This window comes from Aquarana catesbeiana, linkage group LG06 (assembly GCF_042186555.1).
Source record: "Aquarana catesbeiana isolate 2022-GZ linkage group LG06, ASM4218655v1, whole genome shotgun sequence".
Lineage (NCBI taxonomy): Eukaryota > Metazoa > Chordata > Amphibia > Anura > Ranidae > Aquarana > Aquarana catesbeiana.
In genome coordinates, this window is record NC_133329.1 from 262,711,377 (window position 1) to 262,836,153 (window position 124,777).

Below are 124,777 nucleotides of genomic sequence, written 5' to 3' on the forward strand. Positions count from 1 at the left end.
CAAGCCACCTGGTCTCGCTGATTTATTAATATTAAGTTTCCCAAGTCTATTTCTAATTCTGTCCTCCGTTAGCCATGAGGGTGCTTCCTGTGATGTGTCATGAGGACAAACACTGCAGTTTTGGTTACTGAAGCCCCCCGATTCCCTCATGAGGACTAACGAGAATAAATTCAATACCTTCGCCATCTCCCCATCCTTTGTAACAAGATGTCCTTCCTCATTCTTTAAGCGCCAATATGGTCTGTCCTCCCTTTTTTACTGTTTATATACTTAAAGAATTTCTTGGAATTTTTTTTGCTCTCCTCCGCTATGTGTCTTTCGTGTTCTATCTTAACTGCCCTAATTACACCCTTACATATCTTGTTGCATTCTTTGTAAAGTCTGAATGCTGATGATGATCCCTCAGCCTTGTATTTTTTGAAGGCCTTCTCCTTTGCTTTTATATGCATTTTTACATTGGAGTTAAGCCATCCAGGACTTTTGTTCGCTCTTTTAAACTTATTTCCCAATGGGATGCACTGGCTAATGCCCTTATTTAGTATGCTCTTAAAGCAAACCCATCTCTCCTCTGTGTTTGTTTCTAAGATTTTATCTCAATTTATATCTTCTAGCAAGGTTCGTAGTTTAGGGAATTTGGCACTTTTGAAATTCAGTGTATTTGTGTTCCCCATGTGTTTCCTATTTGTGTGATTTATACTTAAGCCAATTGACGCTGTATCCTAAATTGCCCCGTATTTCCACATCTGATCAGGTCACAAATAGAAATAAACATCTAGGATTTTTTTAGTTTACTGTTGGTAAAAGAATTTGGTTCAGACCATGGTATACAAGTTTTCTCTCAATTTTACACATGCATAAGCAATCTTACATAATTTTTGTTTGCTTCTTGCAAGTGAAACATTAAAGTATACTGTGCAGCATTATATATACAATATTCCACTGCAACATGAATTGGGTAGCTGAGGCTCTGCCATATAACATTTTAATGACCTGGGGTGAGGTCTTGACTTCATCTTGAAGTTTTTCCAACCTGGGCCTAGGCTCCTAGGTGCTTCACAGGGACAGGATACTTGCAGACACCACAAGGGGTCTGCACTTTATAACTATACTCTATGGAGAAGAAAAATGCTCCCTTGCAGTGGGGCAGCCAAAAAGCAATTTTACTACTTAATCATCTGCTCCCTCTAGGCTACAAGACCAGTCCCCTGCGGCCTCTTCTCCCCTACCTTTTGGCGGCCCTCTGAAGTCACAAAGTACAATGCAGAGCCTATAGCCCTGCATTTAACAAGAGGATGCCGTGGGACAGTTCACTGCTGTACATAGGGTGAAGAGGAGAGTGACGGCTGCCAGGGGAGTGAAGGATCACATAAGTAAAAGTACTTTTTGCAGCCCCTAGACCTAAACGGGAATTACACCCTTGCAGTGTGGGGGCAGCCCTAACACAAGGGAGCATTATTCCATTCCCTGGAGAAGGTTTATTAATTCACAATAGTATATCTCAAGTCAGAAATTTAGATTTCTTTAGCTTCCTGTCCTGGAGACACAACAGGAAGTGAGGGGAGATATCTCACAAAAGTGAGAGAATGCCCCTTTTGAAGATTTTCCCCCACCTCTGGTTTCGGTGACAATTTTTAGAACTGTGCTGGATATCCAAATGACAGCTGTAAACAGTATACGAAGTGAGAGTGAGGCCATAGACACCAGTAAAAACCTTCCAGTGGTTCTAACCCTTCCACGCTTCATACAAAGCTAAAAAAAAGTTGGGGCTTTTGATATACTTAGATGCAAGCAATAACTCATCTAACTACTGCAATGATATCACAAAAATTATATAAATACTTTATTGCATATTAAGTCATTCGTGAAAAACATGGATTTCATATTACCATTTCAATGCAAAATTTTAAAAAATAAATTATTTTTTTCCAAGTGTATAAAAAAAAAAAAAAAAAAAAAAATTATAAAATAGGTGTACAAAGGCATATATAAAATATGAAAGGCATCTGTGTAGTGTAGAAAAATTGTTCATGCTTGAATTTTTATTCCTTTTTCAATGTCAGGGTAATCTTCCTCTTCTGGTACAAAAATAGATTCTAAGGAAAAAAAAAGAGAAAAGAAAATATTATACAGACCATGTTATTACACATGGGAAAGTATTTATTGCCCTTGGTTTTTATTTATGTTTGAATGTTTGAAGGTTTTAGGGTTGCATGTGCTAGATAAGCCTTAGCCTTGCATCTTCTGTATCTCACTGCAGAAAAGCTACGGAAAGAACTGGAGATGCCTGAAATTTAAAGGCAGATATCTGTTACAATGTGGTACGATAATGTGTTGTTGCGTTAAAGTGGATCTTCACCCTCAAATAAAAATTTCCTCCTCTCTGCTACATCAATATTGCATTCTTTTTCTTCTTTTTTTTTTATTACTGAAAAGGGTTTGGTCCCACCTCTTGTACACGTAACTCACCTAGGTGAATGACATGCGCTTTGATCGCTGTGCCTCCTGGGATATGTACATCACAAATCTCAGGAGGTAAAATAATCCCCCTTCATTAGAGTTTATAGCAGCAATAATAACCCTCAGGATAGATGACAGTGGTAACAATACTAATCCTCAGTACAGCTGTCAGTGGCAGCAATAACCCCTTCCTCTTTTATTGGTTTTAGTGACAGTAGCAGCAATATTAAACCCCCAGGTGTCAGTAATAATGTCAAAAAGATAACAAATCTCCCATTCACTATCAGTGGTAATAATTTTAATCACCCCCCCCCCCCCCCCCCTTTATTGGTGCCGAATATGTTAACTCACCTGAACACATGCTGCCGTGTTGCTGGAACTACGTTATACCTGTCTGGTAGCAGATCTCTACGCTTGGCAGGTAGTGCCTACATCACTTTGAAAGCTACATGCTGGAGCAAAGAGAACACTCCAGCATGCAGCAAGCCGCTGCCACTCTGCATAAGCTGTAGTTGGGACCCGCAGGTCACCAGTCGAACAGCCCTGGATTTAAATTATTCAGAAATTTAACTGCAGGCTCCTTACTGGAGTTCTGCTGTAAAATGCAAATTTTCTAAAAACCTGATCATTTCCAATAAAATTAGAATTCACTGTCCTGGAAGGGCTAAAACACTTTACCTTCACTGTGATCCAGGTCTGGGCGGCAGGACAGAAACAACCAGGCAAGTCCAACTAGCAGCGTTACGACCAGATTGATCACAATCCATGGCCGAAGGATCTGTACTTCTGTAGCCTCTTGCCTGAGATCAAAACAGAAATCAAATGCTATGGTAAAAGAACAATATGTCATGTACAAAAAAAATATAATTCACCTTCTGGGAATTCAGTGTCAGCCAAAAGGACTTCATGAAATGCCACAAAACTGAAATTCATTGCTTACAGGGGATAAAGGTTAAAAAGAAAAAAAAGAAAAAACATGGGCTAATAAACAATTCCTGTTTAATACATACTTTAATTTAGACCCAGTGACATCATTACTGTGTCTCTATGCTTCTCTTTGCAATGCAGGCTGATTATGGCTGCTGGGAGGTGCTGAAAGGGTGCAGTATATTCTTGAAAACACCACAGCACCCTGTCTCAGTACTTTCTAGAGTTCTCAGCACTGCTGCAAGCAGCTGGTTGGCTCTTGGCATGGGGTACGCAAATATCAAAATGCCCTAAAGTGGAAATTCACACAAAGGGGGCAGTTCCGCTTCTATGCATCCTCCTGTTTAATTGTCAATTTTTTTTGGGGGGGGGGTACCTGGTTTTGACAGGTACTGCTGGTCAGATCGCTGCAGCATTCTGAGAGGAAGTTGCCCCCCCTTCTGGAACACATCACAGGTCCCAGAAGACAGCGGGACCATTCACAATCGCAGGGTGGCTCACACATGCGCAATGAGAAACGGTCTGTGAAACCGCAAGGCTTCACTGCTGGTTTCCCTTATTTAAAGATGCCAGTGCCTGGACACTAAGTCGATTGAAGAATTGGCTCGGGTGAGGTCAACGCTGGATCTCTGGACAGGTAAGTGTCCGTATATTAAAAGTCAGCAGCTGGGGGGCGTGGCCAGGACCGGCATGTGAGAGGACACAGCTCCCGCTGTTGATGCGTGATTGATCCCCCCCAGCCTACTTACCGAATCCACATCGATTTATACAGCTGGGCACTGAACCTGGGACCCCTGTGGAACCCCCGCAGGCTCTCTGCACTAGAGGAATGACCCGTAAAGGACAGACTGAAGCCGTGGATCCTAACTGCCAAGATGGAGCCGCCGCGTTCACACTGAAGGGGACTCCTCGTGGCACCGACAAGATGAAGGACCTGAGACCCAAAATGCTCAAGCCTCCAAAGACCCAGGGTAAGGGAGCTCCAAGGGAAATGCTGTACTACGCCCAGAAGATGTCAGGGCTTCCAGGAACAGAATAGCCATTCCGCTCAGAGGGGACGGTCCATCAGCAGTCGGGGGTGCAGACGCAGGCGGCCATCTTAGCTGCTCACTATGCGGACGAAGAGGCAGATCCCATGGTCCTGGCACAGCACAGTTCAGAAACAACTGACATGGCTCAGCCCACCTTAGAGGACATCCTTAGGGTGGTGAACAACTGCACAGTGTCTGTGAACACTTTGAAAGAACAGTTTGGGGGCCTGGGGGAGGATGTGTCGCTGCTGAGGCAGGATTTACAAAAGACCCGGGAGAGAATCATGGCTGTGGAGAGTAGTGTCAGTGACATGGAGGATCAGTTACCTCCAATAGCCCAGGATACCAAAGCTGCATATCAGATGGCAAGAGAAGCAAACGATAGAGCGGAGGATATGGAAAATCGTCTCAGATGAAATAACTTAAAATAACGTACGTATTGTGTACCTATGCTATGCTGTATCCTGCGAAACTCCAAATTACTGTGAGGGGTCAAGCTCAATTCTTTGAGTCAGCCAAGGAAGCTTCAGCATGGCTCGATCGAAATGAGCAGGCCCTAAAGCAACAACTGCACAAGGTGGAGGACGACTGACATCTGACTCCTGGTTATGCTATCCGGACCCAAGTTTAAAAACGTATCTTTACTGCTTACTATATTTGGGCAAATAATTATCGCTATAATGACTATTTTTGCCCTGTTGGCAGTTTACGACAAACAATGGTTTGTTTGGTATGCAGTTTTGGTTCAAATTTCTTTCATCAGCTGGAGTAACTTCTGTTACAGTTCCAGAATAAGAGATCCGGTTCAACAGTACAAAAACCTTGTTTTGCCTACATGTGTGGTGCTTTTTGCCTTCCATTGCTTGCAGGGTGATGGGCAGGACAGTAGCCCTAAGTACTTGGAGGCTTGGGGACTCATTAGCCCAGGCCTCCTCATTCACATTGCTTCTTTTACTGACTTGCCTTTCTCCAAGGCAAGGATCCCTATAGTGTCCTGGAATGTCAGGGGAATTCATTCTTCCTCTTAAGCGTACTATGATCTTTAGGTGCCTTAACAAAATTTACCCCCGGGGTATTTTGCTTTCAGGAAACTCATTCGACAGCGGAGACAGTGGGCTGTTTATGTTACTCCTGGGTGGGGAGAGTCTACCACTCTACACATACAGTGCATATAAAAAGTCTACACACCCCTGTTAAAATGTCAGGTTTCTGTGATGTAAAAAAATGAGACAAAGATGAAATCATTTAAGAATTTTTTCCATCCATTAATGTGACCTATAAACTGTACAACTCAGTTGAACAACAAACAAATCTTTTAGGTGGAGGGAAATAAAACTAAAATAATATGATTGCATAAGTGTGCATACCCTTACATTAATACTTTGTTAAAGCACCTTTTGATTCTATTACAGCACTCTGTCTTTTTGGGTATGAGTCTATCTGCATGGCAGATCTTGACTTGCCAATATCTGCCCACTCTTCTTTGCAAAAACACTCAAAATCTGTCAGATTGCGAGGGCATCTCCTGTGCCCAGCCCTCTTCAGATCAACCCACAGATTTTCAATCAGATTCAGGTCTGGGCTCTGGCTGGGCCATTCCAAAACTTTAATCTTCTTCTGGTGAAGCCATGCCTTTGTTGATTTGGATGTATGTTTTGGGTCGTTCTAATGCTACAAGGTGAAGTTCCCCTTCATGTTCAGCTTTCTAGCAGAAGCCTGAAGGTTTTGTGCCAATATTGACTGGTATTTGGAACTGTTCATAATTTCCTCTACCTTTACTAAGGCCCCTATTCCAGTTGAACACAAACAGCCCCAAAGTATGATTCTGCCACCACCATGCTTCACTGTCGGTATGGTGTTTTTGTGCAAGACATATCTTTTGGAATTATAGCCAAAAAGTTCAACCTTGGTTTCATCAGACCATAACATATTTTCCCACATGCTTTTGGGAGACTTCAGATGTGTTTTTGCAAAACTTAGCCGGGCTTGGATGTTTTTCTTCGTAAGAAAGGGCTTCCGTCTTGCCACTCTACCCCATACCCCAGACATATGAAGAATACGGGAGATTGTTGTCACATGTACCACACAACCAGTACTTGCCAGATATTCCTTCAGCTCCTTTTAATGTTACTGTAGGCCTCTTGGCAGCCTCCCTGGCCAGTTTTCTTCTCGTCTTTTCATCAATTTTGGAGGAACATCTAGTTCTTTGTAATGTCACTGTTGTGCTATATTTTCTCCACTTGATGATGACGACTGTCTTCACTGTGTTCCATGGTATATCTAATGCCTTGGAAATTCTTTTGTACCCTTCTCCTGACTGATACCTTTTAACAAGGAGATTCCTCTGATGCTTTGGAAGCTCTTTGCGGACCATGGCTTTTGCTGTAGGATGCGACTAAGAAAAAGACAGGAAAGACCTACTAGAACAGCTGAACTTTATTTGGGGTTAATCAGAGGCACTCTAAATGATGGCAGGTGTGTACTGACTCTTATTTAACATCAGTTTGAATGTGATTGCTTAATTCTGAACACAGCTACAACCCTAGTTATAAGAGGGTGTATATACTTATGCAACCACATTATTTTATTTTTTATCTTACTTCCTCTCCCTAATTGATTTCTGTGTGTTTTTAAATTAAGTGGTACAGTTTATAGGTCACATTAAAAAAAAAGGCGGAAAAAGTTCTGAAGTGATTTATCTTTGTCTCATTTTTTTACATCACAGAAACCTGACATTTTAACAGGTTTCTGTGATTATAAAATGACTTTTTATATCCACTGTACCTCCTACTCGAGGGGGGTTAGTGTTTTGATCTATAGTGCTCTCGACTACCAGGAGTATGACAGTAAAATAGACATGGAAGGTCGTTTTGTTTTCATTCATTGTCAATTTGGTTCATTGACATGTATATTGGCTTGTGTCTACATACCTCCGCCCTTTACGGCTGCCTATTTGGATGGCAGGCTGGATGTACCATTGCTTGCAATTGGGGATTTTAACTGTTTCTTGAATCCAGCCCTAGATAGACATCTAGTCCCTAGGTCCTCTGCCCTCACAAGGGTACTCCCTTGGAGATGCTGTTGCAAGAGGTGGGCTGGGTGGATATCTGGCAACATCGTAACCCTGCTGTCAAACAATTTACATGTTTTTCTAAAACACATGGTAGTCTGTCTAGAATTGACCTGGGGGTGGGCAACTCGAGCATGCTGCATTTTGTCTCTGATTTGGTATATAGACACCGTAGCTTAGTGGCACACCTCACCAGGTCCCTACCGGTTACAATACCTAAAGCCCCATGGAAATTTAACGCATTCTAGTTGAAGCCATTTCATTCTCATGATGGAATGGTGGGGAGCATGCGCAAGTTTTTCACGTTCCAGGGTCCTAATGTCTCAGGCTTACAATAATGGGAGGCCTTTAAGGCTTACTTGAGGGGCCTATTGATAACAGAAATGACTAAAGTTAAACATGCTTCCTCAACACTAAAGGCTGAGGTGGAGTCTAGGGTTCAGGTGCTGGAACAACAATACATTGCAGATCGCTCCAACTCTGCTAAGGAGGCGTGGCAGGCTGTCAAATCTGCCTATGAGCATTTGCTCTCTTCGGCAGAGAAGAAGAGATTTTTCTCTAAACAGGCATTTTTTGAGGCGGGTGAGAAAACCAGTCACCTTTTGGTGAGGATTTCAAACTCTCACCAAAGATCCACTTGCCATAGGAGCTATCAGGTCCCGGGCTGGTCCCCTAGTACGCTCGCCCGAGTTGATTGTGCAGGAATTAGCTAGTTTCTACAAATCTCTTTACTGTCCTGGCACCTCCTATGTCCAGGAAGATCTTGACCTGTATCTTCAAAATATATCTTTCCCAGAACTGTCAGCGAGCCAGAGGAGGGGGTTGGAGGCTCCACTTACCATAGAAGAACTTCATGAGGCAGTTGGTTCTTTTCCCAACTGCAAGGGACCAGGGGAGGATGGGATCCCCATAGACATATATAAATATTCTGAAGTCTTGCTACCACTTTTGCGGAAAGTTTTCAATATGTCCCTGGAGAGGGGAGTCCCCCCCCCCCAAATGCCAAAAGCAAATGTAATTCTATTACTCAAACCAGTTAAGGACCCAGTCGACCCAGGTTTATATCGACCAATTTGGCTACTGCAGAGTGACATCAAGAGATCCTGGCAAAGGTGTTAGCAATTCACCTGAATGGAGTTATTACACCTATTGTGCATGCTGACTAGGCAGGCTTCATGCCAAATAAATCCACGGCCATTACCTACGACAGCCGTTATCTAAATATATCTTCAGCTGACAATATGGGTAGCAGATCTTTTTCATCACTAGATGCCACAAAGGCATTTGATAGCATTGACTGGAATTATCTATGGGCAGTGTTAGAGAAGTTTGGATTTGGTCCTAACTACATATCTTGGGTACGCCTTCTTTATAGTCAACCACAGGCTGCTATTCGGGCTTTTGGCACTTTTTCGCATGCTTTTGCACAGAGGAGAGGGACTAGGCAGGGATGCCCGTTGTGCCCTCTCCTTTTTGCATTGGCTATTGACCCATTGGCAATTGAGATCAAGGCTAATTCACATATTATGGGCTTCCATTGTGGCTCTCTGCAAGAAAAGGTGATGTTATACGCCGATGATACCCTGCTTATGTTGGGCGATACTGATATTCCTTTGCAGGGGGCTATGACAATCATCAAATTCGGTGGATTCTCCGGACTGCAAATAATTTGGTCAAAATCTGCCCTATTTCTATTAGATGGTAATGCCACACCATCCTTTTCATGCCCTATACCTAATACTACCTCGTTTAAATACTTGGGAATTCAGGTTACTTCCAGCCTGTGGGATTGTAGTCGTTTAAATATCTCCCATCTCCTCCAACGGTTTAGGGATAAGGTCAAAATGTGGAATGTCCTCTGCTTATCGGTGGCAGGGAAGGTAAATTTGATCAAAATGATACTCATGCCACAACTTCTTTATCTTCTTTTTAACGCCCCAATGGTTGTTCCCTTAAAGATTTTTAGAATAGTAAATACCATTTTCCGTAGCCTAATCTAGAAAGATTAACCTCCCAGAATCAAACTAGAACATCTACATAGGCCCAAAGATGACGGTGGGTTGGCTTTGCCCAACCCATTGCTGTATTACCTGGCAGCACAGCTGCAACATCTTATTGGCACTTTCAGGGCTAACGGGGACTCAGTGAGCAGGACATATAGTTCTTCACAGACAGTAATGCTCCATACTGTTTGCAGAGGACCTTTTCCAATGGCTTTGGAGGCTCAGGCCTTTGCAAAGCTGCATAAAAAGTACCCGACCTATAGTCTCGTTCAAAAGGTATGAAACAAATCCAAGTAACTCCAGAAGGCAGATGGCTATACTGATTATAGTCCTATTTGGCTAAATGTCACCTATACTGAACTAACTAAACTGCAATCTGGAGTCAAGTGGAAAACATATGGGGTTACACACCTTAAGCAAATATTTCATAATGGGGTGCTTCAGACCTTCAATGCCTTGCGTGATTGCGTACAATCTGCCATCCTCAATGCATTTCCATTACCTACAACTTCAGCATGCATTTACAGCACAGAGTAAGTCTTCGGAGTGGCATCTATCCCCGACCCCAGTGTTTAGTCTCATTAAAGGATGCTGACTCATCTAAGGGTTTTATTTTACATTGCTACATCATACTATTACAATCTTATTTGAAACAGCATCCCCTGAGAGTGTGGGAAAAATGGGAGAGGGATGTTGGTCATCTGGATGGGGAGCAATGGGAGAAGATGTTTCAGGCGGTAGGTACCCGCTCACTGAACGTGTCACAAAGACTTACCCAGTTATATATACTGTTGCGGATATACTATACTCCCCATAGACTCCAGTTGATGAACTTGCAATCTGAATCCACATGCACACGTTGTAAACGTGATAAAGCTGACAATGTTTGTATACCAATCTTGGATAATAAAAAACCTTTTTTTTTAATTTTTTTTTAAATTTAATCCAACAAAAAAGTCAGCAGCTACAGTAGTGTTTGCTCCTCTTTAATGAGTAGGCATCAGTCTGGGCTAGTGAGTGATATTAAGATAAGAGCCAATAAATGAAAGGGACAGGCCAGGGACAGTCAGAATAGAGCGCAATGGGCATCCTCCAGCCAGAAAAAGAGTCTGACTTGCTACAGCTTCTAATTTACATTGAGTAGTTTACAGTGTGCAGTGAAATTAGAGTAAGGAATGTCAACTGTGCAAGACCAAAAAGGGAAGGCTGGAGTTTAGGTTTAATATAAAGGAAATGGGTGCCCCATAAAAACCATTTTTAAATTTGAATATGTATCTCTGCAAAGAGAAGTCAGTTTGCATTGGAATATATGAGAATTAATCAGGTTGATATCTTTTTATAACTAACTTGTAAAGTGCTGACAGTTTCTATGTCTTTAGAATGAACTATTCATATCAGATCCTGCCCAAAGATGCTTGCAGTCCAATATCCCTTAAGCCGTGTACACGAGCGGACTTTCGACGGACTGAACTCCGAAAGACTTTTTGACAGACTTTTGACAGAGTTCCGACGCAACGGACTTGCCTACACATGATCACACCAAAGTCTGACTGATTCGAACGTGATGACGTACGACCGGACTAGAATAAGGAAGTTCATAGCCAGTAGCCAATAGCTGCCCTTGCGTCGTTGTTCGTCCGTTGGACTAGCATACAGACGAACAGATTTTTCAACCTGACTCGAGTCCGTCGGAAAGATTTGAAACATGTTCTATTTCTAAAGTCCGTCTGATTTTTCGACAGCAAAGGTCCGACGAAGCCCACACATGATCGAATTGTCCGGCGGATTGGTTCTGTCTGACCTTTGCTGTCAAAGTCCGGTCGTGTGTACACGGCTTAAGGCTCCATTAACACTAATGTGTTTTTTGATGCATTTTGCATAAATGCAGGGGAAACTTTTTAACATGAGTTCCCTATGGAACACGTTCACGTGAATGCATTTTTGTGCCTCTGTTTTTGGAAAGGGTCGGGGACTTTTTTTTCCCCCGCAAAATGCAGTATTTTGCATGTAATAGACTTCAATGGACCCGCATCCAAAAACACAAGTACTACGTTTTTACCACGATTTTTTTTTTTTTACACTGTATATAGCTGGTTGCTAAGGAGGGGGTTGGGAAGCTGGCCACTGCATCTTTAACAACCGATGAGTCATCAGCTGTCAAAACCACACACACAGCGTGGGGTCCCCCCCAGGTCCATACCAGACCCTTGGGTCTAGTATGGGTTCGGAGGGGACCACCCCCATGCCAAAATGTATTAGAAAAAACAAACACAAGGGGGCCCCAGATCCTGCCCCCCCCCATGTGAATGAGTATTGGGTACATTTTAAAAAATGTCTTCTTCCTCCTCTGGGCTTCTCCCGCTTCTTCCTCCCCTCTTCTCCCGCTGCTTCCTCCGCCACAGCTCCCTCCGCCGACCCTCCTCCAATGCTGCGTTCCGCTAATCTGTCCGCGCGGATGTCAAGCATTTCTTAGAAAACAATGGGGCGTGACCATCAGATGACGCCATCCATGACGTCACCCCCCCGGGCATGATGGGGCCTCCGAATGATGTAATTCTGATGGCCAAGCCCCCAACGTTATCTAAGAAATGCTTGACATTGGTGCGGACAAATCAGCGGGACGCAGCATTGGAGCAGGGTTATCGGCGGGAGCAGCGCGGAGGAAGAACAACACTGGACAAAGAAGACAGGAGAAAGAAGAAGACCGGAGGAAGAAGTAGCAGGAGAAGCCTGGAGGAGGAAGAAGACATTTTTAATAAAGGACTTGTCAAAAACTGTCTATTGTGTTTTGTCACACTACACTACTTTTTTGGTGAATGGGTAGGAGTACAATGTACCCGATACTCATTTACATGGGGGGGGGGGGCGGGCGCAGGATCTGGGAGCTCCCTTATTAAAGGGGGCTTCCAGATTCCAATAAGCCCCCGCCCGCAAACCCCGACAACCACTGGGCAAGGTTTGTTGGGAAGAGGCCCTCGTCCCCATCAAAATTGGGGCAAGGTGCTTTGGGGTCCCCGCATTTTGAGGGACTGCAGTCTGGTAAGGTTCAGGAGGGGGGAGGAGGCACTCGCTCGTTTCACCCTTTTCCTGACCTGCCGGGCTGCATGCTCGGATAAGGGTCGGGTATGGACCTTTTTTTATTTTTCACGATTTTTTTTATCCGGCAAATTTTTTTTTTTTTTTACATTCAGTTGTCAGCGGGGATGATGACTTATCGGTTGTTAAGACCGCGGTGTATGGCTTCCCGGCCCCCTCCTTAGTGTAAAAACAAAAAAACGATAAATCGCTGTAAAAACACGTGTCCAAAAATGTGGCAAGCACCGCAAAAAGCACTGTAGACACGCTCAAAAGCAACATGCATAGATGTGAATCGAACCTAACACAGTTATGAACACACACAAACAGGAAGGCCAACATGAGTGGAAGCCAAGTAACCTCCCACCAAAAGTGAGCACATACAAACTGTCTTAGTACTGCCAGACAAGAGTGCTAACCAAGTACCACTATAAAAACCCAAACATTATCTTGTGTGTAATTGTGCCTTTTCCATTTAAGTGTACTCCCCAAATATACCATTTCCTTTACACTACAAACATTGCAGTATTAATATACTGTATGTATTACAGATATAAATTACTTTGATGCTGACTGTTCAGATTAAGCTCAATTTCTTGTGCACCAAGCTATATTATTTTTTTTAGTAGCTGAATAAGACTGAAGTAACAGGAAACAGAAAACAAACCACAATTTACAAGGTAGGTTGGGATGGACGATGTACCTTCTAAAACTTGGGGATTACTTTATTAAAAAATGAGAAGTCATTCATCCAAAAAACAACAAAAGCAGCAATCTGAGGGCCCATTCACAATACTGTGCTGTGATAAGGCATGCTGCATGCATTTGTGGAACGTGCTGTCATTGATTCTGATTCAAACTCTAACGAATCTTGCCCATGAAGATGCATTACAGCACAGCGCAACATATTTGTGTGCACTGCCAGAAATGGTACACGCACTTCTTTTGGTACATTAGGTAGCCCATTCAAATAAGCCAGCTACCTTAACACAATGCACATTAACACACATGATAATTGTGATTGGGACAGTTTATGTAATGAGCCTAGTATGTTTTTGCATACTCAGGCAAAGCAGGGAGGTTTTGTCATACCTCAGCTGATGATGGAGGGATAGTAATATCTTGATCAACCAACCAGAGTGAGATTTGGCCTCATGCAGGTAAAAGGGCGGTGAAAGATAAGCTTTTGTAACTTTAAAGCAGCCGTGGTCCTCTTATTAGGATTGGATGGATTATGCTTAATGGGCTCAGCTTTACAGAAAAATCGTAGAAGGTGAACTAACACCTTAACCCTCCCTGACCCGCTGGTCGCCGTTTACTTACATCCAAGCGATCCTGAGCTACCAGGGCTCCTGCAGCCAGTCCAGCGTTCTAGGGATTTGAAATCCCTACTCTTCCCCTCCGTCTATATGCAGTGCTTCCAGGAAGGAGCAGTTTGGTCAGCACCATCACACTGAATCAATCTGGTCCATCGTAGAAGTGCTGCACAGAGAACAGTGGGGATTTCAAATACCTGTACTGGCTGCAGAGCCCTGACAGCTCAGGATCACCGGAGGTAAGTACCAGAGAGGTGGGGAGGGTGTATGGGGTTAGTTCACCTTTACATTTTAGCTGTAGAGGTGAACTAACCATTTAAAGTACACAAGGTACTTTAAACCTGAGCACCGTGGATAGGGAAAACCTTGTTGGTATTGACTAGGTACAGCGGCATGTATACTTTTGCTGTTGTTCCAAGGGGTAACAATACACTGTCCAATATAAATGCAAATGATGCAACTCATCTAAGTTCTGGATAAATAGCATATGTTCAGAAATGCAAGAAAAGATTTACTGTTGGAAACATTTTGTAGGGAGAGATCTGCCTGTCTATAACTGTTTTAGATTATCTTCTTTAACATGGTTTTAAATGGGGTTACATTGTTTCTGCAATGAGGAATCTTCAGCAAAGGTCCTATTTTTATTTAATATAATGTCAAATACATGTATAAGCAAAAGTTTTTTTTGCTTTGAATAGAGGATTAAAACCCCTATCAGTTTATATTTTGCGATGTGTCCAGTTTGGAAGATTTTACTTGACTTGAAGTTAGAGAAAATCTCTATAAAGTGAAGAGAATTATTCTCTTAAGCCCCATACAAACGGGCCAAATATCGGGTAATAGCCTGTTCAAAAGAAACCGGCCGACTTTCAGGCAATGTTTACAGCAGCCCGTCCAACAAAAGGCCGACTGAATGTCCGGCTTCTGGCAAAGGGGCATGACCAAAAAAAGTCACCCGATCGGCATCCAATCAGCGCTGGCAGCCAATGGCTGAGAACGCTGACCAGTGTGTTCTGGCGGGGGGCTGTCCCCCTGTCAGAACACAATAGCTGAGTGGGGAGATCACTGTACTAATTGATAGTTTGTACCAGGCTTTAAGCCACTTTCACACTGGGGTGCTTTTCAGGCATTTTAGCGCTAAAAATCGCACCTGTAAAGCACCTCTCATGCCTCCCCAGTGTGAAAGCCCAAGTGCTTTCGCACTGGGGCTATGCACTTGCAGGACCGGAAAAAAGTCCTGCAAGCAGCATCTTTGGGGCGGTGCGGGAGCGCTGTATACACCACTCCTAAACCGCCCCCACCATTAAAATCAATGGGCAGCGCTGCCGAAGTGCCCGCAAAACGCTTCGGCAGCAGCACTTTTAACCCTTTCCTCGGCCGCTAGCGGGGGTTAAAAGCTCCCCGCTAGCGACTGAAAGCGCCGCTATAACAGCGTTAAAGTGCAGCTAAAGCCCCCGTCCCAGTGTGAAAGTAGTTTTAGGCAACTGTCACCTGAACAGGTGTCCCCATAAAAGAATTGTTCCCACCTCTTGTTCTGGTGACAATTATATTTTGGATAAACCATCACTTTCTGCCTTGATGACAGAGGTAACCAGGACAAATATAGAGGCTGAAGCCATCCAACAGGCTAGATTAGGGTTAGCATTCTAATCTGGCCCTACTCCATCCAAAACTAAAAACAAAAAAAATAAATAAATAAAAGAAAGAAAAAAGGATAAAAGGGGGAGGTTCTGACTACACATACAGTTTAAATTGAAAATGTTTTAAATGTAGTTATTAAAAAATATATATATTGCTTTGCAATCTAATTAGAGCAATAACTTGCTGGAAAATAAAACTATGAAAATGAACAGACTGCACAAAATGAACTTACCACAAGCTGCCATTCTGTGTTGGAGGTGTGTAGAAGTTTATCCGATCACTTGTCATTTGTTGACTCAAAGCAAAAAACAGAGCTACAACGTATACTGAAAGAGAGGATTATTATTATTATAAAAGGATTTACATAGCGCCAACAGTTTGCGCAGCTCTTAACAAAATAAAGGCAGACATTACAATTTGGTACAAGAGGAATCAGAGGGCCCTGCTCTTTAGAGTTTACAATCTAAAAAGGGAGGATCAATTAATACAAAAGGTAATAGTTGTGGGGGATGAGCTGATGGAGGAAGTAAAACAGTGTATTAGCTAGAAGTAGGATAGGCTTCTTTAAAGAGAAGGGTTTTCAGGGATCGCCTAAAGATGGATAGATTAGGGGACAGTCGGACAGATTGGGGTAGGGAGTTCCAAAGGATGGGAGAAGCTCTGGAGAAATCCTGGAGGCGAGCATGGGAGGAGGTGACAAGGGAGCTAGAGAGCAGGAGGTCTTGGGAGGACCGAAGAGAGCGGCTTGGTTGGCATTTTGGGACTAGGTTAGTGGTGTAGCTGGGGGCGGCGTTATGGATGGCTTTGTAAATTATTGTTAGTACTTTGAATTTTATTCATTAGGTGAGTGGAGGCCAGAGGAGGTATTGGCAGAGAGGGGTGGAGGACACTGAATGGTTGGTAAGGTGGATGAGTCTTGTAGCGGCATTCATTATGGACTGAAGGGGGGATAGTCTATGTAAAGGTAATCAATTGAGGAGGGAGTTGCAGTAGTCGAGGCGAGAGATAACCAGGGAGTGAATTAGAAGCTTGGTGGTGTCATTAGTTAAAAAGGAGTGTATTCTGGAAATGTTGCGGAGCCTAAGGCGGCATGATTTGGACAGGGATTGGATGTGGGCCTGAAAGGACAGTTCAGAGTCTAAGGTTACCCCTAGCACCCTGGCATGTGGGGACGGACTGATAGATGTGCCATTGATCTTGACAGAGAAGTCAGGGGAATGGGCACGTGGGGGAGGAAATATTAAGAGCTTAGTTTTAGATAGATTCAGTTTGAGGAAGTGGTTTGACATCCAGGCTGATGTGTAAGGAGACTGATGGGGTGAGTTGAGGGGCAGAGAGATAGATTTGGGTGTTATCAGATGACATAATTAGGAGATAAAATCATCAAGATTCAGTTTGATATAATAATAAAGACACCTGGCAGTGCTTCCAAACGGCTACAAAGTAAATAAAATTGCAACTTTTCAATTAAAAATATTGTCAGCTACTCCTGATTCACCGATTTGTAAAATATAACTACAGGTAGATCAAATTGGTCCAGGCATAGTAAGAGCAATGAACATTAAAAACAGGTACAGGTGGGAACTCTTAAATAAGAGTCTATTAAGACTCCCACCACTGTCAGAGATGTACAACCATCTTATTGTCTTTAATAAAACAAGCCTCATCTTAGTAGATCCTGTTTTGAGGTCTTCAGAGCATAAAACAGGCAAACTAGAATTGTGGTCCTCATTGACATCTAGGCTCTAATGCCGCGTACACACGGTCGGACTTTTCAGCTACAAAAGTCCGACAGCCCATCCGACAGACTTTTGGCGGACTTTCAACGGACTTTCTAACGAACGGACTGGCCTACACACGATCACACCAAAGTCCGACGGATTTGTACGTGATGACGTACACTGGACTAAAATAAGGAAGTTGATAGCCAGTAGCCAATAGCTGCCCTAGCGTCGTTTTTTGTCCGTCGGACTAGCATACAGACGAGTGGATTTCTGGGTCCGGCGGAGTTATGACGTAAAGATTTGAAGCATGTTCCAAATCTAAAGTCCTTCAGATTTGCGGCTGGAAAAGTCTGCTAAAGGTCCGGTGAAGCCCACACACAATCGGATTGTTCGCCGGATTTGGTCCGTCGGCGTCCGTCAGACAAGTCTGGTCGAAAAGTCCGACTGTGTGTACACGGCATAAGAGGCCTGAGATAACTACAGATGTCCAATTCAGCCAATTAAATTTATATATTTTTTTCTGCCTGAAGTTGGGCTTTAAACTATAGCTCTATTCAATAATAAGAATTGAATACAGAAGGAAAGAACTGTTTTTTTGCACCCGCTCTTTCCTCCTATGTCACACTGACAATCTCATCACTGCCGGGATCAGCAAGAAAATTAGTTGCCAGGGCACATTTTAACACAGGTAATGTGCATCTGATTGATCGAACTGAAATAGCAAAACTGTTTATTCTACACAACTATCAATCAGAATCAAATTTGCATTCTCCAATTGACGTGGTTCAGTGGATGACAAAAAAACAAAAAAAAAAAAAGGAGGAGGGGGCACAAAAGAGTGCATTTACCTCAAATAGTTTATTTAAAAAACAAAGTGCAAAAAACATACTCACAAAAGGCCATATGGCTAAAAGCTTTGAATCTAGTAAAACCCAAGTGCTGACATCAAGGCTGAGATGTGGAAGTCCCATACAAGGACCTACTGTAGGCATCACTCAAGCACAGATGTAAACGCTGACCTGCTTTGAAGGACAGACCCTCTTTCTCCGAGCATAATTCGACGGTTAGTCTCATCACAATGTCAATGGACCTAAAAGTGCCATGTGACCATTTCTGGGCTGTTCCTCCCATAAAGGGGAGAGGCCCCCATACATAAATACTGTTCACCTCACAGCGTCAACACACTGCACCATAGTACACTATGAATACTAATAACTGCCAGTTGTCCTCAAACCACCACATGCTGCAACAATCTATATACAATACAAAGTGTATATCAGTGTTCACAAACCAACGTACTAAATCAGCGACAGCATCCATTAGGAAGGGCAGCAATCTTACCCTGTATTGTTAATGATTCCTCTTTGGCTCTGGGCCCCACATGACAGTAACAACCCAAAATATGTGGCTGCTGGAACACATGCCAGAATTGGTGGAACACAAGCTGTTAGGCTTCCCCTGGGGAGGAATTCATCCTTTAATTCCCAGTGGCTGGCGAAATGTACGATATCAATAGGACTTTAGCCCTGCTTGAGCACATACGCAGCTCCAGTGGGTGGGTGCAAAACTAGGGATGATTACCGATGATTTTTTTATACTCCCCCACGCTAATGGGTTCTCCATCCCCAGGATTAAGCTCTGGGGGCGGAGCGAAACGCATTGAGGGCTTGGCCTGGTGGGAGCCCTGGCTGAGGTTGTTTCTTACATCACCACATCACATGCACGGATATGCGCCATTAGGGATTCCTCTTCTGCAAAATCAAGGAGGCTCAAGAAAATAATCATTGGATATCCAAATCTAAAGCTCTCCATAGATGACTTGTTTTTTCGACCAGCCAACAGGCTTAATGACAAAAAAAAAAAAAAAAACAATTTCCTTCATCCACACAAGGATGGAGGAATCCTCCACGCTGGGACAATTTTTTTTTTTTATAATATTCCTGTTTGACAGAAGCCGATCTAAGCATCCACTTCTGTTGAAAAGGGACAGCCACGGATGGATCAAACTTTGGCAAGTCCCTGCTGAACCAATCAATATTTTGATCCATCTATGGACAGTTTTACAGACATTTCTTTTTTCAGAAGTTTAAATCAAGCCCCAGTCTTACTATGTGCTTTATGGACAGAATGATCTAAACAAACTGGAGTATCTTAAGAAAAATGTTTATCTTTGCTAATGTTAAACTCCTCTTCTTGTGTGCTCATACTGTTATTACTATTTAGCAAAAATTCCATCCACTGGGTAGGCATGGAAATGTGCTGCTTCTTAACACTGCATAAATTGTTAAGTAAACAGTACTTTAACTCAGTTGGTGCTAACTAAGCTGCATCCCATCCCGTATATAGCTCCACTGTATGGCCAATTGTTTTTAGACTGTAATGGAGAAGACATCCACTTGCAATACACCAAGGAGAAGGCTACGTGATGGCTGGTAGAGAAATTCACTATCGGACCTCAGGTCAGCAGTTGGGGTGTTTATGGGATGGAGAGGGCCAAGAAGGCAGCTGAACTTAGTTGAATTTAGTTAGCAGTACAATTTACCTTTAGGCTTTTACCCAACAGAAAATCAAGAAGCACTGTAAATGGGGCAGTAGATGTGAGGCCAGCTTTAACAGACCATATAGCCATTGCAGATAAAAAATAACACCATGTCAAAAACTATTCTAAGCATAGATTACATGGCAAATAACCTTTCTGCAAATTAAATAAAAATTGAACTATAAAAGGTTATTATGGATGTCTTTAAAATGGAACAGGATACACATTGCCGATGATAAGAGGCCTCGTTTACTAGTTATCTGAAAGGAGATATTCTGTATCATTAAGGCTGGACATACATTATACTATTTTCTTGTACAATTTTCCTTTTAGATTTGACAAAACCATATAATGGAGGTCAAACCTAAACAATTTCAATTTGTATGCAATCAGGCAGGCCCTTGCACTATACTGTATAGTTGAAGGCAAGTCTAAAAGGAGATTAAAAGAGAAAATTGTATAAACGTATGGCCAGCTTTATAATGTCCAGGCTGACTGCAGATGGTTGCAGATATGGGTAATAAACATTATAAACTTTACATGATATATTATAGAAACTTTGGACTCATTTTGTAATAAAAGATGGCAGAGGAACTTGGATAAGTCCTGAACAATATTATTATTAATAATAAAAAAAAAAGATATATATATAAATCACTAAGCAAATATTGCTAAGTAGTGCATTTATAGATGTTTGTAGAATAGAATTATCCACACTTATCTACTTACAGAATGATGCCACAGCTGAAGGATCCAATGCAATAAGACCACGAAATGCATTCGATATACTGGCCAGATCAATCCTGGTAACAAATATAAATACATTTAGAGAACTGTACATAGTTATCATACACACATACACACACACACACACATTCCACAACTAAGCAACAGATGAAGTGACTAGCTTTGGTGTAGCTCATAATCAAATACACGTAATGCAATACTTGAAAAAGAGACATTCCAGGCTCCCTGTTGGGTACACCACAGGATATAAATGGTCAGAACAAATCCACTTTCATTTAGAGAGTGTTACTAAACCCAGGACCCTGCATTTACTATATCTGGTCTCCCACAGTACACAGAACATGGAAATGTAATTATTTTAGTAAATATAAACTACTAAATACCTTTTCTCATGAGCAATCAGAGCAGTCTTGTGACTTCTATCAGTGTCCAGCAGACAACTGGTTAAAGCTTGTAGGAGGAGTTTTTATTCTCCCCTGATTGTCCTATGAGGCTGTGTGACCCCTGACCCGCTGTATGGGCAGTGCTGATTGGCTCTGTGCTGTTCACATGCACTCTCCCAAGAAAAGAAAACTCTCTAGCAATACACACCAAACTGAGCATGTGCAGCTTGCCCCCAAGGCTCTGTTCTATCAGCAGATAGATTGGGTCTGTGGGAGAAGGGGATGATCAAAGACATCAGAATCAAACACCCTTATTACACAATGCAGGGGATTAACCCTTTAGGTTCCATAGTGAGTATAACAAGTATGTTTACTGCATATACAGACTGATTTTACTGTTGTGGGTTTAGTAACACTTTAATTCTCTATCAGTCCTGGGGGTGTCATTTCACATGCACATAGCAAACATATCACACACAACAAAAAAGGAATTGTTGAAAAATTACCTGTCAAAGGCAGAAACTGCGCTGAGGGCCAACAAACAATACAGCAAGCTCTGGGATGGATATGCCAAGTCTTTGTAGATTTCCAGAAGCTTGGGAAGAGTAGTTAGCTGGCTACCAGCAAGTACATAAATGAAAACAATATTCCATACTGTGTAACCAGCAAGGAATCCACTGCAGAAAAGTCCGATCACCCTGCAATAAGAGAGAAAATCATTCAAATTCATATTTCTACTTCAGTTCAATAAAGGACATTTGCATTGCAAAATCTTGCATTCAAAAGAAGCACCCCAATAAGGATTATTTGTGTTGAAATATTGCAGAGCAAAACATATCCATTTTGTTATTTTAGAAATGCTACAAATATTTTTTATAAAATATCTGTACTTTCTACAGTATCACCACGCCTATTAAGCTGGCTATACATAATACAATTTGATTGTACAATCAGTGTACAGCCCTCTTTAGATTTACCAAAACAATTTACTGTAAGAACCTACCTAAACAATCTATTCAGTCTGTATCCAATCAGGCAGGCCCTTGTGCTACATATCTGTTGGTAGATTTAAGAAGATTGTACCAGTCAGATTGTCATGGGCATGGTCAGCCTTAATGCCATTACTAATGTGAAAAATGTTTACATGAAGTTCAGTCAACTGTAAAAAATTAACCCTGCATTGCAAGGTTAGTGGCTTGTTTGGATTAGGGGATTACAAATAAGCAGCAATATGTACCTAATATGTCACCCCGTAGCAGTCAGAGCCTTCCTCTGCTCTCTGACACTCCTGGTATGCAGATGAGCCTTCAATGTTCCTGCATTGTATGTGGTGATGTAAGAGAACCTGTGACCAGTTGAGTGGTAAAAAGAAGTGGCTCTACCTGGTCACAAGTTAAGGAGGAGCAAGAAATCGGGTAAGCAGGTCACCTTATTCCTTACATGATAGGCCCAATTGGCTTTTAACCCTTACAGTACAGGGGGAAGTGGGTGTAGGTGGGGGGCTGATACTCTCTGGAGTTCACAGTTCAGCTTTAAATTTCTGTTTCTACTTGCAGCCTTTTTTACTTCTTAGTGTGTCATAGTTGAGCAAAAAATATTCATTCTTCATAGACTAATAATAAACTCCATAGAAACTGTCATATACTACAGAGCTGTAGATTACATTATCTCACATTGCCCAAAAAAATAGTAAGTTGCAATGGTTTTTAAATTCAACAATCACATTTGACTGGCATTCATGTTTAAACACAGCACTGGTGACTTCACCTGAAGGCACGATGTACAGTAAGAGAAACGTCCATGCTGGTCCATGTTGGCTTAACATCCAAAAAATCGTCAACTTGTTCTGTGGTTTTGACAATACCAGTTCTGTCAGCAGCTAGAAATTTTCCTAGAGTAAAAGAACAAAACCAGCTTACTGAGAATCCATTGTGTAATAATGGGGTAATAGGAAGTCAATGTATTCTTTGCACACAAATGTTATTACACAAACCTGGTGATTACACCTTATTGTTTTACAAAGAGTTGGTGATTACACCTTACTGCATACACAACATATTGGGAGCCATACATGAGCCACAACATAAATCTGTTGTATTTTCAGTGCGATGTATGTCTTTTCCTGATATTTTTGTTATTTGCAATACATAATTCCATTTTAATATGTATGTGTTTTAAACAGAGTTATAACTTCAACCTAATGAAATGTGAACCCGCAGAAAAACAAATCAACTCCAGTGATGTAATACTGTATGTCTGTCGCTCTGCTTCATTTACTTTTTTTTTTTTTTTTTTAACATAAAGTTTTTTATTTAATAAAAGCAAATACAAAAAGGAAAAAAAAAAAGGAAACATACAGTTGATACATTGTGCAGTGGTTACAATACAAGGTGTACAAATGTTTAACAGCGGATGTTACAGAGCAAGTCCTACAGCACATATATGAGCACCATAAGTAGGTCAGTAGGAACAATGATGGGGGGAGGAGGACATACTTGAATTGAGGATAGTGTGGCTACATCCCTTCTAGGACTTCCTCATCTTTTCCTTAATAGTAGACTAGTGACTTCAGCTTCGTGTACAATATAGCTATATACTATATAGGTATAGGGGGGGCACCCTAGGTTCACAGATGACCCATCATGGAAATCAGCAAAGTAGAGCTAGCTTGCATAGATCAGAGTCAACATGCCCACTGAGCATGGGGAGGAGGTTTGCATCCGCGTGACAGCTCTCTATTCTAAGTCTAGGTGCTCCGCACATATCCAGGGATCCTAGATTTTCCCAAATTTTTTTGGGCGGTTACGACTTAGATACGTTAACTTATATATCGGTAGTGCCTTATTAATGAGATTTTTCCACAGACCTATCGATGGGGGGGCAGATCCCTTCCACTGTAGCAAGATCGCCTTTCTGGCGTAGAAGGCTGCATAGAATATAAAGAGTTTTTTAGCTCGGGAAGCATCCAATGTGTCAACTATTCCAAGTAGTAGGGGTATTGGGTCGCAAGGAACTTTTATTTTGCCAATTCGATTTATCGTGTTAACCACTCTTCTCCAGAACGTCTGTATATAGCGGCAAGACCAAACCACATGGAAGAAGGAACCTTCCTCTGCCGCACATTTGGTACAAACCGGGTTGTTAGTGGAGTATATTTTGGCTAGACGCTGAGGAGAGAAGTAGGCCCTGTGCAAAAATTTTAGCTGGATGAATCTGTCTCTGGCAGAGACCACCAGGGGTAAATATTGCTGGATAACCTCTTCCCAATCGTCATCGGCCAGCGAAGGTATATCCTTCTGCCAGATCGAAAACAACTGCAAGACTTTAGATGTGTCCAGGCCTGCCAGGGCTGTGTATAGATTGGATAGGGTCTTACCCCAATCCTCCTCGCCCAGCAGTCGCTCAAGCCCAGTAGTTATGAGTGTCGGGGGTGTGCGAAATTGGGAGTGGTAGGCATGCCTGAGCTGTAGGTATCTGAAGAACATGTTGTTGGGTAGTCCTTTTTGTTGTTTTAGGGTATCAAAAGGGAGCAGGCCATCTCGTGATACTATGTCCGCCACGGTGGTTATTCCGTAACGGGCCCATAGCACTGGGTCTGGGATGGTCTGGAAGTGCGGTAGCCGCGGATTCCCCCACAAGGGTGTGCGGGGGGACCAACTGTCTGCTCCTCTAATCTTGCCCCTAACCGTCTCCCAAACCTTCAGAGTAGTTTTCATTGAGGTGGTAACACCAGAGCTAGATCTGGGCCCTCTGTGTATCAGGTTTCTCAGTTCTGAGTATGAGCCCAGCAAAGCCGCCTCCAAGGTGGAGGCAGGATTCGCTGATTCCCCAGACAGCCACCAGCGGAGGGTAACCAACACCGCTGCCCAATAATACTTTTGGAAACACGGTAGAGCAAGTCCCCCTAATGTCAGAGCAAGTTGTAGAGTAGATTTAGAGATTCTAGGTATGTTACCGTTCCATATAAACGTAGTGATCACAGCGTCAATTTTTTTTTAAAAAGTATTCAGTATATGTATAGGTGTCTGTCTAAAGATATAAAGAAATTTCGGCAATATGGACATTTTTATCAGGTTCACTCTGCCTACTGGGGTCAGAGGCAGTGTTTTCCAAATGGTGCATTTTTGGGTCAGAGTGGACATTATGGGAGATAGGTTAAGGGGGATAAACTGCGCAAAGTCTCTGTGTATTTCTACTCCCAGATACCTAAATTGAGAAACCTTTTTGAGGGGAGTGTTTACAGGTATCGAGGCTTCCCCCGGATGCAATGCAAAAATTACCGATTTGGTCCAGTTAACACAGACGCCAGAGAACACACCAAAGATATTAATAAGTGACAGGGCAGCACCCAGGGAGTCCTTGGTGTTCCTGAGATACAGCAGGGTGTCATCCGCATATAAGGATATCTTTTCGAGCACCGTGCCAATCATAATTCCGGTAACCAAAGGGGAGGATCGGAAGAGGATTGCCATTGGTTCTATGGCCAGGGCAAACAGGGCAGGGGAGAGCGGGCAGCCCTGCCTGGTTCCTCTATGCAGATAGAAAGGTGGCGAGATTGTCGTTCCCGTACGGACCCTAGCCCGTGGGGAGGTATAAAGGGTTTGTACCCAGGATATAAATTTAGGACCAAGGCCGAATCAACGCAGGACCTCCCATAGATAACACCACTCTACTGAGTCGAATGCTTTCTCAGCATCCAGGGAGGCCACTGCGTCGGATTCTGTCAAATATTCCCTGGCACCCATGACCGTGTATAATCTACGAAGATTAATATCTGTCCCCTTACCCGGCATAAAGCCAGTCTGATCCTCATGAACCAAATTTTGTATAACTCCATTGAGCCTTTTAGCTAGAATCTTGGCAAGTATCTTGGCGTCTGCGTTAAGTAGTGATATGGGGCGGTAGGAGGTGCAGAGCTCAGGATCTTTCCCCGGCTTAGGTATGACCACTATTATTGCCTCTGTCATGGATGGCGGAAGTGTAGAGTCTTTTAGGGTCCCCACAATCATCTCGTGCACTTTGGGTACCATTTGCTCCCCGTGTTGTTTATAAAATTCAGGAGGGAGGCCGTCCGCACCCGGAGTCTTCCCTACCTGGAGTTCGCCTATGGTCTGTTTCACCTCCTCTATGGAGATGGGTGCGTCTAAACAGTTTCTATTTTGCTCGGTAAGTGTAGGAAAGGCGAGTTGGCTAAGGAAGGAGTCCAGCTCCTCCGCAGAGTAGCCCGCCCTAGAGGAATATAGAAATTTATAGTATGTGGCAAAGCAAGCGTTGATAGCAACTGGATCTTCCACCAAATTCCCATCATCAGTTTTAATACGGGCTATAGTAGACGCAGGTTGTTGTTCCCTCGCCAACCAAGCCAGCAGGTGTCCTGTCTTTTCACCCTGTTCAAATATACGTTGTGTCTGTGTCAGTTGTTGTTTTTTAGCCCCCGCTACTCGGAGGAGCATCACCTCGCGATGCGCCGCCTGCATATTGGACAGTGTAATTGGGTTCAGAGTCTGGATGTATCGGGACTCAAGGTCTTGTGCCCTATTTTCAGCCTCCTCAATGGAGACCCTGGCGTCACGTCTGGCAAGGGAAATCGCGGTCTGATAGCTTCCCCGCATAACTCGCTAACTCCCCTGGCGTACCCTGAGTACAACGAATGATAGGAGTGCCCTAATCCATGGTTTTTTAAGACCTAGGATTTTTCTGCCCACCAGGTGGGTCTCCTGAAGTATGCATATGTGCGGGCTATATTTTTTTAAATACGTCAGAACCAGGGTTCTCTTTATTTTATCATTTAATCCCCTAACATTCCATGATATAATTCTCAGAGGCGCCATAACCTTAAAATTAACAATGCTTTAGGATGGAAGTATTGACAGGACTGGTCCGGAGTAGGACATACACCCTCCACTATACAGGAATTTATTCGTAACATCTTAGTCAGCAGGCCCCAGGCTAAGCCAGGTGCCAAAAAAGATATCCCAAGTAGACCACCGCTTAGAATCGCATCAACCTGAATAAAAAAACCAGAACAAAAAGGAAAACAAAGGAAAAAAACAACAAAAAAAGGGAGTAACCGCAATCCAGAAACCCAACCCCCCCCTCCCCGCACATCCGTTGGGGAACTCGGAGTGCTTGTATCCCAAACTGATCCCATTATATTGTAGGAAAGTCTCCTGTGAGAGCAATGGAGAGGCAGGCGGCCTTCCCTCACACAAGCGTAACTACTTCCCACAAGATTGGAGATCTCCGCTCCCACGCCTACAGCATAGCAGTATATAAACGGAAAAAAAGAAAGATTAACTAGAAAATAAAGAAAAACAGACACTTGTAAAGTATCGTAGCGAAATTTGGAATTGTCTAACGCATAATTTACAAGGCAAAGTTGGGCTTGAAAATAAAAAAACACCTAATATGAATTAGGGGCACATACTTCATTATTTAACCAGTTTAACATCCGCAGATATAAGGAGATAGTTTCTCTCCCTATTGATGTCATTGGCATGCAAATCCCTCAGCGGAAAGAAACTTTTGCAGACAATCTAGCAGCATTTAAACTTGTCTAACGCATATTTTATGAGGCAAAGTTGGGCCTGAAAATAAAAAAAACACCTAGTATAGACTAGGGGCACAGACTTGGTTGTTTAACCAGATTAGCCTTCGCGGGTGTGAGGGTAATAATTCATCCCTTTAGCAGTGTCAAGGGCATGTGATTTCCTCATAGAAAACACATTCTTGCAAAGTAAATTACAGCGTTTAAACTTGTCCAATGCATAATTTACAAGGCAAAGTTGGGCTTAAAAATAAAAAAAAATAAAAACACCTAGTCTGAGCTAGGGGCACATACGTCATCTTTTACCCAGTTTAACATCCGCAGATATAGGGAAAACAGTTTATCCCCCTAGTAGTGTCACTGGCATATAAATCCCTTAGAGGGAAGAAACTTCTGCAATTGATATAGCAGCATTTAAACTTGTCTAATATATAGCTTGTATGGCAAAGTTGGACTTAAAAATAAAAAAAACACCTAGTAAGAACTAGGGGCACACACTTCATTACTGAGCCCGTTTAACCTTCACAGATATAGGGAGAACAGTCTATCTCTCTACCAGCGGCACGGGTATGTAAGTCTCTTAGAGCTGCCTCGCAGTGATCCAGCAGATTCCGGCCCTGTTCATAGGTTTCCCCTCCCCCCCTCATGTTAGAAAGATCAACCGCAGGAGAAAAGCATTCGTTCCTCCCCACACTACCGAATGCATGGGTTGACCACATAGCAGCCTTGCGGTAATGTAATATGTAGGAGGTTAACTGCATCAGCGCTGCAAACTATTGTCCTGTCCCAGCCGATCAGGTTGAGGTTGAAAAAGAAAATTATATAGCAAAAGAAGAGAGCATGGAAACGAGCGTCTAGTGTGCTCTAAAGTCACTCACTTCGGTACTAGCCAATGTAGCTGTTCCAGATAAAAGCACAATGTTTCCTCACAGCACTACCCCAGGGGAGAATTTCCCACATGCCTCAGATAGGGTAGTATGGAGTGGGTTGAGTACATCCTCTCAGCGACATATCCTCCTGCACGTGAGTATCTCCGCCTGGGTATAATAGCAGGGAGTCTGATGCAAATTACAGTCACAAGCTTTCATCACGTTGGTAGATTCGGGTGATTACCATCCGACTCGTCTGGAGGGGGAAGGTCAGTCAGCAGGCAAAGGCTGTGGTCAAAGTAATCCTTCTCCCTCCCATGCGAGGAAGCAGGGGTAAATGGTATAGGGAGAACAGGGAAAACCAGTCTGTACCGGATCAACAGTGAAGCCTATACATTACCGGGCACGGGGAAGGCCGTCCAGCCACTGAGAGGCATCCTCCGGGGAGGTGAAGTAGCGGGTAGATTCACCGTCAATGACCCGTAGGCGAGCCGGAAAAAGCATGCTATATTTGAGCCCTTTTGAGCGAAGCTGTGCTTTAACGTGATCAAAAGTCCTTCTGAGCCGTTGCATATCAATAGAATAGTCCGGGAAGAGCATTAGCTTCGTGTTGTCAAAGCGCAGTTCGGGGATTTTGCGGGCTTCACGTAGTGCTAGGTCCCGGTCTCGGAAGTTTAAGAGTCTAAATATGAACGTACGCGGAGGGGATCCCGGGGGGCCTCGCACAGGAGGCATTCGATGGGCTCTCTCTATAACGAAGTGTGGGGAGAACTGGGCCTGCGGAAGCAGGGTACGGAGCAGTTGTTCAGTGAAGGCCGCAGGATCCTGGCCCTCAGCTCCTTCTGGTAGCCCCACGAGCCGCAAGTTGTTCCATCGGCTCCTATTCTCGCTATCTTCCGCCCTAGACTCCAGGGCCTTCACCTTGATCTGCAGGGTGTGAATAGAGGTCCTCTGGTCCCGAATAGAATCCTCCGTTTCACCAACCCTTCGCTCAGCCTCTCCCATTCGTCCTCTCATCTTCTCCATGTCCCTCCGCAGCAACCCAAACTCTGTCTGGAGGGTATCGATTTTTGCTGTCAGGGTCGTCTGACATCCAGTGATCGCCTGCATTAAGGCCTGAAAGCGGTCTTCCTCAGCCGTCGCTGGATCCGCCATGTTGGTTTGAGATGCCACGTGTGCGCGGTCTATGGCGGGCCGTTGTTGCTGCTGCTGGGCTGATTTAGGGGCTTGTTTAGCCTTCCTACCTGGGCCGGATTTGCTTCCTCTCATGCCCTAGCAGCCTTCAGTGTCTGTTAGTCAAATGGAGGATTAATTTTCAGATATTTTAGGCAGGTGGGAGCGGAGCTCCTCTCACACACGTCTCTTCAGGCCGCCAGCTCAGCCACGCCCCTGCTTCATTTACTTTAATATTGTTGTAGGTAGATAGGCTAAATGTCCCAAATACTGACTTGTTGCATTAAAACCCACAATTTAATTTTACACATAGGTAAATGATAAGAAAACCATTGGTATATGACCTTTACCATAAAGGAGGATTTTTTATTTTTATTTTTGGCTAACAGTTTCTGTATGCATCAATTGCATGAGGCAAAGAGGTCAATTCACTAAAGATTACCGCATGCACCAATACGGTCATGTGACCAATTTGCATAACTTATCAAATGCGGTAAAAAAGTGTCCTAATCACAAAAAATTTAAAAACACAAATAATAATAATAATAATAACAACAGTAAACATATGCAGTATTTAAACACAAAATAAAAGATGTGCTTGTAAATATCGCAAAAAAACAGCTGTATGCTGTTAAGTCCAATTCACAAACGTAACAGAAAGTAAAAAAAGATGCAATATTTATCACCAGGGTTTTGCTGGTGGTATTGCTCAGATGCAGTGTGGGGGTCCCCCCCCCAATAGCTGGTTGGTAAGGAGCGGGTCGGGAAGCCGGCTGCCGCGTTGTTAACAACAGATGATTTATTAGCAGTCATCTGGTTTCCCGCTGACAGCTGATTGTAAAAAACACAAAAACCAAGGGGGCCCGCAGATCCCCGGACACTCCCCTATGTGAATAAGTAGGGGTACCGACCCAGCATGATATTGTCAAGTATCGAATTGATATTGGGACAGAAATGAATTGCACATGTCTATTTATCTCGGGAGAACTGAACTGTAAGGCTAAAGTGCTGATTACTTAGCTATTGTTTTAGCTTGGTTACTTACTATTCTTTTCAACAAAAAGTTTGCCCACAGGTTGGCTTGTCAGGGAGGGTACAATGAATGCAGGATGGTGTGCTGGAATTTTTGCTTGCCCTTCAGCAATGATATCTTCATCTTCTACACCCATATCATTAGGATATCCCTGTTCTGCAGGTCGTGTTTTTCTAATGCAGAAAAGGAAGGAAACATATTATTTAGCAACTTTACTGTGGATTGGATTCCAAGGCCCATAGCTTTTGTATATTTCTTTTACTGTTTTTTGACTTTGTGTTTTTGAAATACATCATTTTTCATACAGTACAAATAGACGTTTGTGCAAGCATAATAAAATATACTGCCCATTTTCAGCCCCAACACATTATCACTGTATGCAAACTTAAATGCACTGTTCAGAAAAACAGAAGTGGAGATTTCAATCATCTTGCTTGTGGAAACTCTTCTTTTTTTTTTTTTTTTTTAAATTCACTGTCAATGACAGGCTGATTCAAGTAACACAGAAGAAGACAACTGCTTCCATATTAAAGACAAGGCATTACACCAACAATTATACACTCACTTTGCTCTCCGGCGAGGTTTACGAACAACCCCTTCCTCTGAAAGCGGATAATCTGTGCCATTGCCATTCTCCACGATTGATGAGCTATTAAGATTTTGATTGGTAAATGAAGTTTCAGCATCTGAAAAAGAAAAAAAAAAAAAAAACTTTGTCATACATTTAGAAATGAAAAAAAAAAAAAAAAATTGTTATGGCTCTCTCTTGTTTTTTTCAAGTTGGTCTGTGGGACGAAGGACCTCTTTATGCATACACAGAGGGGGTCACAAACAGCTGGGCTATTTCCATTTACATTGAAAGTCTACTTTTAGGAATCAAATCCCTAAAAGGTATCATTCAGAGCTCAGCTAGTGCACAGTTAGTATTATCATATTTAATTATGTACTCCAATGGCAAGATCCAGAAGGAAGGTCCACCCTTATTACTATAGACTAATCTAGGGGGACCCTAATTCCTTCTTTGGAATACAAATAGAACAATACCGTATGGACACTTGGCTACAGAATGTAAAGCAACTCCATTGCTTAAAGTGGTTCTAAAGGCTGAAGGTTTTTATTTTCAACTTAATGCATTCTCTGCGTTAATGGTAAAAGAAACCTTCTGTGCAAGAGGAGCCCCTCAGTCCCACCTTATACTTACCTAAGCCCGATCTCAATCCAGCGATGTGCACGAGACATGTGCAACATGTTTATCATTATTATAATTATTATTAATTTTAAAGAATGGAAGCTTTAGTATCACTTTAAATAATAATGGTCAAAATGTACCCCTCTACAAATAAGATATTTGATATCTGCCTCACCCAGGCCGCCGATCACTTCTGTACTGCAAAGATATCATTGTTTGAAGACTCTTCTGAATACAACACTTCTGTTTTGCTTTTCTGGTGTACGGATGTGCTATGGTTCCTCCCACAAGACCCTACAATACTAATGTGCCCTGTAGTGATCTAGGGGCTGGTGGATGGAATCAAAGCATAGAGCGAGAAGACAAGAATCCGACACTCCCAAAAGTGTTGGATTCAGAACATTCTGAGGTGGTTATGAAGTCTTTTTTGGCAGGAGGCACATTTTTGACCTTTTTTTTTTTTAAGCGAGGATAGTCAATGTAACCCAAACTGAAAAAGCTCCAGTTACTAGATAAAAGTACAGACACCCCGCATACGAATAAACAGCTGTGCTTCACCCTGCCAGTGTTTACCTACCATCAGTCCTTTATACGAACTCCAGGCAGACAAATCCACCCGTACACCTGGCAAAGGATTTCTAACTTTATTCACACAGTGAGATTTATAAACCTTACTAGATAGCACAGCCGGGTTGGTTACCTGACTTTTGTCTGTTACAGTTAAGCACGAGACCATGGTCTCCTCCCTGCTCCCTGCCTGTGGCTGGACAAAAAAAAAAAAGGAAGGAGCATCATCAGATTAGTGATGTCATCGCTTTACTCTCTCTTCATGTCAGCAAGTTCCCTGTCAGCTCATGTGCATTCAGTGCACCCGATTGGCTACTAGTGCTGCAACTCCCTCTCCCAGTCTTGGGGATGACAGGAGGCTTATATAAAAGATAAAGAATATAACAAAAGATACCCAAAAACCAGGTAGAAGCTGCACTTGGATTAACAAAATAAATAGAATAAGCTGCCAGCACCCTAAAAAGTCCTGTATCTGACTCACAAAAATGTAATAACCAGCAAAGTGCAGCGCTAATATAATGTATGAAAATACAAATAAATTTCACCAAATGACATGTAAGACAATCAGTGGAAAAACATAATTCAAATACAAACAATAATAAGCAACAAAAATCACAAATGTATGTGAGAAATTATTGAAAAAAGTCCAAAGATTCTTGATAAATCCACCAGAAATTTAGAAAACACCCATCCAAGAAAGGTTGTGATAAAAGGTGCCTATATATGATCCACCAAGGCGTGTGTGAATAAAGTCTGCTTACCAGACGGCGATGACTGCTATTATGGCAGTCTCGCCCAGCATAGGGATTATGGTCTCCCAAAACCAAAGGATGTAATGCAGGATCGGTGGTTCTAATAATCCATCCAAACCGGAAATACAAAAGAGAACACTTCCATAGCGCAATATTGTATGATAAAAAATTTAATATTAAAACGAAGGAATCACACTTACAATATTTGCAGGAGGTATGCAGCATATGAGAAATCAAAACAGAGCGGCGGCGTCTCCGTGTACCGCGATTCACTTCCTGTGTTCAGGCCCGTCCAAGAACGTGATGGCGTCACCGTCGTAGGCTCCTCCCTACGCGTTTCGTCACGATAGGACGTCGTCTGGGCTCTCGGCCAATCCCCAGACGACGTCCTATCGTGACGAAACGCGTAGGGAGGAGCCTACAACGGTGACGTCATCACGTTCTTGGACGGGCCTGAACACAGGAAGTGAATCGCGGTACACGGAGACGCCGCCGCTCTGTTTTGATTTCTCATATGCTGCATACCTCCTGCAAATATTGTAAGTGTGATTCCTTCGTTTTATTATTAAATTTTTTATCATACAATATTGCGCTATGGAAGTGTTCTCTTTTGTATTTCCGGTTTGGATGGATTATTAGAACCACCGATCCTGCATTACATCCTTTGGTTTTGGGAGACCATAATCCCTGTGCTGGGCGAGACTGCCATAATAGCAGTCATCGCCGTCTGGTAAGCAGACTTTATTCACACACGCCTTGGTGGATCATATATAGGCACCTTTTATCACAACCTTTCTTGGATGGGTGTTTTCTAAATTTCTGGTGGATTTATCAAGAATCTTTGGACTTTTTTCAATAATTTCTCACATACATTTGTGATTTTTGTTGCTTATTATTGTTTGTATTTGAATTATGTTTTTCCACTGATTGTCTTACATGTCATTTGGTGAAATTTATTTGTATTTTCATACATTATATTAGCGCTGCACTTTGCTGGTTATTATATAAAAAATAAACTCAAGTACTTATCCTAGTGGCTTTTACAAAATATAATTAGATTTTTATCATGTAATTGACAACGGTTTGAATTGGTGCTTTTAAATCTGCCTAAAAGTTCAGCTTTTAGTTTTTTTCTTTCTTGGCTATGAATGTTTTCATAATAGAAGTAAAAATGATTAAGCAATTGTCCAAGCAACAAACCTATCAGTTTCTTCTTTTTCTTCCTTCGCCTTTCAGGTGTAAGAGGTTCTCTGCTTTCAGGGGGCCTTAAATCTGTGTCTTGTACAGCCTCATCTGAAAAAAGGAAAAAAAAAAAAACATATCAGTATGTAAATTGATTTTCCTTCCATACAAAGCTGGGAAAGGCAAGTCATGCAGGAGTAGTCATCAATGTTTCCAACCACATTGCAAAAGTCCTGAGCAACAAATGCTAAATTGTACAGATATTGAAAAATCTAACCTTTTATACCTATGATGTTTTTCTTTTTTTTCTTTCAAACAGGCATACACATGATATTATATACAGTGCCTTGCAAAAGCATTCATACCCCTTGAAATTTTCCATGTCATGTTATTATAATGTTACAACCAAAAACATAAATTTGGCACATAATTGTGAAGTGCAAGAAAAATAATAAATGGCTTTCAACCTTTTTTTTTTTTTTTTTTACAAAAAAATATCTGAAAAGTGGCGTGTATTTGTATTCAGCCCCCTTTACTCTGATACCCCTAACTAAAATCTAGTGGAACCAATTGCCCTCTGAAGTCACCTAATTAGTAAATAGAGTCCACCTGTGTGCAATTTAATCTCAGTATAAATACAGCTGTTCTGTGAAGCCCTCAGAGGTTTGTTAGAGGACCTTAGGGAACAAACAGCATCATGAAGGCCGAGGAACACACCAGACCGGTCAGGGATAAAGTTGTGGAAGAAGTTTAAAGCAGGGTTAGGTTATAAAAAAATATCCCAAGCTTTGAACATCTCATGGAGCACTGTTCAATCCAATTAGTCATGCATTCCACAAATCTGGCCTTTATGGAAGAGTGGCATAAAGAAAGCCATAACAAGTCCTGTTTGCAGTTTGCATGAAGCCATGTGGGAGACACAGCAAACATGGAATAAGGTACTCTGGTCAGAGGAGACAAAAATTTAACTTTTTGGCCTAAAAGCAAAAAAACGCTATGCGTAACGGAAAACTAACACTGCATATCACCCTGAACACACCATCCCCACCGTAAAACATGGTGGTGGCAGCATCATGTTATGGGGTTGCTTTTCTTCAGCAGGGACAGGGAAGCTGGTCAGAGTTAATGGGAAGCTGGATGGAGCCAAATGCAGGGCAATCTTATGCCGCGTACACACGAGCGGACTTTTCGACCGGACTGGTCCGACAAACTATCCGATGGACTTTCCCAACGAACGGACTTGCCTACACACGATCACACCAAAGTCCGACAGATTCGTACGTGATGACGTACGACTGGACAAAAATAAGGAAGTTGATAGCCAGTAGCCAATAGCTGCCCTAGCATCGTTTTTTTATCCGTCGGACTAGCATACAGACGAGCGGACTTTTCGATAGGAACTGGGTCGGGCAGGGTTCTGACGTAAAGATTTGAAACGTGTTCCAAATCTAAAGTCCATCAGATTTTCTACCGAAAAAGTCCGCTGCAGGTCCGATGAAGCCCACACATGGTCGAATTGTCCGCCGGATTCGGTCTGTCGGACCAGTCCGGTCGAAAAGTCTGTTCGTGTGTACGCAGCATTAGAAGAAAACCTGTTAGAGTCTACAAGAGACTTGAGGTTGACCTTCCAGCAGGACAACAACCCTAAACATACAGCCAGAGCTACAATGGAATGTTTTAGGTCAAAGCATATTCATGTGTTAAAATGGCCCAGTCAAAGTCCAGACCTAAATCCAATTGAGAATCTGTGGCAAGTTTTGAAAATTGCTGTTCACAGACACTCTCCATCCAATCTGAAAGAGTTTGAGCTATTGTGATAAGTAAGAATGGGCAAAGCTGGTAGAAACATACCCAAAAACAATTGCAGCTGTAATTCTAGCGAAAGGTGGTTCTACAAAGTATTGACTCAGGGGGACTACATACAAATGCATACCACACTTTTCAGGTATTTGTAAGAAAATATTCTTCCACTTTACAATTATGTGCCACTTTGTGTTGGTCTATCACATCAAATACATTTACATTTTTAGTTGTAACATGACAAAATGTGGAAAATGTCAAAGGATATGAATACTTTTTCAAGGCACTGTACCTGTTATGCTGCAAATCTTAAAATGTACTGGAAGATCAGATGATCGCTAAATGCCATTGTTGCACATAACTGTAATGATTGCAGTGTTATGCCAGGGCTATTAGGTCCGCTGGAACCTCTAAGATTGCCATTAAAAAAAAAAATCCCGACTCCTCCTTTTCCTCAAAACTAACCACTATCAAAATGCAGGGTCTTCTGGAATCCCAGCAACCACCACCCATTCCCCCTATTACTCAGGTGAATGACCAGCTCTGTATGAAGCAGAGGCTCTAGTTGGCCGTCTTTGCCTGAACAGTCAATCAGTGCTATCCCCTTAAACAGATCTAGTCATATGCCCGGAGTTCGCAGAACAATCTGTGCTGAGCTGGCAGTCATGGGGACTCTGGAGGATCACAATCCAGAACAGAGGAACGTATGTGCCAATCATTGACTTTAGGTCTCCTTTAAAAGTGGTGTATTTGAATCTGTCATTTTCACTATTAAAAGAGAAGCATGGGGTTAATTTTTTATTTCTGAATCATACTTACCCAGGTGGATGCGGCATCGATCCGATGCTGCATCGATCCGATGCTGCTTCTGTCCCCCACAGGCTCTGACAATGAGGATTGAGAGGCCAAACACTGCTGACTGTTCGGTTCTCAGGGCTCCCTGACCAGAGTGCTGGTGACTTTCAGTCACCTCTATCTGCTCTGCCCCTTCCTCGTTCACTGGATCGCTGAGCTGTGGAGGGGGTGGGAGCGAGGGGCTCACTGAGACAAATGTCGCTCCAGGCATGTGGGCGGATCCCAACTTCATTGTCGTGATCTAACCCACGCCTGGACCGGCTCTGTGACCAACAGCGGGCCCCAGCATGGAATCACTTGATGTTATGCATTACTTCCATTTGTTATGCCCACAAAGACATGTATTCATTTATTACAGCTCTACAGAAACAGGGGAGGTACCAGTGCAATTTTGAAAACTCCACTGCCTATTCTCCATTTATAATCAGATTTCCTCCTTTTTTGTAATCTCTGAACCAGTGTTCTTACCTTTAAAAATAGATGTAAAAATTGCTGGGGAATCCTAACAAATCAAGTTTACCTTGTTCTGCCTTGTCTTTAAAAATACCCCCCTAGGATATAAAGAGCAATCTGGATAAGTTCTTAGATTTACTATCCTGAGGGGAATTGTAGATTTCTCATTTCTGCAAATTGAGTACATGTCCTTTTTATAAGAACAAATGTGTTATAAGAATAAAATTATTAATGTCTTACCCAGTGTACTGCTTGTCTTTGACTTTTTCTTTTTTGGGCGCCCAATGGGAATTTCATCTGCAAGAAATAAAATACAAGTATAGTTAAAATTAAATACTGTAAGCAATATACTTATTTGCATAATGAAAAGTCCCTATATAATCCCTATCTGGGCAGACCAGACCAACTCTGTTTTTATCCTACTCTTAATGGATTTAATTTACTAAAATAAAATAAGCTGTTCACTTTGCAAGGAAATGTTCCCTTAGCTTAGCGGATGAGGTGAAGCTCTGCTGACTTTCATCATCCAAAATATGTACAATATGCATTTTTGTTTTCTTTGCATGCGATTTGGTATTCTTTGCAAAGTGAATTTTTACCACGTTCATTAAGCTAAAAGGAAAATTCCCTTGCAAAGTGAACAGCATATTTACCTTAAACTAGAAAAGGTACAATTTCTGGGGAAATTGTGAAAAGTGTTCTTGCCTCTACATCTGGAGTGGGCGGAGTAACTGGGGGGAGTGGCTGGAGTAACTGTTGTGTGGTTGGAGTAACTGTGGAAAGGTTGAACTGGGCAGATGGGCAGAGTAACTGTGTGGAGTGTTTGTAGTGAGTAAAGATAGTAAACATTACACTAACCAATTGATTGATCAAATTTAAAAAGTGCACAAGTGCTAATGATGTAGAAGGTAGAAATATCGGTAAATGACTTTGTCGGACACAGACTTAAGGGTTACCAGGATTTATTCCGCCCCAGCCAAAGCATAGCACCTGACGGACTTGCGTCCCAAAATCAAGTGTGTCAAAAACAGTTTACACAGTGTACATATAATTTCAATATATTGCATCACAAGCGAACTGGCGGTATATTTCCGTTATACATTGTATTAACATTTTGAACAGTCAACTTTTTGAACTTTTTAAAGTTGAATACAAAGGGCTGCGCTTAGGACAGTAGTTTAGGTGTGCTGCCTCCCTTAAAAGAGCTTCCCTAGGGATTCTCTGCTGACTAAAAATATGTTACCAAGGGTAGTGGCGCTTCCTATAGGGTAATAAATGGGAGGGGTGGTTACCCAGATGGTTTCTATCAGTAGATCCCTAATGGAGGTAGCTGGTACCTACCAGGGAGAAAAAACCTTTAATTATCGTGAGGGTATGTATGTCTGTACCTACACACACATATATCCCCATACACCCGTGTATATCAGCAGGTATAAATGAATAAATAGATGAGCAATGTCTTCAGAGGGTCTGGCCTGAGGCCCCTAATAATGTGGTAAATTTACACCATATGCCACCACTAGGTGAAAATATCAATATCATATATACATACTACTGATCTAAAATAATTAAACCATCAAAATAAACCTTTGCTCATCGTGCAGAAAAAACATGTGTAAGTATGAGTAAAAGACATTACATAATATCGAATTAGTGCAAATAAACGTAGTAAAATCACTTATGTCCAAAGAAACAATTATATCCAAAGAAACAATTTTGCAGTGATTAAAGTCCTTAAAAGTGAAAAAAATCCTTAGAATGAAAAGGCTTATGTGAAAAAACTTTTTAGTGAAACAATTTTTTGTTCAAATCCAACGTTTCAACAATTCCGTGACTTGAGTGCTCTCGGAAAATTCCTGTGACTTTTGTGCACCCCCTTCGGGTCCCCACTCACCAGATCCAACAGCCCCAAAAGGGGCGACCAGCATAAGATATCTCAATCACGGTCTCCTTTCCACGATAGTTATACGGGCTCTCCAAGGTGGTTTCCGTGCCTCTGGTTTTCCCAATGGATTCCTCCAATCTCAGATGGAGCAGGCTGCAAGGGGAGTTGCGGTCCCAATATTCCTACCGACCATCCAAATAGTTTCCCACTATTGGTTTCAATATACGCAGTGGCTCCCTCATAGAAAGAAAAGATAGGAAGCTCCCATGGTGTAGTATATATAAAAAAACGCTTTTATTCAAAAAAGCTCCATCAGCTTACAGCGGAGTAAAAAATGGTAAATATACCATAAAATTAACTAAATAAAACAACCAGTGAATAAACAGATTAGTGAATAAAAACAAATTAGCTCACTCAGAGATACCCTGAGAACAGGCCCGTAGCAGTAAAAAATATATTGGAATTACGTGCCGCTGGTTAGAGCTATTGCGCTCCACCTGCGTTCCAGCTAGGGCCCGTACCCGGAAGTGACGTAGCGTGCGTGGCGTCGTTGTACGCGTTTCGTCATAGGACGTCTTTAGCAACGATGCCACCACGCCACGCGCTACGTTCTTTAATAGGAAGCCATCAGGTTAGATCCGCCCCATGCTTCTGGCAATCCAATCCAACCGTGACAAGGGCGGGGTGATATTCCCACCTTGTCTGGGGTGTCAGCAGAGGTGGTCTAACTGCTTTCCTCGTAGCTAGCCGAACTGCTAGCATTACAAACTATATTGCCATCCTGTATTTTACACATTGTCCTAGGGTAAATAAGTAATAAAAATCCATTGCCTAAGACAATACAATAACATAGGGCAAATAGATGATAAAAATGATGAAGAATCTACCCCAAATGAAATGAAAAAATAAAAATAAAAATAAAAATAAAAATAAAATAAAAATAAAAATAAAAATAAAAATAAAAATAGATATAAAAATAAAAATAAAAATAAATATAAATAAAATAAAATTAATATAAATAAAAATAAAAATAAAAATAAAAATAAAATAAAATAAAAATAAAAATAAAAATAATAATAAAAAAATAAAAATAAAAATAAAAATAAAAATAAAATAAAAATAAAAATAAAAATAAAAATAAAAATAACAAATGAAATAAAAATAAAAATAAGAATACAAATGGGGAATGTTCAGAGGGACAATATATAGAGAGAAAAAACCCCTTGACATTTATTATGGACCCTATGTGTAGAGGAGGAAAAAACTTTTCCATCGGCTTAAATTAGCCTTAATCTCAACCACTTTCTAAACTCCCCCTGTGCCCTCATGTTGTGTCATCAAGCGATCACCCTAACATAAGTCCTACTGGGGAAAAAAGGGGGTTATTTACCAATAATGCATCAAGGGCTTGAGCACAGACTAATAGGGAGTATTTTTGAGCCCCATTTTTTACTTAAAGGAGGTCCTAGGGGGTGCTATTACCCATATTGTTACAGATTGAAAATAACAGATCAAAAATAACAGTAGTAATTCTAGTAAAGGCATGCAGAAATTAACTGTATTACAAAATTAGGGGGTATGGGCTTTTTGAGTTTTGCCATTAGGCCTAATCAATTCTAGAAAGAGGTTTGGGGGCACCCCCATATTCTTAGTGTGAGTGGTCAGGGGGCTAGATGTCCACTCCCTAACAACTTAAGTCCATAAAAGGACCAGCAATAGGTAAAATATTAAAATATTACCAAATTTGAATATATGTACCCCTGTGTCTTACGGGTTGGCCAGGAAACAATTTAAATCGATATCCAGGTTGAGGCCCCTGGGGGCAAGGGACCCCAACCTGTATATCCATGCGGTTTCATTTTGGGATATAAGTGTGGTTTTATTACCCCCTCGCCAGTGATCCTTCACACAGTCGATCCCATAAAAGATCATTCCTGTGGGGTCCCGATTGTGTACTGTGTCAAAGTGGCGGGAAAGATGGTGTTTTGGGAACCCTTTTTTGATGTTTTTAATATGTTCCCGTATTCTCACATAAAGGGGTCGGGTAGTTCTGCCCACATATTGCATTTGGCACGGACATTCGATGACATAGGTCACGTGCGTACTTTGACATGTGATAAGTTCCCTGATCTGATATTGTTTGTAATCTGATCTTGATTTGAAGGTTTCCCTTTTCCGGGGTTGCTTTTTGGTAACCCTGCATGGTAAGCATTTTTGGCACTTATAAAACCCTTTCATGTCTGGAAAAATTCGAGTCGTCTTAGGGGGATTAATAACATTGTGTACTAGAAGATGTCGTAGATTGGGCGCTTTTCGATATATTATCTTGGGTTTCTTGGGTAATATACCTGCTAATGTTCTGTCCTCTTTTAAGATAGGCCAGTACTTCTTCAGGATCTCCTCAAATTCTTTGTATTGAGAGTTGAACCCTGTAATAAACGTCAGTTCTACGTTATTTTTCTTCCTTTTGGGTTTTGTTAATAAATTCTTGCGGTCTAGATTTGCTATATCCCCCTTCAGCTTATTCAACGAATCTAGGTTATATCCTTTTTCATGGAACCGCTCCACCAGGGTGCTTGCTTGTTCCAGATAATCATCCATGGTTACGCAGTTCCTCCTTAATCTCGTTAGCTGGCCTTTGGGGATATTACCCTTCCACTGGGGGTGATGGCAACTGTTAATGGGAATATACCCGTTTCTGTCGGTTGCCTTAAAAAAGGTCTTCGTACACAGGCCATCGTTCTTTTTGAATATTTCAAGGTCAAGATATTCAATCCTTTGGGGGTCCCATTGCCCTGTGAAGGTTAAACCGTATCTGTTATTATTCAGCTCTTGCAAGAAATTTTCAAAGGTCTCAGATGTTCCTTCCCAGAATATGATTAGATCGTCTATATACCTCCGGTACAGTTTCACTTGTGGTATATCCCTAGCATAAATGTACTCCTCTTCCCACATGTTCATGAGTAAGTTGGCCACACTAGGTGCGTACCTTGCGCCCATAGCGACTCCCTTGGTTTGAACGTAATAGTTTTGGTCATACCAAAAATAATTACAGGACATCGCTAACTCCAGGCCTTCAAGTATGAAGTCAATCTGTTCTTGCCTCATGCTGGTAAGCTCATGAAGAGCTTTTTCCACACCCAACAAGCCATCCTGTTGTACAATGCTAGTATATAACGAATTCACGTCAATAGTGGCTAGCAGGTAATTTTGTGTCCCATCCATTTGCTGTAATTCTTCTAAAAGTTGGGCACTATCACGTAAATAAGATTTTCCCTTCTTAACAAGTGGTTTGAGGAATACGTCTAGGTACTCTCCCAACCTGGAAAACACTGAATTAATACCACTAATTATAGGTCTTCCGCACGTATGAAAAGAAACTGAGAGCTTATGTAAACAAAGGAAAACAGATTGGGATCCTAAATACTAAAGAAGCAGAATATTTGGTTTCAAATTCCACAAAAACTCCGGTGATTTATTACACACCTAAAATTCACAAACGATTACATAAACCACCCGGAAGACCTATAATTAGTGGTATTAATTCAGTGTTTTCCAGGTTGGGAGAGTACCTAGACGTATTCCTCAAACCACTTGTTAAGAAGGGAAAATCTTATTTACGTGATAGTGCCCAACTTTTAGAAGAATTACAGCAAATGGATGGGACACAAAATTACCTGCTAGCCACTATTGACGTGAATTCGTTATATACTAGCATTGTACAACAGGATGGCTTGTTGGGTGTGGAAAAAGCTCTTCATGAGCTTACCAGCATGAGGCAAGAACAGATTGACTTCATACTTGAAGGCCTGGAGTTAGCGATGTCCTGTAATTATTTTTGGTATGACCAAAACTATTACGTTCAAACCAAGGGAGTCGCTATGGGCGCAAGGTACGCACCTAGTGTGGCCAACTTACTCATGAACATGTGGGAAGAGGAGTACATTTATGCTAGGGATATACCACAAGTGAAACTGTACCGGAGGTATATAGACGATCTAATCATATTCTGGGAAGGAACATCTGAGACCTTTGAAAATTTCTTGCAAGAGCTGAATAATAACAGATACGGTTTAACCTTCACAGGGCAATGGGACCCCCAAAGGATTGAATATCTTGACCTTGAAATATTCAAAAAGAACGATGGCCTGTGTACGAAGACCTTTTTTAAGGCAACCGACAGAAACGGGTATATTCCCATTAACAGTTGCCATCACCCCCAGTGGAAGGGTAATATCCCCAAAGGCCAGCTAACGAGATTAAGGAGGAACTGCGTAACCATGGATGATTATCTGGAACAAGCAAGCACCCTGGTGGAGCGGTTCCATGAAAAAGGATATAACCTAGATTCGTTGAATAAGCTGAAGGGGGATATAGCAAATCTAGACCGCAAGAATTTATTAACAAAACCCAAAAGGAAGAAAAATAACGTAGAACTGACGTTTATTACAGGGTTCAACTCTCAATACAAAGAATTTGAGGAGATCCTGAAGAAGTACTGGCCTATCTTAAAAGAGGACAGAACATTAGCAGGTATATTACCCAAGAAACCCAAGATAATATATCGAAAAGCGCCCAATCTACGACATCTTCTAGTACACAATGTTATTAATCCCCCTAAGACGACTCGAATTTTTCCAGACATGAAAGGGTTTTATAAGTGCCAAAAATGCTTACCATGCAGGGTTACCAAAAAGCAACCCCGGAAAAGGGAAACCTTCAAATCAAGATCAGATTACAAACAATATCAGATCAGGGAACTTATCACATGTCAAAGTACGCACGTGACCTATGTCATCGAATGTCCGTGCCAAATGCAATATGTGGGCAGAACTACCCGACCCCTTTATGTGAGAATACGGGAACATATTAAAAACATCAAAAAAGGGTTCCCAAAACACCATCTTTCCCGCCACTTTGACACAGTACACAATCGGGACCCCACAGGAATGATCTTTTATGGGATCGACTGTGTGAAGGATCACTGGCGAGGGGGTAATAAAACCACACTTATATCCCAAAATGAAACCGCATGGATATACAGGTTGGGGTCCCTTGCCCCCAGGGGCCTCAACCTGGATATCGATTTAAATTGTTTCCTGGCCAACCCGTAAGACACAGGGGTACATATATTCAAATTTGGTAATATTTTAATATTTTACCTATTGCTGGTCCTTTTATGGACTTAAGTTGGTAGGGAGTGGACATCTAGCCCCCTGACCACTCACACTAAGAATATGGGGGTGCCCCCAAACCTCTTTCTAGAATTGATTAGGCCTAATGGCAAAACTCAAAAAGCCCATACCCCCTAATTTTGTAATACAGTTAATTTCTGCATGCCTTTACTAGAATTACTACTGTTATTTTTGATCTGTTATTTTCAATCTGTAACAATATGGGTAATAGCACCCCCTAGGACCTCCTTTAAGTAAAAAATGGGGCTCAAAAATACTCCCTATTAGTCTGTGCTCAAGCCCTTGATGCATTATTGGTAAATAACCCCCTTTTTTCCCCAGTAGGACTTATGTTAGGGTGATCGCTTGATGACACAACATGAGGGCACAGGGGGAGTTTAGAAAGTGGTTGAGATTAAGGCTAATTTAAGCCGATGGAAAAGTTTTTTCCTCCTCTACACATAGGGTCCATAATAAATGTCAAGGGGTTTTTTCTCTCTATATATTGTCCCTCTGAACATTCCCCATTTGTATTCTTATTTTTATTTTTATTTCATTTGTTATTTTTATTTTTATTTTTATTTTTTTATTATTATTTTTATTTTTATTTTTATTTTATTTTATTTTTATTTTTATTTTTATTTATATTAATTTTATTTTATTTATATTTATTTTTATTTTTATTTTTATATCTATTTTTATTTTTATTTTTATTTTATTTTTATTTTTATTTTTATTTTTATTTTTTCATTTCATTTGGGGTAGATTCTTCATCATTTTTATCATCTATTTGCCCTATGTTATTGTATTGTCTTAGGCAATGGATTTTTATTACTTATTTACCCTAGGACAATGTGTAAAATACAGGATGGCAATATAGTTTGTAATGCTAGCAGTTCGGCTAGCTACGAGGAAAGCAGTTAGACCACCTCTGCTGACACCCCAGACAAGGTGGGAATATCACCCCGCCCTTGTCACGGTTGGATTGGATTGCCAGAAGCATGGGGCGGATCTAACCTGATGGCTTCCTATTAAAGAACGTAGCGCGTGGCGTGGTGGCATCGTTGCTAAAGACGTCCTATGACGAAACGCGTACAACGACGCCACGCACGCTACGTCACTTCCGGGTACGGGCCCTAGCTGGAACGCAGGTGGAGCGCAATAGCTCTAACCAGCGGCACGTAATTCCAATATATTTTTTACTGCTACGGGCCTGTTCTCAGGGTATCTCTGAGTGAGCTAATTTGTTTTTATTCACTAATCTGTTTATTCACTGGTTGTTTTATTTAGTTAATTTTATGGTATATTTACCATTTTTTACTCCGCTGTAAGCTGATGGAGCTTTTTTGAATAAAAGCGTTTTTTTATATATACTACACCATGGGAGCTTCCTATCTTTTCTTTCTATGAGGGAGCCACTGCGTATATTGAAACCAATAGTGGGAAACTATTTGGATGGTCGGTAGGAATATTGGGACCGCAACTCCCCTTGCAGCCTGCTCCATCTGAGATTGGAGGAATCCATTGGGAAAACCAGAGGCACGGAAACCACCTTGGAGAGCCCGTATAACTATCGTGGAAAGGAGACCGTGATTGAGATATCTTATGCTGGTCGCCCCTTTTGGGGCTGTTGGATCTGGTGAGTGGGGACCCGAAGGGGGTGCACAAAAGTCACAGGAATTTTCCGAGAGCACTCAAGTCACGGAATTGTTGAAACGTTGGATTTGAACAAAAAATTGTTTCACTAAAAAGTTTTTTCACATAAGCCTTTTCATTCTAAGGATTTTTTTCACTTTTAAGGACTTTAATCACTGCAAAATTGTTTCTTTGGATATAATTGTTTCTTTGGACATAAGTGATTTTACTACGTTTATTTGCACTAATTCGATATTATGTAATGTCTTTTACTCATACTTACACATGTTTTTTCTGCACGATGAGCAAAGGTTTATTTTGATGGTTTAATTATTTTAGATCAGTAGTATGTATATATGATATTGATATTTTCACCTAGTGGTGGCATATGGTGTAAATTTACCACATTATTAGGGGCCTCAGGCCAGACCCTCTGAAGACATTGCTCATCTATTTATTCATTTATACCTGCTGATATACACGGGTGTATGGGGATATATGTGTGTGTAGGTACAGACATACATACCCTCACGATAATTAAAGGTTTTTTCTCCCTGGTAGGTACCAGCTACCTCCATTAGGGATCTACTGATAGAAACCATCTGGGTAACCACCCCTCCCATTTATTACCCTATAGGAAGCGCCACTACCCTTGGTAACATATTTTTAGTCAGCAGAGAATCCCTAGGGAAGCTCTTTTAAGGGAGGCAGCACACCTAAACTACTGTCCTAAGCGCAGCCCTTTGTATTCAACTTTATTTTAAGTTCTCACCTTGGTGAGATCTTTTAGCTTGCAGCTATGGACATCTTCGGGTATATGGGAAATAGGAACATCGACCTGGGGGGCATTTTCAGTCAGGAGACAGTGAACAATACACAAGATATGAATGGCCTGATGAAAAAATTAAGACACACTATGGAGAAACAGCTGAGAGTATGGTGGGATGTAGCCACCCTGGAAACATATATCACAGCAAAAATGACACCCAGGAGACTAAGGTGGGACTTGGATCCCAATGATGGTATCAATGACCCAGCGTTGATGGATGAATGGTACACCTTCTTCAATGGGTGTGAAAATGAGCTTTTACACAAAATCCTTAAAAGGAGACAGCTTAAACTTAAAGGGGTTGAAGCCAACATTATTGATATTAAAAACCAACTAATACCCTTTATCAACCAGAATGAATATAAAAACAAAGACAAAGAGCTACAGGAAACTATAAAGAAATATGACACTCAGATACAAGTAAAAAAACAGAAAAAATACAAAAGGGACTTGACTGACTATCAGAATATGAATGTCTACAAATGGCAAACTGTAAGTAGCGACCCAGGTCCATTAGAGGAGGAATTGGAGATGGATGATAGCCCCGACACATCGATGGAAATGGAGGAACCGATTAACAACACACCACAACAGATAGGAAGAACTAATGTAAAGTTCCCTTATAGATTACAACAAACCACACCATACAGACATGTGGCAAGACCCAGAATTTACAGTGGTAACTATCAAGAAAGACACGAACACAGAGCCCCTCAAACACCTGGATATAATATACCCACAAGAAATAGATATTCCCCATTAAGGGAAAATGCGAGGGCCCAATATAGAAACAACTATGAAGAAACCCCAGGATCACAGTATAGAAGAAACAGAGGACCCCATAGGGATTTTCCCAGGCGTTGGGGGAGAGACAGACCACCAGGAAGATGGAGGGCAAGGCCCCCCTACAGGAATCCCGATTGGAGAGGACCATACATGGGGCAAGGAGACCCCCGAGAAGACCAAGACAGAATGAGGGAAGTGAATCAACCATACAGGGAGCAGGAGCACTTCAGGAGGCACGGAGGACACGGGATGGAACCCGAAGAAAGAAGAAGACGACCAGAGGAAATAGAGGAGGGAAGAAGAAAGCGAAGACGAGAATATTAGGGAAGGGTATTTTTAACCTTAGTGATGTCCAATTTTCTGAAGATGAGATGAAAATTCTTGATTTAGGACTCAAATTTGCCCCTGAAAAACCTCTAGATAAGTTCGAAACATATATTGATCTGAAAAAGTTTATGAGGAAACTCAACCTTAAAAAACATTTCCTAACAAAAACTGACACAAGAATAAGGAAAGAAGTAATATATGAGCAAACAAGGTTGAAAAACAATTCCATCTTTAACCCTAAAACATCTGGGAACCAATGCATGGAAGCATTCCAAAAAATGGTGGAAGACGACCTGAGGAAGTTAGAAAAACGGAACAATCACAAAACAAGAAATGTCTGGAAAACAATAAAGTCTTTAAGTAAAAGAAAGGAGGTGGTCATTAGACCCGCAGATAAAGGGGGAGGGTTAGTAATACTAAATAAGAGAGATTATGAAGAGGAGATGGGGAACTTGCTTCAGGTAGAAAACACCTATAACAAACTTAGGAAGAACCCCAAACGCACGTATGAAAAGAAACTGAGAGCTTATGTAAACAAAGGAAAACAGATTGGGATCCTAAATACTAAAGAAGCAGAATATTTGGTTTCAAATTCCACAAAAACTCCGGTGATTTATTACACACCTAAAATTCACAAACGATTACATAAACCACCCGGAAGACCTATAATTAGTGGTATTAATTCAGTGTTTTCCAGGTTGGGAGAGTACCTAGACGTATTCCTCAAACCACTTGTTAAGAAGGGAAAATCTTATTTACGTGATAGTGCCCAACTTTTAGAAGAATTACAGCAAATGGATGGGACACAAAATTACCTGCTAGCCACTATTGACGTGAATTCGTTATATACTAGCATTGTACAACAGGATGGCTTGTTGGGTGTGGAAAAAGCTCTTCATGAGCTTACCAGCATGAGGCAAGAACAGATTGACTTCATACTTGAAGGCCTGGAGTTAGCGATGTCCTGTAATTATTTTTGGTATGACCAAAACTATTACGTTCAAACCAAGGGAGTCGCTATGGGCGCAAGGTACGCACCTAGTGTGGCCAACTTACTCATGAACATGTGGGAAGAGGAGTACATTTATGCTAGGGATATACCACAAGTGAAACTGTACCGGAGGTATATAGACGATCTAATCATATTCTGGGAAGGAACATCTGAGACCTTTGAAAATTTCTTGCAAGAGCTGAATAATAACAGATACGGTTTAACCTTCACAGGGCAATGGGACCCCCAAAGGATTGAATATCTTGACCTTGAAATATTCAAAAAGAACGATGGCCTGTGTACGAAGACCTTTTTTAAGGCAACCGACAGAAACGGGTATATTCCCATTAACAGTTGCCATCACCCCCAGTGGAAGGGTAATATCCCCAAAGGCCAGCTAACGAGATTAAGGAGGAACTGCGTAACCATGGATGATTATCTGGAACAAGCAAGCACCCTGGTGGAGCGGTTCCATGAAAAAGGATATAACCTAGATTCGTTGAATAAGCTGAAGGGGGATATAGCAAATCTAGACCGCAAGAATTTATTAACAAAACCCAAAAGGAAGAAAAATAACGTAGAACTGACGTTTATTACAGGGTTCAACTCTCAATACAAAGAATTTGAGGAGATCCTGAAGAAGTACTGGCCTATCTTAAAAGAGGACAGAACATTAGCAGGTATATTACCCAAGAAACCCAAGATAATATATCGAAAAGCGCCCAATCTACGACATCTTCTAGTACACAATGTTATTAATCCCCCTAAGACGACTCGAATTTTTCCAGACATGAAAGGGTTTTATAAGTGCCAAAAATGCTTACCATGCAGGGTTACCAAAAAGCAACCCCGGAAAAGGGAAACCTTCAAATCAAGATCAGATTACAAACAATATCAGATCAGGGAACTTATCACATGTCAAAGTACGCACGTGACCTATGTCATCGAATGTCCGTGCCAAATGCAATATGTGGGCAGAACTACCCGACCCCTTTATGTGAGAATACGGGAACATATTAAAAACATCAAAAAAGGGTTCCCAAAACACCATCTTTCCCGCCACTTTGACACAGTACACAATCGGGACCCCACAGGAATGATCTTTTATGGGATCGACTGTGTGAAGGATCACTGGCGAGGGGGTAATAAAACCACACTTATATCCCAAAATGAAACCGCATGGATATACAGGTTGGGGTCCCTTGCCCCCAGGGGCCTCAACCTGGATATCGATTTAAATTGTTTCCTGGCCAACCCGTAAGACACAGGGGTACATATATTCAAATTTGGTAATATTTTAATATTTTACCTATTGCTGGTCCTTTTATGGACTTAAGTTGTTAGGGAGTGGACATCTAGCCCCCTGACCACTCACACTAAGAATATGGGGGTGCCCCCAAACCTCTTTCTAGAATTGATTAGGCCTAATGGCAAAACTCAAAAAGCCCATACCCCCTAATTTTGTAATACAGTTAATTTCTGCATGCCTTTACTAGAATTACTACTGTTATTTTTGATCTGTTATTTTCAATCTGTAACAATATGGGTAATAGCACCCCCTAGGACCTCCTTTAAGTAAAAAATGGGGCTCAAAAATACTCCCTATTAGTCTGTGCTCAAGCCCTTGATGCATTATTGGTAAATAACCCCCTTTTTTCCCCAGTAGGACTTATGTTAGGGTGATCGCTTGATGACACAACATGAGGGCACAGGGGGAGTTTAGAAAGTGGTTGAGATTAAGGCTAATTTAAGCCGATGGAAAAGTTTTTTCCTCCTCTACACATAGGGTCCATAAATAAATGTCAAGGGGTTTTTTCTCTCTATATATTGTCCCTCTGAACATTCCCCATTTGTATTTTTATTTTTATTTTTATTTTTATTTCATTTTTATTTTTATTTTTATTTTTATTTTTATTTTTTTTTTTTTTATTATTATTTTTATTTTTATTTTATTTTATTTTTATTTTTATTTTTATTTATATTAATTTTATTTTATTTATATTTATTTTTATTTTTATTTTTATATCTATTTTTATTTTTATTTTTATTTTTATTTTTATTTTATTTTTATTTTTATTTTTATTTTTATTTTTTCATTTCATTTGGGGTAGATTCTTCATCATTTTTATCATCTATTTGCCCTATGTTATTGTATTGTCTTAGGCAATGGATTTTTATTACTTATTTACCCTAGGACAATGTGTAAAATACAGGATGGCAATATAGTTTGTAATGCTAGCAGTTCGGCTAGCTACGAGGAAAGCAGTTAGACCACCTCTGCTGACACCCCAGACAAGGTGGGAATATCACCCCGCCCTTGTCACGGTTGGATTGGATTGCCAGAAGCATGGGGCGGATCTAACCTGATGGCTTCCTATTAAAGAACGTAGCGCGTGGCGTGGTGGCATCGTTGCTAAAGACGTCCTATGACGAAACGCGTACAACGACGCCACGCACGCTACGTCACTTCCGGGTACGGGCCCTAGCTGGAACGCAGGTGGAGCGCAATAGCTCTAACCAGCGGCACGTAATTCCAATATATTTTTTACTGCTACGGGCCTGTTCTCAGGGTATCTCTGAGTGAGCTAATTTGTTTTTATTCACTAATCTGTTTATTCACTGGTTGTTTTATTTAGTTAATTTTATGGTATATTTACCATTTTTTACTCCGCTGTAAGCTGATGGAGCTTTTTTGAATAAAAGCGTTTTTTTATATATACTACACCATGGGAGCTTCCTATCTTTTCTTTCTATGAGGGAGCCACTGCGTATATTGAAACCAATAGTGGGAAACTATTTGGATGGTCGGTAGGAATATTGGGACCGCAACTCCCCTTGCAGCCTGCTCCATCTGAGATTGGAGGAATCCATTGGGAAAACCAGAGGCACGGAAACCACCTTGGAGAGCCCGTATAACTATCGTGGAAAGGAGACCGTGATTGAGATATCTTATGCTGGTCGCCCCTTTTGGGGCTGTTGGATCTGGTGAGTGGGGACCCGAAGGGGGTGCACAAAAGTCACAGGAATTTTCCGAGAGCACTCAAGTCACGGAATTGTTGAAACGTTGGATTTGAACAAAAAATTGTTTCACTAAAAAGTTTTTTCACATAAGCCTTTTCATTCTAAGGATTTTTTTCACTTTTAAGGACTTTAATCACTGCAAAATTGTTTCTTTGGATATAATTGTTTCTTTGGACATAAGTGATTTTACTACGTTTATTTGCACTAATTCGATATTATGTAATGTCTTTTACTCATACTTACACATGTTTTTTCTGCACGATGAGCAAAGGTTTATTTTGATGGTTTAATTATTTTAGATCAGTAGTATGTATATATGATATTGATATTTTCACCTAGTGGTGGCATATGGTGTAAATTTACCACATTATTAGGGGCCTCAGGCCAGACCCTCTGAAGACATTGCTCATCTATTTATTCATTTATACCTGCTGATATACACGGGTGTATGGGGATATATGTGTGTGTAGGTACAGACATACATACCCTCACGATAATTAAAGGTTTTTTCTCCCTGGTAGGTACCAGCTACCTCCATTAGGGATCTACTGATAGAAACCATCTGGGTAACCACCCCTCCCATTTATTACCCTATAGGAAGCGCCACTACCCTTAGTAACATATTTTTGAACTTTTTGGATACAAGGCAATTCATTAAAGCATATACTTTAAACCCTTACAAAATTTCAGTTTCTCTGCAGTTTTGCTCCTTGCTGTTTCTTTATCTGTCTTACTAATCAGCAAGCAGGCTATAGCACAGGAAGGAGAGGGTAAGTGTGATGAGGACAGATGTCTGTGATGGATGGGGGGGAGTAAGTGAGTTCAGTGTCTAACAAGTACACCGAACATGAAATATAGAGAATGATTTTTAGCTAATTGTAAATGGTCCCACATAACTAAAACTGACATAAAACTCACATAACATAAACTGACCCTCATTGCCACTGCATTATCTGTTTGATGACCACTGTCTCACAACCACTGTTTCCTGGCATCACTCATGCCCTGTTTATGCAGGCTCTAAGCGTGTTCACAACCACTGTTCAAAACACAATACACAGGATCATGATAGCTGTAATAACTGTGCAGTACTCCTGACTGGAGACAGTGCTGCACCCTGGAGATGTAAATGTGATCCAACAGTGTGTTTTTTTCTGTGGTGGCTGCCCAGACCAGTTGGGTATATCCTCTTGAGTGAAGAAGGTCAAATATTGGCTTCTTTTCTCTGCACAGAAAATCTTCATTGAAATCTCCACAGAGTATTATAGGTTGGCAATCCATTATTTCCAAAGATTCCAAGAGGCCCAGCAGGTTAGTAAGGAATTGGCCAATACTGTAATCCGGTGGCCTGTAAACAACAGCGATCAAAGCTTGTACAGGGGACTCCAGTTTGACAACCAAGAACTCCAAGTCAGTCACATTGTGATGATACTGCTTTTCATAGGCCTTGAAATGGTTTCTGACATACAAGGCGACACCTCCGCCACTTTTACTTGCAATGTCAGGAAGGTTCGTGTACGAGAGGTGTCTGTTGCGTTTGAACAGGTTGTAGCCCTCCAGCTGGAGACTTTCAGCAACAGATGAGCCTGAGAGATGAGTTTCAGTGAAACATAAAACATCTCCAAGTGTCAACTCATGGTGAGATTTGATATCTTCAATGTGAGCTGGTAATCCTTCCGTGTTGTGATGGATAATTGTTAATGTTTGCTGTTTGTCTGTTGTCTGTAGAAACTTTAATGCCGCGTACACACGGTCGGACTTTCCGGCATACTTGGTCCGGCGGACCAGAGTGTGCCGGACAATCCGCCCGTGTGTGGGCGGCGGCGGACTTTTCCGGCGGACTTCTTCCCAAAAGCCCGCCGGACCTAGATTTGAAACAAGTTTTAAATCTTTCCGTAGGACTCAGTTTCGGGCGGAAAGTCCGCTTGTGTGTGTGCTGGTCCGACGGAAAGCCCGCTCGTGTGTATGCTGGTCCGACGGACCAGATACGACGCGAGGGCAGGGTATTGCATCTCGCGCTCTCTGCAATAGGAAAAACAAATTTTCCTATTGCGGTGAGCGCGGTGCATGCCAGGCCCTTAGGTCTGGTATGGATTATAAAGGGAACCCCCTACGCCGAAAAAACGGCGTGGGGTCCCCCCTAAAATCCATACCAGACCCCGATCCGAGCACGCAGCCTGGCCGGTCAGGAAAGGGGGTGGGGACGAGCGAGCGCCCCCCCCCCCCCTCCTGAACCGTACCAGGCCGCATGCCCTCAACATGGGGGGTGGGTGCTTTGGGGGAGGGGGGCGCCCTGCGGGGCCCCCCCACCCCAAAGCACCTTGTCCCCATGTTGATGAGGACAAGGGCCTCTTCCCGACAACCCTGGCCGTTGGTTGTCGGGGTCTGCGGGCGGGGGCTTATCGGAATCTGGGAGCCCCCTTTAATAAGGGGGCCCATACTCATTCACATAGGGTGGGGGGCCGGGATCTGGGGGCCCCCTTATTAAAGGGGGCTCCCAGATTCCGATAAGCCCCCGCCCGCAGACCCCGACAACCAACGGCCAGGGTTGTCGGGAAGAGGCCCTTGTCCTCATCAACATGGGGACAAGGTGCTTTGGGGTGGGGGGGCCCCGCAGGGCGCCCCCCTCCCCCAAAGCACCCACCCCCCATGTTGAGGGCATGCGGCCTGGTACGGTTCAGGAGGGGGGGCGCTCGCTCGTCCCCACCCCCTTTCCTGACCGGCCAGGCTGCGTGCTCGGATCGGGGTCTGGTATGGATTTTAGGGGGGACCCCACGCCGTTTTTTCGGCGTAGGGGGTTCCCTTTATAATCCATACCAGACCTAAGGGCCTGGTATGCCCCGCGACGGGGCTCGCAAGGTGTCAATCTCGCCGATAAAAGCGGCAAGATTGACATCCTTTTCTAGTCCCGTCGCACCTGAGTCACGTTCAAAATGAACGGACTTGTCCGTGTGTGGGCAAGTCCGTTCATTCTGAAAGTCCGCCGGAACTCCGGCGAAAGTCCGTCGGAAAGACGGGCGGACTTAGCCCGCCGGAAAATCCGGGTGTGTGTGGGCAAGTCCGTCCGTTTTAAAGTCCGGCGCACCTGGCGGACAAAGTCCGTCGGAAAGTGTGCCGGACCAAGTAGGATAGAAAGTCCGACCGTGTGTACGCGGCATAAGAGGGGCATAACACTTTCCAGTGATGCATTCTTCATTGAATCCAGGGAGGCTGTGATTTCAGGATCAGCAAAGATCTTCTTCTCATCAAAGTCGGTTATGTACAGTCCTTGCAGTGTAGTCGTTCTACTCAGAGCAACATAGGCCATTCCCGGTTGGAAGACCCGTTTCAATGAGACCACTGCCGACTGTATCGACATCCCCTGACACTTATGAATTGTACATCCAAAAGCCAACTTCAGGGGGAACTGCCTGCGAACAACTCCTTTCTGTCTCAGGTTTTCCTTTACCCTTTCTATGTACACCAAGTTGTCAGCATCACAAGACGACTTGTTACGGTATCTCTGTCCTGCATTTGGATTGTCCAGCACAAGCCCAAGCTTGTTTACCGTAGTAGCACCATTCTCAGTCTGGATGATTATTCTTGCAATCTTGCCAAATGTCCCGTTAACAAGCCCGTCTTCTACATCAATGTTTCTTGTGATCATGATACGGGCACCTTCAGCTGCTTGCAGTGTGTCAATCAGATTGTCTTTGTGTCCTTTGAAAGGTTGGTGTTGCCTCAGCATCACTCCTGTCTTAGGGTCTTTTCTGTAATCGTCGGCATCTATGTTGGTGACGTTTGAATGGAGAACAGACACAGTTGCAGCATTATGTTTGTGAACCTCTTTGTTGGTGGCAAAGATGTGCAGCACGTCATTAGGGCAGTGGGATCTGTCAAAGCCTGAGCAAGCAGAGCTTTGTCATCATTGCTTAAGGTGACAGTCTTCTGCTTGACTCTGATTCTATTCAAAAGCTCAGCAAATGAAATGTCATCCTTCTGTCGCATGATCTCTGTCAGCGTGATCATCTGAAAGTTGTCTTTCCAGAGGTCATTGGTATTTTCCTCAAACACGCAGAGTGGCTTACTTTTTCCCAGCGGGGGGACCTGGTAAAAGTCTCCTACTGCTAGTACTGACATACCACCAAAAGGTTTCTTACTGCCTTTGATTTGCTGTAATCTCCAGTTGATGTAGGCAAACAGGGGCTTTGAAATCATTGACACCTCGTCAATAACAATGATCTCCGCATTTGACAGCTGTGCCCTCACTTCATCTATTAGATTTCCAAGTCCTTGGTAGGGTGGCTTCAAGCTTCTTGGCAACTTCAGCAGAAGAATGCAAAGTGTTGCCTGAAATGTTGAAAGCTGCTGTTCCTGTAAATGCAGTTAGTAAAACGCTGGGCATGGATATGTCTGCTTCCTCATGTAGTCTGGTAAGTTTACAGAGTATCTTTGTTGCCTCAGCATAGATGCACTTTATCAGGTGTGATTTGCCTGTCCCTGCACCACCAGTGACAAAGTAATAGAATGGGTCAGGATTTAGGCCACGCACACGGTTAGTGCACCAGTCACAAACTGAGTAGAATGTCTGAGCTTGTGTCCGGTTAAGGTTTCTGTACATTTTCCGAAGGAAATCAGGGCACATTTGTGGGGCCTTTACAGTAAGCGCAATTCCACCTGTTTGTTTGTGACGTGTATACTCCAGAACATCATCTTGTTCATTCTCATGAAGTGGCTCCCCTTCTTTGCGTTCCTCTATACATTCCAACCTATCCAACTCAGCTTCTGGGGCAAAGGTGTTCCAAGCATCTTCAACAGGGCCTTTTTTTTACAAAGTCATCCAAGACTTGTTCCACAATTTTGTTGTGTTGTTCGAACTTCTTTTGGTTGCTGGTAACAATTGCAGACACTGCTCGGATTGCTTCTTCTCCTGGTAAGCTCACACAGGCGCCTTTGTAAAAATCCTGGTGTGTTGGGAACCTTACAGTTTTCAGTGATGACTCTGAACGGTGGGGGAGGTAGAGTTTAAGCAGTCTGCCGTAGTAGTTCTCGAGGTCCTTCTTCTCTGAGAAGCGTGCGTACCTGATGATTGCAGGCTTCCCTCTCGTGCGTTTTTGAATCATTCCCATTTCATTCAATAGGCTGACACGCTTGCTGTCTTCCTTTTGCTTGCCATCTTCCTTCTGCTTGCCATAGACAACCCTGTAATGGGATGCAAAGTCTGCCAGACACATGGACTCAAACTCTGGTGTTTCGGGTCTGGCTCTGTATTTGTCGACAAAACTCGTCATCCACACATTAAGAGAATCGGCTGGTTTGTTCTGCAATGCACTGAGCGGGAGACTCATTTTCAGTGCGTTGTCATCAGTTGGCAGAAAAACAACCTCACGTGAGCAAGACTTCATTTTCAGGCTGCACGTACGGGCCACAGACTCCTGGGCGCTGACCTCTCTGTGTTTTGAATAAGCCTGAAGAACCTCTTTCATTTCTTCTCGTTCTGTCGCTGTTTCTGGGCTCATTTCTTTGACTATTGCTTTGAGATAGTCACTCAGCTCCCGTTCTGGCTTGTAGGACAACATGTACATGATGCAACCATACTCATCAAGAATGTACTGGATGTCCATGTTGGCATTCCAGGCCGTCAGCAAATGTGGATTGTAGTTGTTCACCCAGCAGTCCTTGACATCACGCTTCATTAGAATCACGCTTGAGGAGGTCAATGCCTGAATGTACGAGTTGTACTGATTCAAAGTCATATCACACTGTGCCAGTAGCTGTGACATGTCTTCAAACTGCACTTTTGGGTTATTAAGAAAAACCCAGACTGGTTTCAGTTTGTTTTTGGCTGCTTGTGGTTTCATTGCACAATCTCCCTGTTCTTCTGGCATCGGGTAAGTTATCCTCGTTTTTCTAATAGGTGGCTTTGGAAATCCAAATCTGCATACTCTGTTCCATTTCTTGCATGATTTTGAATGAGACCTGCTGTGCATTTGAAGTTCTGTTACAAATCTATGAAGTAAGGCCTGTTTGGCTTCATCAGGCAGCTGGCATGAGATGTTATGATCTATAAAGGCACACACCTTGTCATCACTGTCTTGTCCAAATATAGGAGCTCCTGCTACCCAACAGAGACAATGTATACGAGGGCTCCCTCTCGCCTGAAATTCAACCCAGTAAAAGTAATCGATAACTTCACCGATTGGCTGTGCAGGACCCAACAGCAGCTCTCGCATCAGAGCATCAACCCGTTTGTCAAACATGCGCATGGTGGTCACTGGGTTGCCTCGAAGAATGTCACACTTTTCAGCCCAGTCTAGCCCTGCAAAATCCACCTTTTGACCTTGTTGTGCCTTTATTGCCGTTATTACCTCTGGCCATCTGAATTCTGCAGCAGAGAAGGTAAGAAAAAATGTTGGCTTACCCAATTGTCTGACCATGGCTAGCAAATTCTTCATATTTTTATCCCAGTAAGCTGGACTCCCTCTCAGTGGTTGCATGAACCTTGTGGTATCTCGGTTTCGCACCAACCTCTCAACCTCACGCTTGTCCTGTAGCAGCTTGTTGGATAATTTCTGTCCATCCCTGGTATTGGGTTTTCCTTTCCTTAACTGGATGGACATGCTGCTTTTGGCCATGTGTGTTTCTGTGACAAACTGCGCAAAGAAGAGGTAGCTTGTGTCTCTTGCAAAACGAGTATCAACACAAAAAAGCCTTGCATTGAAATACATGCTCGGGGACAGTTTGACTTGTCTTGCCTGGTCCAATGTATTCTGTCCAGTAGGGAACTGAACAGGGAAAGCCATTGCCTCAAGCCTAGGAACTTTAAAGAAGCTGACAGGTGTGTTTCCTTGTGCAGGTGCAATGCTGAATATTCCATCACCGTGTGTCAGTGCTTCCTCTCCAAAGTCAGATGGCTGCAAACAACTGTCTAGGCCAATTCCAGGTCTTAGTGCATCCTTCTCATCCTCTGCATTGGGAGGTTGTTGGTCATGGCCTTCCTGTTGCTCAGAAGCAGCCGGTAAACATGCAGACTGTACCTCTGATGGATCACAATTTTCGATGCGTTCAAGTATCTCCATCATTTCAGTTTCGTCACAACTGTCGAGTTCCATCCCATCATCATTATCATCATCATCATCAGCGATTGTCTCATCCACTCTAATTGAAATGTCACTGTAGTCGGGGTGTGTGTCAATGAGTTTTGACAGACCTGCTACTACATTTCCCATGTTGACATAATGAAACAGCTGGTGGCCTTTGTAAGTCAGACGTCTTTTCAGCTTCACTCTGTGTAACTGGGATGTGCTGTGCGATCTTGGTAGAGTATTGACCGTGGTTTCCACCTCGGATGGCACACACACTACAGCGCCATGTATAGCTGCCTGTCGACCTTTGGGAAGTGTGATGATCTTGGCAAATGGCAGTATTTTGGCCAAAAGTTGTCTTTCCAGCACATTCAAATCGCAGAGCTCTGGGTGAATGGGCGCCAGCTCCATGTTGTTAGCTACAGCGATGGAAGATTTGTGTCCTGCTTTTAAATGTGAATCACAGTTGTGACAAATCCATTCTTTGGTCCTTTCATCTGGTACGGTGCATTGTTCAGGTCCTTGACAGTGATTGTTGCACACATGGACATATTTCCCTGTCAAACAGGCAGCAACAATGTGTAGATTCTTCTTGTAATTGCTGTGAATGCAATGTTTCACTTGGTTAGGGAAAAGGGTGCTATGACACATCGTGCACACAAATGTTGGCCCAGCTTTAATGCATTCATGGAAAGTGGATATAGCTGTCTGCATTAGGCTGTTGTCCACTGGTTGACTGCATTCCCGCATGACACGAGTCCATCGTCTGTATTTCATTCTTATTTTGAAGGCACATTGCATCTTATGGGTTATGCGAAAATCTGCTTGAGTTTGACGCTTCATTTTCATGTAACTCATGCAATGTTGCAAGTGACGTTTTCTGAAAGCAGGATCATTATGATATTTTCTGGTGATGTATTGCTTCTGCTTCAAGTTGAAATCGACATTTGTCGCATATTTTCTGGTGATGTATTGCTTCTTCTTCAAGTTGTAATCTGCATTTGTCGCATATTTTCTGGTGGTGTACTGCTTCTGCTTCAAGTTGAAATCTGAATTTGTCGCATATTTTCTGGTGATGTACTGCTTCTGCTTCAAGTTGAAATCTGCATTTGTCGCATATTTTCTGGTGATGTATTGCTTCTTCTTCAAGTTGTAATCTGCATTTGTCGCATATTTTCTGGTGATGTATTGCTTCTGCTTCAAGTTGAAATCTGCATTTGTCGCATATTTTCTGGTGATGTATTGCTTCTGCTTCAAGTTGAAATTGGCATCTGTTGCATATTTGCGAATGATATATTGCTTCTGCTTCAACTTAAAATCAGCATCTGCTCTGTATCGGCTGGTGATGTATGTCCTTTTCTTATTGGTGACAGACATCTTTGTAGCCTTGGAATCACGCCTTCTTTCATTTCTGTGTCTTGTCTTCAGTTTTTGTTGTCTCTGTGCATTTAATTTGGAAAATGCCTTACTGTCCTTCCATATGCCCTGTGAGGATTTTGCATCAAGTGACCGTGGAGAATGCTTGCTGGCTGGGAATCCAGTGTGTGTTGCATCTTTGGTCATCTGTGTCACATGCTTTGCATTATGTGGTTTGTCAGATTGCACCGGTGGGGACAGCAAACCATCTGACAGACGTCTTGCACGATGAAATGAGACTGGCATGAAGTCATACTGCAGTCCATCAATAGGGCCTCTGGTGTCTGTAAGGAGCAATTCATACAACTTATAAATCCTTGCCCCCATATCACTCAAATGTGTAAAAGTGATCATAACAGCTTTTCCTTTTCCAGTGGCAGGAAGTCCATCCTTATTTCGACTATGAGAATCAAACAGTCCATATCTCCCAGACTTGTCTCTGAACAATGCAATGCAATATGGCACTACTATAAAAAGTGCATGTGTAACATCTGCATTGAGGCACTGAAGTCTTGTGGAGAGGTCAACAAACCAACCTTGGTTATCACCGTCTACCGTGGCTCTCATACATCCCGATAACACTGGAGATTTAACAACATTATACTCATATTTGTCAGTGTTGAGTCTGAGGGGCACTTCTTCCATTGTCAAGTGCTGATGCTGATAGACATTTCTTTGTTTTAGCTGTTTTATTGTTGAGCCATACAAGCTGTTGCCCTTCTTCAGTATTTGATCAAGATCACCCTTTCTCACATCATCAAGCTCACTGTGGTATGCCAAAAACGTCAGAGCCATGCATGTACACTGTTTGTTCCTTAACCTTCCATAGCCATGATGACCCTGATGAAATGATGCCTGCACAGAAATCTCACTTGGTACACATGGTTCTTGCATGCCATGGTTTTCAGAAGTGCCCATCACACTGTCACTGTGCTCTTGAACTTGACACTGAGTTGAACATGAAAATGACACCACAGGTTCACTATGTACCTCCTGGGCACATTCACTGTCACAAACCTCCATATCCACTATGCTGCTGTGGGGCTCCGGATCCAGTTTAGTCCAGCGTATCTTTGCAGCTTTAGATCTCTTTCCTTTAGATGGCATGATGATATTTGTGGAAGGAGCTATAATTCCCCTCAGAGCTTTGTTCGAAGAGCTATAATTTTCCTCAGAGTTGTGTGGGAGGAGCTATAATTCACCTCACAGCGGTGTGGGAGAAAATATAATTCCTCTCAGAGTTGTGTGGGAGGAGCTATAACTTCCCTCCAAGCTGTGTGGGAGGAGCTATAATGCTATAATTGTCCTTAGAGCTGTGTGGGAGGAGCTATAATTCCCCTCACAGCGGTGTGGGAGAAACTATAATTCCCCTCAGAGTTGTGTGGGAGGAGCTATAATTCTCCTCAGAGTTGTGTGGGAGGAGCTATAATGCTAAGCTATAATGCTATAATTCCCCTCTGAGCTGTGTGGGAGGAGCTATAATTCCCCTTAAAGCTGTATTGGAGGAGCTATAACTTCCCTCCAAGCTGTGTGGGAGGAGCTATAATGCTATAATTGTCCTTAGAGCTGTGTGAGAGGAGCTATAATTCCCCTCAGAGCTTTGTGATTTTTTTTTCAAAAATGTTTTTTTTTTAAAAATGATTTTGTTTTTTTGTTTTTTCAAAAATGTTTTTTTTTAAAAATGATTTTGTTTTTTTGTTTTTTCAAAAATGATTTTTTTTAAAGATTTTTTAAATGATTTTATTTTTTCAAAAATGATTTTTTTTTTCAAAAATATATTTTTTTTTTTCAAAAAAGTTTTTTTTTTTTATTTTTTTAAATGGTTTTTTTTTTCAAATTTTTTTTTTTTTTGATGGGGTGGTCATGTTTTGGCCGATCATGGGGGGGGGTCATAATGTCAGCTTTTGTCACCTCCCACTCTAGTTTTGAACATTTCACCATTCATTCCTATGGGACCAATTTCGCCGCAAAAACGATATTTTGTGAACCATTCGGTGAAACGTTCCACAAAATATTTTTTTTTCATGGGGCGGTCATAATGTTTTGGCTGATCATGGGGTGGTCATAATGTTTTGGCTGATCATGGGGTTGTCAGCTTTTGTCACCTCCCACTCTAGTTTTGAACATTTCGCCATTCATTCCTATGGGACCAATTTCATCGCAAAAACGACGATATTTCCTGAACCATTAGGCGAAACGTTCCACAAAGTAATAGCACACCAATTAAATGACATTGAGGCCGGATTCACACTGGTATTTTTCAGCTTTTCACAAAGTTCCACAAGGTAATAGCACACCAATTAAATGACATTGAACATTTCGCCATTCATTCCTATGGGACCAATTTCGCCGCAAAAAGGACGATATTTCGTGGACCATTCGGCGAAAGGTTCCACAAAGTAATAGCACACCAATCGGGAACAATCCGCACGTTTCGGTATATTACTTGTCTCTGTAGTGTAAAAACTGTGGGAGGAGTCTACAAGCATTATCAAGTCTAGCAGATGAAGTCACATGCATTTGGGGTGTCTCAGCATCTTGTGTTTACAACCACTGTTTCCTAGCAACGCTCATGCCCTGTTTATGCTTCACAAATACTACTCAATACACAATAGACAGGATTATGATAGATTTAACTATGCAGTAATTCAAATGTCCGTATTTTAAAAACTATACATCCTACAGCGAAGATCTTTATATTGTGAGAATCACAAGACCCAGACCTAGATTTTGATACATAGTATGTCTCTGAAATATTAAAATTGAAGGCACGGTCGCAGTTTAGAAATTGCCCTTCAAATTTGAAGGGGCTAGAGTGTAGTTTCAATGAATGTCTATGGACGGTGTGAGTTGCAAACAAATGGTCATATTGTGAAAACTATCAGGACTATAGCTTAGCCGTGGACATGTTTAGTGGCAGCAGGGATAGCTGAACGTTTTGATATAAGATTTGTGTAGGTGGGCTTGAAAATGAGGGAGTGGCGGCAGTTTAGAAATCATGTTCTGATTTTTCAGCTTTTGTCACCTCCCACTCTAGTTTCCCCATTCATTCCTATGGGACCAATTTCGCCGCAAAAACAACGATATTTCGTGAACCATTCGGCGAAACGTTCCACAAAATAATAGCACACCATTCGGAAACAATCCGCACGTTTCGGTATATTACTTGTCTATGTAGTGTAAAAATTGTGGGAGGAGTTAGGGTGGTAAATTTGGCTATAATAATAATAAGAACTAGAAAAGGTACAATTTCTGGGGAAATTGTGAAAAGTGTTCTTGCCTCTACAACTGGAGTGGGCGGAGTAACTGGGTGGGGTGGAGTGGCTTGAGTAACTGTGAAAAGTGTTAAAAAGCTTAATATTTTAAAAAGTATAAATAGTAGTAAAAAAGTTCCATCATTCGCTGAAAGAGCTGAACATTTTTTTCAAAAGTAATTTTTTTTTTCAAAAATGAATTTTTTTTAATCAAAAATGATTTTTTTTTTTTCAAAAATGATTTTTTTTTTCAAAAGTAATTTTTTTTTTCAAAGGTAATTTTTTTTTTCAAAAATGAATTTTTTTATTTCAAAAATAATTTTTTTTTCGAAATTATTTTTTTTTCAAAAATAATTTTTTTTTTAAAAGAAATTTTTTTTTCAAAAATATTTTTTTTTTTTCAAAAATAATTTTTTTTTTTTTCAAAAATATTTTTTTTTTCAAAAATATTTTTTTTTTTTTAAAATATTTTTTTTTTTTTCAAAAATGATTTTTTTTTTTCAAAAATTATTTTTTTACTTTTTTCAAAAATTATTTTTTTACTTTTTTCAAAAATTTTTTTTTTTTCAAAAATATTTTTTTTTTTACATGGGGCGGTCATAGTGTTTTGGCTGATCATGGGGTGGTCATAATGTTTTGGCTGATCATGGGGTTGTCAGCTTTTGTCACTTCCCACTCTAGTTTTGAACATTTCGCCATTCATTCCTATGGGACCAATTTCGCCGCAAAAACGTCATTTCGTGGACCATTCGGCAAAACATTCCACAAAGTAATAACACACCAATCGGGAACAATCCGCTCGTTTCGGTATATTATTTGTCTCTGTAGTGTGAAAACTGTGGGAGGAGTCTACAAGCATTATCAAGTCTAGCAGATGAAGTCACATGCATTTGGAGTGTCTCAGCATCTTGTGTTTACAACCACTGTTTCCTAGCAACGCTCATGCCCTGTTTATGCTTCCCAAATACTGCTTCATCAAAACTGCCCCATCAGAATTACCCCATCAAAACTGCCCCATCATATTCCTCTATTATAAATCAGTACATGGTGTGTCTGTCCCCTCCCCCGGGCTCTGTAATCAGCTGAGATGCTCCAGCCACCTTCCCCCTGTGTATAACAGAAGCTTTGGTAACCATGGCAACAAAACAAACACTAACAGTACACTCTGATTAATGGCTAAAATTTCCTGAAATGACCTCTAAACAAATGGCCGTATTTTAAAAACTATACATCCTACAGCGAAGATCTTTATATTGTGAGAATCACAAGACCCAGACCTAGATTTTGATGTATAGTATGTCTCTGAAGTATTAAAAATGAAGGCACAGTCGCAGTTTAGAAATTGCCCTTCAAATTTGGAGGGGGCTAGAGTGTAGTTTCAATGAATGTCAATGGACGGCGTGAGTTGCAAACAAATGGTCATATTGTGAAAACTATCAGGACTATGGCTTAGCCGTGGACATGTTTAGTGGCAGCAGGGATAGCTGAACGTTTTGATATAAGATTTGTGTAGGTGGGCTTGAAAATGAGGGAGTGGTGGCAGTTTAGAAATCATGTTCTGATTTTCCAGCTTTTGTCATCTCCCACTCTAGTTTCCCCATTCATTCCTATGGGACCAATTTCGCCGCAAAAACGACGATATTTCGTGAACCATTCGGCGAAACGTTCCACAAAGTAATAGCACACCATTCGGGAACAATCCGCACGTTTCGGTATATTACTTGTCTATGTAGTGTAAAAACTATGGGAGGAGTTAGGGTGGTAAATTTGGCTATAATAATAAGAATAATATATATGTGAGATAACAGTAAGTGGTCTTGCTATGCAAGAACACTTAACTAGAAAATGTACAATTTCTGGGGAAATTGTGAAAAGTGTTCTTGCCTCTACAACTGGAGTGGGCGGAGTAACTGGGTGGGGTGGAGTGGCTTGAGTAACTGTGAAAAGTGTTAAAAAGCTTAATATTTTAAAAAGTATAAATAGTAGTAAAAAAGTTCCATCATTCGCTGAAAGAGCTGAACATTTTTTTCAAAAGTAATTTTTTTTTTTCAAAAATGAATTTTTTTTAATCAAAAATGATTTTTTTTTCTTCAAAAATGATTTTTTTTTTCAAAAGTAATTTTTTTTTTCAAAGGTAATTTTTTTTTTCAAAAATGAATTTTTTTATTTCAAAAATAATTTTTTTTTCGAAATTATTATTTTTTGTAAAGTAATTTTTTTTTCAAAAATAATTTTTTTTTTCAAAAATATTTTTTTTTTTCAAATATATTTTTTTTTCAAAAATAATTTTTTTTTTAAAAGAAATTTTTTTTTCAAAAATATTTTTTTTTTTCAAAAATATTTTTTTTTTCAAAAATATATATTTTTTTTTTCAAAAATGATTTTTTTTTTTTCAAAAATTATTTTTTTACTTTTTTCAAAAATTATTTTTTTACTTTTTTCAAAAATTATTTTTTTTTTCCAAAAATATTTTTTTTTTTACATGGGGCGGTCATAATGTTTTGGCTGATCATGGGGTGGTCATAATGTTTTGGCTGATCATGGGGTTGTCAGCTTTTGTCACTTCCCACTCTAGTTTTGAACATTTCGCCATTCATTCCTATGGGACCAATTTCGCCGCAAAAACGTCATTTCGTGGACCATTCGGCAAAACATTCCACAAAGTAATAACACACCAATCGGGAACAATCCGCACGTTTCGGTATATTACTTGTCTATGTAGTGTAAAAACTGTGGGAGGAGTTAGGGTGGTAAATTTGGCTATAATAATAAGAATAATATATATGTGAGATAACAGTAAGTGGTCTTGCTATGCAAGAACACTTAACTAGAAAAGGTACAATTTCTGGGGAAATTGTGAAAAGTGTTCTTGCCTCTACATCTGGAGTGAGCGGAGTAACTGGGGGGAGTGCCTGGAGTAACTGTTGTGTGGTTGGAGGAACTGTGGAAAGGTTGAACTGGGCAGATGGGCAGAGTAACTGTGTGGAGTGTTTGTAGTGAGTAAAGATAGTAAACATTACACTAACCAATTGATTGATCAAATTTAAAAAGTGCACAAGTGCTAATGATGTAGAAGGTAGAAATATCGGTAAATGACTTTGTCGGACACAGACTTAAGGGTTACCAGGATTTATTCCGCCCCAGCCAAAGCATAGCACCTGACGGACTCGCGTCCCAAAATCAAGTGTGTCAAAAACAGTTTACACAGTGTACATATAATTTCAATATATTGCATCACAAGCGAACTGGCGGTATATTTCCGTTATACATTAACATTAACATTTTGAACAGTCAACTTTTTGAACTTTTTGGATACAAGGCAATTCATTAAAGCATATACTTTAAACCCTTACAAATTTTCAGTTTCTCTGCAGTTTTGCTCCTTGCTGTTTCTTTGTCTTACTAATCAGCAAGCAGGCTATAGCACAGGAAGGAGAGGGTGAGTGTGATGAGGACAGTGTGATAGGGCGAGCTGACGTGCTGCATCTACCGTCTGTAGGACGGGTGATCGTTTTAGCCAGCCGGCTTCTTATGCTTATTTGAATCTGCTACACTGTAAGTGTTATTTTAATTCTTTTAATAAACCTCAAAACCAGGATTACGCTATGTTGTTTCCCTCTCTTTTCCCGGGGTACCCCTAAATGAGAACAACCCCCCAGCTAGGAGTCTTTTATTAATCTCCATGATAAGAGTGATTTCCTGTGACTTGGTGGACTAGTGGTATCATCACCCTTTGGCTGTATGAAGTGGAATGTCGTTTCCTAGAAGCCCATCCAATGAAAGGCCCTGACCGGGTTAAGGTCGCAAGCCCCCTTGTGCTTGCCGTTTGGTAAGCGCGCATTTTATTTTCAGCTACCACCGTGGTGCGGTGGAGGAATTTTTTCTATTTTACATTTCCTGCTTTAAAAAAATGGGGTCTGAGCCTATGTATTTTCACAACATTTATTTGGACTTTATTCACTGTGTTAGGACTGTCCAGTGAACACTTATTGATTTAGGTTTCAAGAACTGTGTTAGTTATTTAATTTGGGTTCTAACCAATTAGTCCTATTCAACACTGGTACTAGTATTTACTCCTATTTACAGCGCTGCTATATTTGTTATATTGTTGTATTAGTGTGTGTATCTCACATAGAGTGGCTGCTTTTGTTATTATGTAGTTTTTTTTAATTTTTTTTCACTAAGTTATTTTCATCACTATTTTGGTTATCCCCTATTTGGTCATTCACAATATTTCACGAACAGGTACCCTTTTTGGGTGCACTACAGCGCGGTATTCCTCTTACTATATGATGAGGACAGATGTCTGTGATGGATGGGGGGGAGTACGTGAGTTCAGTGTCTAACAAGTACACCGAACATGAAATATAGAGAATGATGTTTAGCTAATTGTAAATGGTCCCACATAACTATGGCCACGTAAACTGACCCTCATTGCCACTTTATCTGTTTGATGACCACTGTCTCACAACCACTGTTTCCTGGCAACACTCATGCCCTGTTTATGCAGGCTCTAAGCGTGTTCACAACCACTGCTCAAAACACAATACACAGGATAATGGTAGCTGTAATAACTGTGCAGTACTCCTGACTGGAGACACTGCTGCACCCTGGAGATGTAAATGTGATCCAACAGTGTGTTTTTTTCTGTGGTGGCTGCCCAGACCAGTTGAGTATATCCTCTTGAGTGAAGAAGGTCAGATATTGGCTTCTTTTCTCTGCACAGAAAATCTTCATTGAAATCTCCACAGAGTATTATAGGTTGGCAATCCATTATTTCCAAAGATTCCAAGAGGCCCAGCAGGTTAGTAAGGAATTGGCCAATACTGTAATCCGGTGGTCTGTAAACGACAGCGATCAAAGCTTGTACAGGGGACTCCAGTTTGACAACCAAGAACTCCAAGTCAGTCACATTGTGATGATACTGCTTTTCATAGGCCTTGAAATGGTTTCTGACATACAAGGCGACACCTCCGCCACTTTTACTTGCAATGTCAGGAAGGTTTGTGTACGAGAGGTGTCTGTTGCGTTTGAACAGGTTGTAGCCCTCCAGATGGAGACTTTCAGCAACAGAAGAGCCTGAGAGATGAGTTTCAGTGAAACATAAAACATCTCCAAGTGTCAACTCATGGTGAGATTTGATATCTTCAATGTGAGCTGGTAATCCTTCCGTGTTGTGATGGATAATTGTTAATGTTTGCTGTTTGTCTGTTGTCTGTAGAAACTTTAAGAGGGGCATAACACTTTCCAGTGATGCATTCTTCATTGAATCCAGGGAAGCTGTGATTTCAGGATCAGCAAAGATCTTCTTCTCATCAAAGTCGGTTATGTACAGTCCTTGTAGTGTAGTCGTTCTACTCAGAGCAACATAGGCCATTCCCGGTTGGAAGACCCGTTTCAATGAGACCACTGCCGACTGTATCGACATCCCCTGACACTTATGAATCGTACATCCAAAAGCCAACTTCAGGGGGAACTGCCTGCGAACAACTCCTTTCTGTCTCAGGTTTTCCTCTACCCTTTCTATGTACACCAAGTTGTCAGCATCACAAGACGACTTGTTACGGTATCTCTGTCCTGCATTTGGATTGTCCAGCACAAGCCCAAGCTTGTTTACCGTAGTAGCACCATTCTCAGTCTGGATGATTATTCTTGCAATCTTGCCAAATGTCCCGTTAACAAGCCCGTCTTCTACATCAATGTTTCTTGTGATCATGATACGGGCACCTTCAGCTGCTTGCAGTGTGTCAATCAGATTGTCTTTGTGTCCTTTGAAAGGTTGGTGTTGCCTCAGCATCACTCCTGTCTTAGGGTCTTTTCTGTAATCGTCGGCATCTATGTTGGTGACGTTTGAATGGAGAACAGACACAGTTGCAGCATTATGTTTGTGAACCTCTTTGTTGGTGGCAAATATGTGTAGCACGTCATTAGGGTAGTGGGTGGGATCTGTAAAAGCCTGAGCAAGCAGAGCTTTGTCATCATTGCTTAAGGTGCCAGTCTTCTGCTTGACTCTGATTCTATTCAAAAGCTCAGCAAATGAAATGTCTTCCTTCTGTCGCATGATCTCTGTCAGCGTGATCATCTGAAAGTTGTCTTTCCAGACGTCATTGGTATTTTCCTCAAACACGCAGAGTGGCTTACTTTTTCCCAGCGGGGGGACCTGGAAAAGGCTCCTACTGCTAGTACTGACATACCACCAAAAGGTTTCTTACTGCCTTTGATTTGCTGTAATCTCCAGTTGATGTAGGCAAACAGGGGCTTTGAAATCATTGACACCTCGTCAATAACAATGATCTCCGCATTTGACAGCTGTGCCCTCACTTCATCTATTAGATTTCCAAGTCCTTGGTAGGGTGGCTTCAAGCTTCTTGGCAACTTCAGCAGAGAATGCAATGTGTTGCCTGAAATGTTGAAAGCTGCTGTTCCTGTAAATGCAGTTAGTAAAACGCTGGGCATGGATATGTCTGCTTCCTCACGTAGTCTGGTAAGTTTACAGAGTATCTTTGTCGCCTCAGCATAGATGCACTTTATCAGGTGTGATTTGCCTGTCCCTGCACCACCAGTGACAAAGTAATAGAATGGGTCAGGATTTAGGCCACGCACACGGTTAGTGCACCAGTCACAAACTGAGTAGAATGTCTGAGCTTGTGTCCGGTTAAGGTTTCTGTACATTTTCCGAAGGAAATCAGGGCACATTTGTGGGGCTTTCACAGTAAGCGCAATTCCACCTGTTTGTTTGTGACGTGTATACTCCGGAACATCATCTTGTTCATTCTCATGAAGTGGCTCCCCTTCTTTGCGTTCCTCTACACATTCCAACCTATCCAACTCAGCTTCTGGGGCAAAGGTGTTCCAAGCATCTTCAACAGGTCCGTTTTTTACAAAGTCATCCAAGACTTGTTCCACAATTTTGTTGTGTTGTTCGAACTTCTTTTGGTTGCTGGTAACAATTGCAGACACTGCTTGGATTGCTTCTTCTCCTGGTAAGCTCACACAGGCGCCTTTGTAAAAATCCTGGTGTGTTGGGAACCTTACAGTTTTCAGTGATGACTCTGAACGGTGGGGGAGGTACAGTTTAAGCAGTCTGCCGTAGTAGTTCTCAGGGTCCTTCTTCTCTGAGAAGCGTGCGTACCTGATGATTGCAGGCTTCCCTCTCGTGCGTTTTTGAATCATTCCCATTTCATTCAATAGGCTGACACGCTTGCTGTCTTCCTTTTGCTTGCCATCTTCCTTCTGCTTGCCATAGACAACCCTGTAATGGGATGCAAAGTCTGCCAGACACATGGACTCAAACTCTGGTGTTTCAGGTCTGGCTCTGTATTTGTCGACAAAACTCGTCATCCACACATTAAGAGAATCGGCTGGTTTGTTCTGCAATGCACTGAGCGGGAGACTCATTTTCAGTGCGTTGTCACCAGTTGGCAGAAAAACAACCTCACGTGAGCAAGACTTCATTTTCAGGCTGCACGTACGGGCCACAGACTCCTGGGCGCTGACCTCTCTGTGTTTTGAATAAGCCTGAAGAACCTCTTTCATTTCTTCTCGTTCTGTCGCTGTTTCTGGGCTCATTTCTTTGACTATTGTTTTGAGATACTCACTCAGCTCCCGTTCTGGCTTGGATATGTAGGACAACATGTACATGATGCAACCATACTCATCAAGAATGTACTGGATGTCCATGTTGGCGTTCCAGGCCGTCAGCAAATGTGGATTATAGTTGTTCACCCAGCAGTCCTTGACATCACGCTTCATTAGAATCAGGCTTGAGGAGGTCAATGCCTGAATGTAGGAGTTGTACTGATTCAAAGTCATATCACACTGTGCCAGTAGCTGTGACATGTCTTCAAGCTGCACTTTTGGGTTATTAAGCAAATCCCAGACTGGTTTCAGTTTGTTTTTGGCTGCTTGTGGTTTCATTGCACAATCTCCTTGTTCTTCTGGCATCGGGTAAGTTATCCTCGTTTTTCTAATAGGTGGCTTTGGAAATCCAAATCTGCATACTCTGTTACCTTTCTTGCATGATTTTGAATGAGATCTGCTGTGCATTTGAAGTTCTGTTACAAATCTGTGAAGTAAGGCCTGTTTGGCTTCATCAGGCAGCTGGCATGAGATGTTATGATCTATAAAGGCACACACCTTGTCATCACTGTCTTGTCCAAATATAGGAGCTCCTGCTACCCAACAGAGACAATGTATATGAGGGCTCCCTCTCGCCTGAAATTCAACCCGGTAAAAGTAATCGATAACTTCACCAATTGGCTGTGCAGGACCCAACAGCAGCTCTCGCATCAGAGCATCAACCCGTTTGTCAAACATGCGCATGGTGGTCACTGGGTTGCCTCGAAGAATGTCACACTTTTCAGCCCAGTCTAGCCCCGCAAAATCCACCTTTTGACCTTGTTGTGCCTTTATTGCCGTTATTACCTCTGGCCATCTGAATTCTGCAGCAGAGAAGGTAAGAAAAAATGTTGGCTTACCCAATTGTCTGACCATGGCTAGCAAATTCTTCAGATTTTTATCCCAGTAAGCTGGACTCCCTCTCAGTGGTTGCATGAACCTTGTGGCATCTCGGTTTCGCACCAACCTCTCAACCTCACACTTGTCCTGTAGCAGCTTGTTGGATATTTTCCGTCCATCCCTGGTATTGGGTTTTCCTTTCCTTAACTGGATGGACATGCTGCTTTTGGCCATGTGTGTTTCTGTGACAAACTGCGCAAAGAAGAGGTAGCTTGTGTCTCTTGCAAAACGAGTATCAACACAAAAAAGCCTTGCATTGAAATACATGCTCGGGGACAGTTTGACTTGTCTTGCCTGGTCCAATGTATTCTGTCCAGTAGGGAACTGAACAGGGAAAGCCATTGCCTCAAGCCTAGGAACTTTAAAGAAGCTGACAGGTGTGTTTCCTTGTGCAGGTGCAATGCTGAATATTCCATCACCGTGTGTCAGTGCTTCCTCTCCAAGGTCAGATGGCTGCAAACAACTGTCTAGGCCAATTCCAGGTCTTAGTGTATCCTTCTCATCCTCTGCATTGGGAGGTTGTTGGTCATGGCCTTCCTGTTGCTCAGAAGCAGCCGGTAAACATGCAGACTGTACCTCTGATGGATCACAATTTTCGATGCGTTCAAGTATCTCAATCATTTCAGTTTCGTCACAACTGTCGAGTTCCATCCCATCATCATTATCATCATCATCAGCGATTGTCTCATCCACTCTAATTGAAATGTCACTGTAGTCGGGGTGTGTGTCAATGAGTTTTGACAGACCTGCTACTACATTTCCCATGTTGACATAATGAAACAGCTGGTGGCCTTTGTAAGTCAGACGTCTTTTCAGCTTGACTCTGTGTAACTGGGATTTGCTGTGCGATCTTGGTAGAGTATTGACCGTGGTTTCCACCTCGGATGGCACACACACTACAGCGCCATGTATAGCTGCCTGTCGACCTTTGGGAAGTGTGATGATCTTGGCAAATGGCAGTATTTTGGCCAAAAGTTGTCTTTCCAGCACATTCAAATCGCAGAGCTCTGGGGGAATGGGCGCCAGCTCCATGTTGTTAGCTACAGCGATGGATGATTTGTGTCCTGCTTTTAAATGTAAATCACAGTTGTGACAAATCCATTCTTTGGTCCTTTCATCTGGTACGGTGCATTGTTCAGGTCCTTGACAGTGATTGTTGCACACATGGACATATTTCCCTGTCAAACAGGCAGCAACAATGTGTAGATTCTTCTTGTAATTGCTGTGAATGCAATGTTTCACTTGGTTAGGGAAAAGGGTGCGATGACACATCGTGCACACAAATGTTGGCCCAGCTTTAATGCATTCATGGAAAGTGGATATAGCTGTCTGCATTAGGCTGTTGTCCACTGGTTGACTGCATTCCCGCATGACACGAGTCCATCGTCTGTATTTCATTCTTATTTTGAAGGCACATTGCATCTTATGGGTTATGCGAAAATCTGCTTGAGTTTGACGCTTCATTTTCATGTAACTCATGCAATGTTGCAAGTGACGTTTTCTGAAAGCAGGATCATTATGATATTTTCTGGTGATGTATTGCTTCTGCTTCAACTTGAAATCGACATTTGTGGCATATTTTCTGGTGATGTATTGCTTCTTCTTCAAGTTGTAATCTGCATTTGTCGCATATTTTCTGGTGGTGTACTGCTTCTGTTTCAAGTTGAAATCTGCATTTGTCGCATATTTTCTGGTGATGTATTGCTTCTGCTTCAAGTTGAAATTGGCATCTGTTGCATATTTGCGAATGATATATTGCTTCTGCTTCAACTTAAAATCAGCATCTGCTCTGTATCGGCTGGTGATGTATGTCCTTTTCTTATTGGTGACAGACATCTTTGTAGCCTTGAAATCACGCCTTCTTTCATTTCTGTGTCTTGTCTTCAGTTTTTGTCGTCTCTGTGCATTTAATTTGGACAATGCCTTACTGTCCTTCCATATGCCCTGTGAGGATTTCGCATCAACTGACCGTGGAGAATGCTTGCTGGCTGGGAATCCAGTGTGTGTTACATCTTTGGTCATCTGTGTCACTTTGTTCTCCACATGCTTTGCATTATGTGGTTTGTCAGATTGCACCAGTGGGGACAGCAAACCATCTGACAGACGTCTTGCACGATGAAATGAGACTGGCATGAAGTCATACTGCAGTCCATCAATAGGGCCTCTGGTGTCTGTAAGGAGCAATTCATACAACTTATAAATCCTTGCCCCCATATCACTCAAATGTGTAAAAGTGATCATAACAGCTTTTCCTTTTGCAGTGGCAGGAAGTCCATCCTTATTTCGACTATGAGAATCAAACAGTCCATATCTCCCAGACTTGTCTCTGAACAATGCAATGCAATATGGCACTACTATAAAAAGTGCATGTGTAACATCTGCATTGAGGCACTGAAGTCTTGTGGAGAGGTCAACAAACCAACCTTGGTTGTCACCATCTACCGTGTCTCTCATACATCCCGATAACACTGGAGATTTAACAACGTTATACTCATATTTGTCAGTGTTGACTCTGAGGGGCACTTCTTCCATTGTCAAGTGTTGATGCTGTTTTATTGTTGAGCCATACAAGCTGTTGCCCTTCTTCAGTATTTGATCAAGATCACCCTTTCTCACATCATCAAGCTCACTGTGGTATGCCAAAAATGTCAGAGCCATGCATGTACACTGTTTGTTCCTTAACCTTCCATAGCCATGATGACCCTGATGAAATGATGCCTGCACAGAAATCTCACTTGGTACACATGGTTCTTGCATGCCATGGTTTTCAGAAGTGCCCATCACACTGTCACTGTGCTCTTGAACTTGACACTGAGTTGAACATGAAAATGACACCACAGGTTCACTATGTACCTCCTGGGCACATTCACTGTCACAAACCTCCATATCCACTATGCTGCTGTGGGGCTCCGGATCCAGTTTAGTCCAGCGTATCTTTGCAGCTTTAGATCTCTTTCCTTTAGATGGCATGATGACATTTGTGGAAGGAGCTATAATTCTCCTCAGAGCTTTGTTCGAAGAGCTATAATTCCCCTCAGAGTTGTGTTGGAGGAGGAGCTATAATTCGCCTCAGAGCTGTGTGGGAGGAGCTATAACTCCCCTCTGAGCTGTGTGGGAGGAGCAATAATGCTATAATTCCCCTCAGAGCTGTGTGGGAGGAGATACAATTCCCCTTAGTGTTGTGTGGGAGGAGCTATAATTCCCCTTAGAGCTGTGTGGGAGAAGCTATATTTCCCCTCAGAGCTGTGTGCGAGAAGCTACATTTCCCATCAGAGTTGTGTGGGAGAAGCTATAATTCCCCTCAGAGCTGTTTAAAAGGAGCTATAATTCCCCTCACAGCGGTGTGGGAGAAACTATAATTCCTCTCAGAGTTGTGTGGGAGGAGCTCTAATTCTCCTCAGCTGTGTGGGAGGAGCTATAATGCTAAGCTGTAATTCCCCTCAGAGCTGTGTAGGAGGAGCTATAATTCCCCTCACAGCGGTGTGGGAGAAACTATAATTCCCCTCAGAGTTGTGTGGGAGGAGCTATAATGCTAAGCTATAATGCTATAATTCCCCCTTGAGCTGTGTGGGAGGAGCTATAATTCCCCTCAAAGCTGTGTGGGAGGAGCTATAATTCCCCTCACAGCGGTGTGGGAGAAACTATAATTCCCCTCAGAGTTGTGTAGGAGGAGCTATAATTCCCCTCACAGCGGTGTGGGAGAAACTATAATTCCCCTTTGAGCTGTGTGGGAGGAGCTATAATTCCCCTCAAAGCTGTATTGGAGGAGCTATAACTTCCCTCCAAGCTGTGTGGGAGGAGCTATAATGCTATAATTGTCCTTAGAGCTGTGTGAGAGGAGCTATAATTCCCCTCAGAGCTTTGTGATTTTTTTTTTTTCAAAAATGATTTTGTTTTTTTGTTTTTTCAAAAATGATTTTGTTTTTTTGTTTTTTCAAAAATGATTTTTTTAAATGATTTTTTTTTTCAAAAATGAATTTTGTTTTTTTCAAAAATGATTTTTTTTTTAATTTTTTTTTTTCAAAAGTAATTTTTTTTTCAAAAATATATTTTTTTTTCAAAAATATTTTTTTTTTTACATGGGGCGGTCATAATGTTTTGGCTGATCATGGGGTGGTCATAATGTTTTGGCTGATCATGGGGTTGTCAGCTTTTGTCACCTCCCACTCTAGTTTTGAACATTTCGCCATTCATTCCTATGGGACCAATTTTGCCGCAAAAACGACGATATTTCGTGGACCATTCGGCGAAACGTTCCACAAAGTAATAGCACACCAATCGGGAAAAATCCGCACGTTTCGGTATATTACTTGTCTCTGTAGTGTAAAAACTGTGGGAGGAGTCTACAAGCATTATCAAGTCTAGCAGATGAAGTCACATGCATTTGGAGTGTCTCAGCATCTTGTGTTTACAACCACTGTTTCCTAGCAACGCTCATGCCCTGTTTATGCTTCCCAAATACTACTTCATCAAAACTGCCCCATCAGAATTACCCCATCAAAACTGCCCCATCATATTCCTCTATTATAAATCAGTACATGGTGTGTCTGTCCCCTCCCCCGGGCTCTGTAATCAGAGCTGAGATGCTCCACCCACCTCCCCCCCTGTGTATAACAGAAGCTTTGGTAACCATGGCAACAAAACAAACACTAACAGTACACTCTGATTAATGGCTAAAATTTCCTGAAATGACCTCTAAACAAATGGCCATATTTTAAAAACTATACATCCTACAGCGAAGATCTTTATATTGTGAGAATCACAAGACCCAGACCTAGATTTTGATGTATAGTATGTCTCTGAAATATTAAAAATGAAGGCACGGTCGCAGTTTAGAAATTGCCCTTCAAATTTGGAGGGGGCTAGAGTGTAGTTTCAATGAATGTCAATGGACGGCGTGAGTTACAAACAAATGGTCATATTATGAAAACTATCAGGACTATGGCTTAGCCGTGGACATGTTTAGTGGCAGCAGGGATAGCTGAACGTTTTGATATAAGATTTGTGTAGGTGGGCTTGAAAATGAGGGAGTGGCGGCAGTTTAGAAATCATGTTCTGATTTTTCAGCTTTTGTCATCTCCCACTCTAGTTTCCCCATTCATTCCTATGGGACCAATTTCGCCGCAAAAATGACGATATTTCGTGAACCATTCGGCGAAACGTTCCACAAAGTAATAGCACACCATTCGGGAACAATCCGCACGTTTCGGTATATTACTTGTCTATGTAGTGTAAAAACTGTGGGAGGAGTTAGGGTGGTAAATTTGGCTATAATAATAAGAATAATATATATGTGAGATAACAGTAAGTGGTCTTGCTATGCAAGAACACTTAACTAGAAAAGCTACAATTTCTGGGGAAATTGTGAAAGTGTTCTTGCCTCTACAACTGGAGTGGGCGGAGTAACTGGGTGGGGTGGAGTGGCTTGAGTAACTGTGAAAAGTGTTAAAAAGCTTAATATTTTAAAAAGTATAAATAGTAGTAAAAAAGTTCCATCATTAGCTGAAAGAGCTGAACATTTTTTTCAAAAGTAATTTTTTTTCTTCAAAAATGATTTTTTTTCTTCAAAAATGATTTTTTTTTCTTCAAAAATGATTTTTTTTTCAAAAATGATTTTTTTTTAAAAGTAATTTTTTTTCTCAAAAATAATTTTTTTTTTCGAAATTATTTTTTTTTTTAAGTAATTTTTTTTTCAAAAATTTTTTTTTTTTTTTTCAAAAATAATTTTTTTTTTTCAAAAATAATTTTTTTTTTCAAAAATATTTTTTTTTTCAAAAATAATTTTTTTTTTCAAAAATAATTTTTTTTTTCAAAAATATATTTTTTTTTTTTCAAAAATATATATATTTTTTTTCAAAAATATTTTTTTTTTTTTCATGGGGCGGTCATAATGTTTCAGCTGATCATGGGGTTGTCAGCTTTTGTCACCTCCCGCTCTAGTTTTGAACATTTCACCATTCATTCCTATGGGACCAATTTCACCGCAAAAACGACGATATTTCGTGAACCATTCGGGGAAATGTTCCACAGAGTAATAGCACACCAATTAAATGACATTGAGGCCGGATTCACACTGGTATTTTTCAGCTTTTCACAAAGTTCCACAAGGTAATAGGACACCAATTAAATGACATTGAACATTTCGCAATTCATTCCTATGGGACCAATATTGCCGCAAAAAACTACGATATTTCGTGGACCATTCGGCGAAATATTCCACAAAGTAATAACACACCAATCGGGAACAATCCGCTCGTTTCGGTATATTACTTGTCTCTGTAGTGTAAAAACTGTGGGAGGAGTCTACAAGCATTATCAAGTCTAGCAGATGAAGTCACATGCATTTGGGGTGTCTCAGCATCTTTCGTTTACAACCACTGTTTCCTAGCAACGCTCATGCCCTGTTTATGCTTCCCAAATACTACTTCATCAAAACTGCCCCATCAGAATTACCCCATCAAAACTGCCCCATCATATTCCTCTATTATAAATCAGTACATGGTGTGTCTGTCCCCTCCCCCGGGCTCTGTAATCAGAGCTGAGATGCTCCAGCCACCTCCCCCCCTGTGTATAACAGAAGCTTTGGTAACCATGGCAACAAAACAAACACTAACAGTACACTCTGATTAATGGCTAAAATTTCCTGAAATGACCTCTAAACAAATGGCCGTATTTTAAAAACTATACATCCTACAGCGAAGATCTTTATATTGTGAGAATCACAAGACCCAGACCTAGATTTTGATGTATAGTATGTCTCTGAAATATTAAAAATGGAGGCACAGTCGCAGTTTAGAAATTGCCCTTCAAATTTGAAGGGGCTAGAGTGTAGTTTCAATGAATGTCAATGGACGGCGTGAGTTGCAAACAAATGGTCATATTGTGAAAACTATCAGGACTATGGCTTAGCCGTGGACATGTTTAGTGGCAGCAGGGATAGCTGAACGTTTTGATATAAGATTTGTGTAGGTGGGCTTGAAAATGAGGGAGTGGCGGCAGTTTAGAAATCATGTTCTGATTTTCCAGCTTTTGCCATCTCCCACTCTAGTTTCCCCATTCATTCCTATGGGACCAATTTCGCCGCAAAAACTACGATATTTCGTGAACAATTCGGCGAAACGTTCCACAAAGTAATAGCACACCATTCGGGAACAATCCGCACGTTTCGGTATATTACTTGTCTATGTAGTGTAAAAACTGTGGGAGGAGTTAGGGTGGTAAATTTGGCTATAATAATAATATATATGTGAGATAACAATAAGTGGTCTTGCTATGCAAGAACACTTAATAATAATATATATGTGAGATAACAGTAAGTGGTCTTGCTATGCAAGAACACTTAATAAAAACTAGAAAAGGAACAATTTCTGGGGAAATTGTGAAAAGTGTTCTTGCCTCTACAACTGGAGTGGGCGGAGTAACTGGGTGGAGTGGCTTGAGTAACTGTGAAAAGTGTTAAAAAGCTTAATATTTTAAAAAGTATAAATAGTAGTAAAAAAAAGTTGAAGTCCCATCATTAGCTGAAAGAGCTGAACATTTTTTTCAAAAGTTTTTTTTTTTTCAAAAATTATTATTTTTTTTTTTTTTAAACGAAATTTTTTTTTCAAAAATAATTTTTTTTTCAAAAACTGCCATCAAAACTGCCCCATCAGAATTGTCCCATCAAAACTGCCCCATCATATTGCCACCATCAAAACTGCCCCATCAGAATTGCCCCATCAAAACAACCCCATCATATTGCCACCATCAAAACTGCCCCATCAGAATTGCCCCATCATATTGCCACCATCAAAACTGCCCCATCAGAATTGCCCCATCATATTGCCACCATCAAAACTGCCCCATCAGAATTGCCCTATCAAAACTGCCCCATCATAATTGCCCCACCAAAACTGCCCCATCATATTGCCACCATCAAAACTGCCCCATCATAATTGCCCCATTAAAACTGCCCCATCAGAATTGCCCCATCAAAACTGTCCCATCATATTCCTCTATTATAAATCAGTACATGGTGTGCCTGTCCCCTCCCCCGGGCTCTGTATTCAGAGCTGAGATGCTCCAGCCACCTCCCCCCCTGTGTATAACAGAAGCTTTGGTAACCATGGCAACAAAACAAACACAGTACACTCTGATTAATGGCTAAAATTTCCTGAAATGACCTCTAAACAAAAAGCTTTTTCTCAAAAACTGTAAATCCTACAGCGAAGATCTTTATATTGTGAGAATCACAAGACCCAGACCTAGATTTTGATACATAGTATGTCTCTGAAATATTAAAAATGGAGGCACAGTCGCAGTTTAGAAATTGCCCTTCAAATTTGAAGGGGCTAGAGTGTCGTTTCAATGAATGTCAATGGACGGTGTGAGTTGCAATCAAATGGTCATATTGTGAAAACTATCAGGACTATGGCTTAGCCGTGGACATGTTTAGTGGCAGCAGGGATAGCTGAACGTTTTGATATAAGATTTGTGTAGGTGGGCTTGAAAATGAGGGAGTGGCGGCAGTTTAGAAATCATGTTCTGATTTTTCAGCTTTTGTCACCTCCCACTCTAGCTTCCCCATTCATTCCTATGGGACCAATTTCGCCGCAAAAACTACGATATTTCGTGAACCATTCGGTGAAACGTTCCACAAAATAATAGCACACCATTCGGGAACAATCCGCACGTTTCGGTATATTACTTGTCTATGTAGTGTAAAAACTGTGGGAGGAGTTAGGGTGGTAAATTTGGCTATAATAATAATAAGAACTAGAAAAGGTACAATTTCTGGGGAAATTGTGAAAGTGTTCTTGCCTCTACAACTGGAGTGGGCGGAGTAACTGGGTGGAGTGGCTTGAGTAACTGTGAAAAGTGTTAAAAAGCTTAATATTTTAAAAAGTATAAATAGTAGTAAAAAAGTTCCATCATTCGCTGAAAGAGCTGAACATTTTTTTCAAAAGTAATTTTTTTTTTCAAAAATGAATTTTTTTTAATCAAAAATGATTTTTTTTTCTTCAAAAATGATTTTTTTTTTCAAAGGTAATTTTTTTTTTCAAAAATGAATTTTTTTATTTGAAAAATAATTTTTTTTTCGAAATTATTATTTTTTTTAAAGTAATTTTTTTTTCAAAAATAATTTTTTTTTTCAAAAATATTTTTTTTTTTCAAATATATTTTTTTTTCAAAAATAATTTTTTTTTTAAAAGTAATTTTTTTTTCAAAAATATTTTTTTTTTTCAAAAATGATTTTTTTTTTTTCAAAAATATTTTTTTTTTTTCAAAAATATATTTTTTTTTTTTCAAAAATTATTTTTTTACTTTTTTCAAAAAATTTTTTTTTTTTTCAAAAATATTTTTTTTTTTACATGGGGCGGTCATAATGTTTTGGCTGATCATGGGGTGGTCATAATGTTTTGGCTGATCATGGGGTTGTCAGCTTTTGTCACTTCCCACTCTAGTTTTGAACATTTCGCCATTCATTCCTATGGGACCAATTTCGCCGCAAAAACGTCATTTCGTGGACCATTCGGCAAAACATTCCACAAAGTAATAACACACCAATCGGGAACAATCCGCTCGTTTCGGTATATTATTTGTCTCTGTAGTGTGAAAACTGTGGGAGGAGTCTACAAGCATTATCAAGTCTAGCAGATGAAGTCACATGCATTTGGAGTGTCTCAGCATCTTGTGTTTACAACCACTGTTTCCTAGCAACGCTCATGCCCTGTTTATGCTTCCCAAATACTGCTTCATCAAAACTGCCCCATCAGAATTACCCCATCAAAACTGCCCCATCATATTCCTCTATTATAAATCAGTACATGGTGTGTCTGTCCCCTCCCCCGGGCTCTGTAATCAGCTGAGATGCTCCAGCCACCTTCCCCCCTGTGTATAACAGAAGCTTTGGTAACCATGGCAACAAAACAAACACTAACAGTACACTCTGATTAATGGCTAAAATTTCCTGAAATGACCTCTAAACAAATGGTCGTATTTTAAAAACTATACATCCTACAGCGAAGATCTTTATATTGTGAGAATCACAAGACCCAGACCTAGATTTTGATGTATAGTATGTCTCTGAAATATTAAAAATGAAGGCACAGTCGCAGTTTAGAAATTGCCCTTCAAATTTGGAGGGGGCTAGAGTGTAGTTTCAATGAATGTCAATGGACGGCGTGAGTTGCAAACAAATGGTCATATTGTGAAAACTATCAGGACTATGGCTTAGCCGTGGACATGTTTAGTGGCAGCAGGGATAGCTGAACGTTTTGATATAAGATTTGTGTAGGTGGGCTTGAAAATGAGGGAGTGGCGGCAGTTTAGAAATCATGTTCTGATTTTCCAGCTTTTGTCATCTCCCACTCTAGTTTCCCCATTCATTCCTATGGGACCAATTTCGCCGCAAAAACGACGATATTTCGTGAACCATTCGGCGAAACGTTCCACAAAGTAATAGCACACCATTCGGGAACAATCCGCACGTTTCGGTATATTACTTGTCTATGTAGTGTAAAAACTGTGGAAGGAGTTAGGGTGGTAAATTTGGCTATAATAATAAGAATAATAACTAGAAAAGGTACAATTTCTGGGGAAATTGTGAAAGTGTTCTTGCCTCTACAACTGGAGTGGGCGGAGTAACTGGGTGGGGTGGAGTGGCTTGAGTAACTGTGAAAAGTGTTAAAAAGCTTAATATTTTAAAAAGTATAAATAGTAGTAAAAAAGTTCCATCATTCACTGAAAGAGCTGAACATTTTTTTCAAAAGTAATTTTTTTTTTCAAAAATGAATTTTTTTTAATCAAAAATGATTTTTTTTTCTTCAAAAATGATTTTTTTTTTCAAAAGTAATTTTTTTTTTCAAAGGTAATTTTTTTTTTCAAAAATGAATTTTTTTATTTCAAAAATAATTTTTTTTTCGAAATTATTATTTTTTTTAAAGTAATTTTTTTTTCAAAAATAATTTTTTTTTTTCAAAAATATTTTTTTTTTCAAATATATTTTTTTTTCAAAAATAATTTTTTTTTTAAAAGTATTTTTTCAAAAATATTTTTTTTTTTCAAAAATAATTTTTTTTTTTTTCAAAAATATTTTTTTTTTTTTTTCAAAAATGATTTTTTTTTTTTCAAAAATTATTTTTTTACTTTTTTCAAAAATTACTTTTTTTTTTCAAAAATATTTTTTTTTTTACATGGGACGGTCATAATGTTTTGGCTGATCATGGGGTGGTCATAATGTTTTGGCTGATCATGGGGTTGTCAGCTTTTGTTACTTCCCACTCTAGTTTTGAACATTTCGCCATTCATTCCTATGGGACCAATTTCGCCGCAAAAACGTCATTTCGTGGACCATTCGGCAAAACATTCCACAAAGTAATAACACGCCAATCGGGAACAATCCGCTCGTTTCGGTATATTATTTGTCTCTGTAGTGTGAAAACTGTGGGAGGAGTCTACAAGCATTATCAAGTCTAGCAGATGAAGTCACATGCATTTGGAGTGTCTCAGCATCTTGTGTTTACAACCACTGTTTCCTAGCAACGCTCATGCCCTGTTTATGCTTCCCAAATACTGCTTCATCAAAACTGCCCCATCATATTCCTCTATTATAAATCAGTACATGGTGTGTCTGTCCCCTCCCCCGGGCTCTGTAATCAGCTGAGATGCTCCAGCCACCTCCCCCCTGTGTATAACAGAAGCTTTGGTAACCATGGCAACAAAACAAACACTAACAGTACACTCTGATTAATGGCTAAAATTTCCTGAAATGACCTCTAAACAAACGGCCGTATTTTAAAAACTATACATCCTACAGCGAAGATCTTTATATTGTGAGAATCACAAGACCCAGACCTAGATTTTGATGTATAGTATGTCTCTGAAATATTAAAAATGAAGGCACAGTCGCAGTTTAGAAATTGCCCTTCAAATTTGGAGGGGGCTAGAGTGTAGTTTCAATGAATGTCAATGGACGGCGTGAGTTGCAAACAAATGGTCATATTGTGAAAACTATCAGGACTATGGCTTAGCCGTGGACATGTTTAGTGGCAGCAGGGATAGCTGAACGTTTTGATATAAGATTTGTGTAGGTGGGCTTGAAAATGAGGGAGTGGCGGCAGTTTAGAAATCATGTTCTGATTTTCCAGCTTTTGTCATCTCCCACTCTAGTTTCCCCATTCATTCCTATGGGACCAATTTCGCCGCAAAAACGACGATATTTCGTGAACCATTCGGCGAAACGTTCCACAAAGTAATAGCACACCATTCGGGAACAATCCGCACGTTTCGGTATATTACTTGTCTATGTAGTGTAAAAACTGTGGGAGGAGTTAGGGTGGTAAATTTGGCTATAATAATAAGAATAATATATATGTGAGATAACAGTAAGTGGTCTTGCTATGCAAGAACACTTAACTAGAAAAGGTACAATTTCTGGGGAAATTGTGAAAGTGTTCTTGCCTCTACAACTGGAGTGGGCGGAGTAACTGGGTGGGGTGGAGTGGCTTGAGTAACTGTGAAAAGTGTTAAAAAGCTTAATATTTTAAAAAGTATAAATAGTAGTAAAAAAGTTTCATCATTCGCTGAAAGAGCTGAACATTTTTTTCAAAAGTAATTTTTTTTTTCAAAAATGAATTTTTTTTAACCAAAAATGATTTTTTTTTTCTTCAAAAATGATTTTTTTTTTCAAAAGTAATTTTTTTTTTCAAAGGTAATTTTTTTATTTCAAAAATAATTTTTTTTTCGAAATTATTATTTTTTTTAAAGTAATTTTTTTTTCAAAAATAATTTTTTTTTTTCAAAAATATTTTTTTTTTTCAAATATATATTTTTTTCAAAAATAATTTTTTTTTTAAAAGAAATTTTTTTTTCAAAAATTTTTTTTTTTTCAAAAATAATTTTTTTTTTTTCAAAAATATTTTTTTTTTCAAAAATTATTTTTTTACTTTTTTCAAAAAATTTTTTTTTTTTTCAAAAATATTTTTTTTTTTTTACATGGGGCGGTCATAATGTTTTGGCTGATCATGGGGTGGTCATAATGTTTTGGCTGATCATGGGGTTGTCAGCTTTTGTCACTTCCCACTCTAGTTTTGAACATTTCGCCATTCATTCCTATGGGACCAATTTCGCCGCAAAAACGTCATTTCGTGGACCATTCGGCAAAACATTCCACAAAGTAATAACACACCAATCGGGAACAATCCGCTCGTTTCGGTATATTATTTGTCTCTGTAGTGTGAAAACTGTGGGAGGAGTCTACAAGCATTATCAAGTCTAGCAGATGAAGTCACATGCATTTGGAGTGTCTCAGCATCTTGTGTTTACAACCACTGTTTCCTAGCAACGCTCATGCCCTGTTTATGCTTCCCAAATACTGCTTCATCAAAACTGCCCCATCAGAATTACCCCATCAAAACTGCCCCATCATATTCCTCTATTATAAATCAGTACATGGTGTGTCTGTCCCCTCCCCCGGGCTCTGTAATCAGCTGAGATGCTCCAGCCACCTTCCCCCCTGTGTATAACAGAAGCTTTGGTAACCATGGCAACAAAACAAACACTAACAGTACACTCTGATTAATGGCTAAAATTTCCTGAAATGACCTCTAAACAAATGGTCGTATTTTAAAAACTATACATCCTACAGCGAAGATCTTTATATTGTGAGAATCACAAGACCCAGACCTAGATTTTGATGTATAGTATGTCTCTGAAATATTAAAAATGAAGGCACAGTCGCAGTTTAGAAATTGCCCTTCAAATTTGGAGGGGGCTAGAGTGTAGTTTCAATGAATGTCAATGGACGGCGTGAGTTGCAAACAAATGGTCATATTGTGAAAACTATCAGGACTATGGCTTAGCCGTGGACATGTTTAGTGGCAGCAGGGATAGCTGAACGTTTTGATATAAGGTTTGTGTAGGTGGGCTTGAAAATGAGGGAGTGGCGGCAGTTTAGAAATCATGTTCTGATTTTCCAGCTTTTGTCATCTCCCACTCTAGTTTCCCCATTCATTCCTATGGGACCAATTTCGCCGCAAAAACGACGATATTTCGTGAACCATTTGGCGAAACATTCCACAAAGTAATAGCACACCATTCGGGAACAATCCGCACGTTTCGGTATATTACTTGTCTATGTAGTGTAAAAACTGTGGGAGGAGTTAGGGTGGTAAATTTGGCTATAATAATAAGAATAATATATATGTGAGATAACAGTAAGTGGTCTTGCTATGCAAGAACACTTAACTAGAAAAGCTACAATTTCTGGGGAAATTGTGTGAAGTGTTCTTGCCTCCACCAGTAGTCTACAAGCATTATCAAGCCTAGCAGATGAAGGTATGACCACATGCATTTGGGGGGGTCTCAGCATCTTGTGTTTACAACCACTGTTTCCTAGCAACGCTCATGTCCTGTTTATGCTTCACAAATACTGCTCAATACACAATACACAGGACCATGATAGATGTAGTAACTGTGCAGAAATTCAAATGGCTGTATTTTAAAAACTATAAATTACAGCGATGATCTTTATATTGTGAGAATCACAAGACCCAGACCTAGATTTTGATGTGTAGTATGTCTCTGAAATATTAAATGGAGGCACAGTCGCAGTTTAGAAATTGCCCTTCAAATTTGAAGGGGCTAGAGTGTAGTTTCAATGAATGTTAATGGACGGCATGAGTTGCAAACAAATGGTCATATTGTGAAAACTATCAGGAGTATGGCTTAGTTGTGGACATGTTTAGTGGCAGCAGGGATAGCTGAACGTTTTGATATAAGATTTGTGTAGGTGGGCTTAAAAATGAGGGAGTGGTGGCAGTTTAGAAATCATGTCCTGATTTTTCAGCTTTTGTCACCTCACACTCTAGTTTTGAACATTTCCCCATTCATTCCTATGGGACAAATTTCACCGCAAAAATGACGATATTTCATGAACCATTTGACAAAACGTTCCACAAAGTAATAGCACACCATTCGGGAACAATCCGCACGTTTCGGTATATTACTTGTCTATGTAGTGTCAAAACTGTGGGAGGAGTTAGGGTGGTAAATTTGGCTATAATAATAAGAATAATATATATGTGAGATAACAATAAGTGGTCTTGCTATGCAAGAACACTTAATAATATATATATGAGATAACAGTAAGTGGTCTTGCTATGCAAGAACACTTAAATAATAGGAATAATATATATGTGAGATAACAGTAAGTGGTCTTGCTATGCAAGAACACTTAATAATATATATGTGAGATAACAGTAAGTGGTCTTGCTATGCAAGAACACTTAATAACTAAAAAAGCTACAATTTCTGGGGAAATTGTGTGAAGTGTTCTTGCCTCTACAACTGGAGTGGGCGGAGTAACTAGGTGGAGTGGCTTGAGTAACTGTGAAAAGTGTTAAAAAGCTTAATATTTTAAAAAGTATAAATAGTAGTAAAAAAGTTGAAGTCCCATCATTAGCTGAAAGAGCTGAACATTTTTTTCAAAAATTATTTTTTTTTTCAAAAATGATTTTTTTTAAATGATTTTTTTTTTAAATGATTTTTTTTTCAAAAATGATTTTTTTTATTTTTTCAAAAATATTTTTTTTTTTTCAAAAATAAATTTTTTTTTCTCAATAATATTTTTTTTTTTCAAATATTTTTTTTTTTCAAAAATGATTTTTTTTTTCAAAAATATTTTTTTTTTATGGGGCGGTCATAATGTTTTGGCTGATCATGGGGTTGTCAGCTTTTGTCACCTCCCACTCTAGTTTTGAACGTTTCGCCATTCATTCCTATGGGACCAATTTCGTCGCAAAAACGACGATATTTCGTGAACCATTCGGCGAAACGTTCCAGAAAGTAATAGCACACCAATTAAATGACATCGAGGCCGGATTCACACTGGTATATTTCAGCTTTTCACAAAGTTCCACAAGGTAATAGCACACCAATTAAATGACATTGAACATTTCGCCATTCATTCCTAAGGGACCAATTTCGCCGCAAAAACTACGATATTTCGTGAACCATTTGGTGAAACGTTCCACAAAGTAATAGCACATCAATCGGGAACAATCCGCACGTTTCGGTATATTACTTGTCTCTGTAGTGTAAAAACTGTGGGAGGAGTCTACAAGCATTATCAAGTCTAGCAGATGAAGTCACATGCATTTGGGGTGTCTCAGCATCTTGTGTTTACAACCACTGTTTCCTAGCAACGCTCATGTCCTGTTTATGCTTCACAAATACTGCTCCATACACAATAGACAGGATAATGAAAGATTTAACAACTGTGCAGTAATTCAAATGGCCGTATTTTAAAAACTATACATCCTACAGCGAAGATCTTTATATTGTGAGAATCACAAGACCCAGACCTAGATTTTGATGTATAGTATGTCTCTGAAATATTAAAAATGGAGGCACGGTCGCAGTTTAGAAATTGCCCTTCAAATTTGAAGGGGCTAGAGTGTAGTTTCAATGAATGTCAATGGACGGCGTGAGTTGCAAACAAATGGTCATATTGTGAAAACTATCAGGACTATGGCTTAGCCGTGGACATGTTTAGTGGCAGCAGGGATAGCTGAACGTTTTGATATAAGATTTGTGTAGGTGGGCTTGAAAATGAGGGAGTGGCGGCAGTTTAGAAATCATGTTCTGATTTTTCAGCTTTTGTCACCTCCCACTCTAGTTTCCCCATTCATTCCTATGGGACCAATTTCGCTGCAAAAATGACGATATTTCGTGAACCATTGGGCGAAACGTTCCACAAAATAATAGCACACCATTTGGGAACAATCCGCACGTTTCGGTATATTACTTGTCTATGTAGTGTAAAAACTGTGGGAGGAGTTAGGGTGGTAAATAGGGCTGCAACTAACGATTATTTTCATAATCGATTAGTTGGCCGATTATTGTTTCGATTAATCGATTATTCGGTTAATAACCTAAAAAAAAAGTGTGGTGTATAATTTAGTTTAATATTTAAAGTTTAAAAAAAAGGAAATGTATTTCTAAATATCTCAATGCAGTGGTAAATATAAATTACCAACTTTATGGTTAGGGAGCAAAAGCTCTAATCCACTCTGAGAATAAGACAGAGGAGATATACTGTAGTGTATAGTATATACAATTAGAAGAGATATACTGTATATACAATTAGAAGAGATCTACTGTATATACTATTAGAGGAGATCTACTGTATATACTATTAGAGGAGATCTACTGTATATACTATTAGAGGAGATCTACTGTATATGCTATTAGAGGAGATCTACTGTACATACTATTAGAGGAGATCTATTGTACATACTATTAGAAGAGATACTTTATATACTATTAGAGCATATATACTATTAAAGGGTGAATCTGGTAAATATCATCAGACTCAGACATCAATTTTTTTTCATTCTTTCATTCAGTGAATGTACAAAGATTTTTCGTCTGAATATTCTCGTCTGAAAATTGACTTGGCTGAAAAAAGCATAGATGTGAATGTGTCCCATAGGAAACCATGTAAATGAACTGTAGTGCGTTTATGCAAAAAGCACCAAAAAACACACATAGATGTGAAGCAGGTCTAAGACGTTTAGTAACATAATGGGGTTAATAAAAATAAAATGGGCCTTTAGATAATCACTACTGTAAGGGGTTCATTTTTTTTACTGTAGAACTGTGAAATTTTGATTTACAGTAGCAATTATTTGCTCTTTTTGTGCTATAAAGGGCTCATTTTAGTTTTTTTTAACCCCATTATGTTACTGTCCGATTAATCGATTATGAAAATAGTAATCGATTAATTTCATAATCGATTAATCGATTAGTTGTTTCAGCCCTAGTGGTAAATTTGGCTATAGTAATAACTAGAAAATGCATTTCCTGGGGAAAATGCGTGGGAATGCTGAATAGCTAAATTGCTAAAACGGCCGCCATCAAAACTGCCCCATCATATTGCCACCATCAAAACTGCCCCCATCATATTGCCATCAAAACTGCCCCATTAGAATTTCCCCATCAAAATTGTCCCCATCAAAACTGCCCCATCAGAATTGCCCCATCAAAACTAAAAGTAATTTTTTTTTCAAAAGTAATTTTTTTTTTTCAAAAATGATTTTTTTTTTCAAAAATATATTTTTTTTCCAAAAATATATTTTTTTTTTCAAAAATATTTTTTTTTTCAAAAATAATTGCTGAATAGCTAAATTGCTAAAACGACCGCCATCAAAACTGCCCCATCATACTGCCATCAAAACTGCCCCATCAAAATTGTCCCCATTAAAACTGCCCCATCATATTGCCACTATCAAAACTGCCCCCATCAAAACTGCCCCATCATACTGCCATCAAAACTGCCCCATCAAAATTGTCCCCATTAAAACTGCCCCCATCATATTGCCACCATCAAAACTGCCCCATCATATTGCCACCATCAAAACTGCCCCATCAGAATTGCCCCATCAAAACTGCCCCATTATATTGCCACCATCAAAACTGCCCCATCAGAATTACCCCATCAAAACTGCCCCATCATATTCCTCTATTATAAATCAGTACATGGTGTGTCTGTCCCCTCCCCCCGGGCTCTGTAATCAGAGCTGAGATGCTCCAGCCACCTCCCCCCCTGTGTATAACAGAAGCTTTGGTAACCATGGCAACAAAACAAACACAGTACACTCTGATTAATGGCTAAAATTTCCTGAAATGACCTCTAAACAAAAAGCCTTTTCTCAAAAACTATAAATCCTACAGCGAAGATCTTTATATTGTGAGAATCACAAGACCCAGACCTAGATTTTGATGTATAGTATGTCTCTGAAATATTAAAAATGGAGGCACAGTCGCAGTTTAGAAATTGCCCTTCAAATTTGAAGGGGCTAGAGTGTAGTTTCAATGAATGTCAATGGACGGTGTGAGTTGCAAACAAATGGTCATATTGTGAAAACTATCAGGACTATGGCTTAGCCGTGGACATGTTTAGTAGCAGCAGGGATAGCTCAACGTTTTGATATAAGATTTGTGTAGGTGGGCTTGAAAATGAGAGAGTGGCGGCAGTTTAGAAATCATGTTCTGATTTTTCACCTTTTGTCACCTTCCACTCTAGTTTCCCCATTCACTCCTATGGGACCAATTTCGCCGCAAAAACTACGATATTTCGTGAACCATTCGGCGAAACATTCCACAAAATAATAGCACACCATTCGGGAACAATCCGCACGTTTTGGTATATTACTTGTCTATGTAGTGTAAAAAAAGTGGGAGGAGTTAGGGTGGTAAATTTGGCTATAATAATAAGAATAACTAGAAAATGCATTTCCTGGGGAAAATGCGTGGGAATGCTGAATAGCTAAATTGCTAAAATGGCCGCCATCAAAACTGCCCCATCATACTGCCATCAAAACTGCCCCATCATACTGCCATCAAAACTGCCCCATCAGAATTGCCCCATCAAAATTGTCCCCATTAAAACTGCCCCATCATATTGCCACCATCAAAACTGCCCCATCAGAATTGCCCCATCAAAACTGCCCCATCATATTGCCACCATCAAAACTGCCCCCATCAAAACTGCCCCATCATATTGCCACCTTTAAAACTGCTCCATAAAAATTGTCCCCATCAAAACTGCCCCATCATATTGCCACCATCAAAACTGCCCCATCATAATTGCCACCAATAAAACTGCCCCATCATAATTGCCCCATCAAAACTGCCCCATCAGAATTGCCCTATCAAAACTGCCCCATCATATTCCTCTATTATAAATCAGTACATGGTGTGTCTGTCCCCTCCCCCGGGCTCTGTAATCAGAGCTGAGATGCTCCAGCCACCTCCCCCCTGTGTATAACAGAAGCTTTGGTAACCATGGCAACAAAACAAACACAGTACACTCTGATTAATGGCTAAAATTTCCTGAAATGACCTCTAAACAAAAAGCTTTTTCTCAAAAACTGTAAAAGATATCAAACTGAAAAGATATAGCCAGATAGCTGAATATTTTGTGAACATTTTAAAGTTTGTTTGGTGTCTCTAGGTGAAAGTATGAAGGAGCTGAAACTTTTGGGAGCGGAAGAAGAATTTAAGGATTTCAAGCATGCTCCCATTGACTTCAATGTTAAAAAAAAGTGTTAAAAAGCTTAATATTTTAAAAAGTATAAATGGTAGAAGAAAAGTTGAAAAAGAGCACACCTCAGCTAAGAGAGACGAACATTTTAATAGTTGAATGGTTTTAATAGCTGAAAGTATGTAGAAGTTACGCAGAACCAAAAAACGTACGGAATAAAATTAAAACTAGAAAATGCATTTCCTGGGGAAAATGCGTGGGAATGCTGAATAGCTAAATTGCTAAAATGGCCGCCATCAAAACTGCCCCATCATATTGCCACCATCAAAACTGCCCCATCAGAATTGCCCCATCAAAACTGCCCCATCATATTGCCACCATCAAAACTGCCCCATCATTTTGCCACCATCAAAACTGCTCCATTAAAATTGTCCCCATCAAAACTGCCCCATCATATTGCCACCATGAAAACTGCCCCATCAGAATTGCCCTATCAAAACTGCCCCATCATATTGCCACCATCAAAACTGCCCCCAGCAAAACTGCCCCATCATATTGCCACCTTTAAAACTGCTCCATAAAAATTGTCCCCATCAAAACTGCCCCATCATATTGCCACCATCAAAACTGCCCCATCAGAATTGCCCCATCAAAATTGTCCCCATCAAAACTGCCCCTTCATATTGACACCATCAAAACTGCCCATATTGCCACCATCAAAACTGCCCCATCATGTTGCCACCATCAAAACTGCCTCCATCATATTGCCATCAAAACTGCCCCATCAGAATTGCCCCATCAAAACTGTCCCATCAGAATTACCCCATCAAAACTGTCCCATCAGAATTGCCCCATCAAAACTGTCCCATCAGAATTGCCCCATCAAAACTGCCCCATCATATTGCCACCATCAAAACTGCCCCATCAGAATTGTCCCATCAAAACTGCCCCATCATATTGCCACCTTTAAATCTGCTCCATAAAAATTGTCCCCATCAAAACTGCCCCATCATATTGCCACCATGAAAACTGCCCCATCAGAATTGCCCTATCAAAACTGCCCCATCATATTGCCACCATCAAAACTGCCCCCAGCAAAACTGCCCCTTCATATTGCCACCTTTAAAACTGCTCCATAAAAATTGTCCCCATTAAAACTGCCCCATCATATTGCCACCATCAAAACTGCCCCATCATATTGCCACCATCAAAACTGCCCCATCAGAATTGCCCCATCAAAATTGTCCCCATCAAAACTGCCCCTTCATATTGACACCATCAAAACTGCCCCATCAAAACTGCCCCATCATATTGCCACCATCAAAACTGCCCCATCATGTTGCCACCATCAAAACTGCCTCCATCATATTGCCATCAAAACTGCCCAATCAGAATTGCCCCATCAAAACTGTCCCATCAGAATTGCCTCATCAAAACTGCCCCATCATATTGCCACCATCAAAACTGCCCCATCATATTGCCACCATCAAAACTGCCCCATCAGAATTGTCCCATCAAAACTGCCCCATCATATTGCCACCATCAAAACTGCCCCATCAAAACTGCCCCATCATTTTCCTCTATTATAAATCAGTACATGGTGTGTCTGTCCCCTCCCCCGGGCTCTGTAATGAGCTGAGATGCTCCAGCCACCTTCCCCCCTGTGTATAACAGAAGCTTTGGTAACCATGGCAACAAAACAAACACAGTACACTCTGATTAATGGCTAAAATTTCCTGAAATGACCTCTAAACAAAAAGCTTTTTCTCAAAAACTGTAAAAGATATCAAACTGAAAAGATGTAACCAGATAGCTGAATATTTTGTGAACATTTTAAAGTTTTTTTGGGGTCTGTAGGTGAAAGTATGAAGGAGCTGAAACTTTTGGGAGCGGAAGAAGATTTTAAGTTTCTGAAGCATGCTCCCATTGACTTCAATGTTAAAAAAAAGTGATAAAAAGCTTAATATTTTAAAAAGTATAAATGGTAGAAAAAAAGTTGAAAAAGAGCACACCTCAGCTAAAAGAGACGAACATTTTGATAGTTGAATGGTTTTAATAGCTGAAAGTATGCAGAAGTTACGCAGAACCAAAAAACGTACGGAATAAAATTAAAATTAAAATTAAAATGAAAAATAAATAAAATTGAATAACAATAGTGGGACTGCTAAAGCATTCCCACTAATTAAAAATAAATAAAATTGAATAACAATAGTGGGACTGCTAAAGCAGTCCCACTAATAAGAATAATATATATGTGAGATAACAGTAAGTGGTCTTGCTATGCAAGAACACTTAATAAGAATAATATATATGTGAGATAACAGTAAGTGGTCTTGCTATGCAAGAACACTTAATTAACCCCACTGTCTTAAGTCTCCAAGTCTGTGCACATGCTGGCTCAAGGATGGGTTTGGACATACTCATAACTGAAAATGGGCAAGTTTGTTGGTAACTTTTACCCTGGATGGATTTCTTCTTTAACCACTTCCCGCCCGCCCTATAGCGGATTGACGTCCGGGAAGTGGTTGTGTTATCCTGACTGGACGTCATATGACGTCCAGCAGGATAACATGCCGCAACGCGCCCCCGGGGGCGCGCATCGCGGCGATCGGTGGAGCGGTGTGTCAGTCTGACACACCGCTACACTGATCTTGGTAAAAAGCCTCCGGCGGAGGCTCTTTACCACGTGATCAGCCGTGTCCAATCACGGCTGATCACGCTGTCAATAGGAAGAGCCGTTGATCGGCTCTTCCTCACTCGCGTCTGACAGACGCAAGTAGAGGAGAGCTGATCGGTGGCTCTCCTGGCAGGGGGGGTCTGCGCTGATTGTTTATCAGCGCAGCCCCCCCGCAGATCACCCCACTGGACTACCAGGGATGCCACTAGGACCACCAGGGAAGGGGCAACGTGGATGGCCAGGTATGTACCCCATGGCCATCCACATGTGCCCAATCTGTGCCAATCAGTGCCCACAAATGGGCACTGATTGGCACTATTATGCCAAAGATCTGCCCAGCAATGACCAGATCTGCCCAGCAATGCTATATCAGTGCCACCTGTCATTGCCCATCTGTGCCACCTGTCATTGCCCATCGGTGCCACCTGTCAGTGCCCATCGGTGCCACCTGTCAGTGCCCATCGGTGCCCATCAGTGCCCACCTATCAGTGCCCATCAGTGCCACACATCAGTGCCACACATAAGTACCCATCAGTGCCACCCATATATGCCAATCAATGCCACCTACGAGTGCCCATCAGTGCCGCCTATGTGTGCCCATCAGTGCCACCTATGAGTGCCCATCAGTGCCGCATACCAGTGCCACCTATCAGTGCCCATCAGTGCCACCTATCAGTGCCCATCAGTGCCACCTATCAGTGCCCATCAGTGCCGCCTATCAGTGCCCATCATCAGTGCCCGTTAGTGCCACCTCATCAGTGCCACCTCATTGGTGCCACCTCATCGGTGCCCATCAGTGCCGCCGTATCAGTGCCCATCAGTGCAGCTATATCAGTGCCCATTATTGAAAGAGAAAGCGTACTTATTTACAAAAAAATTTAACAGAAACAAAGAAAAACTTGTTTTTTTTCGAAATTTTCGGTCTTTTTTTATTTGTTGCGCAAAAAATAAAAACCGCAGAGGTGATCAAATACCACCAAAAGAAAGCTCTATTTGTGGGAACAAAATGATAAAAAAATTGTTTGGGTACAGTGTAGCATGGCCGCGCAATTGTCATTCAAATTGCAACAGCGCTGAAAGGTGAAAATTGGGCTGGGCGGGAAGGTGTCTAAGTGCCTGGTATTGAAGTGGTTAAATAAAAATAGGGAGGGGATTCTTTCAAATTTTAACAAACAACTGAATACCAGGAGCTACAGTATTAGGCTAGGTTCGCACTGCTGCAATACAATTTTGATCAGACTTGCGATTATGTAGTGCTACTTGGATACAACTTTAATAAGGCTTGTATAGTCTATGGGTCCAAAATCTAACTGAAATCACTCCAAAGTAGTACAGGAACCTTTTCCAAAAGCACTCTCTGTGCTGAGTCACATTGATGTGAATGGACACTGTTGAAAACAATGCGATTTCCCTTGTCATGGGACTCTGTGGGGTTCAGTTACTAAAACTAGAGTGCGCAAAAGCTGGTGCAGCTCTGCATAGAAACCAATTAGCTTCTAGTTTTTTTTTTTTGTCAAAGCTTAACTAAACAAGCTGAAGTAAGAAGCCAACTGTCTACTATGCACGGATGCACCAGATTTTGTACTCTCTAGTTTTAGTAAATCAACCCCTGTGCGACTCAAGTTTCATCTGAATAGTGTAAACCAGGCCTTGGAGTCAGCCAGCTGCACCAATCTTTTCATCCATCAAAAAAGATATCTTAGCTGATTTGGTCATTTCCTTTTCCATAAACATCATAGCAATATTATTTTGGTGTGTGCTGCCCTTCATTGGGAATAAACCATTACCTTGCATGCAACAAAATCATGACTTAAAGTGGACGTAAACCCAATGTCATCCTTTCTAAACTACTGCCATAGGGGTTATCTATAAGGATATACATGCCTCCTGCCTGTATCCTTACCTATCAAATGTCTCCCCTCTGTCTGTTATGAGAGCCGAAAAACTGCAGATTCTATGGGCGGGTCTGTTGTCTGGAGCTCGGTGGGTGGAGTCGTGATGTCAGTAGACTCCCCGCCCACCTCTACAATCCCCTTATCAATATGCATTTTCTCCTGTGTATTTCTTACACTGAACTTCTGCTATGATCTCTAACATCCAGTGAAAAGACAGGAAAGTAACCACATGACTTCAGCATGCCAAATCATGCTGAGGTGTGGAACAGCCAATCCTTGCAGAGCTGCTGAAGAAAGGAGTGGGGGAGGGAATTAAAAAATAATGCATGTCTTAGGCTAGTGCACGAGATATGTAAATCACCTGTCACTCACAGCAAGGGGGAGGATTTGACAAAGTTTTTCTCTGTTTGTCAAGTTTTATCTCAGTGAACAATAAAAGAGGATTGCTCAGAGCTGGATTAACTCTTTGTGGCAAGACTGGGCTCAAATGATAGAAAATCTTATACTCTACATTATGACAGCAAAAAAAAAAAAAAATAATAATTTCGGGTTTACATCCACTTTAAGGGGCCTTTTACAATTCTTTACAAATGATAACAAACTATGTTTGAGATCTGGAATGTAGAAGTACTTTAACTTACCCTGAAATGTGCTTTGGCAATAAAATAAGATTTCCGTGTGATTTCATGAAAAAACAGAAAAAAAAAAAAATTCAAATGCAAGATGGAAAAATAATATATAATAAAATAATAATAATAAAGAATAAGTATAATAAAAAAAGAACTTTAACAAATCACTGGGGTAAATTTTGGTCACTAGCTGAAGCTATTTCTCTACAGAGAGGAGAATATCGAAAGATTCATTGCGGGGGCTGGTACATTTGCAGCCATCTTTGTTTGAATTTTACATGCACTATACTTTATTACAAAAACTGAACCTGGCATACTTAAATCACAGGAGCAAGCAAATAATAAATACACATTTAATCCAGTTTTGCATTGCATATATTCATTAAAAACATAGTTAAATATAGGCTGTATGAATATTATAAAGACTCACTATATGCAGAATGTCCTCATATACTTACCTAGCTCTGTTTTAACTAAATGTAAAAGGATTATAGCCACCTATATCTAGAATATATATTTTATATGCAACAAGAACAAAAACCCTTTCTGGTTTTACTGCTAAATTAAAAAGATTTTCACTCACTTTCTGCTCTGCTGACAACAGTTTTCCCGGACAGGAAGTGAGAGGAAATCTACAATAGGGACACAGACAGAAATAGAAGGGTTTTAGCCTTCTACTACCCTACAATAAAAAGCATTTTTAATTCTGTCTTTGTTGATGCTGGAGATTCAGCTCACTGTTTAAACATTGTAACCAGGACAAGAAACAGTAAAACCTGACAGGGGTTCTAATCTATCCAAAAACTAAGCTTGACATACGCTTTAACATGTATGCATTTCAAATGAATATTTAGTACCCCATTTTTCAGCAATTAGTATCCATTTTTAAAAGTTGAAATTCACAGTACCTTGGCATTGGCGGAAGGGCACGTGGCGGTGCCTGGAAAGGAAAATCATTACACAGTTAATATTCTTTATTAAACAAAACTATTCTTGCCTACATATGATTTTACAAACGTCACATTTAGTACTGAATATTTGATTTGCCCCTGCAGATTTTCAGGGAAGGATCAAATTGGGTAAGAGATCATCAGAGTGAGGATATATTTCCCGAATGTAAACAGATGTTCCTAATCGGAGGGAGCCTTTGCAAAAGTCTCTTCGGCAATATAAATTTGATATATACGAAGATACATTGTGCAAATTGCATTGACTGTTAGCTTTGTAAATCCATCTATGTATGCAGGGGGCGAATGCCTGCCCCCCCCCCCCTCCTATTTGACTGCACATCCTTGGAAGCAATGTTGTGATGAGCATCAGAATGTCCCTTTTCTAATATGCTTGTGATTTATTTATATATATATATATATATATATATATATATATATATATATATATATATATATATATATATATATATATATATATATATTTTTTTTTTTTTTTTTTTTTTCACATTTGCAAAAAAGAAAAAAAAAAAAAAAAAAAAACACACAACTGGTGTTACCTATTGCAGCTCTAAAATCTCAATAGAAATCTGACAGCGAAATCCTAACACTGCTACTAATTTTGGCCAGCAATCATACCGTGCTAACAACCACTGATACATCCAGGAACTGACACTTCTATACACTTAACTTAGAGATGGAATTATTAACTTTTTCTACATTATCCTGAAACATAGTCAAAGGGTTGCAGCTACATCAGTGATGCCAATTGAAAAACTTTTGTGCAGACCACAAGACAAGCAACTACTCTGGTAAAAATGACAGTTATATGATTTCAAGTAGATTATTTATTTACAATGTATAAAGTTCCCAGATTAATGAGAAGAACAGAAAATCGAAATTCACGCACTTACCACTTGCTTTTTTCCCATTATCAAAAGTCAATGCTCATGTAGGATGCTGGAAAGTTCCTTTACACAACACAGCTAAAGGCAGATCTCCTTAATCCCCCCTCCCTCCCGAAATATCCCTTCAGATAAACTCCTGGATTATAAAGGTTAGAACCTTCTGTCCTTTATGAAACAGGTCACAGCCTTTATACAACCAGAAGACACAATCATCACAACAATGGCTACCAACCCTTGTACTTGTAAGAATCTACAGGACTTGATCATTGATCCATTTGTAAATAAGGAAAGTCCCACTGAACATAACCAAATCCTCTACAAAATTAAATTCAATATTTTCTTTTCCTTCCTTGCATTTATCCTTCCTTTATATTCAGCACCAAAATTAAAAAGTTTTTTTTTTTTTTTCAAATCAGGTAAACATGATATTTTAAATATTAAAGTGTCACTCAACCCACATCATAGAAAAAAAACTATCAATAAATGCTGTATTAGGTTCTGTTCATACTCAGTCACTATGAGATTCCTTTTCTCTATTCTGCAAAAATCCTGGTCGATTCTGCTGCTCTCTAGCTCCAGCTTCTGTTAATGTCCCAAATTCAGCTAGGGATTTTGCAGAACAGTGTTGGCAGCTCTGCACATGCTCAGTTTTCAGTGAGTTCCTATGCTGAGCATTTTCTCCCTATCACATCTGAGCAGCCCATATGAGTCACATATGTGTTCATGGAGGCTTCACCTCCCTTTCATTCTAAGACACAGGCTGGAGGGATGTAACACAGACTGTGACTGGCAGAAACCAGCAAAACAATAATTTAATAAATTATTTAATTTCAAATATATACAGTATTTGTATGCCAATTTAAAAGTTTGACTTTTTTTAATTAAAATATTTACAGTGCCATCCTCCACATAATACTGTATGAATAACTGAACTATACTATATAAATTGGTAAACTTAACCACTTGCCGCCCGCCCTATTACAAAATGACGGTGGCAAAGTGATTTGATATCCCTGACCGGACGTCATATGACGTGATCAGGATATCGAGGGGGCGCGCATCGCGGCGATCGTTGTTGCGGGGTGTCAGCCTGACACCCTGCAACACCGATCTAGGTAAAGAGTCTCTGACGGAGACTCTTTACCACATGATCAGCCGTGTCCAATCACGGCTGATCACGATGTAAATAGGAAGAGCCGGTGATCGGCTTTTCCTCACTCGCGTCTGACAGACGCGAGTAGAGGAGAGCGGATCGGCTGCTCTCCTGACAGGGGGGGGTCTGTGCTGATTGTTTATCAGCAAAGCCCCCCCCTCGGATCCCACCCAGGACCACCAGGGAAGCCGCCTAGGACCACCAGGGAAGCCAGCCACACTGGACCACCAGGTATGCTCCCTAGACCCCCAGGGAAATACTAATCAGTGCAAAGGCAGCTGCCAATCAATGCCCAGGCAGCTGCCAATCAGTGCCCACTCCAATGCCTACCACTGCCAGTGCCACCAGGGAAGCCTATCAGTGCCTCATATCAGTGCCGCGTATCAGTGCCCATCAGTGCCGCCTATCAGTGCCACCCTATCAGTGCCCAGCAGTGCCACCTTTCAGTGGCCAGCAGTGTCGCCTATCAGTGCCCATCAGTGTCACCTATCAGTGCCCATCAGTGCCAACCAGTGCCACCCATGAGTGCCCATCAGTGCCGCCTATCAATGCCCATCAGTGCTGCATATCAGTGCCAACCATCAGTGCCACCTACCAGTGCCCATCAGTGCCGCATATCAGTGCCCATCCTCAGTGCCCGTCAGTGCCCGCTCATTAGTGCCGCCGTATCAGTGCCCATCAGTGAAAGAGAAAACTTACTTATTTACAATTTTTTTTAACAAAAACAAAAGCAAAACTTTTATTTTTTTCAAAATTTTCGGTCTTTTTTTATTTGTGTAGCAAAAAATAAAAAAACGCAGAGGTGATCAAATACCACCAAAAGAAAGCTCTATTTGTGAGAACAAAATGATAAAAATTTAGTTTGGGTACAGTGTAGCATCACCGCGCAATTGTCATTCAAACTGCGACAGCACTGAAAGCTGAAAACTGGTCTGAGCAGGAAGATGTCTAAGTGCCCTGTATTGAAATAGTTAAAATAAAGTATTTGGTTTTTTTTTGTTTTTTTTAAAGCGGAGTTCCGCCAAATTTTTTTTTTTTTTTTAAGTCAGCAGCTACAAATATTGCAGCTGCTGACTTTTAAAATATGGACACTCACCTGTCCAGGGCACCCCCGATGTCGGCACCCGAAGCCGATCTGTCCCTCGGCTCTCGGGTGGAGGAGCCACCATCTTCGCTTAGGGAATCAGGAAGTGAAGCTTTGTGGCTTCACAGCCTGGTTCCCTACTGTGCATGCGCGAATTACGCTGCGCAATCCCACTGGTCCCTGCTGTCTTCTGGGACCTGTGCGTCTCCCAGAAGACAGCGGGGGGGGGGGATGGAGGAGGCGCCAGCTCTGGCATAGATATCTGCGGATACTGCGGCTATCTATGCCCGGAAGTGGGAGCAAATACCTGGATTATATAGGTATCTGCTCTCCCCTCCCCCCTGAAAGGTGCCAAATGTGACACAGGAAGGGGGGTGGGGGAGGATTCCATTTTTGGGTGGAACTCCACTTTAAGCTGTAAATCTCCGAAATTAAATAAGAACAAAGCTTATCCCTCTATAGTGTGTACTTGTCTCAATTAAAGTGATTGTAAAGGCTTGCTTTTTCTGTTTTAAAAATAATAAACATACTTACCTGCTCTGTGCAATGGTTTTGCACAGAGCAGCCCCGCTCTCTTCCGGCTTACAGTCTGCAGTGAAAACAGGGTCAGCAATTTCAGTACAGGAGAGGAACCTGTACAATTGTGCAAGACTGAAGGCTGGAAGTCAGCTTTAAAGGCTCTATTCTCACCTGGGAGTAGCAGAAACGTGGGCAGAAATTAGCATTTTGCGACACACTTGCAGTGCCATTATTTCTTACTGGCGCCCCAAATGTGAGTAGCCATTTCCATGTGAAAAAAAACGTGCAACACAAAACGCACTTGGTTCAGTGCCACAATTTGGTACGTAAGATTTTTTAGCACGTTTTTGGAGCGGAGGAAGGCCCATTCAAATGAACACTCATAAAACATGTTATAAAAACACCCGAAGAACCAGGGGTGGGTTCTCTGGGTGACATCGGATGGCCACGCCCATGGCTATATAAGAAAAGGCAAACAGCGGGAGACACGCCCAGTATAGGTTTTGAATATTACTTGTGAGAAGCAAACAGTGGGGAACCAGGAAATGTATGGTTTTAGGATAGATCAATTGGGAACAAATTGTCTCTATTTGGATTAACGGTGTCCCCGGCAAATAGCAGTAGTGTGTTTCCAGCAAGGCTGGAAGACACAGGGGAACATGTAATTTCCTGTGGCTGCTGACTGCAATGTCTCAAGTGTAATGAATGAACTTGTCAGGTGAGGCTATTTAAGAGCTAGGAACACTCAGCTCCCCACCTACTAAGGAAGCCCAACAGGAGGGTGGAGCCGAGCCTGTGACATCACACCACCGCCACAGTCGGGTTTGTAGTGGTGAGCTGGCTGACAAGTATTCACAAAAGCACACGTTGTTTGTTCTTGTAAATGTGTTTTTTGTTCTTGTAAAAAAGTGTTTTAAATTGTGGGGGACAATAAACCTGTTCTTATTTATACGGAGAGCACTATGGTGGTGGAAATTGTGAGAGGAGAAAGAGCATTTTTCTGGATTAAGGAGACGTTTGTCTGGATCTGACAGTTTCATTTGGAGGATATTGATGAGCATTTTATTACTCTTTGGGAAGTGAGTAGGTGTTCTATTGAATAGTGCAGATCGTTGGATAATGCCTCCGACGATCTGCGCATGCGCAGGACGCAACGTCACACCAGCTGATGTTGATCAGCTGGTGTGACGTCACTGTGCATGCGCAGATCGTCTGAGGCATTATCCGACAATCTGCAAAGCACAGAGGGAGAATCAAATTGTCAGATTCTACCTTGCTCTCTGTGCGCATACGCGAGACTTGAGCGACGTCATAGATGGAGTTACAGGTGGAAAACTACTGTTGTTGGGTGGATGTGTTGCAGGGTGGATCCTGCACAGCGGTTTTGGGGGCGGATGTGTTGCAGGATGGTGTCAAGCATGCGCAGAGACAGCGATGCAGAATCTGACAATTAGTTTCTCCCTCCGCGCTTTGCAGACCGTCAGATAAAGAGCATCCGACAATCTGCGCATGGGCAGTGTTGACAGCACGTCAGCTGATCAGCATATCAGCTGGAGTGAAGTTACATCCTGCACAAGCGTAGATCGTTGAAGGCATTATCCGACGAGATGCACTATTCGACAGAACACAGGCATTTCAGCTGGTGGTGGATCACTTGTCACAAGAAATTTGTTTCAATGTTCACATAAGACCCCTTTCACGCGATCTGACCGTCTATCCGTTTTTCATCCATCCATCAACGGACGACAATGCACTCCTATCAGTTACCATCCATTAACCTCCACTTCCGATCTTGTCCGTTTTTTCAAACGTACGAGGTTACGTCGAGATCCGTGAAAACGGATATTAACTGACAATGTTTGTCAACGTCCGATCAGTTAAGATCCGTTTTGAAGAAATAAAATTATTTTTTTGTTTATATGTGAACTCAACCTATGAACCAGGCAGTATTTGAAGAATAGGAAGTACGTCCCCAAGGAGAAACCTAGCTAGAGATGTCTCCCAGGAGCAACTAATAAACCTGGTGCATGAAAGGCCAGGCTTGTGGGATCCACAGTGACAAAATTGTTGGAATCCATCGCACTACACAGATGGCACACACAAGGACAAAGCAAGGACAAGTCACTCACTGAAAACTGCAATGCAGCATGGGAGGAGCAATGCTTTCTGGGTAATGTCATCAAAGCCACAGAAAATGCTGTAAACGGATCAAAAAGGATACAAAAACTGATGTAAATGGGTAAATTAAAGGATGTTAACGGAACGGCAGACGGATGAAGATGGATGAAGCAACGGATAAGAACTGATACGTTTTTAACGTGGCTAAACTGACACGTGTGAATGAGGCCTAAGGAGTCTGTTTGTTTATTTACACAAGAAGCACGGGGCGCTGGACTGTTTTGATACATGTATTTATATTTGAATGGACTTTATGTAAAAGATTTTTATGAGTTTGGGAGTGTTGCGCTGCACTATATAAAGAGAATTACTAGTTTGTTTTATATAATATATTGAACTAAGGTTTTGCAGCGCCGATTGTATTAACACATTATTTATCGCGTGTGCATTAACACACCGCAAGGAATCGCTTCAGAGCTTGAAAGCTATTCTCTTCTTTGCATTCTTTATAATTCTGTGTGCCAACTCTTAATGGACAGCTGAGTAGGCCCCTGCCTGTCTATAAAGATACAAAGTTTAGAAGAACCATTTTTTTTGTGGGTTTTTTCAGCTTTAACCCGTTGCGGACTGCCCACCATAGATTTACTGCGGCAGGCGCAAGATCAGGTACCTAGTACGTGATCTGGTACCTCTGGATCTTGCAACAGAGCGGGTCTGCTGGCGACCCCCTCTTCCTGTGGTCGGACACAGCAAGAGCCAATCAGCAAGCCCGGCAGACGCAATGTTCACCGGGACCCATCGATCATTCCGGAGAACAAGGCAGATCGCAGTTCTGTGAGAGGGGAATGTGCTGATCCTGTGTTCCTGCTAAGCAGGAACATGGATCTTTACCTTCCCCCAGTCAAAGCACCTTCCCCACAGTTAGTAATCACACCTAGGGAACACATTTAACCCTTTGATTGCCCCTGAAGTTAAACCCTCTCCCTGACAGTGTCATTAGTACAGTAACAGTGCATATTTGTTAGCACTAATCACTGTATTAGTGTCACTGGTTCTCAAAAATTGTCCGATTTGTCTGCCGCAATATCGCAGTCCCACTATAAAAGTTGCTGACCGCCGCCATTACTAGTAAAAAATAAATAAAAATATACCATAGTTTGTAGCTGCTATAAAACTTTTGCGCAAAGCTATCAATATACACCTATTGAGCTTTTTTTTTTTAACCAAAAATATGTAGCAGAATACATATTGGCCTAAACTGATGACGAAATTCGATTTTTTTACATTTTTTTATTGGGACTGTTTTGAAGCAGAAAGTAAAAAAATACTGTTTTTCAAAATTGTCAAATTTTTTTTGTATATGGCGCAAAGAATAAAAACCGCAAGGGGGATCAATTATCACCAAAAGAAAGCTCTATTTGTGGGGGGGGGGGGGGGGAAGGACATAAATTGTATTAGTGTACAGCATTGCATGCCTGCGCAATTGTCAGTTAAAGTAGCACAGTGTCATACCGCACAAAATGGCCTGGTCTTGAGGGGGGTAAATCTTCCGGGGCTGAAGTGGTTAAAGCAAGACAAATAGGACAAAAATATGGAGAAACAGTGACACCGGTAAACCTACTGTGCCATTCATTTTATCAGTGACACCGGTAAACCAATTTAGGGAATAATGCAATCCCATTGAACTGCCCTTATACACATTGAGGTCAATGCACTAAGCTGCCTGATTTATTTGAATCGTGTTCTTTATTTGTTCGTGATTTTTATTTTTTTTTAATTCAAACATTAAATTCAAATACCAAAATTTTGCATAGGTATGGAATTGGTTTCTCTGTTAAAATGAATAACTACTAAAACCCTTTATGCCTCATAAATTGCTGTGTTATGTCATGATTAAACTGACACTAAACAATACCTTTATTCTCCAAAAACAATCCATACACATCCACTACTTCATGGCCCTGTAATCAATTTTTTATGAAACTTGTATGTCTTCCTCCGTGAACTCCCAAATCTCTCCTCCCCCCCTGATTTCTGTTGGTTTGGAATAAGAAGTACACACTAGTTGGGGTCATGTGAGATGCTCTGTGCACAATACAAATCCCATAGTCCACCTTGGCAGTGAGCAAGAGAGGCGACTATGTTCCTACGTACAGTGAGCCCATAGAGGAGAAACGTAGCCACCCTGTAATAGGAAGCCGGACCACAGGAACCAAAAACAATGAATCTGGAGATTTGGGGAAGGGGAGACCAATTAAAGGTAGTGCTTTTAAGTAGAGCTTACTCACACTTACGGCCCTTTCACATGGGTGGACCGATTGCACCCCCCATTGTCCTCTATGGAGCGGTGGGTGTCTGTATCTTTTGACACCAGCCGACATCCAATCCGCTAAAAACAGACAGATGGGGATCCATTCCCTATCCATCTGGCAGATTGGATCGGGTGGCAGTCGAATGTAAATGGACAGGCGGTCTGTTTACATCTGACCACCCATAGAGAAAAGCGGGATGTGTCTGCTCTGCATAAGAGGAGCAGGCACGGACCAGGGGACAGATTTCCCACTGAGCAGGTGGACTAAAGAGCAGCCTGTCACGTGTGAAATGGGCCTTATCACATTTACCAATTCCATCACGATAAACGCCGGTCATCGATAGGACACACAGAAAACAACTGCAACACATCTGGGAGCTACGGTAAAATGCATATACAGTATTAACATTTTACCTGAGAGGCACCACATATCACTGCACTACTGTGCAAAGACATCAATAAAATGTCACTTTTGACATTCCTAACAAAAAAAAAAAAAAGAAAGTGTGATGCGTTAAAATTATGCTCATTACCTTTTTACCTCTCCACAGCTCAATACCTAAAAACTGACAGCTGCCTGCACATTTAAAGTGATTGTAAAGTTGTTTTTATTGTTAAAATAATAAATACGTTCTACTTACCTGTTCTGTGTAATGGTTTTGTACAGAGCAGCCCAGATCCTCCTCTTCTCAGGTCCCGGCCGATGATCCCAGGCTGGGCTGTTTGAGTCTAATTAGACCCCCCGCCCTTTCTGCTCACAGGTTTTGACTGACAGCAGCAGGAGCCGATGGCTCTCACTGCTCTCAGCCCAGCCTGTGAGACGGGGAGAAGAGCTGCTGCAGATGTGTACAGCACTGTACAGAGAACAGGCTCAGGTATTTTAGGGGGGCAGCTACTATTAAAAGGTTTTCTAACTTCATGTAGAGAATTCATTAGGGTAAAAAAAACACTTTTACCTTTATAACCACCGGGCAGCTAGTGTGCAGGCAGTGTGAATGAGCCCTTATGAATACATACTTGAAGGAAATTTTTATAACCATTTCACACCCTTAGGCCCCATTCACACCTGAGCGTAGCGTTTTCTGGCAGAAAGTTGTGCGTTTTGTACCGCAATTTTGTACAGGTCAAAAGGTCACCAATGTAGAAAGCAGAAGACCACCCAAATTTGCCGAAAAAAAACGTTCCGGAACTTGTTTGAGCTTCAGGCGTTTTGGAGTGGAGATGTGAACCATCTCCATAGAGAATAATTGATTTTTTTTCCCCTCCAGCGTTTTGTAGCTTCAGGCTTCAAGCTACAAAACGCTCAGGTGTGAATGGGGCCTTAGGACATACCCAAACGTCCTTGGGTTCAAGTTGCAGCCATGATCCCAGTATCAAAATGTGCAGCTGGCGATCGGTTTTCACGTAGAAGTGATCCGACCAGCTCTGCAGCCGCCCAATCACTTCTACAGGGCAGGGAAGATGCCTCCCCCTCCTGTCGCCATTCCCGGGCTCTCTAGCCCAGGACTGCTGTGACCTGTCTGTCCAGCTGAGTACAGAGGAAAGGAAGGTACATCCATACCTGACCTTCCTCTGTAAATGAGGATTCTGTCACTTCTGGTTTTGGCCTGTTCTTTATAAGCTGTTTCCAACTTGTAAAACATCCGATCAAACCGATCTCAGTTTTATCAGATGCTTTTCAAGGCAAAAGAGAGATCTTACAGATGCCAGATCTCTCAGTAAAGAGTATCTGTCACTGCCCCAGCTATCACAAGGGGTGTTGTTCATCCCTTGTAATAGAAATAAACTTGATTAAAAAAAAAAAAAAAATTTGAGATAGTGCAAAATAAAATAAAAAAACAAAAATTTTAACGTGCCCCCTGTCCCATGTGCTCATGTGCAAATGTGGATGCACACGTAGGTCCTGCAAACATATGCACCACACGTGAGGTATCGCCATGAACGTCAGACTGAAAGCAATAAGTCTATCTCCAGACTTCCTGTTTAACTTCAAACTGGTAACCTGTAAGACCCCTTTCACACTGGGGCGCTGCGTTGGCAGGACATTAAAAAAAAATCCTGCAAGCAGCATCTTTGGGATTTAACCCTTTCTTCAGCCACTAGTGGGGGTTAAAAGCGGCCCGCTAGCAGCTGAGTAGCGCCGCTAAAACAGCGGTAAAGCGCCGCTAAAACTTGCGGCTCTTTAGCACTAACGCTGCCCGTGGCTCATTGTGAAAGGGGTCTAAAGGTTTTTAAAGTGGTGCCTATAGTTTGTCAACATTCCACGGGCATACGCAATTTTAAAGTGTAACACGTTAAGCCTCGTACACACGACTGGATTTCCGGACGACCGTCTGTCCGTTTTTTGTTGCATGCTAGCCTCATGTCGAAAGTGAAGAGGTTACTCACCATACTAAAATTTTCTTACGACAGAATCCAACTTCAGAAGTGACGTAATGTGTTGAATTGTTTTGTATGTGTTCTTCGTTTCTGAGCATGCGTAGTCTTGCTGTTACAATTTTTTTTCGTACGAAAACCATACTAATTAAAAGAAAATCGGACGTTGAGTTAACGTACGACAAAAATTTTATAGTCTGCACATCCAGCTATTGTCGTACGAAAAACCGGATGTGGCTGTCGAAAGCACCATACTAATGACCCGAAAATCGGCAGATTGTTCGTTGGATGAAATTTTACTTCTGATTTTCGTATCACATGTACGAGCCTTTAGGAACCTATTTACTCGGCGTAGCATTAGATTTTAGATTTTAGCAAAAATGGGTATTGTATTGTGTCTCTGTGCAGTAAAATTCATTAAAGAGTATTTTTTTTCCTGATAATTTGCATCTCAAAGATGGCTGTGCAAAAATAATGTGACATAAAAAACACCTCCCATTTTATTCTCCAAGGCCTCTGCTTTCAATATACAGTTGTACTCAGAAGTTTACATACCCTGGCAGAATTTATGATTTCTTGGCAATAAAGTGAAGGTTCTGGAGTGGCCATCTCAGTCCCTTGACCTCAATATCATTGAGCCACTCTGGGGAGATCTCAAACGTGCAGTTCATGCAAGACAGTAAGGATGAGCACAGCCCACGTGCAGAGCCCACCAGGAAGTTGGCACTGCGCTGCCCTAATCACAGGCAGTGAGACATTGTCCCGATGCGCGGCTGCAGAGATCGGGAAATGTCTCACTGCCTGTGATTAGCGCTGCGCCGACTTCCTGGCGGGCTCTGCATGTGGGCTGTGCAAACACACCGGAGCTCATCCTTACAAGACAGCCCAAGAATTGACAGGAACTGGAGGCTTTTTGCCAAGAGGAATGGGCAGCTTTACCATCTGAGAAGATAAAGAGCCTCATCCACAAATACCACAAAAGACTTCAAGCTGTCATTGATGTTAAAGGGGGCAATACATGGTATTAAGAAGTGGGGTATGTAAACTTTTGATCAGGGCAGTTTTTGTTGTGTTTTATGATTTTAAAAAGACTAAACACAGTTGATTGATAATAAATAGTTTCAGTCAAACACTAATCATGAGTGAAAGAAAAGTTTTCGTGTTTTCATTCTTATTCTCTGAAAAATGGCCAAGAAATCATAAATTCTGCCAGGGTATGTATATATATATGTGTGTATATATATATATTTCTATTTATATATTTATTTTTTTTTTGGAGCTTCTTAGTCATTTTGAAGCAAAAGAAAAAAAAAAAGCAGATTCTAGCATGTATGTGAGAAATGTCAGAATTGGCCGGAGCAGCAAGTGCTAAAGTCTGACATAATGATACTGGAAGTATTATTATTATTTATTAAGGATGAGCTCCGGTGTGTTCGCACAGCCCACATGCAGAGCCCGCCAGGAAGTCGGCGCTGCCCTAATCACAGGCAGTGAGACATTTGCCGATCTCTGCAGCTGCACATCAGGACAATGTCTCACTGCCTGTGATTAGCGCAGTGCTGACTTCCTGGGGGGCTCTGCACGTGGGCTGTGCGAACACACCGGAGCTCATCCTTATTATTCATCTCTGGGATGGTCTCCTCTTTCTGCTCTCAATAAACACATTAAAAAAAAAAAAAAAAAAAATCGGTAAAAAAAAAGAAAGGGGGGGGGGGCTGGGGGAAATTCCCTGATTGATGATATTGTTTGCACCTGATTGGATTCATCTTCAGACATTATTTCTCAGATCCTTTAGTAAATCCCTGGCCTGTGTCCTGTATGATCTCCTGATGCCAGGACTGTGTAGGTCACATGGTCAGCCCACCCAGAGCAGAGACTCCTGATGTGCTGTGGACATATCTTCATTATTATTATTATTATACAGGATTTATATAGCGCCAACAGTTTACGTAGCGCGTTACAACTTGAGGGTAAACAGTACAAATACAATACAATTTGATACAGTAGGAATCAGAGGGCCCTGCTCCTTAGAGCTTACAATCTTCATGGAGGGAAATACTTTGATTTTCTGAGGAATTCAGAGGTGAGAACTCCTTCCTCTGCTGCTCCAGCCAGGCAGTCTCATTCCTCCTGCTGCAGGATTAAGGTGAGAGGTGCAGGTAATAGACGGACCAGGGAATGTAGAGCAGAGATGACACCACCATGGAGCTCAGTAATGATGGCTCTCTGGCAGTGTGTAGGATTATCACTAATAATAGCAGAGATTCCCCCCTCCCTCCCCTGATCACTATACAGGATATGTGTGTCCCCGGCCCCCCACCACACTCATCCCATCCTCAGAGGTGACAACACATTTCATCTCTCACCCGCTTTCCTTCCATTGTGGGGCTCCACTCAATCACAGCGATGTACACAGGGCAAGAACAGCCATCTGGTTGTCATGAGAACAAGGAGGAGGACCTTAGTTACATCACCCCATGTGATCAGATCACCTGACTGGGGAGGGGCGGTGTCTGCAGGCACGCTAGTGATCTGTATGGGAGGGGGAGGAGGTTTAGGCTGGGAAGGATTGCTGTAGTATGATGAGTATAGTCCATGCAGGAGAAGGATCTATGCCAGGTGTAATGTGACTGAGCTTTGACCTGTGTACTATGGTGGGCACTGTGTCACTCTGGCACTGTGACACTGATATGCACTCTGGCACAGTGACACTGGTGGGAACTGACACTGATGAGAATTGTGACACTGTGGGCACTGTGACACTGATGGGCACTGTGACACTGATGGACACTGTGGGCACTGTGACACTGATGGGCACTGTGACACTGATGGACACTGTGGGCACTGTGACACTGATGGGCACTGTGACACTGATGGACACTGTGGGCACTGTGACACTGATGGACACTGTGACACTGGTGGGCACTCTGACACTGAGGGCACTCTGACACTAATGGGCATTGTTTTGGCAGGTAACAATTTGGAAAATCACTCACTGCAGCACAGATCGCTCTCCCTCCTCACCCGCGGTCTCTGTGTACATTGGAGATCATCTCTCATTGGACACGCCAACCACCTGGTAAATGGCCACTGTGAGTAGTCATTTCCAACGATCTGTGAGTGGCTATGTCCAAGGGACACGGCCATTGCAGATTTTCCCCAATGTGCGCCCACAGGGAGCGCGTTTCCGGGAGGACGTACATGGAGACCCTCCCGGCAATTAAGGCGCGTGCTGTAGCCGTCTTTGGGCTATAGTGCGGGCGCGAGGTGGTTAAAATGCCAGGACAGTACAAATATCCCCCAAATGATCCCTGTTTGGAAAGTAGACAGTCTGAGGCATTTAGTAAGAGGCATGGCAAGTTTTTTGAAGTTGCAATTTTGTGTCAAAAGTTTTGGGAAAATGAATAAATAAATTTTTCCTTTCACATTTTTTTTTTTTACATACTGTCGCTAGTGCATCATCTGACTGGTGTGGCAGTGATCAGGGAAAATGACTGGTGACATTATGTTAACCATTTCAGATCCGCGCTATAGCGGAATGACGGCTACAGCGCGGACCTACTTTGCCGGGAGGGCGTCAATAGACTTCCTCCCGTGCTCAAGCGGCCTGCGCGCTCTGTGATCAGCAAGTCTATGAGATCTCGACCCCTTACCACGTGATCAGCTGTCAGCCAATGACAGCTGATCATGTGATGTAAACAGAGTCGGTAATCGGCTACTTTTTCTCCTCACGCTGATAGCGTGAGGAGAAAAAAAAAGCCGATCACCGGCGGCTGTCAGAGGGACATCGGTCCCAATCATAGTGAGCAGCCGCCAGCTCATCTGTGCCACCTGCCAGTGCCACCTACCAGTGCCCACAGTGCCACCTTCCAGTGCCCACAGTGCCACCCATCAATGTCACCAATCGGTGCCTCATCAACAGTGGCATCTATCAATGGTACCTATTAGTAACACCTATCAGTGGCCATCAGTGCCGCCTTATCTGTGCCCATCAGTGCCGCCTCATCAGTGCATATCAATGAAGGAGAAAAATTACCTGTTTACAAAATTTTATAACAAACTATGAAACTTTTTTTTTTTTTTTTCAAAATTTTACATCTTTTTTTTGTTTATTTAGCAAAAAATAAAAACCCCAGTAGTGATTAAATACCTCCAAAAGAAAGCTCTAAGACCAGCTGATCTAATGACGACTGTTACTGATTGTGACAGCGGTCAAAAGATCAGGAGCCAGTCCCACCGGCTACTCATTAGTGGGGACCAAGAGCTGTCTTTCACAGCTCTGTTCCTGTGCTGAAAGTGCCCATGGACACAATGCTTTGTGTCGTAGCAAAAACTATACTTTCTGGTATGTTTGCCAGGCAGTACTAAAGCCATGCATTCAAGTGAATGGGACCACACAACAAGTTAAACGCTGGGCTAGCGGTTGCGGTGCAGTATTCCTATGAACACAAACTCTGTTCGGCTGTTAAAGAAAAAAAATACAAACAGGCATTTAGGAGGCAGCATTGCCTCCTTAACCACTTTAATACCAGGACAATTTTCAGTTTTCAGCGCTGTCGCACTTTCAATGACAATTGCACGGTCATGCAACACTGCACCCAAGCTAAATTTTTATAATTTTCTTCCCACAAATAGAGCTTTCTTTTGGTGGTATTTGATCACCACTGGGGTTTTTATTTTTTTCTAAACAAACTAAAAAATATCGAAATTTTTGAAAAAAAAAAGTTTTTCTTCGTTTTGGTTATAAAATTTTGTTTTCTCCTTCACTGAAGAGTTGGCACTGATGGGCACTGATGAGGAGGCACTGATATGTAGAATTGATGGGCACTGATAGGTGGCACTGATATGTCGAATTGATGAGCACTGATAGGCAGTACTGATGGGCACCAATAGGTGGCACTGACAGGTGGCACTGATGGGCATTGACAGGTGGCACTGATAGGCAGTACTGATTGGCACTGACAGGTGCCACCGATGATGAGGTACTGGTGAGGTACTGATAGGTGTTACTGCTGGGCACTGATTGGCATTGACTGGCACTAATATGGGCACTAATCTGGGCACTGACATCCGTTTCTGATAGGGCAGCTGATGGGCACTTACTGGCAGCTGTGGTGGCACATAGGATGGGGCTGTGCTGATAATCAATGTGCTGATTATCAGCACAGACCCCCCTCTGACAGGAAGAGCCGTTTACCGGCACTTCCTTGTTCACACGATGATCAGCTGTGATTGGTCGCAGCTGATCACATGGTAAGGAGCCTCCGTCAGAGGCTCCATACCACGATCGGAGATGCAGTGTGTCAGACTGACACATAGCACCTCCGATTGCCGCGCTGCTCGCCCCCGTGTCCTGCTAGACGTCATATGACGCCCAGTCAGGATAACTGAACCACCGCCTGGCCGTCATTCTGCTATAGGCCAGGCGGGAAGTGGTTAAAGTGTTACTAAACCCACAACAGTAATTGGTCTGTATATGCAGTAAAGAATGCTTGTTACACGCACTGTGGAACCTAAGGGGTTAATCCTGCACATTGAGTAAAAAGTTGGTTTGATCCTGTATTTTCTGATCCTCCCCTTCTTCCGCTGTACCCAATCCATCTGCTGATAATACAGAGCCCTAGGAGGCACTCTGCACATGCTCAGTTTGGTGTGTATTGCTGGTGAGTTTTTTTTTTTCTTGGGAGAATGCATGTGCTTATATTTCTTTTTTACGACAGATTCACGTTAAGCAGTTTATGACTGTGCATATATGAGGCATGCATTTAAACCTTTATGGAAATACTAGGACGAATCTTGTACGCTCTAAATTTTCTTCCCGTTGAGATGTGTTTTGGTGGGTAAATCTGCTGCAGCCTTCTGTCAGTTTGACCACTGTCTGTGTCTCCTACTTCAAAGATCACTGTAACAATATGATTAGTAAAAGCTACGTTTCTGTTTTTCTTAAAGCGGGGGTCCACCTATCTATCGTTTTTTTTTTTTTTTGAGTTCATTCACAAACTTTTCTTCTCAGCATTACATACTCACATATTGTGTGTAATATGTCCGCCTGTGTCAGATTTCGTCGGAAAGAATAACTTATATTATTCACTGCAGGCGGTTTCCATCTTCATTGTGGGCATTTGAAGCCCACAAGCATTTATTTCCTGGATGTGGTGAATGCTGTGCTCCCAGCATTCACCGCTCATTCCTGCACATGCTAAGTGGCATCCTGGGAAGCCTGAGACTAGCTCCCAGGAGTCTGGGAGAGGCTAGAAACACGCCTACTCCCACGGGAGGAGAACCAGGAAGTTCAAAGAAGAATAAAAAAATAAAAGGTAATTACGGTGATTTAAATTTTTTTAAACGGCATGTCAGCATCTAGGCAAGGAAGAGAATACATACAGATATTGTTCAAAATTTGGGTGGAACCCCGCTTTAAATAATCGCTGCAACTGTCAGGAGGGGCTAATTACCATGTGCCAATCTGCACCAAACCTGTAATTTAAAAGTTTTTCCTTTTTCCACAATCAAATTATCTCCAGTTAGTGCATCTGGGCTTACAGTTTTCCCTTAGTCCCGCTGTTGATCCTGCCAGTAAATGCAGCTTCCTATGATAGTGCGGCAATGATATTGCCCTGTTCTGAATTCAGAGCAGTGTTGCCACTCTCATGTAGGCTGTGCCTGCTTGCACCACACTGAGATGAGAAGATGTTGCTGGGGTGTGGATATCTGCATTGTCAGATTCACAAGTCTCTAGCTTTTCAGTTTGCAACTGGTCACACCTAGTCCTGCCCACTGCTTTCTTGATTGACAGCAGTGCCTCTGTTAACCCTCCCAATAAGAGCTGCAGTGTCTGGGAGGGGGAGCATGTGACACAAACGAAGATCAGTCAGGGAAGGTAAAGGAAGCTTTTTGTTGACTTTAGGAGGCTTGTGCAACACATACTAGCTGGAATTGGTACTTGTGTAGACTGCATACAGGAGCTTTAGTTGTACTTTAATCAGGATGAGCACCTCTCCTTCGTTTTCACCATGTTTAACCTTCAGCCCCGGAAGGATTTGCCCCCTTAATGACCAGGCCATTTTTTGCGATACGGCACTGCCTCGCTTTAACTGACAATTGCGCGATCGTGTGACGCTGTACCCAAACAAAACTGAGTTCCTTTTTTCCCCCACAAATAGAGCTTTCTTTTGGTGGTATTTGACCAGCTCTGCGTTTTTTTATTTTTTGCGCTATAAACAAACAAAAAGCGACAATTTTGAAAAAAATTTTTTTTTTTTACTTTTTGCTATAATACATATCCAAAAAAAAAATTAAAAAAACACATTTATTCCTCAATTCAGGCCGATATATATTCTTCTACATATTTTTGGTTAAAAAAAAACGCAATAGGGTATAGTGATTGGTTTGCGCAAAAGTTTATGCATCTACAAACTATAGGAAAGATTTAGGGATGTTTATTTTTTTTATTGTTTTTACTAGTAATGGCGGCAATCTGTGATTTTTAGCGGGACTGTGACATTGCAGCAGACAAATCTGACCCCAAATGACACTTTTTGGGGACCAGTGACATTATTACATTGATCAATGTAAAAATGACACTGACAGGGAAGGGGTTAACACTAGGGAGCGATCTAGGGGTTAAGTGTGTTCCCTCAGAGGGTTCTAACTGTAGGGGGAATGGGCTCACTGAGACATGACAGAGATCACTGTTCCCGATCACTTGGAACAGAAGATCTCTGTCATGTCTCCTGTCAGAACGGGGATCCGCTTGTTTACATTGGCAGATCCCCATTCTGCCTCTGTACAAGGCGATCGCAGGTCGCTGGTGGACATCGAGTCTGCCGGACCCGCGGGCACGCTCCCCTGGGCACGCTCCCACAGCGTGCAGTGAGAGCGAAAGTGCGCTGCCGGCAACTGCGCGAGCCGCAGTGCAGCTGCCAACCTGCCACAGTATATCGTGCTGCGCTGCCAACCTGCCGCAGTATATCGCGCTGCGCTGCCAACCTGCCGCAGTTTATCTGCATGAGCTGGTTGGCAAGCGGATAATGTATTTATTATTTTTATGCAAATATTTTCATTCCTTTTATTTGCTATTTGTAGTGTTGTGATAAAGCATTATTCATTTTTTTTTAAATCCTACTATCAAATAACTTTACTGTACTTTACTCTAACCCGTTTCACACCGAGGCGTTTTTCAGGCGCTTTAGGGCTAAAAATAGCGCCTGTAAAGCGCCTAAAAAACGACCCCCCCCCCCCCCCCCGCAGCCCCAGTGTAAAAGCCAGAGTGCTTTCACACTGGGGTGGTGCGCTTGCAGGACATTTGGACATTTGCAAGCAGCATATTTGGGGCGGTTTGGGAGCAGTGTATACACTGCTCCCAAACCGCCCTGCCCATTGAAATGAATTTGCAGCGGCTCTTTTCGGGTACTTTTAACCCTTTCTTCTGGCACTAGTGGGGTTAAAAGTGCCCTGTTAGCAGCTGAAAAGCACTGCTAAAACGCCGGTAATGCGCCGCTAAAACTAGCGGCGCTTTACCGCTAACGTGGCCCGATGTCAGTGTGAAAGGGGTCTAAAAATATTATTTTAGTGTAAACAAAAGGGAAAAGTCACATAATAAAATTAGCTTTTTGTATGTAGAGCAATGCTAGTTTTTTAAAAGATTATTACTGGTCATACTGGGAAATAGAAAATGAAAATATTGCTTGGAGGAAAATTTCTCTGAAGGAGTCTTCTGATGTCAAATGCGACGAAATGCGTAGGGAAGAGCTTCCAGCATCACTGGCGGACTGAGCCCGTGGAACGCATTTGCAGTCCCATACTTCCTGATTCTTATGCCAAATTATTTTTTAACGAATATAAGTGCATTTTAACCTATGCGGTCCCTACCGTGCCCCAAGTGGCTTTGGGTGGTATTGAACTCATGACTGTCTGTTCTTGCTCCTGTTTCTTTACCTCTGAGCCACACGTCAGTTCATTTTCTCATGTTTGCCAAGTGTTCCTGTCTTCTGTTGCAGTGTTCCAGTGTTCCATGACTTACCCCAGCTTCAGACCCTGGCTTTGTTTATCGTTATCCTGACTTCTAGAATCCCTGACTGCGGCTTTACCTCGACTATCCCTTGGCTATTCCTGTCAAGCCCCCGTGCACAGATTCACAGCCCAGGTAGCTTATCTCTTTGTTACTGTGGGCTGTGTGTATTTGCAAGGGTGAGCGTACATCTCTGCGCCATGGACTCCAACCTAGGTAAGCCCTTACACACAATAAATGGTAAAAAAGAAAAAGGACAGCCCTGGATCTGGATTGTGTATACAGCCACAGAGTTGTTTTACCCCTTAAAGGGGAAAGGCCCCTAGTGAGTGAGGAAAGAGAGGGGAGCACGAGTGGAGTCACCGTCACACTGCGAGATTTATGAACTTAAATAACATCATGTTGTGGACCTATATATCATTTCATAGCACATGTCACTTTTTCCTGGTTTATTCAACGGATATCAAGGAACTACTCTGGAAATAGCACTTGTTACTTTATTGCACTTTTACTTTCTGTATTTTGAATAGAGATATAGTTAATTGTTTGCACAGTTAATTAATTTCTTGATTGGCTACACGGTTTATGAATTTATTTGTAACATAACCTAATTTTATTTATATTTACTTTGCTTATTTTTACATTTAACATATTGAACGGAAATCTGTCACTTTATTAGCACGTTTACTTCAGGTATATTTAAAGGGGCACACACCAGAAATAAGCAGCTCCACATCCACCTCACAACTTTATATGAAAAGTGTGAAGGGAGTCACTTTGGGCGGGGGGGCCCGTGGAACCCAGAATCCCTTGGAGAGGTTGGAACACCATTGTTTCAGCTCCCCATGCACCTCCTATGTCTAAGCTACCCTGTCTTTATTAGGGGCACAGGGTGACCGAGAACTTCAGTCTTATCTGTACTAATTGGACTCGCTGTACAACCACACTGGAATGTTGTGTGTGTACACCCCTCACATTTTTGTAAATATTTTATTACATATTTTCATGCGACAACACTGAAGAAATGTGACTTTGCTACAATGTAAAATAGTGAGTGTACAGCTTGTATAACCGTGTAAATTTGCTGTCCCCTCTCTAAATAACTCAACACACAGCCATTAATGTCTAAACCGCTGGCAACAAAAGTGAGAACACCCCTAAGTGAAAATATCCAAATTGGGCCCAATTAGACATTTTCCCTCCCCGGTGTCATGTGACTCATTAGTGTTACAAGGTCTCAGGTGTGAATGGGGAGCAGGTGTGTTAAATTTGGTGTGATCGCTCTGTCTCTCATACTGGTCACTGGAAGTTCAACATGGCAAAGAACTTTATGAGGATCTGAAAAAAATAAATGTTGCTCTACATAAAGATGGCCTAGGCTATAAGAAGATTTCCAAGACCCTAAAACTGAGCTGCAGCACGATGGCCAAGACCATACGGCGGTTTAACAGGACAGGTTCCACTAAGAACAGGCCTTGCCATGGTCGACCAAAGAAGCTGAGTGCACATGCTATCCATAGGCAGGGGCGGACTGACCATTGAGTGACTCGGGCACTGCCTGAGGGCCCTGGGCCACTAGGGGGCCCCTTCAGGGTTGCCAGCCTCAGTGAAACCAGGGACAGTATGTATAAATCTGTTTTTTTTTACATCTGTCTGTGTATACTGTGTGTACATGTATGTGTATACTGTGTGATTGTATACTGTGTGTGTGTGTATACTGTGTGGCCCCATAATCTCCTATTGCCCGGGGGCCCCATGAGTTATCAATCCGCCCCTGCCCATAGGTTGTCTGTGGGAAATAGACGTATGAGTGCTGCCAGCATTGCTGCAGAGGTGGGTCAGCCTGTCAGTGCTCAGACCATACGCCGTAAACTGCATCAAATTGGTCTGCATGGCTGTCGTCCCAGAAGGAAGCCTCTTCTAAAGATGATGCACAAGAGATCCCGCAAACAGTTTGCTGAAGACAAGCATACTAAGGACATGGATTACTGAAACCATGTCCTGTGGTCTGATGAGACCAAGATAAACTTATTTGGTTCAGATGGTGTCAAGCATGTGTGGCGGCAACCAGGTAAAGGAGTACAAAGACAAGTGTGTATTGCCCATAGTCCAGCATGGTGGGTGGAGTGTCATGGTATGAGGCTGCATGAGTGCTGCCGGCACTGGGGAGCTACAGTTCATTGAGGGAACCATGAATGCCAACATGTACTGTGACATACTGAAGCAGAGCATGATCCCCTCCCTTCAGAGACAGGGCTGCAGGGCAGTATTCCAACATGATAACGACCCCAAACACACCTTCAAGATGACCGCTGCCTTGCTAAAGAAGCTGAGGGTAAAGGTGATGGACTGGCCAAGCATGTCTCAAGACCTAATAAGCATTTGTGGGGCATCCTCAAACGGAAGGTGGAGGAGATCTCTAACCTCCACCAGCTCCGTGATGTCATCATGGAGGAGTGGAAGAGGACTCCAGTGGCAACCTGTGAAGCTCTGGTGAACTCCATGCCAAAGAGCGTTAAGTGCTGGAAAATAATGATGACCACACAAAATATTGACACTTTGGGCCCAATTTGGAAATTTTCACTTAGGAGTGTACTCACTTTTGTTGCCAGCGGTTTAGACATTAATGGCTCTGTGTTGAGTTATTTTGAGGGGACAGCAAATTTACACTGTTATATAAGCTGTATAACTCATTAATTTACATTGTAGCAAAGTGTATTTTCTTCAGTGTTGTCACATGAAAAGATATAGTAAAATATTTACAAAAATGTGAGGGGTGTACTCACTTTTGTGCGATACTGTATATTGTATATTGTCTCATACTGTTGTGGACTCTTTGCTGGGTCATTTGGGGTGTGGCTGTATTCCATTGTTCTATTGTGTCTGTCTACCTTGGGAGAAAAGTATTATTGGATGTGTATGTATGTTTGCTGTGAGGAGGGAGGGGGGAATTCCTCCAACAGCTCTCCCTGCTGATTGGACAGTCTACCCCGCCCGGAATGCAAAGGGGAGAGGGGGATTGTCCCGAGTGTTACCTGTGTACCTGTGTTTCAATAAACAGTTCATGTTCAGTAGCCAAAACGAGTACTGTCTAGTTCTCGGTTGTCAGCCGTTGGAATATCTGATATCTATATTCAGACTGGAGGAAGCGGTATATGACGAAAGCACTCAAGTGTGGGACGTTTTTTTACAAAAAATATAAAAATATCCACAGAGGTGTACAGTATAACATACAAAAACCTAAATGAACAACCAAAATCCATGTGCAGAGATGTCAAAAGTCCACCTAAATAAAGAGGACTTGGTACAAGTGGGGTAGAAAGACCTCTTGGATTCCGAGAATGGGTGCAGGGAAGGAACCTATGCCCAGAAAACCTCAGAGAATAGTAAGCACAAATGTACAAAAGTCAAACATACCCCCAAGCCTGCCTGAATCCATGCACATCCAACAAATTTATATATATAAAATATATAATATATATATATATATATATATATATATATATATATATATATATATATCATAGAAAGAGGGTAGTTCGGAAAAGAGAGAAAGCAACAGAAGAAGAAAAAAGGGAGGTGGAGGGGTGAGATAGGGAGGGAAAAGGAGGTCACCACTGGGGGAGTCAGAAAGGCAGGAATCAGTACCATGACCCAATATAGAGCTGGTACAAAGGAACAGTGTGTGTTACACACATTGCAGGTATTCCTCAGAGAAACGGAAGAGATTCCAGTAGAACCACCTGGTCTTATGCTCCTCTGTCTCGAAGTGCCGAGGTCAGGTCTTCCAATTGTTTGATATCATTCGCTATTGTGCAACCATTGGGGCAGTTTGCTGTTTCCACATGCTAGGGATACAAGCTCATGCTGCGTTTTAATAGGTGCTTAAAGTGGATGTAAATCCTCACATATACCCAGTGAAATGAACAGCCTCAGATGATGCACAGAGATGAAACAAATCTCCCTACATAAGTTTTACATGTTAATCTGCTGTCTTCATCTTTATATATTCTTTAGAAAGTTCACATCGTGATAGAGATTTTCTGTGATAGGCGACAAACTGATTCAATTTCCCGGCATTGGATCAGTGTGCTGCCTATCACAGTCTAGGAGGCAGGGCTTGGTTATAGCGGCCGCTGGAGGAGGATGAGGCAGAGGAGAACAGGCAAGCTGGGATATTCCTATCAAAGCTCCATGACACAGCGGGAGATGCCCGCTGTGTATGATTCAGGCAACAGTGATTCTGCATTCATGGGCACAGTGAGGCTGCATTGACAGGCACAGTGAGGCTGCATTGACGGGCACAGTGAGGCTGCATTTGATGGGCACAGTGAGGCTGCCTTTGATGGGCACAGTGAGGCTGCCTTTGATGGGCACAGTCAGGCTGTGTTTGATGGGCACAGTCAGGCTGTACTGATGGGTTTTTGATGAAAACCATGAGCATTGGGCAGTAATCATGATGCATCGTGATGTCGAATCGAATCGTTGACATGATAATCATAATCAAAACGTGAGACCAGAGAAGATGCACAGCTCTACACTCCACTACTCTGGTCATTTGGACTTCTGTGTAGTATAACGCTGGGTCAGGAAAACCCAGACTGCCTTTTAGTTTGGGCCTAAGTAACAGATTTCTACTTAGGCGGGGGTGCTTGCCATGCCAAGTAAACTTAAAAAAGCTAATCGCACATCGAGTGAAAAAAACAAAAGGCAGCCTGTCTGCTAGCCCTGTAGTAAGTATAACAACCTGGGCATAACATTCATTTTCAGTACGTTACAATGGCCAAACCATGATAAAGCAAGGGAGTCCCATTTCTTGAGGTCGGCAGATAAAGCGGTCAGGAGAGGTTGGAAGTTCAGAGAGAAAACCGTGTTCTTTCTGAAGTGAGAACTTTGGGTCATCTGGAGCAGTGTTTCTATTTCTTTTTTCAGTCAAGACACTTTAAAACATGCACACATGTAAGACACCCAACATTAGAGGCGATATATTAAAATTCGCACGAAAGTTAGAACCCCATTGACGTCTATGCTCATTTTAAAGGCTCATTTGCATGGTATTGTCCTAAAAAGACTTTGGGGACCCGGGTCCTGCCCCAGGGGACATGTATCAATGCAAAAAAAACTTCTAAAAACGGCTGTTTTTTCAGGAGCAGTGATTTTAATGATGCTTAAAGTAAAAAAAAGTGAAATATTCCTTTAAATATCGTACCTGGGGGGTGTCTATAGTATGCCTGTAAAGTGGCGCGTGTTTCCCGTGCTTACAACAGTCCCTGCACAAAATGTCATTTTTAAAGGAAAAAAAGTCATTTAAAACTGCTTGCGGCTTTAATGTAATAGAGTATTGGTAACTGTAAGCGCAAACACACAAGTCCATATATAACAGGAGATATAAAGGGCTGAGCAACTTAGTCCATAGGGGACAGGCTGGAAGTTCAAGGGTTAAGTGGTAACCGGTAATGTAATGGTTAAAGTAGGCTGGTAGGCTAGGCGGCTGCTGTCCTCAGAGAGCTGGCTCTGTGATGGATGAGAGAGGGGTAGAGAAGGAAGCGCCACCTGAGTGTAGTATTAACAAATGATGTTTAATGACACCAGGTAAAACACACTTACAGGATAAAAACATTTAAAAGGCTCATCTGTATAGGTATGTGGTCCTCAGTGTTCCCTCTGATCCTGTGGTGGTGACGCTGCAGGGATGTTGGGCTGCAGAAGGTGGATTACCAGCCGGGAGCTCCTTCTGTGGCCATCAGAAAGATACTAGGGGCCGGCGTGGAGCACACGTGGAGCGTGCATGACGTCACAGGTCGTCCGTCTGCTTCCGGGTTCGGTATCCAGGGGAGGGATCGTCCAGGGAGGAGGGCTAGCAGGGAGGTTGAGAGAAGGCTACGTGCTCGGAGCCACTGCTCCTTCAATAGGCTTTACTGTAATGTCGGGTCCTGGCAATATGGATGAAAATCAGTGAGACAAACGGCATGGGTACCCCCCAGTCCATTACCAGGCCCTTTGGGTCTTGTATGGATATTAAGGTGAACCCCGCACCCAAATTAAAAAAGGAAACCGCAGTATACAGGCTCTGTACTCTGAACAGCAGTATACAGGCGGTGCAAACAAGACAGGGACTGTAGATTTGTTGTTAAGTAGAATCTGTTTGTAATTTTGAACTGGTACATTTTTAATGTGTTTTAAGCTTTTCTATTTTAAGCTTTTTGGAAAACATAGGGAAGGGTTATCACCCCTGTGACATTTGTTTTGCTGTCTGTGCTCCTCTTCAGAAGATTTCACCTCACTTTTTGTCCCAATGACAAATGTTTTTTGAAAATTTGGGTTTTTTTGTGAAACAAGGATTGGTGATAAAGGAGAAATGTTTTTCCCATATTAACTCTTACAGGAGAGAATTTCCCTTCCTAGGGGTAGATTTCATCTCACTTCCTGTTGTCATCTTCCTTCCTTTGCAAGTAGGAGTTGTTTGTAAGTTGGATGTTTGAAAGTAGGGGCCTGCCCTATATACTCGCAGAAATTTGGGCCTTAGGTGTTGTTGTGGCCACAACACTGTAAGCCCTCACAGGGCCCTGCTGCAAAGTATTGCATCAAAAATTGTAATTACACACCCCTGTTAAACAGGGGCTGAAAAATTGGGCCTTAGGCACTGGTTCCACAACACTGCAACCCCTCACAGATACTCTAGTTGGAACGCAGGAACGAGCACTGCTGCAAAGTATTGCATCAAAAATTGTAATTACACGCCCTGTTAAACAGGGGCAGAAAAACTGGGCCTTTGGTGGTGGTGGTGGTGGTGCTGGTGCCACAACACTGTAAGTCCTCACTCGCTCTTGGTGGGTGCAGAAACGGGCCCTGCTGTGAAATATTAGATCAAGAATTGTAATTAAATGCCCCT

General features: G+C 41.6%; 1 protein-coding gene across 1 annotated transcript; it reads right to left on the reverse strand.

Moving 5' to 3' along the window:
- Positions 1-1,943: 1,943 nt before the first annotated feature.
- TMEM237 (transmembrane protein 237) lies at positions 1,944-102,276 on the reverse strand. Its single transcript, XM_073635217.1, has 12 exons — positions 102,242-102,276; positions 98,368-98,399; positions 37,574-37,630; positions 34,244-34,336; positions 31,101-31,221; positions 30,548-30,708; positions 22,681-22,804; positions 21,420-21,611; positions 20,513-20,586; positions 15,753-15,846; positions 3,136-3,257; positions 1,944-2,093 (listed from the first exon to the last, which is right to left on the reverse strand). Exons 1-12 carry the CDS (start codon positions 102,274-102,276, stop codon positions 2,026-2,028), a joined length of 1,173 nt encoding a protein of 390 aa, XP_073491318.1. The 3' UTR covers positions 1,944-2,025.
- Between the last annotated feature and the right edge of the window lie 22,501 nt (positions 102,277-124,777).

Excerpts from the sequence above, each read along its gene's own strand:
- TMEM237 (XM_073635217.1), bottom strand. The coding sequence starts at position 102,276 with ATGCTAATTTCTGCCCACGTTTCTGCTACTCCCAG. Across the intron at positions 31,222-34,243 it reads GAAAAAGAAGAAACTGATAG|ATGCTGAAACTTCATTTACC; the intron begins GTTTGTTGCTTG and ends TTTCTTTTTCAG. Across the intron at positions 3,258-15,752 it reads ACACAGAATGGCAGCTTGTG|GCAAGAGGCTACAGAAGTAC; the intron begins GTAAGTTCATTT and ends TTTTGATCTCAG.